The sequence below is a fragment of the Xenopus laevis genome, chromosome 2L (genome assembly GCF_017654675.1).
Source record: "Xenopus laevis strain J_2021 chromosome 2L, Xenopus_laevis_v10.1, whole genome shotgun sequence".
Lineage (NCBI taxonomy): Eukaryota > Metazoa > Chordata > Amphibia > Anura > Pipidae > Xenopus > Xenopus laevis.
Window position 1 is genome coordinate 81,830,653 of NC_054373.1, and position 144,179 is coordinate 81,974,831.

At 39.8% G+C, this 144,179-nt stretch overlaps 3 protein-coding genes and 1 long non-coding RNA gene across 12 annotated transcripts in view; 1 reads left to right on the forward strand and 3 right to left on the reverse strand.

Annotated features, from left to right (window-relative positions):
- Positions 1 to 61,481: 61,481 nt before the first annotated feature.
- On the reverse strand, positions 61,482 to 71,573 carry LOC121399987. 2 transcript variants are annotated; one of them, XR_005965405.1, is made up of 5 exons: positions 69,607 to 71,573; positions 68,223 to 68,394; positions 67,619 to 67,680; positions 63,202 to 63,475; positions 61,482 to 62,793 (listed from the first exon to the last, which is right to left on the reverse strand). It is a non-coding gene; the product is annotated as an uncharacterized LOC121399987 (long non-coding RNA). The 2 variants fall into 2 exon arrangements; XR_005965404.1 differs by having other exon boundaries at positions 68,223 to 71,573.
- A 174-nt stretch (positions 71,574 to 71,747) lies between these two features.
- On the forward strand, positions 71,748 to 92,808 carry atp6ap2.L (ATPase, H+ transporting, lysosomal accessory protein 2 L homeolog). The gene is given in 9 exon segments (NM_001095981.1): positions 71,748 to 71,868; positions 79,284 to 79,411; positions 81,249 to 81,377; positions 81,714 to 81,809; positions 82,494 to 82,631; positions 83,756 to 83,809; positions 86,582 to 86,731; positions 89,391 to 89,510; positions 91,060 to 92,808. Coding segments are annotated over 9 exon segments (1,047 nt in total). The 5' UTR covers positions 71,748 to 71,831; the 3' UTR covers positions 91,255 to 92,808.
- A 2,768-nt stretch (positions 92,809 to 95,576) lies between these two features.
- On the reverse strand, positions 95,577 to 114,160 carry cxorf38.L (chromosome X open reading frame 38 L homeolog). 2 transcript variants are annotated; one of them, XM_018246631.2, is made up of 7 exons: positions 113,855 to 114,160; positions 110,521 to 110,655; positions 104,124 to 104,246; positions 99,868 to 100,017; positions 98,692 to 98,871; positions 98,492 to 98,612; positions 95,577 to 96,150 (listed from the first exon to the last, which is right to left on the reverse strand). In XM_018246631.2, the coding sequence occupies exons 1-7, from the start codon at positions 114,050 to 114,052 to the stop codon at positions 96,131 to 96,133; spliced, it is 927 nt and encodes a 308-aa protein (XP_018102120.1). In that variant the 5' UTR covers positions 114,053 to 114,160; the 3' UTR covers positions 95,577 to 96,130. The 2 variants fall into 2 exon arrangements, with proteins under 2 accessions (XP_018102120.1, XP_018102121.1); XM_018246632.2 differs by lacking the exon at positions 99,868 to 100,017 and having other exon boundaries at positions 113,855 to 114,159.
- An 8,887-nt stretch (positions 114,161 to 123,047) lies between these two features.
- The window catches only part of med14.L (mediator complex subunit 14 L homeolog), a 45,912-nt gene continuing 24,780 nt past the window's right edge, over positions 123,048 to 144,179 (reverse strand). Inside the window, exons 14-31 of one of the 7 annotated variants that reach the window (XM_018246634.2) lie at positions 143,275 to 143,469; positions 137,063 to 137,197; positions 136,046 to 136,122; positions 135,510 to 135,670; positions 135,271 to 135,417; positions 135,093 to 135,184; positions 133,601 to 133,753; positions 133,029 to 133,298; positions 132,157 to 132,303; positions 131,368 to 131,476; positions 130,148 to 130,273; positions 127,628 to 127,810; positions 126,761 to 126,996; positions 126,043 to 126,222; positions 125,812 to 125,919; positions 125,547 to 125,672; positions 123,907 to 124,096; positions 123,048 to 123,658 (exon numbers count right to left, since the gene is read on the reverse strand). In XM_018246634.2, coding sequence (XP_018102123.1) covers positions 123,585 to 123,658; positions 123,907 to 124,096; positions 125,547 to 125,672; positions 125,812 to 125,919; positions 126,043 to 126,222; positions 126,761 to 126,996; positions 127,628 to 127,810; positions 130,148 to 130,273; positions 131,368 to 131,476; positions 132,157 to 132,303; positions 133,029 to 133,298; positions 133,601 to 133,753; positions 135,093 to 135,184; positions 135,271 to 135,417; positions 135,510 to 135,670; positions 136,046 to 136,122; positions 137,063 to 137,197; positions 143,275 to 143,469 — 2,709 coding nt within the window. In that variant the 3' untranslated portion in view covers positions 123,048 to 123,584. Of the gene's footprint in view, positions 123,659 to 123,906; positions 124,097 to 125,546; positions 125,673 to 125,811; positions 125,920 to 126,042; positions 126,223 to 126,760; positions 126,997 to 127,627; positions 127,811 to 130,147; positions 130,274 to 131,367; positions 131,480 to 132,156; positions 132,304 to 133,028; positions 133,299 to 133,600; positions 133,754 to 135,092; positions 135,185 to 135,270; positions 135,418 to 135,509; positions 135,671 to 136,045; positions 136,123 to 137,062; positions 137,198 to 143,274; positions 143,470 to 144,179 lie in introns of all 7 variants that reach the window. The other 6 variants (XM_018246633.2, XM_041582095.1, XM_018246635.2 and 3 more) reach the window with 6 other exon arrangements.

Consider the following 144,179-nt stretch of genomic DNA (forward strand, 5'->3'; position numbering starts at 1 on the left):
TAATAACCTGATTTATACTTGATTTATCAAAATATGGTTTAATTTATATTTTATAGTAATTTTAGTTTTCATGTTCTTTTTCAATTAGCGAGCTGTGGCTGTACCTAACAAATACAGAAAGTGTCCTATGCTAGCCAAAAAAAACTTTCTATGATTTAATAAGAGCTGACCATATATATTATAGATGTATATATAAACTTTACCTATGATGAATAAGATAGCACCCAGGCATGTGCTGACTGTAAATTGGAATGTATGAATGTATGGCTATAGTAAATTGAGTGGCACCGTTACTCTAACTATTAGTACCCAGGGTACAATATAACTGTAATCAATAGACTTTCCAAAGAATGGGCGCCACTGGTTCTTGGAACATTAACAAAAACTGATTTATTAGAGCAGATGCACAAAGGAGACTATAGTAATGATACAGAACACAGTTATTGAGTAGTTAGTACATACTCAAAATAAGGACCATAAGCAGAGCAATCCCTCCAATAGAGCTTGATAGAGTGGCAGACCTGGTGGGTCCAATGATGTCAGGGGCGGTCACTGTGACATTGGGGTAGACAGATGATGTCAGAGGACGGGGCAGGTGCCGACCTGGGTGTCCATGATACCAGGGATGGGGTTATGACATGGTGATCACAGAGCCATTCATTTTAAAGCCCTTCTGAAAACAGGCTGTCCAGGTGAAAACCAGACAGATGGCAATACAGTCATTCAGAGCTTCTCTTACTTCCTCTGGACACCTCTTAAGCATAACCGAGGTAGCAATCTATCTAATGCCTATACACTGTTCCCTGATTAGACTACAATGCCCATGGAAATCTAATGCCTCCTAATACTCCTTGGTGGAGCCAAGAGCTGCTCATAAAGGTAGCCCTAAACCTGGCTGGCTTTCCTAGAGAGACCTATAATCTAGATGCCCCTTACTAGACCTGTACTAAGGATATGCTCCACATTTGACCCCCTTCCACTTAGGGGAGTCTCTGGCAAAAAGTCTCTGGAAAAAAACCTCTTGAACCGCATTGTCTACCATTTTATATTAAAGCCGATGCCACCTACTGGCCAAGCTCAGGAAAGCTAGGTGGTGCTTTGACCCAGGAAAGTAAGAAATGCTCCCTCTATTAGACTCAGTCCCCTTAAGTGACCAAACCTTAGGGGAATGCACAAAAAATGAGGATACTATTTATCAGTCCCCTACAAATAAATGATGATGATGATGATGATGAAGATAGATAGATAGATAGATGCCTTTATTTGTAAGATAAAACACGTGGGGATTTTGTAAGATAAAATTTAAAAATGTATTTTGAGTTTCAGTTTGCTTTGAAATGAAATAAATATGTATGCACACACACTGGTCATGGAACCCCTCAGTGACTTTTTATATCTTTATATTTTATAATAGGGGTTACATTATTCACAATATAAAATGCCAAAATAAAAGTGTCTTGACTGTCAGGTTTTGCATTGGAGTAAAATAAAATATTTGTTCAAAGGTCTGAATACCATTGCTATGCACTCTATCTATGTATATCTATATAACTATCTGCATAAATAATACATAGTTTCATTGTAACTGTGTGTGTGTGTTTGTGTCTCTGTGCAAAAGCTGACAGAAGCAATGCCATGTCGTGTGGATGTGGGCGGCAGTATAAAGTATAATTGGATAGAGTTCTGTTTCAGACAGCATGCAATCCTGCATCAGCTGCTGGCAACAAAGTAACCTCGTGATAACATTTCCTGGTGATTCAGTTAAGCTGTATTCTGAACCATCAACACAGTGGTGTTCCTGCATATTTCACAACGTGCATTTTTCCCATAGCAGCTGCCCAAAGATTCTTGGTGCATGAACAGGTCACAGCTGTTGGCTGTAATGCAAATTGTACACTGACAGAATTGCCTCTCTAATCAGTTCAGAGATCACTTTGCATGCCATTAAGGCATTTTAACGTACCAATAAAAGGTAATGATCAATGCTTTTTCAACATTTGTCTCCCTACTCAGTAAGGTTCAACTATTTTCAATAACAATTTTTTTTTCTAATTTTGACCTTGCACATGAACTGAAAGGAGGTTTCAATTAAATAAAAACCCCAATGGTCAAAATATCTGTTCAAAGTAGATTTTCCTAAAGGAAGCGTTAAAGGCACCGTTAGAGACGTTGGGATTGTGACCTTGTCGAGGCATTAAAGCTTTCTTGGTGCCTTACCAGAATATTATTGCTATTACAAAAGGGTAAATCCCATTTCAAAAACCATTCATCTATTTTTTTCTAGGGGCTGGAAAAAGAATAAGCACTTTGTGTAGAAATACAATGTATACAATTATATAGCTATGTACTGCAAATATTTAATAGGCAGCACAAATAATTATCTTGGTTTTTTTTTATACAGGTATGGGCTACATTATCCGGAAAACCGTTATCCAGAAAGCTCTGAATTACGGAAAGCCCATCCCCCATAGACTCCAATAATCACAATGCAAATTTTAAAAAATTATTTCCTTTTTCTGTGTAATAAAATAGTAGCTTGTACTTATTCCAAAGTAAGATATAATTAATCCTTATTGGAAGCAAAACCAGCCTATTAGGTTTATTCAATGTTTACAAATGTATTTAAGATCAGATATATACTCTAAATTTATACAAGACAAAACAAACAAATTTGCAAGGTTTCTGTTATGAGCAGGTCATAACAAAGCATACACGACCAAACCCCCCCCCCCCCCCGAGAACTGTTTTAAATCATTTTGTATATAAAACATTTTTTTCTGCTAGGAATTGTTACAAAACTAACATTTTTGGAGGTTTTAGATGTATTTGTATTTTTAGTTCATTATTTTCCATTTGTTCTTTTTTATTCAGAACTTCAGTCTCATGACATTCGTAGTTTTACAGTTTGTGAGTTTAATCATAGTTTCAAAAACCACTAAAACCACTAAAATCCGACCTTCGACAAGGTCTGTTTTAGTGGTTTTAGAAACCGCGAAAAAACAAATTTTCTCTAAAACCACATATGGCAAGCAATTTAATATAAAAAGCACGAGTGAATAAAAATGCGGAAATAATTCAAATATGAATACAAAAACCTTTTTTTAAAGGTTATGTTTATGCAAATACAAGCAAAAAACCAAAAACATGACAAAATCATGTACTAGTGTTTTTTTCCATTTAAAGGAAAACTATACCCCCCAAACAATGTAGGTCTCTATAAAAATATATTGCATAAAACAGCTCATATGTAAAACCCAGCTTCATGTAAATAAACCATTTTCATAATAATATACTTTTCTAGTAGTATGTGCCATTGGGTAATCATAAATAGAAAATTGCCATTTTAAAAAATAAGGGCCGCCCCCTGGGATCGTAGGATTCACTGTACTCTCAAACATACCAACAAACCATACATGTTAGGTCACATGAGCCAATTAACAGACAGAGTTGTGTCTTTTGCTTCCACACTTCTTCCTGTTACAGTTAGAGTTGTAGTATTTCTGGTCAGTTGATCTCTGAGACAGCACAGAGACCATCACGAAATGGTGGCTCAAGGCAAGAGATGTAAAAGGGCAATATTTACTTAAATATATATTCCATTTTGGTAAGATTCTTTAATATGCCACTTAATATGATATGAACTATCTGTTGCTTAAGTGTTCATTTTGGGGGTATAGTTTTCCTTTAATAAATTCCGAATTTTTCATGGTTTAGAGCTGTAGTCCCCAATTGGCTATCCAGTTGCTAGATTATAATTACTCTAGCAACCAGATAGTAGTTTGGATATTAGAATGGAAGATAGTAGAGGTTCTACAAAGCAAGATAAGCAATAGAAAGTAACAGTAAAAATAAAATTGAACCCTATCTGTCCTTATGTTTTTTTAGTTTAATTCTTTTTCAGTTGCAAAATAGAAGAAGACAGTATAAGAATGCTAATAATTAAAAAAAAACCATGCAAAATAAACAATGAAGACAACTAAAAGATAGCTAAAAATAGGTCATACTAGCAAACTAAAAATTTCTTTAAAGTTGAATTTGCCTTTAAAGAGAGCTTGTGTACAGTATATGTGTATGTCTATGAGACAGAGAGAAAGACAGAATGTGTGTCTATAAGAAGGAAAATGTGTTTGTGTGCAACAGTGACTGCAAGTGTGTTTATATGTGTTTGAAATGTGGTGAAAGTAGTGGCATGTGAACTAATGCAAGGCATTCTGCCTAGAAATCCATGGCTTTTGGCAAGTATGCAAATACTGTCACAGTTTGGAAATCAGTCCACAAATGTCTATGAGGCACACAGCCAGTGCATTGATTTTGTCTAATATGTTCCTCCATATGTCCTTCTTGCAAGCACTACTATAACTCCTGCTGATATCCCAAATAGCTAATCTTGACGAGCTGTAACCCCATCCATGTACATCAGCACTTTTTCTCAGGAGAATATCTCTTTACAGATGCATCCAGTGATACTGAAGCAGCATTGCAGAATTTTGCAGAAATAGAATGTCATACAAACTGTACATGATTTCAGATAAACTAATTGCTTTCCAAATTAGCAGGTTTGCAAAACATAAATTTAAGGCTTTTTTCAGTAACATTTTACAGGAGGTCTTTGCATGCACTCCAGAGAGATTCACTACTCCCAGTCTCCTCGCTAACAGGAGCCAATTGTCTTTAATGATTTCTTTTCCTCATCAACGGCATGAAATAAAAAGTACAGGTATGGGAACTGTTATCCAGAATGCTTGGGACCTGGGGTTTTCTGGATAATGGATCTTTCTGTATTTTGGATCTCCATACTTTGTCTACTAGAAATCCATTTAAACATCAATTAAACCCAATAAGATTGTTTTGCTTCCAATAAGGATTATTTATATCTCAGTTTGGATAGAAGTGCGCGGTACTGTTTTATTATTACAGATAAAAAGGAAATCATTTCTAAAAAATTATTTGGATAGAATGGAGTCTATGGGAGACAGCTGTAGGGACCCTTAGGTTTTACTATGATCCTATGGCTTTAAATCCCTACTGTTCTCCTTTACTTCTCTAGTTACTAGGCAAAAGCCTATGTATCTGTTTGAGTATTTGCATAACCAGTAGTTATTGGCCAAAGGGTGTAATGACCACTTCCTGCCACACTTCCATATAGTGTTTGGATCTTCCTCTTTGGCTCCTGGTGTCCTTCCAGCTAGGTTGCTCCCAATGAGCCTGGGTACACCAAGACCCAGTAAAACCACCACCCTAAAGGGACAGCACCTTTAGTGTTCAAGTTGGGGACCAGGAAACCCCGTGAATGAGGTTAGCAAGCACAGGGTAATTTATTTAATAAACTCTCTAGGAGAGTGAGATAGACAGCTTATATAGAAAAAGCAGTTGTGTGTTCCATCAAGGATAATAGCATGGAGTAGCTTCCCACAAGGCTTCCTTGTATGCCTTTAGTGAAGGGACCACAGCGGATAGGGTGTTAGGCTAGAATTCTTCTCCCTACCTACTCCACTGGATGGGATCCGGACCACTTAAAGGTGTATCTGCCTGAGGGAGTTTATGTACGCTTCACTATTTGTCTTATGGGAGTCACATTTGTGATTGCTGTATCATCCTCCTCTATCCACCCTCCTCTGTTACACCATCCTCATACGTGAGTAAACCTGTGGTCAATTGCTTGTGCTAATAAACCATCCATTTGTTTTTTATCATAAGAACCTCCTGGCGTCCAATCTTTTTCCTATTTTTATATACAGTAGCATGAGTGTTGTAGTTACACTAAATCCTAAGGGAAGACTTCCATTTAGCGAAGGCCCTGATCCTGATGTGTGAGTCCAATGTAACCCATGCTCATTACCATTAGCTGGACATTAACTATCTGTGGTCTGGATAGCCCAAGTTAGCGTTAAACAGCCTTCTTGTAATTCGGAGCATTTTGGATAAGGAGTTTCCAGATAATCTACCTGTACTGCACATGTGTTATAAAATATAGGGGAGTATTTACTAAAACTTGAATTTATCCATTTTTTTTATTAAAACAAAGTCAACCTAACATCCATCCACAAATTTAACTAATTTCTCAAAAAATCTGCTCAAAAAAGTTGTCTCGAAAAATCGTGCAACAATTTAAATTGTACAAATTTTTTGAGTTGACAAGTTTGTGGCTCAAAGCAAATTTCCTTACAAACCTGGTCAATAGTAGAAAAAATGGAGGGAAAGTGTTTTATTAAAAACGGCTTTCACACATATGGCTTTAATGATAAAACACCTGTTAAACACTCATAGAACTAATCCCTATAACTTCTTGACCCCAACCTGGAAACCCATGCTTCCAGATTGGGGTCAAGAAGTTCTCGCTGTACCTCACTGGAGGTACTGCCACTCCATTACTCACTCTCTTAAATGTTCTGCAGTTGCACCCCACCCCTTTTATCAGAATGAATGCACCCTTGGCAGATGCCTCTGCTTCCTACCCCTTACTAGAAATACAAATTTGCATAGCCCAGTCCTATTCCTTCTATACTCTTTTTCCACTCCCAACACACATTCCTAAGCTGCCATAATACTATATGTTTTATCATTGGTCCTGAGGACCCCCCAAACTGCAGCCGCAAATTTGGAAGAGTGCCTTCTCCTCCAAGACAATAGCTGCATCACACTAGTACTATTCTTTCACTGGTAAAGCCCTAATAAGTAAAATAATATGTTTGTGTTCTCTCAGCTGATCAAATATCCTCATCCCTGCTGGAGTCTCTTCACAAAAGCAGGCCATACTACAAGATTTGCTTGTTTGACAGTCAGATCATAGCAACAGGAATGCAGAAGGTCGTAGCAAGGACCAAATCAACGAACCCAGTGTCGGACTGGCCCACCGGGATACCAGGAAAACTCCCGGTGGGCCCAGGTGTCAGTGGGCCCTCGTGCTTCTAAAAATTTGGCCTATTTCATGGCCATTCTCTTTTTCATTGAGAACAAAGAGGCTAAATAGAGGGAATAATAGATTATAGTATTATAGTTTGTAAAGAAAAGGGATTATAGAGGTTGAGTGAGGAGAGGAAGAATAATAGTACTGAGAGTGGGCCCCTGCTCTAAGGTTTTAGGTGGGCCCCTGGTATCCCAGTCCGACACTGAACGAACCAATGCAGTCCTTGCTCCAAAGGTATTTTAAACATGTCTGATTGATATAAATACAGTTAGGTCCATAAATATTTAGACAGACAGACAGACCTTTTTTCTAATTTTCGTTCTGTATATTACCACAATGAATTTTAAATGAAACAACTAACAGAAGTAGCCAAATTAATGCTGAGGTGTTCAGAGAGTATGTCTCTGAACACTTCAGCATTAATTTGGCTACTTCTGTCCTGTGTCACATCATGGATAAACACTAGTGTCCCAGTGCCACTGGCAGCCATGCACGCCCAAGCCATCACACTGCCTCCGCCATGTTTTACATGCTTTGGATCATGAGCCGTTCCATGCCTTCTCCATACTTTTTTCTTGCCATCATTCTGGTAGAGGTTGATCTTGGTTTCATCTGTCCAAAGAATGTTTTTTCAGAACTGTGCTGGCTTTTTTAGATGTTTTTTAGCAAAGTCCAATCTAGCCTTTCTATTCTTGATGCTTATGAGTGGCTTGCACCTTGCAGTGCACCCTCTGTATTTACTTTCATGCAGTTTTCTCTTTATGGTAGACTTTAAATTATGGTAAATTTAAATTATATTTTTCATGATATAGGGATTTATACCAGAAAAATGTTTGATTTTATGCACAAAAATTTAACTGATTTGGAAAGCTTCAAGTGTCTCGAACAAGCCAATACCAGATACATATTTCTGACTTATACTATGGATGAAAAACTCCCAGTAGTAAATTACCAAATTTTCAAAAATACCAAAAATGCTGCAACAGTAAGTATAGCCCTGGAAACCATATATTTTTGAAAAGTAAACATTTTGCCAAATCTAAAATGGGTAACCATGTCTTTCTACTCCAAAATACCAAAGCTGCTCTAAACTTTTGTTTTGCAAGTGCATATCTCCCACATAGCATTAGTATAGGTAGGTGGGATAAAAAAACACAAAAAGACACATTGACCCCCCAAAACCATATGTTTTTTTGAAAGTACAAATTCAGACAAATCCAAAATGGTTAACCATATCTTTCCACTTCAAACTAAGTTGCAATGTTTTCCCAAAATTGTAGGTCGTGGTGACGAGTGAAATTTGACGCCAAGTTTCGCTGTCAAAATGACAACCAATAGACTCCAATGGGTAAAAAAAATTGTCGCCCATGGACTTCAATGCATTTCTGCAAATTTTCAGCAAAGTGAAACGGGTCAGATTCGCCCATACTGAGTCGCAGTGATTTCCCATATTTGTGTCAGGAAATGCCCGGGAATCTAACTGTTGTCTCTTTATTGAACCATAATGGCACTGTTCTTCTGAGCCACTGGGGTCCCTTGGCAATGCACATGCGGCGCTTCATTTTCCGAAGTTATCTCGTGAGGCAACTTCGGAAAACGAAGTGCCACGTGTGCCTTCCCCCAGGCGATTTTCATTTTAGCCGGCAGAGGGCAGGGGGAAGGCAGTCGCCCTGAAGAAGAGGAGAATTGTTGCTGGGGCGATTAATCTCCCCGAATCTGATCGTGTGGCCTGACCCTTAGAGTCAGTGTGGGTTTGTTATTATGATGGACTTGTGCTATATCTCTGCTGCTCTCTTGCCCTTCCTTCCTTTTTAACCTCAACTGTTGTCAATTAACAATCTTGTTCCTTTTATAAGCCTGTTACAAGCAACTCCCAGTTGCTTGATCATTAAGCTCCCCAGCCAGATTTAGCCTGCGATTCCTTGTTCTTTGCCCTGTTCTGTGTTCCATGTTCCATGTTCCTAGTCTCTGAGTCCTCTCCCTGTTCCTGTACCCTTGTCCGTGTTCCCTGCCTACTTTGTGTGATGTTCTGGTACTGACTTCGGCTTGCTCTCTGGACTTTCTCTCTGTATTTCTACCTGTCTCAACCTCAGCTAGTTTATTGGACCTTCGTTGCTAGCCGCCTGTCCTCACGTTTGGCCCATTGACTGAACTTTGTTTTGCCTGTCGGTATCTCAGTTTATTCTATTTATTCACTGGTTACGGTTTTGCGCCTCTTTTCATTAAATCTTTACTTTTTCATGGTTTTCAAATCCGTTCTCCTATTTATGATTATATGCCAGGTTATCCAGTATACAGGCTCCCTTCTTCCTATCTGTCCTCATTGACAGAATGTGACAATTTGTCTGTTTTGACGAAATACCTGAAATTCACCTGAAAGCTTCCACTTTCTAGCATCTTATCTCCCACAGGTACAGGTATGGGGACCTGTTATCCAGAATGCTCAGGGTTTTCTGGATAACAGATCTTTCTGTAATTTGGAACTTCATACCTAAAATCATGTAAACAATAAATAAACCGAATAGGCTGGTTTAGCTTCCAATAAGGATTAATTATATATTACTTTGTATCAAGGTATAGTTTCATTATTACAGAGAAAAAGAAGCCGAGAAATGCAGATGGAGATCTACAATTGTCTGGCCTTAGCTTATGCGTGTCAGAGGCCCTTTGTTTTATTACATGACCACAGAGCAACCTGAACATTTGTTTACACACAATAACTGGGAGAGATAAAAATATAAATAAATACAAGTGATAATTGTATCCCATTCTCCTTATCTCGTCAAGCTTTAAAGCAGTGATTAGTGATTTAGATAAGGACCACTAATCAAGCCTACTGTGATTTTCTACTATACAGAAAGCTACCATCTACAGACTAGAAGGAAATAGTGTGAAATATATTGCTTTCTGAAACAGAAAAAGTGCTAAAAACCCCAATTTTTTCAATGCTGATCTAATTAAACCTTGTTTTATGATACAAATTTTTGCTCTGTGTTTTCACCATATTTTTGGCATATTTCACCATTTTGTTTCCCTCTATAAAAAAGAGTTCACATCATTATATTCTGACATGGTGGTGTAGGGTTGGAGCTCCCAGCTTACAATTTTCAATGCTAATTCAGAATAAGGCTGCTTTTTGCTTTTGCATGTATGTTGATGAAAACGGTAGTTAATTTCTGACGATAGGATAGGTTAGTCTATATCCTATAATGACTGAATCACTACTAGTATATTGTTTTCTAATTTTGTATATCTATATCCTTACTTAAAGTACATAAAACTCAAACCATTTCTAACAACATACAGTAGAACCCCTATTTTACATTTATCAGGGGACCAGAATCCAGGGAAATGTATAATCAGGAAAATGTATTATGCATAATATATAGGTGTGACCACAAAACAACAATGTAAAATTAGGGGAAACTTAAAATCAGGGGATGTAAAATTGAGGTTCCACTGTACGTGCAAAAAAGCAAACAAACAGGTTTAATCTGACTCAAACCCTGGACCTTAGCATATAAAATTGAAAGCTGGGTATTCTGCCCCATACTTCAGGACATGTTGTTACTCTTGGTGTGTTAGAAGATATATTTCCTAAGCTAGCCATAGACGCATGGATATAATCAATATAAAACAAAGTTTTGTACTATTTTCGGGCCTTGCTGGGGTGCTAAATAATCATCTTGACATTTCTTGTAACATGGCAATCGGTCGTTTAGCCGATTCGGCAGGTTACAAGACTTCTGTCACATAACAATAACATATTTGCATGTATTGCCTATCTGATGATATCCATGGGTGACTGTGACTACTATTTTTCGGACCTAATTTTTGTACATTAAGGGGCAGATTTATCAGGGGTCGAAGTGAATTCGAGGGAATTTTCAAAGTAAAAAAATTCGAAATCCAAGTATTTTTTTGGATACTTCAACCATCGAATAGGATATTACGACTTCAAATATACGTCAACTTCGATTCAAAGTAAAAATCGTTCGAATATTCTAAGTACAGTCTCTTTAAAAAAAACTTTGACTGCAATATTTAGCCAAATTAAACCTGCCGAAGTGCTATGTTAGCCTTCTACAACCATTTTCCAAGTCTTCACACATCGAAATAAAATGGTTCGATTGTACGCTAAAATCGTTCGAATCGTTCAATTCGAACGATTTAATTGTTCAATCGAGCGATTTTACTTCGATCGTTCGATTGCCAAATTCGGTGCAAAATCCTTCGACTTCGATATTCAAAGTATTTTTATTTGATGGTCGAATTTCGAAGTATTTTTTCGGCCCTTGATAAATCTGCCCCTAGCTGTCAATTAATGGCCAGAACATGGTCTGATTCGTTAAAATTTAAGTTTAAATTTGAATGGTTAGTTTTAAATGTTGAAGCAAACAATCAATATCCAATTATTCATCATACAAGGAATAAAATCTGAACGTCTATGGCCTGGTTTAGTGACCTAAAGTCCAGGTGATGTCACCGTTTTGTGAATTTTTTTTGCAGTTTCACAGGTTTTTAGGCAAAGTGGAATGACACTATTTCACTCATCACTAATCATGTGTCCATTTTAGTGCTTTTAGTGTACTTGCATTTGTAAATGATCCAAAGCGAATCCCTGTCTCAATAAGCTTGTGATCTAAGCCTAGTTCCTGTGGTGGATGGAGACAAATTTAAAAAAAAAAAAAAAATTTTTTGCTTATGGCCCTGGAAAAATGTATTCAACTCAGTTGTATTAAGAATACAAGACTCATTTACTAGAATACAGGTATGGGACCTGTTATCCAGAATGCTCGTGACCTTGGGTATTCTGGATAGGGGATCTTTCCTTAATTGGGATCACCATACAAAAAAATCTACAAGGAATAATTAAATATTAAATAAACCCAATAAGGATTAGTTATATCATAGTTTGTGTTTAAATATTTTATTTGATTTTCACATGAAACAAATAAAATCAATAGACAGCAAATATTATGCAGAAGAAGAAAATACGTTACAGTCAACTCAATGGTATGTTATTATATCATAGTTTGGATCAAGAACAAGGGGCTGTTTTATTGTTACAGAAAAAAGGAAATAATTTTTAAAAATGCGATTTGACTAAAATGGAGTCTGTGGGAGACAGTCATCCTGTAATTCAGAGCTTTCTGGAAACGGATTTCCAGATAACAGATCTTTTACCTGTGTTAGAACAAGCTTTTACCACTGGCATATTCTGTGAAATGTTGGTGTTGTTGGCCATGTGTGATTTAAAAACTGACTATGCCTTTATAAATGGTTGTGTTATTGCTCATATCTAACAAGTGTATCAACTTAATGGACATCTGGTTGAGGACATAATTAAGGACCTTCAGGTACAAGCTCATGGACCTGTGTGACATGTTATAATTGTACCTTGTGCCTCCACCAGTGATACAACTGCAAGGAAAAATTGACTAGGTTAGTAAATGAGCCATAGTAATTCTCCCAGTGTTTAGTTGGGTTTTCAGTGGGGGCGCTTATATATCATGGCAATATTGGTAAAGGATAATATTGCTAAGGTCATTATCATCGCTTTACACTTTAGGATATTATTAAAACATTATTTTTATTAGTATTCATAGTAGTGCTGTACCTTTCCTGCACCAAGAACAATTTAATACATCTGCAAAGTTGCAGTAATTTAAAAAGCATAATTTTTTAATAAACATTCTACAAAAAAAAAACAAGGATTATTCTTTATTGTACTCAGGATGGTGCCATTGTTGATAGGTCTGTTAGTTTATCCAGTTTTCAAAAAAGGATTCCAGAAACAGCACATACATTAGACCTTCAGAACCTGCCAGTTGTTGATCTTCAGTCCTTAGCCAAGAAACCAACAAGCCGCCAGCCCTGGCTAATTAAATATCCGTGACTGACTGCCCACTGAACAGTCTGGCTCTGTTTAATTATATGTGTCCCTGCTGCGCCTGAACTTTGCAGTCTGCGCTGGGAAAAGCAGGCTTTCAGCACACCAGCAAAACAGGCTGCCACATGCACATGCTGTGTAACACTGGGCATGGACAGGAGAAAAGGGAATAGGCTAATAGAATATTGTACTAGCCTGGAACTCTCACTAAAGCTGCAAATAGAACATTCTAAAGCTATATGGACACATTGGGTCTTGGAACAGAAGCAAAGGTAGTCATTGCATCCACAGACAGGTATCTATAAAAAGGAAACACAGGCCAGCTGACTCAGAGTGAAGGGTATACAAGATTAAGAATCTATCAAATAGGAGTATTACATGGGAGAACAATACACGGCACATAGATCCTAGAATTGGAACCAAGAGATACAAATGTGATATTATTTTTGATCTGACATGGCCCTGATTCCTATAATTATTCATTTTATATCATTCTAAAACAATAAGGAAGCCACTTCTGCTTTTGGTTAAATATCAGACCTATATTTAAAAAGGAAACGGGATAATCCTCTAAAACTATTCTGATGTTATTCTATGAAGCCTAGTTATTACAATGACAATGCCAAGTTTACCACTGTTTAAGCCAGATCCCAGAATCAGCATTTTTCTAATATCTGAATAAAATATTTACAAGATTTCTCAACTGGGTTGCCCTGTTGCTGCCATGAGATGCTCTTTTAATACATTTGTTCTTGCAGTATGCTACTTGTCTGGGCCATTGTAGTTTCTTGTCTGCCCACTAAAATGAAAAACTTGTTGTAAACAAGCCCGGATCTTCCTCTTTGGCACGCCTAGGCTGCCAGGTCCTAGCTCCCGCCCACCTACTTCGGACGTGCAACCTTCCCTCGCACAATCATGCGGCTGGGTGGCATGCTGCCCCTGATATTTTGCCCCATAGGCCTGGGCCTTTGTGGCCTATCCACAATTCTGGGCCTGCTTATAAAGTATGATTACTGCACTCAGGGTTGGTGAGAAATGTCATAACTCATTCTGTTACATGGATATGGCTGCATGAGGCTATAGTGCCCGACCTCCTCACAGAATACCCTCACTGATGCCCATACATTTTGCACCACATTCCCGAAGTATTTGACATTATAATGACTCAAATCAAACATTCGCCTTAAAGAAACAGTAAAATTAGCAAGACCTTCAGTGTTCTACCCAAAATCGGATGAAATGGCAGAAACATAGGATAAATAGTGTTACTGCTAAATTACTTCACATTTTAAGGCATAAAACCTTTAAACCCTATTTAAATGTCAATCACATGGAGATGATATCAGTGTTGCAGGGGTTCTCACTGCTTTTACACCCCACTTGCCCACAATATTGTCTCTCTCTCCCATAAACACCATCCCCATTTACTCCACCAGAGCTGTAGGGTTAACACAGTACTGGCACAGACAGGCAGGGTCTTTCTTGGGGCCTCTAAGAGTTGTGGTGTTCTAAAGTGCACAGCCTTTCTGTTGGCATGAGAAAATGTGAGTATGTTTAACTTTTATGTTATTTACAGTATTTGTTCTCCACTAGTTTTATTATTTTGTTCTCATCCCATGTAACCTTCCTAGAGATGCATATTTTTTTTTTGCAATACCTGCAACAATCCTGTTACCTTGCAGGAAACATTGGTATTCTTTTTCAGATATGGTTTCCTTGAATAGCTCCGACCCTAAAGCAAAGTTTTAGCAAGCTGTGGCTGAGGAGGTGAAGCAAGCTTCCCACGCATTGAGATCAGGTGCAGGATTAGACTGTGCTTTCTTTTGTCCTCTCTCTCTCTCTGAGAATAAGGAGAATTTTAAAAATGCTGTGTCCATTCAGAAGTAGTTGGTCTCTCCCATAGGAGGTAGATTATTCTCTATTGTTTCAGGATCAGGCACTGTTTGGTAACAGGCCTGATGTAAGGCACTCCCTGTCTGCTGTATCTGACTGCTCTCCTCTTCTTCAGCACGGCTGCTTGTCATTGTGTGCCACACCTGGTGCTCAGCACAGTCAAGGTCTTTTTTATTGTCTGTTATTTGAAGTACCTGCCTAAGCCCTGTCAGTTTAATTCCTACCTTGGTTCTGACAGCTGCCTGTTTGTGGATTTTTACTGTATGCCATCTACCCTGACCTTTGCGTGGAACACAGGATCAAATCATTCGTGTCTGCTCTGACCTTTCCCTTTGTCTACAGATTGTGAAGCAAGCCATCTGTCAGGACTGGTTAGCAACTACTCTATGGTCCATGTATCTGCTGTGGTGCAAGTCTGCTTCCCAGGCAAGATTGGATCCCTGTAGGCAGCTCTACAGTAATCCCAGGACCACAAAGGGTGTCAGAGAACAGTTATGTTGTGAATACTGTGACTCCAGTTTACAGTGTTCTTGGGCTACTGTAGTTGACTTTTTATAACCATGGATCCAACAGAGGCTATACCATTCATGTCAATCCAATTCTAAAAGTTACTATAGCTTCGGAATGAATACTTAAAGGGGTTGTTCAACAACATTTTTTTTACAAATGTATTTGGTTTTAGATAATTCAACAAAAATAAAGACTTTTTAATGACTTTCTATTTTCTATTTCGATACATTTGTCTAATATTGAAGTGGGAAGTTTAATTTCTCACCTTTTGTCTTTTTGAAGCAGCTCTGGGAGGGAGTGTCACCCTATTTTGAAGGTTAGTACATCTCCCAACCTCTACTCTGTTAGTTTCAGAAGTTTCTCTGCTTTCCCTAGATTAACAAATGCGATTGGGATACATGTCTTTCTGCTAAGACATGAGCTTTGAAAGTAGCTGGCTTATGCAGGCTTTGCTGGTCAATGGATATTATGTTAAGGGTGTTCCAACTGCAGGTGGCCATACATTATAAGATCTGCTTGTTTGGCAAAGTCGGCAAATGAGCGGATCTTTCCCTTGACATGCCCACCAAAGGTGAGCTATATTGGTCTGATATGATTGGCCCTAGAGCCTAGACCAGAGGCTGTCGGGGCTTGTTGAGGCAGTTCTCAATCCGACATGAGTATCAAACCTGCCAATTGTCATCTAGCCAGATATTGGTCAGGTAGCCCCATCGGAGGGCTCCATAAATGGACAGATAAGCTGCAGACTCAGTAAAGGACTTGAACATAAGCAACTAGCTTTGACATTGAATCATGGGCAACCGAAGCAGGAGTCCATAATGATGCCATTGGTCAGACAATTAAATCACTGATGTAAAAGTGTTTCTACACCTGAGTGCAACGTTTTCAAGGCTGGCTTGTGTTTTTTAAAAAAAAATAATCAAGCATTTTCAAATAAATCTGTATATTTCTACCCAGACTTGGGTAAGTCCCAAAGAATCAGCTGACATGGAGTAACCAAGGGACAGTTGTGTCATACTTACTGTGATTTTCCTTTCCAAATAGACTTTTTGTCAGCTTTGTTTGTTTCCTAACTGCCTTGGTTACTTTTTATGAAGACAAGTGAGTAATAGGGGTTTGGTCTTTTAAAATATTAGCTGGGAGGGACAAGGGTTGGGATACATTTCAAAATATCAACTGACACGGAAAGGAAAACGATTTCATCCACTGACATATTAAGACTTTAATGGTGGATTAAAACGACTCACGACTGTCATAAAGAGCAGCTAGTCTGTGTGCGTGCGTCTGCCTTCGCAAGATTATTCAGAATTGTCTGTCACACTGGAGCAGTCAAATTAACTGAGGGCCAATTGAAGCTGCGCAGAGAATCAAGTCCCCGGCAATTATTTAGATCATTAACCCTCAATGCACATGTGTACACACAAATAATTATAGATGTGAAAAAATTTAGAAATCGGATATCAAACAAAATGTAATATATCTATCTATAGTATCTATCTATCATCTATATCATCTATCATCTTTTCTAATAACTATAAGATCCTAGATCCTAAATTATGTATCTTTCAGTGTTTTGCTTCACACGTTGAGCCAGCAGAATTTGGAATTCATATTGACATACAAGAGAAGTAAAAAAAAATAGCAAGCAATATACTAGGAAATTAAGAATTTAGATTCAGGGCTGCTTGCGAGTCTTGAGTGTGTATCAAATGTAATTCTTATGAAACAAGGAATTCCCAGTGACACAGTGCCCTCTGTAGGTCAAAAACCTCTCCCTGTGTACAATTTCCATTGAGAACGCAGGTTCCCCTTTCTGATCAATTTGACACATTCTATCATTTCCCACTTGCTAACTAGAAAGATTAATGACTATGTTCCAATTTCATCTTTGCCAGCAAACCACACATTGTCATGCCTGGCTTGTTCTTTTTGCAGTGACTGGTGCAATACTGCCATCTAGTGGTGCTAGGGGGGATATGCTCATATTTACTTACCCACAGTTAACTGTGTCTCTGCTGGAAATAATTATAGGACATAAGCAGAGAAAAGTAGTTCCCCTTCTAACACCCTCTTTTATCAACCAGGAATTAGAAACCTGTGGGTCAGCATACTGTAGGTAACTGTTTCAATTAGCTACATGCTGTAAAGCTATTAGACTGAGGGCATACAAGCATACTGGCCGCTTCTCTCCGCCTAATGAATATTAATGAGGCAGAGAGAAGTGGATGTGCTGAAATCAGTGCTTCCTTTAAAAGAACAGTTCCTGCTTTTGTGTGGCTAAACAAGCCGAGCAGTGAGGTGAACCAGAAAATAGAATGCTCAAAGGGGATTAGGCTATAGCACCCCTAGGAGCTACAACATGCAAAAGTAGTAAAAGTACAATTGCAACAACATTATTGATTTTACCTCTCTTTTAAGTGGGAATACATACATATAGGCTGTAATCTGCTACTGATCATAAGTGAGAAACAAATTATTACTCTGGAATAACCTGTTATAGATTTTACTAGGAATGCACCGAATCGACTATCTTGGATTCGGCCGACCCCCGGAATCCTCCGTGAAAGATTCCGAATGCCGAACTGAATCCTATGATAACTGGGAGCAAATAATGTAAAAAGGTAAATAACAATCCAATGTGTAACTCACCTTTTATATTGTAAATTGATGCAAGCAGAGCCCTGAGAGTCTATTTGTAACCCATGTTTGTTATAAATTATAATAAAGCACTACATAACTTGGTATGCACAGGGGCCCTCAGGGCCTGATCCTCCTGAGCCATGATCCAATTATACCAAACTCCGTCTCTTATCTTTCCAAGCCCCGCCCACTCCCTGCATTCCCTGTTTCTTTCACAATCCACAAAACAAATTATTCCATCTTGGGGCTCCCCTTTCTGCCAAGGGCCCCCTCACTACAGTACTACCTGTCCCCCTCCTAAAGTGGTTCCTTAATAAAAGGTTGTGAATAGGTAGCCAGTATATTTTTAGACATTGTCAAATAAACTGTTCCACACATATTGTGAACATGATAACTACACAATAGAGAAAGGACAAAGTCTTTTCTATATAACCCAACACATGGAATATGTTTCTCAAGGAAGAAATAATCCTGCTTTAAAGGAGACTGTTAGCCCCCCCCCTCCAAATATGTAATGATTTACATGGTAAATGACCGGTGCTCCAATTAACAGAAACCTTACTGGCCTGGAGCAATCCTCTTCCTTCCTTCTTTCTTCCCGCAGTCGCACACGAGCAATCCGCGACGGTTTTCTCATTCTACTGCACAGGGGTCGGACCCAGGATTTTGAAGAAAGAAGAAAAGTATCATTGAGAAGATCCCAGGGCTGGGCAGTTTTCTGCTAACATAAGCACCGGCCCAGGGTATCAGGTAGGCCATTACAATCCTTGGGGGTGTTCTAACATTTGGCACCTTCAATTGGAGCTTTCCTTCTCCTTTAAGTGGAAAGAATAATTTGACACTGCCTATACCAAAAGCAGCTGGCTAATACACACTGTAGATGGAATTTTTGTGGACCACTGAGAAGGAATAAATCATTTAAATGTATATCAATATTTATTATGTGTGCTTATGCAAGTGTGGCATGCAGTACTTAAAACTATTCACTAGTATAGAAACACATCTACAACGTGGTATCTACAGTTCAGTGGATCTGCATTATAAAAAAAAAGTGCTTGAGAAAGCTGGAGTGTAGTGATGAGCGAATCTGTCCTGTTTTGCTTCGCCAAAAAAATTGGCAAAACTGTGAAAAAGTTAGGGAAATGCATTAGTGTCAATGGGTGGCAATTTTTTTTACGTGCAACAATTTTTCTCGCTCCAAATACATTAAAGCCATTCTTATGGCGACTTTTTTGTCCAAATGCATTAAAGTCAAAAGTAATTTTTTCTTATGGGAACATTTTTGTCCAAATGCATTAGAGTCAATGGGAGTTTTTACTTTTTTTTGTCTCTGCAACTTTTTTGTCCAAAAGTCAATGGGCATTTTTTCTTATAATAACATTTTGGCTCGCCAACTGTTTTTGTTGCGGCAAATTTTTCAGCTGTGAATTTTTGCTGCAGTTTTGTGACATAGCGAAATGCGGAATTTTGCCGCAAATCCATTGCTCATCACTACTGGGGTGAGGATAAGAGTCTCTCTTTTGAAATCACTGATAAGACAACATCAAGGTCTCCACTTACAGTGTTATCTTCCAGCTAGCACAGGTGCCAGCTTTTTAAAATATCCTTACAAGCCACCAGAGGGAAGCAACAAATGGGGGCAGTCCTTTATATAAAAGGGGATGGGGGTAGCAATGTGAGGGGTGGAGTGATTATGCAAGGGGCAGGGCTATAATTACATTGGCTGCTCAGGGACTGATTATGGACAGATAGGGAATCGAAAGGGCTTCGCTAAAAGGTTATTATAAATTCACCTGCAACTAGATTGCTGGTAAAATAATGGCCAATGTGGGCGGCAGTTTCACTTATGCTATGGTATGAAGAACAGTTTTATTGGCCAAACTGATTCAATAGCAGGTTTGGTGTTGTCCCTAAGTGCTCATACAGGAAGTACTTCTGTCGGGGTCTGCTTTGCTCTGCAAGGTGCAAAACACCAGTAGGTGCAGGCCAGCCCTGTCCTTACAGATGCCTGCCAAAGGGCAGTTTGAAAGAATCAGGCCTCATTGGGGCCTGCATCTGCAATTTAGGAGCGGCAAAGGTCTAGAAGCATTCCGTTTCTCATGTATACACCACTGCAAAACTCAGGCAGACGCAGGTTTCTGTGCTCCGAAACAGAGCCCTGTGGCAATTCATACAGTGTTAAAGGCATTGTGCAAAAATATGGCATATTGAGAGATATAACATGCCACCTACTAACACAAGGATTTTAGACCTCCATGCCTCTATAAATACATGTGTTCTAGATTTCTGATATTACAGCTGGGAGCTACTAAGCCACTTTAGTGATTAGTGCCATGCCTGGACTGCTACTGCTTAAGCCCCATTGTCTGGCCTGGATTTGTGGCGCGGCCACAAATGCCCAGGCCTAGGGCAGCAAAATTTCAGCCGCACAGCTGCATTCTAGAGAGCATTGTAAAGCCGCAGCTCGTGTGCGCATGATCGTAGACAGGCATTAGGACCTGGCAGCATAGGGGTGCTGAAAAAGGGAAACCGGCCTGCCCATTGCTGCCTGTTGGAAGTCATGCCATTACTTTGTTTGGTTATATTTGTTTTGTTTTCTTTGTTTTTCTTTTCTGTTTATGCACAGTACCGTATGGATACTATTATTTCACTGAAAATATTATTTTATGTTCTGGCATTATATACTAAATGGCAGTGTGTTGGGAGTTTCCTTAAATGAGAAGGATCTTGGGGTTTTTGTAGATAACAAGTTGTCTAATTCTGGGCAGTGTCATTCTGTGGGGCATTAACTCAATGGATGAAAACATAATTATGCCTCTCTATAGGTCCCCTGTGAGGCCTCATCTGGAGTATGCAGTGCAGTTTTGGACTCCAGTCCTTAAGAGGGATATAAATGAGCTGGAGAGAGTGCAGAGACGTGCAACTAAATTGGTTAGAGGGAAGGAAGACTTAAATTATGAGGGTAGACTGTCAAGGTTGGGGTTGTTTTCTCTGGAAAAAAGGCGCTTGCGAGGGGACATGATTACACTTTACAAGTACATTAGAGGACATTATAGACAAATAGCAGGGGACCTTTTTACCCATAAAGTGGATCACCGTACCAGAGGCCACCCCTTTAGACTAGATGAAAAGAAATTTCATTTGAAGCAACGTAGGTGGTTCTTCACAGTCAGGACAGTGAGGTTGTGGAATGCACTGCCGGGTGATGTTGTGATGGCTGATTCTGTTAATGCCTTTAACAGTGGCTTGGATGATTTTTTTGGACAGACATAATATCAAAGGATATTGTGATACTAAACTCTATAGTTAGTATAGGTAGGGGTATATATAATTTATGTTAAAGTATGGAGGGGTGTATGTATGGATGCTTCGTTTTCATTTAGAGGGGTTGAACTTGATGGACTTTGTCTTTTTCAACCCGATTTAACTATGTAACTACGTACCTATTCAGAAGCGTAACAATAGGGGGACGGGCCCTGGCGCAGGACGCGCAGCCGGGCAGCCGCCCCCGCCCCCCTCCGTACACACGGAAACTGTCCGGGGGTATGCAGCGTGCGGACTTCGCAGACTGCCGGGGGGCCCTGAGGGGGTGCGGGCCCTGGCCCGCTCGCACCCCCTGCTCCCCCGGTAGTTCCGCCACTGTACCTATTGACTAATACTATTTGAACTCAATCTATAGCCACTGACTTGTATGACATGTGTATTAAAATCTTGATAGTTAACATCATCTTATATTAATCTGGTGTCTTATTCTCATTAATGCCAATAAAAACTATTGAAAAATAAAGTACAAAATACTACAAAATGTTCTCTCCTGAGTCAGGGAACTAACGTGAGTGAAAAAGAAAAGAGGCCACCCTCTCCAATTCACCAAATCCAGAGGAGTCAACTCTGAAAGCAGGTAATCCTGGAGAATGTAAAATAATTTGCGACGTCACCGCACATGCACACAGGCCAATCTGAAGGCATTGGTTGCTCAAAGCACATATGCACATCGCTCTGCTGACATCAATGCCATTCTAAGCATGTGCAAAATGGATTTTGTCGGGGACGGAAGACTGGGGGAGGGAGTCGTGAATCGGGTAACTCCTGGGAAAATAGGGGGGTTGACAGGTCTGCATATTTTCACCATAAGGGTGGTGAGGCTGTGGAATGTCCTGCCAGGGTATGTTCCCAAGGGGGAAATGTTGGATGCAATGTGATTTAAAAAAATAATAGTGGAACACAGATCAGAATGCTGGTGCTTTCTTCATTACATTTGAAACTTTGTTGACCGTGGACCCATTCATTGAATTGGACAGATATATATTTGGACCCTAGATACCAGATTGCTGAAGTTACAAATGAAGAGCTGCTAAACAAAAAGCCAAATTACTCAAAAACCACAGATAATTAAAAATTAAAACCAATTGCAAATTGTCTCAGAATAAAACTCGCTACATCATACTTACAGTTAATTTAAAAATGACCACCCCTTTAATATTTTTTGTACAGACATATTTCTGTAAACCACTAACCCTCCATGTAGTGATCTAAAGAAACAGCATCTAACACTGCATTCAATTCACTTTTACATTTTTAGTAGTTTGCAAACAAATAAATCTTTTAGTTTATGTACTTGTGCATTTACTGAAAGAAATAACATAAAATGTATTGTAGGTGCTCTATGCACTAGGTGGCACTATGCAATAAAACATATAAAGGCTAATTAACTAAATCACTGCAACGTGCAACTGCAAAATAGGTTTTTAATGTTCTCACATATTAAAGCAGAGGGTATATAATTTTTGATAATGTGCCGTTTCAATAACATATTGACCCAAGTAACATCTGTTTGTAATGGTCTATTTTAAAGGTTATTTATTTCTCTTTGCATTAAAAGCAGAATATATAAAAGGAAACCGTAAGTTTCTGCGACCTGTATAAAAGCACTCAGCTCAAAGCTTTATAGATCATATAAAGGCAAAAATCTACAGGATGAGTGAAGGTGCATGGGAAACAATGTTGAAAACTATAGGGATAATATACAACATGCGGGGCTGGTTGCAAAGTAACTTGCTTCTGTTTTTAGCCTGTTAAATCAGTTCCTGGAACAAAGGCGCTTACCATCTCATTGCCCTACATCATGAACACGCTGTTATATATCAGAACTCAGTTAATCTATCATTGTAACTCTGGATTGCAGAAGGAAAGTGAAGCCATTTTTTAAAAATGCATGACCTCTGTGAAGTCAAAATACACGTATTACAGCACTTTTACATGTTTGATGACATGGCTTTATCTCCAGGGATCGACTTTGGCTTTTTAAACACAAAAGGGCACCAAAACCCAGTTTGCCAGTAGTTTTGTGCCCAAGATGGCTTCTGATTTCAGATCCTGTTCAACCCTTTATTATTATGTCACCTGTTTTTTTTGTTTTTTTTTTACTTCTGTATGTTTAGTCTTAGTCTGACCAGACAATGACTCTGCCTCTTTTTTACTGGTACCTCAGTACCTCTGGTCTATCTTTGTAGTGTCTAAATTCCCTGTTAGCCCTGTCACAGATAATTCTGAGGTCCCTGAGGTCTGAGAAGACCAGGGCCAGCGGAGGTCCACCTGTTCACAAAAGAGCATTTTTTATAGGAAATCTCATATACTGTACCTCTCTACAACCTATTGATTACCAAGTCCCAACCCTTATAAACCAAACTTTATTGTTATCTATCTCTGTAGGTCTCATGTACATTTGCTTTGCTGACACTGTGGGTACAACTTGTGGCCTAGATAAACTATGAGTAAAAGTTAGGGTTGCTTTCTCTGGGAAAAAAAAAGGTGCTTGTAAACAGACATGATTAGTGATGTGCGGGTCGGCCCCGAAATTCAAGGGTTGGCCGAAATTAAAGCAGATGAGTAATATGTTTTACTTGTGCCAATCCAAATGGGGGGGGGGCATTTTCAAGAGCTTTGTGCTCACAGAAGCACAGAATTTCAGCTGGTAACAAATCTGCTTGTCTGCCTGGACCCTTACAGTATATGCGTGTATATATATATATTCAATAAGTAGGCAACTTTCCAATGGAAACATGTAAGCAAATGTCTAAGCAGTCATTAGAAATCACGGAACAACATTTTCTGCTAACCACCACAGGCCCTGCCCCAGACCACAGTAAAAAAGCCACTTAAACATGGGCGCTAAAACATGAACTCTAAAAACCCATTGGTGGCCAGGGTCTGCCTACAAGTTATTATAAAAAATAGTGGTCAGGGGACCCCTTATAAAAGTTAAAAAAAAACTTCACTGGTGGCCAGGTCTCCCTACAAGTTAAAAAATATTGGTGGTCAGGGGCCACATAGAAAATGTTTTAAAAATATTGGTGGTGTTTTAATTGTGGTTCTATGAGTCTCTCGGAAGTAATTCAAACACACCAGCTACGTATAAGCAAAGGTTTATTACATACATAGAATGAAGAAGATATACATTACCGAGTGAGTAAAGTATGCAAGCCCCCCTCTTTGCCTATATGACTGGGAGATCCCTGAACAGTCCGCAGATCGAGGCTCAAACGGTCTCCAGAAGACCCTGCGCGTGCACACGTTATCCCCACAGGCGAATCTCAACTGACCGAATGGAGACCCCCAGTTTATATAGGCTTAGCAAACAATGAGCTCATATAGTAATTTAGTAATAAGATACAATGATTTGGTTAATAACAGATCTTGCTTCCCATGCGCTCATCAGGATCTGGCCAGACTCCCAACAAGCACATCCGAAGCAGAGATCTTATCTTAGCTAGCTGGTAGCTGAATAGCATATTGTGCCCCTATCTATAATAAAGAAGAGTCTGAAAAGGGCTTCAGAAATCATAAGACATAATACATTTGAGAATAATGAACAAGTATTAGGTCATCGAGTTGATTCCTTCCCATGATTTCTCTTGCACAACGCTTCATTATACAGGATTATGGATTATAAAGCCGCCTTGTATACTATGATACAAAGCTTTGTTATACACAATTATAAGTCATAAAGCTGTCTTTTTACACTATATTGGGCTCAACATACAACATTGGGTTCAAGAGTAGAACAGTTCTTTGTGTTATATTTTATACAGTTCTTTATCAAAGTATTGTGATGAGCTATTGGGTTTAATCAGAGTATTCGATGTGTATAAAAAACGGATCCGCACACACGCTAATTAATGCAGTCGGGGAATATATATAACAGGTTACAAAATGATCTTTTCTATCTTAAAGTGTCCAAATGCAATAATTATTATATATAAGAATCAAAATTTTTTTTAAAAAAAACATTCACATACATTAAACACAATATTGTAAAAATCCATGTGTTGTATAAATATTATAATACCTTACTGCCCTCGGAATTTTCTAATAACCCTTAATATTCTAAGTGATCATTCAGCAGTTCTTATCTGTAAAAAATAGAAACATGTAAGAAGGTTAAAAAAAGTTTCTCTCTCATAAGAAACAAGTATAACTAAAATTCTCGTTAAGGCCCTTTGGTGTGAGTGTTTTTAACTGCCAAATCCAAAAGGCCTCCCGTCTCAATAATGACCTCTTATCTCACCTTTCTGCCTGTGTATTACTTCCAATATTTGCCATCTGAGTTGTGAAATGTTATGTTTTGCCTCGAAGAAATGTTTCGCCAGTAGGGTTTCCTTTTTAAATTTCTCTTTTTCTTTCTCTTTTTCTGACCTATAGTAACCCCTTCACCTTTCTCTTCAGGTTTATAATTCCTTATTCTACTCTTATGTTCATTCATCCGAGTTTTAAACGCTCTGGAAGTCTGTCTCACATAACATAGGCCGCACAGGCACTTCAACAAATAAACAACCCCTTCTGTATCACATGTTGCGAATTGTTTTAATTTAATGTCGTGGCCCATAGTGGGGTATTGGCATATTTCCCCTTTAATGACCCCATTGCAATGCCCGCACTGAAAACATGGATAGGTGCCTTTCCTATTAGATATTGGTTTCTTTACAATTTTTCTAAAATCAGTTTTGGTAAGTCCATTAGCTATACTCTTTCCTTTTTTGTAGCTAAAAAGGGGTTTATCATCAAAGAGTTTACCAAAGGTTTTATCCCTCTGCAAGATCGGCCAATGCTGTAATATAGTTTTTCTAATAAAGTGTGGGCCAAAAGTAGTTACACAAACCGTATTTTGTTTTTTGTTATTCATCTCTTTTTTTCTTAGTTTCCAAAAGTTCTTTCCTATCAATGCCCATGACCTCATCTTTTATAGCCTGCAGGTCCTTTTCTTCATAACCCCTCTCTTGGAATTGTTGTACAAGCCCTTTTGCTTGACTATCATACAATTCATTAGAAGAGGTAATTCTTCTGGCACGTATAAATTGACTTTTAAGTAGCCCTCTGGTGACCCCTACTGGATGAAAACTATTTTTCCTCAATAGATTGTTTCTATCTGTCAATTTTTTATATAGGTCTGTAATAAACCTTCCTTCTGAAAATGTCACCTGTACATCTAGATAGTTAACCGTTAGGGGGCCCTTAGTCATGGTAAATTTTATAGTGTCATGTATTCCATTTAAATAGATGAAAAAGTCAGATAATGTTTCCTCACTCCCTGTCCATATCAGAAACATATCGTCCACGTAGCGTTGCCACATGGCGATATGTTGCTTGTACACTGGGTGTTTTAATACATGTGTACGTTCGAATTGGTGCATGTACATATTAGCGTACGCGGGCGCCATATTTGCCCCCATACTTGTTCCCTGTATCTGTAGATAAAATGTGGAATCAAAACGGAAATAATTCCGTTTGAGGATAAGTTCCATACATTCGCATAAAAAATGAACTTCATGCATGGGCAATTTTTCTTTAGACAAATATTCTCTACAGCACTCAATCCCTTCGTCATGCCTGATAGATGTATACAGGTCCTTGACGTCGATTGTACACAAAATGGGTGCATGGGCATCTATATTGACCTCATTCAAAATATTCAAAAAATGTGTAGTGTCTTTGAGACAGGTATCCAACTTGGGCAGGATCTCTTGCAGTTATGTATCAACATAAATTGCTAGGGGTTGCAACAGTGAGTCCACACCGGAGACAATAGGCCTTCCTGGGGGATTAACTAATGTTTTATGAACTTTGGGCAATAAATAGAAAATTGGTACCCATGGATTTTCTTTCACCAACAGACCTTCTATCTCCGGTGTGATACTCCCTGAGAGGCAAGCTTCATTCAAAAAAACCTTAATGTCAGTTTTCAGCCGGTGGGGTCAGACTCCAATTTGCAATAATGGTTAGTATTAGACAACTGCCGTTTGACCTCTGCCAGATAATCATCTGTATTAACAATTACTATTACCCCCCCTTTGTCCGCCTTTTTATTAGTAATACTTTTATCGTTTTGTAGATTGAACAATGCTTTTCTTTCATTGTAAGTAAGATTGTTTGTTTTAGGCACCAAATATGCCTGTAAATTTTTTATCTATATCACTATAGACCATATTAGAAAAAGTTTCAATGGAAGCATTGTTTACTACCGGATTAAAAGTACTGTGGTTCTTCATTTTGCTATACATAACGTCTTTCTTTTTTCTAGGCCATATCCCCTTATTCTTATGCATAAATAACATTTTTAACTTAAGAGATCTCACAAATTTATACATTTCAATCTGTATCACAAATGGTTCACATTTTGCTGTGGGAACAAACCCTAGACCTTTATTTAATACAGTCAGTTCATGTGGGGTTAAAGTCTTAGATGATAAATTTATGACCAAGTCTTTTACCTCCTCTTTCTTGGATGGTAATTCCTGTCCCTTGGTTCTTTCATTCCAGCCACTGCTGTGCCTTGGCGTGTGTTGGGACGTCCTGCTGCCATTCTTCCCCCTGTGTCCTCTCCTTGTGTGTCTGTGAGGGATAAAAAAAAAGAAGAAGAGGACATGGCTGCTTGGCTCTCCCCTGCTTGAAGCAATTCAAAGGTGCGCTCCTGCGACTCAATGGAGGAAGAGCTTGTTCCACGGCGCTCCCTCTGCGCCTGCCCATCCACTGACGTCATCACTGAAGGCTGATCACGTGAGCGATGGCGTCCACCTCCAGGAAACCGGCGTTCTCTTGTCTGCGCCCAGGTATACACGCGCCCCTGCTCATAGTCAAGCGTCTCTTTTAAACTTCTTTAATTTCTTTTAGAGGATAATTTCCTGCAGTTTGGCTAGATCTGACTTTGTATTACTCAGCGTTTCTGTGACTTTCTCAGCTGGTAGTGTCTGTTTGAGTTCGGCTGTCAGTTTATGGATCTCTTGCGCTGTTTCTTGGATTTCCCCTTGTAATGCTTGTATGGTAAGGGTCATGAGGTCAAGGCTGCAGCGATCCAAAATTTGATGCCACTTGTCTCTGAACTCTTTATTCTCCTTGCATAATATAGGTTCCAAACGAACACGTAAGCCCCTTGGAATCCTGGAAACTTTCACATATTCGGTTATGGTAGAAAGGTGTAAGGTAAGACTTAGTTCTTTTTTTACTCACAAAGTCATAGTGTTTCATCAGGTTTCTCTCCGGCACTGTAGGGGGTACCAATTTTCTATTTATTGCCCAAAGTTCATAAAACATTGGTTAATCCCCCAGGAAGGCCTATTGTCTCCGGTGTGGACTCACTGTTGCAACCCCTAGCAATTTATGTTGATACATACCTGCAAAGATCCTGCCCAAGTTGGATACCTGTCTCAAAGACACTACACATTTTTTGAATATTTTGAATGAGGTCGATATAGATGCTCATGCACCCATTTTGTGTACATCTATCAGGAATGATGAAGGGATTGAGTGCTGTAGAGAATATTTGTCTAAAGAAAAATTGCCCATGCATGAAGTTAATTTTTTATGCGAATGTATGGAACTTATCCTCAAACGGAATTATTTCCGTTTTGATTCCACATTTTATCTACAGATACAGGGAACTATAGGAAAGGCACCTATCGATGTTTTCAGTGCGGGCATTGCAATGTGGTCATTAAAGGGGAAATATGCCAACACCCCACTATGGTAGACAAAATATATCCAGCTCTCGCACACCACAATTCAATTAGATATCTGGTGCTCTGTGGTAGAGGTTCGGCAACCTCACAATCTGTTTGAAGTACAAAGTATCCACGGCACACAGCTTAGTGTAAGCAAGGGTCTCCTTGCACGTTTATTGCGGTAGTGAGCAACGTTTCGGGGTCACGCCCCTTTGTCAAGCCAGGCTTGACAAAGGGGCGTGACCCCGAAACGTTGCTCACTACCGCAATAAACGTGCAAGGAGACCCTTGCTTACACTAAGCTGTGTGCCGTGGATACTTTGTACTTCAAACACCCCACTATGGGCCACGACATTAAATTAAAACAATTCGCAACATGTGATACAGAAGGGGTTGTTTATTTGTTGAAGTGCCCGTGCGGCCTATGTTATGTGGGACAGACTTCCAGAGCGTTTAAAACTCGGATGAATGAACATAAGAGTAGAATAAGGAATTATAAACCTGAAGAGAAAGGTGAAGGGGTTACTATAGGTCAGAAAAAAGAGAAAGAAAAAGAGGAATTTAAAAAGGAAACCCTACTGATGAAACATTTCTTTGAGGCAAAACATAACATTTCACAACTCAGATGGCAAATATTGGAAGTAATACACAGGCAGAAAGGTGAGATAGATAAGAGGTCATTATTGAGACGGGAGGCCTTTTGGATTTGGCAGTTAAAAACACTCACAGCAAAGGGCCTTAACGAGAATTTTAGTTATACGTGTTTCTTATGAGAGATAAACTTTTTTTAACCTTCTTACATGTTTCTATTTTTTACAGATAAGAACTGCTGAATGATCACTTAGAATATTAAGGGTTATTAGAAAATTCCGAGGGCAGTAAGGTATTATAATATTTATACAACACATGGATTTTTACAATATGGTGTTTAATGTATGTGAATGCTTTTAAAAAAAATCTTTTGATACTACATTCTTATATATAATAATTATTGCACTTGGACACTTTAAGATAGAAAAGATCATTTTGTAACCTGTTTTATCAAAATTGATTGTTTCATTGTATGTGATATAGGGGTTAAATTTCTTGTATTCCACATAAGGGTTAATTTTTGTGGCAAGTTGCATGATGGGAAAAGAAGGCGTGGGAAGTTGGGTTTAAATTGGTTACTGCACAAATAATTGTATCCTGATGAAGGGTGGGTGTTTCCCCCCCGAAACGTTGATGTTTGGTGGCTGAATAAAAGGGGATATTCCCCGACTGCATTAATCAGCGTGTGTGCGGATCCGTTTTTTATACACATCGGTTGCTAAGGGACCTGGCCGGGTCAACGGAAGGAACGCACCACCAATTGCAGGACTGGAGAACTACAGGTGTGCGGTAGGAGAATTACATTTTAATCAGAGTATTACCATGAGCCATTATTGAAAAAAACTCCTATTAATACAGGTGGCCAGGGGTCCATAGAGGATTAAAATAAAACATTGTTGGCCAGGGGTTCAGTGTCGGACTGGAGTGCTTGGGTCCCAAGTAAAAAATAGTGCCCTCAATTTTTTCTAGATTTAATTTTGAAATCTGGCATGGGGCTAGACATATTGTTAGTTTCCCACGTGCCTCAGTATGTGACTTATGCTCTGATAAACCTCACTCTTTACTACTGCACTGCAAATTGGAATGAGATCACCCCTGCCATCCCCACCCTAGTAACAGTGACACAAAGAACATTTATACAATTTTTTTAATAGATTTTTTTGTTAAATTCTGTTTAGGTAGACAAAAGTCAGTACCTGTGTCACCTTCTGTTAAGATGCTACAGCAGGGGATTCACAGTTGGAGGCTTCCGAGCAGCCAGTAAAGTCATCAAGTTAGGTAAGATGTGCCACCTGGGAGACCTGAGAGGGAGTTGTGCCACTGCCAAGCTCTGCTGCTGAACAGTTCTGATGAGCTGCTGAACTGTGAAGATCACCCGGCCACAGACAGTACCTCAACGCGCTTGATCGCAGCTGAGAGCCGCACTGAATAGAAAGTGCATGCGCGGACCCGGGACAGGTTATGTTGAAACGTAGAATTTACATGCAGGCGCAGTGCGGCCAATTGCTAGCAGCATAGGGATCACGCGGTACAAAATGAATTACTATATTTTGCAATTGCAAATTAACTAAAGCAAGGGCCTAGGGGCCCATCGAGCTATTTCCCTGGCCCCCGGCAGGCCAGTCTGCAGAGGTTTAATGAAAAAGAAAAAACATTGGTGTTAAATGTAACTTACCTTGCAGCTTCTTTGGTATCTTTATCAGTTTGACGCTTCGGCTCACACACTCTTAAGGGGGGCCCAGCTGTGCTGCACTTTGTGTTAGCCGAGCCCCCTTTAACCTTATATTCTGCCGGGCCTGGGATAACTGTACCCCCTGATGGCAGCCCTGCAAGTCTAATACAACATTTTAGCAAAACATTTCATACTGTGCCTAATTTAAAAATACAACAGATGCCAGATGGTTTATTGGGCATGCAGAGTTGCAGCATCCCTCTGCACCAATCACAACTTGTATGGTATGCTGCAATTGAAAACAGAGGTGGGGCTGTCAATACGATGTGGGCACAACACCTTATCTTTAGCCTAATAGATAGGCATAGTACTGTTTTGTGTGGCACTGCCAGCCTGTGATCACTGCAAATTTCCATCACAAGCAACTGACGTAAAATGGCAATTCAGAGATACATTTTACCATTGTGGGGTGGTGGTAAGGGACCACAGCAAATAGCTTTTAATACAGATATGCCCCTACTGGAAATACAATAGGATGATCTATCCCTTACTTGTTCCAAAATTTTTAAATGAATGCAAGTTATCATGGCCAAAAAATCCACTGGGTTTTGAAAGCCTAGGAGTGGTGAATGGCAAAGGCATGGTTAAAGGAACAGTAACACCAAAAATTAAACTGTTTTAAAGTAACGAAAATATCAAGTACTGTTGCCCTGCACTGGTAAAACGTATCTGTTTGCTTGAGAAACACTACTATCGTTCATATAAACAAACTAATGTCAAGCAATGGCTTCTTCGGGCATCCTCTGGCCAAATAGGTAGGTTTGTATAGTTCCAATTGTGAGTTAAAGGACAATGAAAGCTAAAACACAAGAAGAGTTCTATCAAAAGTCTGGTTGACTAATCATTCCAGAGCGGAGTTAATGCTGTCTCCCTGGTGTCTCGTAGTAGGAACAGCGCTCTGCTGAGAATGTAGCGTGGTACTGCAGTGACGTCACTGTTTTTCCAGGCAGCTTCCTCCTTGCTGCCTGAGGCAGCCTTAGTCACGGTGGGCCAAATTATATCATGTTGCGCAGGCTTCAGAGGCGCTCATGACGCGAATGCGCAATATGAAGGGAGAGGAAAAGGAAGCATCTAATCCTTAAAGGGATCCTGTCATCAGAAAACATGTTTTTTTCAAAACGCATCAGTTAATAGTGCTACTCCAGCAGAATTCTGCACTGAAATCCATTTCTCAAAAGAACAAACAGATTTTTTTATATTCAATTTTGAAATCTGACATGGGGCTAGACATTTTGTCAATTTCCCAGCTGCCCCTGGTCATGTGACTTGTGCCTGCACTTCAGGAGAGAAATGCCTTCTGGCAGGCTGCTGTTTTTCTTTCTCAATGTAACTGAATGTGTCTCAGTGAGACATGGGTTTTTACTATTGAGTGTTATTCTTAGATCTACCAGGCAGCTGTTATCTTGTGTTAGGGAGCTGCTATCTGGTTACCTTCCCATTGTTCTGTTGTTTGACTGCTGGGGGGAAAAAGGGAGGGGGGTGATATCAGTCCAACTTGCAGTACAGCAGTAAAGAGTGATTGAAGTTTATCAGAGCACAAGTCACATGACTTGGGGCAGCTGGGAAATTGACAATATGTCTAGCCCCATGTCAGATTTCAAAATTAAATATAAAAAAACTGTTTGCTCTTTTGAGAAATGGATTTCAGTGCAGAATTCTGCTGGAGCCGCACTATTAACTGATTCATTTTTCAATTTTTTTTCCCATGACAGTATCCCTTTAAGCAAGATGGTGGCCGCGTTTTACCGAAGCAGAGCATGAAGCATGATTGTATGCTTTTTAATTTGCATAGGTGAGCTGAAAATAAAGCGACTAAGGTCATCTCTATGAGCACTTTAGAGGGAGGTCGTGCATACATTTTGCCTTTCCTTCTCCTTTAATTAGGGTAATCCAGTTGCGGAGTGATGGAGGTGATGGTCCCATCCAATGTAAAGCATTTTTTTTTGGCATAGAAGAGAAGCTGTCTCATCAATTGTCTTGTGTTTATTCTGGGCACCAGGGAGTCCAGGAGGCCTAATAAGCATGTAGCCGGGTTAAGTATTTGTGGTAAATCCAGTTCTGCTCCCATACATTCCATGACATTTTGCCAGAATTTCTGAATGCAAGGGCAGTCCCACATTAGATGTATAAAGTTAGCCGTCTGGACTCTCGGACAGTTAGGGAAGTCTTATCCTACATATTATCTACAAGGACTCCAAGCTCCTTATCCATTATGGATTTGCCTAGTGCAGTCCGATTAAGGTCACATCCTGGATGGAATTAATTGGGCTGGATATACAGAGCCCTGAGGAACCCACTAAGAATCTTACTCCTCGTAGAGAATGTACCATTAACAGCCACCCTCTGTACTCGATTCTGTAGCCAGCTTCCTGTCCATGTGCAAACTTTACTAAGCCCAACAGAAATAAATTAGTCGTTTGTGGGGCACGGTGTCAAAAACTTTGACAAAATCCAAATAGATCACATCTACCCCTCCCCCACTGTCCAGCATCTTACTTACCGCATCATAAAAAGCAATCAAATTCACCCAACATGACCTTTCCTTCATAAAGCCATGCTGACTGCTGCTCATAATGCCATTCACTAGGACAACATTTTGAATCACTTAAAAAGCATATTTTTACTATTAATATACTTAAACTTTTTTGGGTTAGTCTTAGCCTCAGCTGCAATGCACTCTTCATTGCCTTTCTTTGCCTTCCGGATTGCTGTTTTAAAACATTTATTATAGTGTTTATATTCATTAAATGCAGCTTCTGTCCCAACAGACTTGTAGTTTTTAACCCTGCCAGCCGATTTGTCCTAAATGCGAATATCTACTGCCAAGCAGTTATTAGACAATTTGTACTCTTTCACTTTAAGGGCCTTTCCTGGGGGGGGGAGTCTTTCAGTTTACCCAGGAAAACAATATATTGTTGGCGTAATTCCACTTCTGTAAAAGATATAGACTTCTAAGTGTCTCATAAAATTAAAAAAATCATGTTTCACATAGTACAATCACATATATCAGAAACATAATTTATTTTATGTATGAGAACACAGCAGATTTGGAAAGTTATGTGTCTCCTGAACACGCCAATACCAAATATATCGTTTTATGGAGATTTCTCACTTGTATAGATCAAAATCTACAAGCAGTATACTACCAAATTTCCAAAGCACTGCTCCACAAAACGGTATACTTGGGATTTCAACCACAAAATTGCATACTTTGCCTTTGCATTTCAAGGCCAAACACTCCACTAACAGTAGGTTAATCCTAGAAAACTACCCATTATTAGAAAGAGCAGATTCTGGCAAATTAAAAATGGGTAAATATATCTATGTACTCCAAATGACCAAGCTTCCAATCGACAGCATCATATTTCCCACACATCATTAAGTACCAATGTAAAACACCCTAAATATGATTGCCAGAAGGGATCTACTGAACAGTTTGATGCCCAATATGTATTGGTTTACCTAAGAATGTGGCATATAGGGGCCCAAAATGTAGAGACCCCATTTGACCTATTAGTTCTGCCATTTCAGGTACTGCAAAATCAACACATTTACATAGTTTGGGGGGGCAAAGGTAGAAAAAAGTTCACCACAGAAAACCATATATTTTCGGAAAGTACACATTCCTCCAAAATCGAAATTGGGTATGCATGCATGCCTTTGTACTACAAAGCACCAAGCCGCAAACCTTTCCTAAATTTGGTGATTTTGTAACTTGTTACTATTTGGTATCAAGCTAAATCTCTCCAAATATGAAAGGCTGGGGTCCGCTGAACAGTTTGATGCCCAATGTACATAGGTTTATCGAAGTACATGGCATGTTAAGATCCCAGAATCTACCTTGTGCATACTTATTTGAAGGCTTACATTTACACAAATATATAGACACTGTCAGTTTTAGTGGGATAAAAGGTACAAACAATGATGGTGACCCCTAAAAAACATATAACTTTGGAGTAAAAAGACATAATTAACCATTTTGGATTTGTCAAAATGTGTACCATACTGCAAAGCTGTGCTAAAGGCAGTGTTTTTTTATGAAATTTCTGAAAATCGCCCAACAATATTGCAATTGGCCACAATTATCTCACCCAATTTCTTACATACAATTGAAAAACACCCTAAATATTGATGCCAAGGGTCTATTGAACAGTTTGATGCCCAATATGTATAGATATACCAAAGCAGCTGGCATGCGCAGACCACCAATAAAAAAAGTGCTGTCGATTTGCCTTCTGTGAACACAGACCCTTGACTGTGTATTATGTGCCACAAAACCCTTCTAACCTCACAAAGACCATATCTTTTTGGAATGTATACAGTCTGATGAATTCAACTAAGATAAAGACGTCTTTCTACACCAAACTGCAAAGCTTTTCAAAAACGTAGAGGTTTTGACGACATTTCCAAAAATCGCCTAAAAAAGTTGCTGTTTGTCGTATTTATCTCACACAATGTTTTATGTACAAAGAAAAATCACCCTAAATATGGACGTCAGAGGTCTACTGAATTGTTTGATGCCCAATATGCATAGATATGCATGAATAAAAAATGCAACCAAGAAAAAAAAAGTCTTTACTAAAATGAGTGTGTAAGAGTACATACATTTATGTAAGTGAGGGCCGATCCCATCACTGGAGGGTTGCTGGAGTCGTTGCTGCAGAGTTCCGGTGCAGCAGGAAGTCAGTGGGCGGGGCCAGCAGCACGAAGAAGACAGGCAGAGCAGCAGATGTATGATCTGCTGCATCTGCTTCTTTAAAGTCGGCCCTGCGATAATCCTGTCGCAGGGCCGACATGACAGCACCCCAGCCTTGTTGCCCTGCGGGCTGTCAATGCTGCAAAGTCTCTGCAGAGGCAGTTTAAAGTCCCTGCCTGCCAGCATGTACGATCTAGGCAAATACCTGACAGGTCCAGTAAAGGATAGAAACTAGTCAGTTCATATAAGAACAAGCTAATTCCTATCCTGTCTAAGGACCTTCTCTAAAAGTACAGGAACCATTTGTATTAAGCAAATACCTGACAGGTCCAGTAAAGGGATAGAAACTAGGGTAATTCTAGGTAATAACTATCCTGTCTAAGGACCTTCTCTAACAGAGCCATTGACATACCGTATATACTCGAGTATAAGCCGAGTTTTTCAGCATCCAAAATGTGCTGAAAAAGTCTACCTCCGCTTATACTCGGGTCAGTGGGCAGCAGCTGAGATTGCAGTCACTTTTAATCATTCCTATACCAACAGTTCACTTGGGGAGAGACTGCAATATCCCACAATGCCCTCTGTTGGTTATATGAAAGAATAACAGTGCGCCCTCTGTTGGTTATATGAAAGAATAACAGTGACAGCAATATCACACAGCACCATCTGTTGGTTATATGAAAGAATAACAGTGACTGCAATATCACACAGCGCCATCTGTTGGTTATATGAAAGAATAACAGTGACTGCAATATCACACAGCACCCTCTGTTGGTTATATGAAAGAATAACAGTGCGCCCTCTGTTGGTTATATGAAAGAATAACAGTGACTGCAAAATCACACAGTGCCATCTGTTGGTTATATGAAAGAATAACAGTCACCCTCTGTTGGTAATATGAAAGATTAACAGTGACTGCAATATCACACACTGCCCTCTGTTGGTTATATGAAAGAATAACAGTGCGCCCTCTGTTGGTTATATGAAAGAATAACAGTGACTGCAATATCACACAGCACCCTCTGTTGGTTATATGAAAGAATAACAGTGCGCCCTCTGTTGGTTATATGAAAGAATAACAGTGACTGCAATATCACACAGCACCCTCTGTTGGTTATATGAAAGAATAACGGTGACTGCAATATCACACAGCGCCATCTGTTGGTTATATGAAAGAATAACAGTGACTGCAATATCACACAGTGCCCTCTGTTGGTTATATGAAAGATTAACAGTGACTGCAATATCACACAGCGCCCTCTGTTGGTTATATGAAAGAATAACAGTGACTGCAATATCACACAGCGCCCTCTGTTGGTTATATTAAAGAATAACAGTGACTGCAATATCACACAGTGCCCTCTGTTGGTTATATGAAAGATTAACAGTGACTGCAATATCACACAGCGCCCTCTGTTGGTTATATGAAAGAATAACAGTGACTGCAATATCACACAGCACCCTCTGTTGGTTATATTAAAGAATAACAGTGACTGCAATATCACACAGCGCCCTCTGTTGGTTATATGAAGGATTAACAGTGATGGCAATATCACACAGCGCCCTCTGTTGGTTATACGAAAGATTAACAGTGATGGCAATATCACACAGCACCCTCTGCACATGGTAGTGGGACAGTGGGACAATGCACACAGTAATCAGTCAGCAATTCTCTGTCACCATCAACTTTGCAAAGAAGTCCGGTTGATCGCTGGGGGGTCGCTTTGGCAGAATGTGCGCTGCTGGGAGACAGGGCTGTAGTTGTGTCTAGGCTTATACTAGAGTCAATAAGTTTTCCCAGTTTTCGTAGGTAAAATTAGGTACCTCGGCTTATACTCGGGTCTGCTTATACTCGAGTATATACGGTACATCATAGGACTGCTCCTAGGTACCAGGGTCTACTACCAGTCTACTAAAAATATCCAATTCCAGGTTCCCTCTGCCCAGTTATGACTAGGGGTGCACCGAATCCAGGATTCGGTTCGGGATTCGGCCTTTTTCAGCAGCCTAGACACAACTACAGCCCTGTCTCCCAGCAGCGCACATTCTGCCAAAGCGACCCCCCAGTGATCAACCGGACTTCTTTGCAAAGTTCTGCCAGGCGGAACCGAATCCGAACCCTAATTTGCATATGCAAACGAAAATTAGGGGCGGGGAGGGAAATCATGTGACTTTTTATCAGAAAACAAGGAAATAATTTTTTTTTCCTTACCACCCCTAATTAGCATATGCAAATAAGGGTTTGGATTTGCTTTGCAAATTAGGGTTCGGATTTGGTTCGGTATTCGTTCGAATCTTTCACGAAGGATTCGGGGGTTCGGCCGAATCCAAAATAGTGGATTCGGTGCATCCCTAGTTATGACCTAAGTTTATTGGTTCATACAAAATCCTTGAAATTCTAAGTCTGTCAAGGTTTGTTTAGAGGTGCCAATGGATGAGTACTGTGATTCACATTTCTTTAAGTTGCTTCAAGACACCAACTATAGGGTCCAGAGGCAGCCCTTTGGATGTAACATAACATCCTGCCTATGATCTGGTGTTTTTATGTTGTTTCCATTAACGCTACTCTAAATGAGCAGACAGCTATGGTACTGGTTCACTTATATTGCTATCCCTGAATTTCCAAGTAAGTATGGCCTGTTTCCCCTGTACCTTACCTGGCCAAAGGTGATCAGTGTAAGCCATTATGGTAGTAAAACAAAACAGAGGCGCCAAAAGGATAAAAATAGCTAAAAGCACTTAAAAACCCAATGGGTAATTCAGAGGAGGTAGTAATAAACTTACCTCCTCCAAGCAGACACCAACAAAAGTGGTAATTTTCAATAGTAGTTTATTCACAAAACTGTATTGCAACGCGTTTCGCAGGCATTTCCTGCTTCATCAGGCAATATGGAGCGGGAGCAAAAACCAACTAAAAAAATACAGAGACAGGCAAATTTATAAAATATTATTATATACAGCTGTTCAGATTATGGGTAAGTGTGCATACTAAGTGATGCCCTTGGGCCAAGGATATGGGAGGGAGGGGAAACAAGGGGAGGAGAAATAGTTCACAGCATGGGAAAACAAGTGCTGATGGACATGGGGGATAGGCTACTAGTATATATTATCTAAATTGGGAACCAAGTATCTTGGTGGGAGACATAATAGGGGACATACAATTGTAACATAATAAAGAATGTAACCTAAGGTATATTTAAAACCAGGGGATGTAGCACAGATGACTAAACCAACAAAAGAAATCAATGAAATTAAGATAAAGTGAAAAAAACTTACCAGTGTCTTTATATAAACACGCCAGGCGCCTCTGTGCTGCTTGAGGACGCCTGAGCGTGTTATATAGTGTGACTAATTAATGGGAAGTATGTGGGGGAAGGGAAAACAAGGGAAAGAGGAAAAATTCACAGCATGGGGAAGCAAATGCTGATGGATATGGGGAATAGGCTGCTGGTATATATTAGTCTAAATGAGAAACAAAGTATCTGGGTAGGAAACATAAAATTAAACTATGTGGGAGACATAAATTAGTGAACTAAGGTATATTTAAAACAAGGGGATGCAGCACAAATGACTAAAACAAGGGGGAATCAATAACTTTTAAGAAGGAATAGCTATAATCTTACCAGTGTCTTTGTATAAACACACCAGGCGCCTCTGTGCTGCTTGAGGATGCCTGGGCGTGTTATATAGTGTGACTAATTGGAGGAAAGACAAACAGGAGATGGTGTAGCCATATTGGTAGTGGAAAATAGATCGTGGTATAAACGACCATTTTGGTTGGGGCTAATAAAGTGTCATAACCAATGAAAATGCAAAGGAATGCATATAAATATATGAATATATACATACACACATGAAAAATACACACATAAAAAGAACCTGATATATGAATTCTAAACAGCATTGAATGAAAAAACCTAATGTAAAAACTCTAAACAGCGTTGAATAAAAATAATGTTAAAATATAAATGCCTAGACCGATTATAAAAATAATGCATAAAAAAATTATGCAAAACTATGCAGGCTATAATCGGTCATAAAAGCATCAAATAAATGCAATAAAACTAGATAAATAGGCTACTAAAAGAGAGGACTAATAAAACGGAACAATATGGCATATGGAATATTATAAGACGAATTAATAGACTTTTTCTAAAACTTCATTGAGACCCTCAGGTACCAGGGTCCTGAGGGTCTGGATCCAGTACATTTCTCGTTTTTTTAAAAAATCAAAGGCTGCAGAATCTGCAGAACTGATGGAGTCGATAAGTGTGATAGAAAAGGTGTCGGGGCTGCTGTTATGTGCTCTGTGATAATGACGTGACACGCTGTGCATAGGAAATTTATTAATAATGTTCCTTTTATGTTGGCCTATACGGCTCCGGGCAACTTGTGTTGTCCTGCCAACATATTGGAGACGGCATGGACATGTTATGAGATAAATGATATATTTGGATTGGCAGGAGATGTGACTATTGATGGTATATTGAATCTTGGTAGTGAAGGATGAGAAAGTGGATGTATTGGTAACAAAAGGGCAAGCTAAACAACGGGAATGGTTACAGGAATATGATCCAGGTATAAGGGGAATAGGTCCTACTGGATTGTTATAATTCCTTTCACGTAATTTGCTAGGGGCTAAGATGTTGCGCAAACTGGGTGCTCGTCTGTATGTAATTAGAGGCTTTGTAGGTAACAAGGGTTTAAGGAAGGGGTCCTGAAGTAGGATCTCCCAGCGATTGTTCAAAATAGTCCTAATGTTCTGATGTTCCTTGGTGAATTGTGTAATGAACCGGATAGGTGGGTTGTCGCTAGGTGTAGGTGCGGGGTTTTTTTGAATAGTGGATTTCGCCTTCATGAACGCATCATTAACCAGTTTCTTTGGATATTTTCGTGCTGTGAATTTCCTTTTAAGTATTTTGGATTGTCTAGAATATTCATGGCTATCTGTACAATTTCTATGGATTCGTCTAAATTGGCTATATGGTGTGTTATGGATCCAGGGCTGATGATGGAAGCTGTTATAATGAATGTAATTATTTGAATCAACTGGTTTAAAAAAGGTTTTAGTTTTAATGGAGTTGTTTTCAGTAAAAATGGTAAGATCAAGGAAGTCTATGAAGTTGGAGTGGTGTTGTGACGTGAACTGTAAACCTGCTTTATTATTATTGAGGTATTGAATGAATTCAGGGATTAAAGATGTGTCACCCTTCCAAATAAAAAACAAATCGTCTATGTAGCGTTTATAAAGGATAATATTGTCTGAAAATGGATGATTAGGAAAAAAAAGTTGTGATTCTATAAGGCCCATGGTAAGATTGGCATATGAAGGCGCAAAAGAACTTCCCATTGCAGTACCGTTGATTTGGTGATAGAATTTATTGTTAAATGAAAAAATGTTATTATGGAGGATGAATTCTATGCACTGTAATAAGAATCGTTGTTGTACGAGCGGCATTATAGGGATAGTGGTCAGGAAGAATTGAATAGCAGACAAACCAAATTGATGAGGAATATTTGTGTATAAAGATGTAATGTCACAGGTGAGCCAGTGATAATCTGTGGACCAGGATATGGAGGATAATATCTGTATGAGATGGTGAGAATCTTTGAGAAAGGATGATAGGTTATGGACTAATGGCTGAAGATGTTGGTCTATGAATTTAGACAGGTTACTTGTCATGGAATCTATTCCAGAAATAATAGGTCTACCAGGAGGCTTGTGAAGGTTTTTATGTATTTTTGGCAGATAATAAAAAAAGGGGGTGTTTGGGTGATGATTAATAATGAAATTACGTTCATGTTTGGTTATGATATTCTGGAAGAAAGCCTGGTTAATAAAGTCTTTGAGGATCTTGTTAAGGGGAAGTGTGGGATCTGAAGACAGTGTGTTGTAATGTTTAGGATCCTGTAAAAGTCTGAGAGATTCCTCTATATAATCTAATCTGTTTAATACTACGATTCCACCGCCTTTGTCGGCCGGCTTTATAACAAGTTCAGTGTTGTTAAGGAGGGATTTAAGGGCAGATGATTCTTGTGGAGTGAGGTTAGGTTTAACAGTAGATACGTGGGACTGTAGGGTTTGTAGGTCATCCAGAACCATAGAATAGAATGTCTCAATGAAGTTACCTTTTGAAGCTGTGGGGTAAAAACGGGATTTACCTTTTAATTGTGTTATAATACATTTCTCTAGATTAATCTCATTGGGGTTAATGAATACTGTAGGTAGGGAATCATTATTGGTAAGGATAATGGAAGTGGATGGGGGAAGTGTCTGGTTCTTTTTAATTGTAAAATGACGTTTGAGTGTAAGTTTCCTGATGTATGAATTAAGATCTGTGAACAGATTGAACATGTTGGTGGAATATGTGGGGCAAAAAGACAGTCCTTTTTCTAAAAGGGAGGTTTCGTGTAATGTGAGTATGTGTTTAGACAGATTGAAGATGCATCTGGTAGAGTTATCGGTATTAGCATTTGATGTAGTGACAATGTTTTTCTTGCTTTTAGCTTTCCCTTTGCCCCTAGAGCCTCTTTTCCTTATTTTTGCTAGAGGAGTCGCAAGTCGGGTAGATACAGGTTGTATATCATGTGAAGAACTGGGAACATTAATCCTATTGCCGTCCCTTTCTAAGAGAGGGACGTGGGCAGTTCTAAAAAAGATTCCGATAAGTTTTGTTTATTCTGTAGGGGAGGGGCTGGGTGGTCTTGAATTTTAAGTGGTTGAAAGAAGGATCTCATCGAAGTCTGTATGATTTTGGGTGCTATATACGAGGGGACCTGGTTGAACTGATTTGGACGCTCGATACATGGGCTTGGACTAGAGTGAGGGGATTGGTTGGGTGTGGAGTTGCAAATACTAATCTGTGACAATCTAAATTCGTTGGGTAAAGTGGGTTCGGGTTGTGGGGTGGATATGGGGATATGGTTCTGGATGACCTCCAATGCTGCTAAGGTAGGGTTAGTGATAATGGAATCAAGGTAGGGATGCTTAGCTACTTGGAAATGGGATACAAAGGACTGAGAATTGATGATATTGTCTGCCGTCTCAATGTTTGCAGACACATTCTCCGGGCTATTAGCCATTTCTTTAAAGGAACGTTTTTTGGAGACAGTTCTTTTTGGCTTAGGACCCGGGGTAAGCCTTGGGGTAGAGTGAGTGACGTCGAAACGTGTTGTGGCGACGGAAGGATTGTTGGGAACAGTGTTAGTGGCAATTGGATTTACTGTGGTAATGACTGTATTGTGCTGTGTGGGTGCCTGAGATAGGAATGGAGGGGGATTGTGGGGAAGGGAGTTATGGTGAAAGAAAGGAGGTGGTGGATATGGAGGGTATTTGAAAGAGGGGGGTGGTGGGGGGATGGAGATGCTCATAAGTGGACGTGGAGTGGCGGAAGGGGGGTGGGGATTGTGTGGGAGGTTGTGGGGTTTGCGCAACATCTTAGCCCCTAGCAAATTACGTGAAAGGAATTATAACAATCCAGTAGGACCTATTCCCCTTATACCTGGATCATATTCCTGTAACCATTCCCGTTGTTTAGCTTGCCCTTTTGTTACCAATACATCCACTTTCTCATCCTTCACTACCAAGATTCAATATACCATCAATAGTCACATCTCCTGCCAATCCAAATATATCATTTATCTCATAACATGTCCATGCCGTCTCCAATATGTTGGCAGGACAACACAAGTTGCCCGGAGCCGTATAGGCCAACATAAAAGGAACATTATTAATAAATTTCCTATGCACAGCGTGTCACGTCATTATCACAGAGCACATAACAGCAGCCCGGACACCTTTTCTATCACACTTATCGACTCCATCAGTTCTGCAGATTCTGCAGCCTTTGATTTTTTAAAAAAACGAGAAATGTACTGGATCCAGACCCTCAGGACCCTGGTACCTGAGGGTCTCAATGAAGTTTTAGAAAAAGTCTATTAATTCGTCTTATAATATTCCATATGCCATATTGTTCCGTTTTATTAGTCCTCTCTTTTAGTAGCCTATTTATCTAGTTTTATTGCATTTATTTGATGCTTTTATGACCGATTATAGCCTGCATAGTTTTGCATAATTTTTTTATGCATTATTTTTATAATCGGTCTAGGTATTTATATTTTAACATTATTTTTATTCAACGCTGTTTAGAGTTTTTACATTAGGTTTTTTCATTCAATGCTGTTTAGAATTCATATATCAGGTTCTTTTTATGTGTGTATTTTTCATGTGTGTATGTATATATTCATATATTTATATGCATTCCTTTGCATTTTCATTGGTTATGACACTTTATTAGCCCCAACCAAAATGGTCGTTTATACCACGATCTATTTTCCACTACCAATATGGCTACACCATCTCCTGTTTGTCTTTCCTCCAATTAGTCACACTATATAACACGCCCAGGCATCCTCAAGCAGCACAGAGGCGCCTGGTGTGTTTATACAAAGACACTGGTAAGATTATAGCTATTCCTTCTTAAAAGTTATTGATTCCCCCTTGTTTTAGTCATTTGTGCTGCATCCCCTTGTTTTAAATATACCTTAGTTCACTAATTTATGTCTCCCACATAGTTTAATTTTATGTTTCCTACCCAGATACTTTGTTTCTCATTTAGACTAATATATACCAGCAGCCTATTCCCCATATCCATCAGCATTTGCTTCCCCATGCTGTGAATTTTTCCTCTTTCCCTTGTTTTCCCTTCCCCCACATACTTCCCATTAATTAGTCACACTATATAACACGCTCAGGCGTCCTCAAGCAGCACAGAGGCGCCTGGCGTGTTTATATAAAGACACTGGTAAGTTTTTTTCACTTTATCTTAATTTCATTGATTTCTTTTGTTGGTTTAGTCATCTGTGCTACATCCCCTGGTTTTAAATATACCTTAGGTTACATTCTTTATTATGTTACTATTGTATGTCCCCTATTATGTCTCCCACCAAGATACTTGGTTCCCAATTTAGATAATATATACTAGTAGCCTATCCCCCATGTCCATCAGCACTTGTTTTCCCATGCTGTGAACTATTTCTCCTCCCCTTGTTTCCCCTCCCTCCCATATCCTTGGCCCAAGGGCATCACTTAGTATGCACACTTACCCATAATCTGAACAGCTGTATATAATAATATTTTATAAATTTGCCTGTCTCTGTATTTTTTTAGTTGGTTTTTGCTCCCGCTCCATATTGCCTGATGAAGCAGGAAATGCCTGCGAAACGCGTTGCAATACAGTTTTGTGAATAAACTACTATTGAAAATTACCACTTTTGTTGGTGTCTGCTTGGAGGAGGTAAGTTTATTACTACCTCCTCTGAATTACCCATTGGGTTTTTAAGTGCTTTTAGCTATTTTTATCCTTTTGGCGCCTCTGTTTTGTTTTACTACCATATCGAGTCCACCCCGAGTGGAGGGGTATCATCCCCACTTTCTTCTTTTACAGAGAGCGACTTCTTATTCCTGAGTGGGGTCAGGATAATTTCCCCACCTGCCTATACAGTGGTTGCCTAGCGGTAACCCTGGTTTGTGAGTATTAACTTGTTTACTCTACCATTACTCCTTGTTAAAACATATTACACTATTGGGGCTCTTGGTGTTCCTTTTTGTCTCCAATTTTTACAAGTGTAAGCCATTAGTCTGGCTATTTAATTTTTACATGATTTTCTAGTAGACTTAAGGTATGAAGATCCAAATTACAGAAAGCTCCATTATCCCAAAAATCCCAGGTCCCGAGCATTCTGGATATCAGGTCCCATACCTGTACTATCAACTAAAGCTGACTTTGACAAGTGTAACATTGTGCAGGGTCTATTTCAAGCCAAGTAGGTAAAGTTACCTTTAAATTTCTTAAAATTAACTGAAAAAGGTAATTTTAATTATAATATTATTGAAAAATAAACATGTAGCAGGATCAGAAAAATTTCCTTCCTGACTCCAAAATGGAAATCGGACTAGTCATTGGATCAACTTGTACTATGAGCTATCTTCCATAACCCTATATTCACTCACTTGCTAAAAAGCCATCCAACCCCTTCTTAAAGCTATCTAATCTATCAGCCTGTACACCTGATTCAGGGAGAGAATTCCACATCTTCACAGCTCTCACTGTAAAAAAACACTTCTGAATATTTAGCCGGAAACCTCTTTCTTCTGTCAACTGGAAAGACCTACTTGTAAATAAAGCATTACAGAGACTATTATATGATCCCCCTTATATATTTATACAGTACATAGTATCATATCACCCCTTAAAGTGATACTGACAAGTTCCTATAAAAATCATAGGAATGTGTCAGTAGTTGCTGCACCCGGAATAGTTCCCCTCAAAGCAGACGACTCTCTGACACTACTAATGGATCTTCTGCCTTGCTTCCATGATGCTGTGCTGGGGGCGGAGTGATCCTTCCATAGGCTGAAGTTCTGTTTTCATTTGTAATTAGCCTATGGAAGGATTGTGCTGCCCCCAGACCAGTGTCACTGAAACAGCACAGAAAATCTTTTAGCAGTGTCAAAGGGTCGGGTCAAAACAGGTTCGCGGGGCTGGCGATGGCTTTGAGGGGAACTATTGCGAGTGCAGCACCTAATACTGACACGTTTCTATGATTTTTAAAGGATTGTGTCAGTATCGATTTTAGCACCTCTTCTCCAGTGTGAACATCCCCAACTTGGCCAGTCTTTCCTCATAGCTAAGATTTTCCATACCTTTTACCAGCTTAGTTGTCCTTCTCTGCACCCTTTCTAATTCAATTATGTCCTGTTTGAGTGATGGAGTTCAAAACTGTACGGCATATTCTAGATGGGGCCTTACCAGTGCTCTATAAAGTGGAACAATGACCCCCCCCCTACTATATTATCTATAGTATGGCGAATGTTCAGAGAGTATAATTCTGTATGTTTTTTTGGCAGTTTAATACCCAAATATGTTATATGTGATCTTGCTAACATAAATGGAAAGTCATTCCTGTTATTTGTTCCTTCGACACCAATATCCAGTGCTTCTGATTTAGTCAGATTTACTCGGAAGCCTGCGAATGTACTAAAGAGTTGGATGGTATCTAAAATTGCGGGCAATTCTGTTTGGGGATGTTAAAGGACATGTCAACCTTTTTTTCAGTATTGGCATGCCTGTATAGGTTACCTTAACCCAACCCGAACCGCATTACTTCTGCCTCGAAATTCCCCTCCTGCTCCCTGCACCACTGCGTTCTTTCTCAATCGATGCAAGCATTTACCCGGCGGCCATTTTTTCCAGGTTGCACGCTTCCTGGTTGTATTGTGCATTGCTGCACTTACATGGTTATCCTGGTTGTAAAAGGCAGTGTAATAGTAAGTTCAAGCTTACAAGTCTGAAGTCGGTATAGCAACCACCAATGCTATTTTTCGATTGGTGGATAGAATTGACAGGCATGTATTCAGGTCACTGATGACGCAGCTGATAGTTTTAGCTGAAGCCGATTTCCCTCTACTGCGCATGTGCTAGATTGTTTGAGACGAAGTGCGCATGTGCATATTGCCAAACAGCAGTGCTCTTTTAGAAAGGAGGGGGGAGAAAGGCAGATCGTGGAGGAAAGAAGCAGGAAGCTTAAATCAACGAATTGCTTTTGAAGGACTGGAATACTCGGTATGTGAAGAATGTAATCAGGCTTTTTACTGAATAAAATCTTGATGTGGGGGTTGACATGTCCTTTAAATAAATAATTAAGATATCATCTGTGAAAGCTGTTATTTTTTGTTTTAAGTGTTCCAGAGGGATTCCTTGAAAGGTTTTATTAAAGGGATACTGTCATGGGAAAAAATGTTTTTTCAAAATGAATCAGTTAATAGTGCTGCTCCAGCAGAATTCTGCCCTGAAATCCATTTCTCAAAAGAACAAACAGATGTTTTTATATTCAATTTTGAAATCTGACATGGTGCAAGACATTTTGTCAATTTCCCAGATGCCCCTGGTCATGTGACTTATTTGGATAAAATGGAGTCTATGGTAGATGGCCTCTCTGTTATTCGGAGCTATCTGGATAATGGGTTTCCGGATAATGGATCCCATACCTGTACTGTTTTATTATTACAGAGAAAAAGGAAATCGTTTTTGGGTGATTTGGATAAAATGGAGTCTGTGGGAGACAGTCTTTCTGTAATTCATAGCTTTCCTCACTTGCTTCTCAATAGCAAAAAACGCTGTGGCTGAGTTTATTCAGGGCTAATTCACGACATGTTTCGGGTCATTACATACCCTTTCTCAAGTGTAACAAACACAGAACAAACAAGGCTATAAAAGCCCTCCCATCAGGTGAACAATTAGCCAAAGAGGCGTGCCATCAATTATATTAATAAAACATAATTTGAAAGGGAAAAAGTAAGTTTAAAATTTTGAAAAACCTTTTTTTTGTGTCTATGTGTCCATATATATCAACATAGATTGTGCTTTAAAATCTTCTGTGTTCCCATCAATGCTGTGGAATAATAAAATATAAATACACTCTATTTTAAAAACATATAAAATCCACACGAGAACAAGGCATATAGAGAACCTAATGCTGTTCTTATCTATTCGAAACATTGTATTACAGTCACATAATGTATCAGTTCAAATTGTAACATAGTATTATACTTTGATTAACCTGCAATAGACAGAATCATATATTTGGTTTGACATGGCTATTATCCCAACATTTATTTAGCATGTCTTTGTATCAGCGTTAATTAAACCTTACCATATACTTTATTCATCTATGTTGAAGTAAATTCAAGGCCTGCAAGATCAAAAAGAAGAAGAAATATAATTTTATAGAAATGGTTTTAAACTCCAACTGTCATTTAACCCATACGGGGTTAGTGTATTCAACCTTTTTATCCATTTCCCTTCTGCCTGAAGTAATTTCTTCTGTCTATCACCCCTCTTACATCCATAGCAATCTCTTCTAACACACACCACCTAAGTTTCATTGGATTATGTCTAAGTTCAATAAAATGTCTAGATACCTGTGTGTCGGTCTTTGTTCCTTCTTTAAAATTTCTGATGTAACCTCTATGTTGCTGGATCCTTTTTTTAACCTCTCTTTTAATTTGACCCACGTATCCCATGCCACAAGGACACTTCAACAGATAAACCTCATACATAGAATTGCAAGGGGCATGACATTTTATATTGATTTCATGTGCCTTAGTTGGATGATTAATCTTAGCTCCTTTCATTATTGAAGAGCAACAATTACATCCTATACACGGGTATGTTCCATATTTAGGTTTACCTAAGAATTTTCTTTTTTTAAGTCTTGTGTCCGAAGGGCAAAGCATATCTTTTAATGTACGACCGTGTTTGTAACAAAACAATGGCGGCTTAACAAACAACTGACCATATTGTCTATCTGTTTGTAATAACAGCCAGTATTTAGTGATCACCTTCTCTATTCTATCACTATGCTGGCTATACGTGGATACAAATGCTGTTCTTTGTTCACTTTAACTAATAGGTCATCTCTTAAGAGTGATTCTGTTTCCTCAATGGCCTTATGAATACACTCGGATCTATAACCTTTTTCCAAAAAACGATTAACAAGGACATCAGAGGCCTCCGCATAGCCTTCTGGACTGGAGGATATCCTTTTTGCCCTCATAAACTGTCCCTTAGGTATTGCTCTTTTTACTTTAGGGCTATGAAAGCTTTTATCTACTGCTTTTTTGTAAAGGTTAGTTTGTATTATCCCTTCATTTAGAGAAATTTTAACATCCAAAAAGTTCAGCTCTTTTTGTGAACATTCATATGTGAATTTGATGGCACTATGGCTCAAATTAGCCTCTTCCATCATTTTCACTAGGTCAGCCATAGGGCCAATCCAAATAAGTAAAATATCGTCCACGAAACGGAAATATCTCAAAATGTGTTTACTGTAGAGATCATTTTTCAAAAAGAGCTTTCTTTCTAAATAATTAACAAATAAGTTGTCATATGAGGACGCTACTGTAGCACCTATAGAGGTGCCCTGTGTCTGCCAGTAGAAGTCTTCCTCAAAAACAAAGTAATTTTTAGTCAAAACCATATGGAGACAATCCAGTACAAAATAAATCTTTGAGTTATTTAAATTAGTTTCCAATAACATTTCCTCAATACAGGCCATACCCTCATTGTGATGAATCGAAGTATAAAGGCTCTGTATATCAATTCCACACAGAATTGCCCCTGATGGGAGTGTTTCTAGCTGATTCAGCCTACAGCGGAGGTCTGTGATATCCCTCAAGCACACGCTAATTTTTGTTACCTCACTCTGTAAAAAATGATCACTAAATACTGACAAGGGCTCCAGTACAGACCCAATGCCCGAGACTATAGGTCTCCCGGATTGATTCACAAGTGTTTTATGTACCTTAGGCAACAGGTATAGTACTGGAACCCTTGGATAGTCAGTGATCAAAAAATCTTTTTCTGTGGAATTTATTACAGAGTTAAGCCAAGCCTCTTCAACCATCTGATCAATCTGCTTTTTAATGTTACTGGTAGGGTCATATCCAATTTTCATGTCATGCACAGGGGTATTCAATTGCCTAAATGCCTCCAAATTATACTGTTCGTTATCGAGCACCACAATGCTCCCCCCTTTATAAGCTTTACAAATAATAACTGCATTATTTCATTGTAGATCCCGTAAAGCTCTTTGTTCATTTTTACTTAAATTATCCACACATTTCTCTTTAAATCAGGCATCACAGTGCTTTTTTTCTTAAATGCACTAACTGGTTCAGGCATAGTAAATTCAGCATAACACATTTTAAGTTTTAACTTGCGAGTAAATCAATTTCACAGTCCTCCATGTCCACATCATAAGTTGGAACAAATCCAAGCCCCTTATTAAGGAGGGAAAGTTCTGGGGGTGATAGTTCATAGGCAGACAAATTAATCACTAAATTAGTTACCTCAGTGGCCATCTGTTCTTCTGCGGGTATGTGTCCCTTATAATTGGAATCCTGGGGTTTTTCTTTGGCCGCAGCCTTTCCAAGCCGTCTTCCCCTGTGCGTTCTTCTAAAAAAGGATGCTGTGAGCCATACAGTGATTCATCCTCACTACTTGTGTATGTTGCGGGAGCGCGCCTATCTCTCCAATTGCGCCTGTAATGACGATGCACGGATATTCCTACTCTTGGGGATCCTGTGTCGGGGCGTTGCTGCTGTCGATCCTGGCGCCAGGAGTACACTCTTTCTCGCGCATAATCTTCCGCGTCCCTCTCGAGCTTTGTTACTTTGTGGGCTAAAATATTCTGGTGGAGTCTTTCGATGATCTCACTATGACGCGCATGTATTTTCTCCGCTTCCTCCATTCCCACAATGGTTTTCTAGTAGGTATTAAGATCCAAATGATGTGATGGGACCGGTTATCCAGTACAGGTATCGGACCTGTTATCCACCTGTGATCCAGTACGGGTATGGGACCTGATATCCAGAATGCTTGGGACCTATTAACCAGAACAAGTATGGGAACTGTTATGCAAAATGCTCAGGACCTGGGGTTTTCTGGATAATGCATCTTTCCGTAGTTTGGATCTGCATATCTTAAGTCTACTAGAAAATCATGTAAATATTAAATAAAGCCAATAGGCTGGTTTTGCTTCCAATAAGGATTAATTATATCTTAGTTTGGATCAAGTACAAGGCACTGTTTTATTACTACAGAGGAAAAGCAAATTATTTTTTAAAATTTGCATTATTTAAATAAAATGGAGTCTATGGGAGATGCCCATGCCGTAATTCAGAGCTTTCTGGATAACGGGTTTCCCGATAATGGATCCCACACCTGAATACATTTCACTCTGCATAATGGAAATTTAAAATATATAGTAAGGTTTGCTTGAAGGCACTTTCTCTGCTGGCTTATTTCGAGATTTTCTCTGATCTATGATGCCAACTAATGGGCTAGCAACGGGTTATTCTCGTTACTATATTTTTTCAGTATTTTTATTGGTTTTGCAACATATTAAGTTACAATCCTTTTAAAGTGCATTAACATAAGTATGGTTATCAGTGTAAGATGTTGTAGTAAGTTCAAGTGTTGGCTAAAAGAAAAGGAGATTTTGTGTACTCACCGTTAAATCTCTTTCTCTTCAGTCACTTGGGGGACACAGGGACAGTGGGGTATAGCTTGCACCACTAGGAGGCAGGACACAATAAAAAAATAGAAACTTGATCCCTCCTCCTCCTGCTATACCCCTCCTCTGTAGGCAGAGACACTCAGTTCGTACCAAAGAAGAAACAGGAGGTTATTAATAATCAGCAGAAAAAAATGATAACTAATTACAAGAACAGATGGTTGAGTCAACCAAGTCTGAAGCCAAGAGAAGGCCTCTATCCAGGGAGGGAAGCCCTGTGTCCCCCAAGTGACTGAAGAGAAAGAGATTTAACGGTGAGTACACAAGATCTCCTTTACTCTAGGTCTGCTTGGGGGACACAGGGACAGTGGGGACGTACCAAAGCTGTCACCTGAATCAAGGGTGGGAAGTAGAGGCCTACATGGAACCAGCCACTGCAGCCTGAAGTACCTTCCTGCGGTAGCGGGTGTCAGATGCCGCAAAGGTGCCAAACTGGTAAAATTTGGCAAAGGTACAGATTGAAATCCACGTTGCAGCCTTGCACAATTGTTCCACTGAGGCTTGGTTTCGAAAAGCCCAGGATGCACTCATTCCTCTGGTGGAATGTGCCCTGATTGAGTCTGGGGGAACCTGACCCTGTGATGAATAGGACCACTGGATGGCCTGTTTTATCCAGCAAGATATGGTAGTCTTAGTAGCTGGTGTGCCCCTGAGAGGGCCTGAGAGAAGGATGAACAAGGAGTCCGATTGACAGATGACCCCTGGTGCAGGTAAAACTTGAGGGCCCTAACGGGGTCCAGGGTATGCAATGCCACTTCCTTCGCATTGAAAAGGGATGGGCAGAAGGTAGGAATAGTAATTTCCTGGTTGAGGTGGAAAGTGGAAATCACCTTGGAAAGAAAAGATAGAGAAGTATGAAGTCATTGTGGAAGGTAAACAGAGATCTCAGATACTCTCCGTGCTGAGGCAATAGCCAGCAGAAAACTGGTTTTCCATGTTAGCCACTGAAGTGGAACAGAATCCATGGGCTCAAAGGGAGCGCGTTGCAGGGCACGTAGGACTAGGGTTAAGTCCCAAATGGGCACTGGTGAATGTACTGGGGGCTTTAATTGGGCCACTCCCTGAAGAAAAATCTTAACATCGGGGAGCAAGGCGAGACGTCTTTGGAACAGTGCTGAAAATTGAGATTTCAGCGACCCGAGGGACATGTCCAGTGACAGTCCCTCCTGTATAAAGGCCAGAAGTTGTGGAGTGGAAAAATTTCAATGAATTGAAACCATTACATTGGCACCACCGATGGTAAGTGGACCAGACCCGATGGTATGTCTTGGTGGAGACCGATTTGCGGGCTGCATGTATGGCAGAATGACAGCTTCAGAGAACCCTCCATCGTAGGATCGCGGTTTCAGTAGCCATGCCATCAAATTTATGTTGGCAGGACAAGGGTGAAGGATTGGACCCTGAGAGAGAAGGTCGGGATGAGAGGCAGAGTCCAAGGTTACTCTCCTGAGAGAAGTACTAGATCCGAGACCCAGGATCGACAGGGCCATTTTGGAGCTATGAGGATGAGAATAGTGTGTTCTCTCTGAAGCTTCTCGATCGTTCTTGGAATGAATGCGAGATGGAAGTCCCAGGGAGAGGTGAGGGCGTCTGCCACTAGCGGGTCCCTGGACCTTGCAAAGAAGAGAGAAACTTTTCGAATGTGACGTGATCGACCTCTGGCATCATCCATCTTTGAGTGATCTTGTGGAAGATGTTGTGCTTTAGAGACCACTCGCAGGGATCTAGGGATTGTCTGCTGAGATAATCTGCTTTCCAGTTTAAGAGACCTAGAATGAAGATGGCTGACAGGCGAGTCGGATTGCACATATCTCAAGAAGGTTGATGTGAAGATGTTGTTCCGATAGAGACCAGCGACCCTGCGCTGACTGACCCTCCAGCGCTGCTCCCCAACAGGAGAGGCTTGCATCTGTGGTGAGCAGTCGCCATTGTGGATTCCCTAGGGGTCTGCCACTGGTCAGGTGACTGGTTTGCATCCACCAGAGACTCGAGTCCTGTGGGATAGACGAATTCCAGGAGAAGGGATTTGCACCTCCCGGCCACCAGAATATTCCACTGAAGCTCCCTGAGGTGATGCTGGGCGAAGGGAACTGCTTCTATCATCGAAACCATGACTTCCAACACCTTCATGTAGAATCTCGCAGTGTGGGACTTCGAGAGGAGAGACAGCACGAGGGTCCGTAGATGCTGGACCTTGTCGCTGGGACAGTTTGTGTCTGGGTGTTGAACTGCATCCAGAGGAAGACCATGGATTGGCTCGGGGTTAACGAGGACTTATATAGGTTGATGAACCAACCCAACTCCTGTAACCGAACCATGGTGAAGTGCAACACCTGCTGGGCATCTGGAAGGAAGGTGCCTTGATCAGGAGATCGTCCAGATAAGGAGTTATGGAGATCCCCCTGGTGCGGATTAGAGTAGTGGCCACAGACATGATCTTGGTAAAGACACCAGGGGCGGAAGTCAGGCCAAAGGGAAGGGCCGTGAATTAGAAGTGGCAATTTTGGAAGGCAAATCGCAAGAATCTCTGATGGGGATGTAAAAATGGAACATGAAGGTAGGCGTCCTTTATGTCCAGAGAACCAGGAATTGGCCTGGGGACATGGCTGCGATGACAGACCTGAGGGATTCCATCTTGAACCTTGAATGTATTGAGTTCCTTGAGGTACAGGATAGGCCAAACAGATCCGTCCTTCTTGGGAACCATAAACAAGTTTGAGTAATAGCCTCAGAATCTTTCCTCGGTCAGAACAGGGATGATGACCTCTGAACGGATAAGATTGTCGATTGCGTCGTGCAGCGCCTGAGCCTTTTGATGCCCCTGAGGATACCTGGACATGAAGAACCAGCGGGCAGGAGAGAAGTGAATTCTAGGTGGTAGCCCTTACTCACGACCTCATGTACCCAGGCGTCTTGAGTCAGATTCTTCCAGGAGTCGGCAAACCTGCGAAGTCTCCCTCCTACGGCTGAGTTGCCCGAGGGAAGAAGGGGCAATTCATGGAGACGTGGGCTTGCTGGGCGGCTTGCGGGACTGCCAGGAAGGCCTGAACTTTCCACTGAAGCATCCTCTGCCAGTGGTGGTGTGTCAGGGAGGAGACGATCTCGCGCCCTTGTGCTGGGAGCCGCAAAAAATAAACGGTTCCGATGAAAGGAGGGGTGAGATTTTGGTTATGGGAGTAGCGTACTCTTACCCCCGGTGGCCTGGTTGATGATCTTGTCCAGGTCCGGACCGAAGAGGAGTTTTCCCTTGAATGGAATTGAGGTGAGAAGACAAGTCCGTGGTACACAGCTTCATCCAGAGAGATCTGCAAGCCGCTACTGATAAGTGAAGTCGGCTGAAGTTCTGCTAATCACCTGTAACGCATTGAGCTCAAGCTTCTTGTCCATGGAGTCCTTGAAGGAGGCTGCATCAGGAACTCGTAAGGCAGTGTCCTTGGATAGTCGAGAGGCATGTCCACTGAAGGTGGGAGGTCCACTTTTCAGTTAGATCCTGTGGAAAAGGATATAGATTGAGAAAACAGCGGTTAGCCTGGAAGCATCTCTCTGACTTGGGACATTCCTGTTGGATAATTTGCTTGAGTTGAGCATGAGAGGGAAAGGAAGGTGAGGACCTGCTGTAGTGCTTAAACAAGGAGGTGAAAGTACTGGAACTATGTTCAGGCTCCTGTAAGTGAAGGGTCTCTAATAATGAGGAGATGAGGGAATCAATGGCCTCTGAGGAGAGTTTGGGGGGAGTCCTCTTCCTCATCGTCGGAACTGTGAGATAGTTCACCATCAGACAGGGCCAGATCCTCCTCGGAGTCAGGCGGCAGGGAAGAAGTAGTAATGGACTCTGCCTCACACTCATCCTCGGAAGGAGAGGGGGCTATACATTTTAGAGGCTTAAGCCGAGGATTATCTAGCCGTACTAGAAGTTTATCAAGGGAGAGAGTCAATTAAGGAATGCTGGTGGCAAGCTGAGATGACCATTCTGGGGGAGGATGGGGGTCCAGGGGGTGGAGTCCCGGGGCTGGCTTGATGGGTCCCCGTGGGAGGCTTGGCTTACCTGAGGACGGAGTTCTGAAGTTTCTGAAACGACCTCAGGTGGCTTGCACATGGAACACAGAGGGTCCTCGTGACCAGATGGCAGGCGTTTGCGGCATTTGGAACAAGCTAAATACTTAACCGATGAAGTAGTTGCTGGCCTGGAAAAAAGGTTATCACCTGTACCTTCAGACATGGTGTACATAAGCTGTTCCTGTAAGAGAAGAATTAAGTTAACAATATATATAATGTAGGTTATATATATAAATAAACTGAAAATTCCTCCCCAGGGTACTGCTGGGTGGAAAGCCTTGGAGGAGAGTAAAGCCTGATAAGGCAGTAATTACAAAGCCTGCTGCCCTGTGGCAATAGCTAAAAACCCCACTGTGTCAGAAGTACTGCCCTGTTGTGTTCTAAGAAAAAACAGGAGGGGTGGGGACTGCGCTGCAGAGAAGCTGCTGAAGAGCTCTGCCCAGCGTGGTTAGTCTGCTAGTAATGGAGACTGGAACCTCCTTCAGAATCAATGGGAAGTAGCTGCCTGGCTGCGCAATGTAGAGTGCAAAGAATGGCCCCTCCCCTAGCAGTTACGTAAGGTGCTGAAGCGTGCCTTACAAAAATGGCATCTAAGGCACCAGCGCGCACTTCCGGATGCAGCACCGGGTGTGCGTACATTAAGTGCAAAATCTGACGAGCAGTTGCCTCCCCAGGTAGAGTGAAAGACAACCGATGCTAAGCCCACAATAACTCTCTTGCGCTACTGACAGTGAGGACAGTAGGAAACATAAATGCCATTCCTATTGCCGGCCTGTGTGTTTGGTGGAGGCTGTTTAACATACTGCTTGGGTGTGAACTAGTGACCTGCAGGTTGCAACAAAGTCTCCTATACTGCTGTGCAAGGCAGATGGATTGTGAAGAGGGGGAAGGTGCTCAGAGAGTGAATAGGCTGGCTATTAAGGATATATGCTTACCTTAAATGAGCCACGGCAGCAGTTCCCAGAGTGTAGTGTAGGGATCCTGGAGGCATATAAGGAGGAATCAGCCACAGGATGAACCTGGCTATACCTCAGCCCTGTGTCCCGGGCCAGCGCATCCTCTCTCTGGACGACAGAGGGAGGGAATCAGTGCTGGATGGTCACCCCGGTGACATCCTGAAGTAATGGATCAGACTACTCAGTGTAGCTGTCCATCTCCATATAATGTGAAGGAATTGTAATAAAATAAAAATAAAAAAATACTCCTGAATGCAGGAGACGGTCCTAACCTCCTGAGGACACAACGAAACTGGGTGTTTCTGCTTACAGAGGAGGGGTATAGCAGGAGGAGGAGGGGTATAGCAGGAGGAGGAGGGATCAAGTTTCTATTTTTTTATTGTGTCCTGCCTCCTAGTGGTGCCAGCTATACCCCACTGTCCCTGTGTCCCCCAAGCAGACCTAGAGAAATGGTTGTAAGCTAAACAAAATAAAATGTATGAAAATGAGTAAATCAATATACCATAATAACAGTAGGAAACTATAGGTATGGGAACTGTTATCCAGAATGCTCGGGCCTGGGTTTTCTGGATAACTGATCTTTCTGTAACTTGGATCTTCAAACCTACTACTTCAAAGGCTACTAGAAAATCATGTAAACATTAAATAAACCCAATAGACTGTCTTGTTTCCAATAAGGATTAATTATATCTTAGTGTGGGTCAAGTACAAGGTACTGTTTAATTATTACAGAGAAAAAGGAAATCCTTTTAAAATTTTGGATTATTTGGATAAAATTGAGTCTATGGGAGATGGCCTTTCCGTAATTTGGAGCTTTCCAGATAATGGAACCCGCAATAAAAAGTAGCAATAACAATACATTTGTAGCCTTACAGAGCATTTGATTTTAGATGGGGTCATTGACCCATATTTGAAAGCTGTGAGAAGGCAAATAAGTTAAAAAAACAAAAAAACAATTAAAACCCATTGAGAAGTTGCTTAGAATTAGCTATTCTATAACACACCAAAAGTTAAGTTAAAGATGAACCACCCCTTTAAGAAGGATATAAATAATTGGAGAAAATGCAAAGGTTTGTAACTAAACTGGTGGAAGATTTAAATTATGAGGGCAGACTGTTATGGTGGTGGTTTTATCTTGGGGGGGGAAGACACTTGCGAGGGGATATAATTCTTTTTTACAAGTACATTACAAGTACTCGAGTGCAATTTAGACAGATACTGGGGGATCAGCAGCTGGGCTGACCTAGTAGGGAACTAAAGCCAGTCTTTTCTTGTGTGACTGCAGGGCTGTGATTGGCTAACTACTAATTGGATGTAAATATACTGGGTGATGGGAAACAATCTATAGCAGAAACTTGTACAGGTATTGGATCCGTTATCCAGGAACACATTATTCTGAAAGTTCCAAATTTCAGAATGACTTTCTCCCATAGGCTCCTTTTTATCCAATAATCCACATTTTGAAATATAATTTCATTTTTCTCTGTAATAATAAAAAGTATCTTGTACTTGATCCAAACAAAGATATAATTAATCCTTATTTGAAGCAAAACCAGCCTATTGGGTTTATTCAATGTTTACATGATTTTCTAGTAGACTTAAGGTATGAAGATCCAAATTACGAAAAGCTCAATTATCAGGAAACCCTAGGTCCCGTAGAGAAGAGACTGGAATATGCATAGGAGAGACCTGAATAGAAAGATGAGTAATAAAAAGTGGCAATAACTATACATGTGTAGTCTTGCAGAGCATTTGTTTTTACGTGGGGTCAGTGACCAAATTTGAAAGCTGTAAAGGGTCAGAAGAAGAAGGCAAATAATTCAAACATGATAAAAAATAAAGGCCAGTTGAAAAGTTGCTTAGAATAAGCCATTCTATAATATACTAAATGTTAACTTAAAGGTGAACAACCCATTTAAGGCAAACAACCGGAAGTGGGATTCATAGATCACAATCACTAGACTTACAAGACTTTGAAATACAAGGGCATACTTTGTTGCACAAAACATTTCTACATATCTGTGGCAGTTGTAGTTGGGTTTTATGGAGGGAACATTACAAGAAGAGTATGACACACAGCTCCGACATGCATAGGGCAGGCAGAGTATGGCACACACAGGAGGCATAGAGCAGGCAAAGTATGGCACACACAGGGAGCATACGGAAGGCAGAGTATGGCACACACAAGGAGCATAGGGCAGGCAGAGTATGGCACATACAGGGAGCATAGGGCAGGCAGTGTATGGCACACACAGAGAGCATAGGGAAAGCAGAGAATTGCACACACAGGAGGCATAGAGCAGGCAAAGTATGGCACACACAGGGAGCATACGGAAGGCAGAGTATGGCACACACAAGGAGTATAGGGCAGGCAGAGTATGGCACATACAGGGAGCATAGGGCAGGCAGTGTATGGCACATCCAGGGAGCATAGGGAAGGCAGACTACAGCTGGACGACTCTAATATGAGCAGTTCACAGGCCCGGATTTGTGGAAAGGTCAGAAAGGCCTGGGCCTAGGGCAGCAGAATTTTTTTGCCCGCATTGGTTCGGAAGCACAGGGAATTTGCAGGAGATACAATAGTTTTTAAAATGCCATGTGCACCAATCACCAGTACTCCAGACCCGATGCTGAAAATTTCCACATGTACACAAAGGAAGGGGGAGAGGATGGGGGGTGATGAGCGGCAGTAGGCCCAGGGGCACCTGCATTATAAATCCAGCCCTGGCAGTTCATACTGTGCTACATACAGTGACACAATGCTGGTGCCCCTCCAGTAGTTTGCATTAGGTGTGAACAGTGTGGGCACGTTCAGTCTGAGATGTGAACAGTAAAGGTCTTTAGGGGTGTGAACAATAGAGGGGTTACAGGTGTGAACAGTGCAGGGGGATTAGAGGTGTGAACTATGCAGGATTTTACCATCTGAATTTGAATTGTAATCTGTGCAGTGGCCAGTTAATCTCAGTATTGATAAATGTTAAATCTTGCACCTGGTAAGCAGGTTTTAAATGATGTATTATGGATAAAAAAGTGTTGGAATAGAAATAATGTTTCTCGTGCTAGGGGTGATGTTACCAGTTCAGATACACAGCAGCCCTAAAGGCCCATGTTTCCTTGTGAAGCTCCATATGTCTTATCTTGACCAGCCTTTTCCTTGGTGCCACCTGAGCGCCACATTTTCCACTTGTACAGGGCCGTTGGTGCTTTCTGGGAAACGTGTCAATCATGTGCATGAAGGCTTATGTTTTGTGTGGGGAGAGGGTCAGAGACTACTTTCTAGTCTTAAAATATAATAACATGTATTGAATATGTTTACTGAAACTCCGTTTATGCATGACAGGTATTTCAGAGCTTGGAGGACCATCATCTGGAGGTAGTATCCTTCTTTCATGAGAAAAGTTTTCATGGACTAATTGCTCATGACCCTGAGTAAACCCTCTGTAAGCGTCCCTTCATGCTACAGCTCCCATGCCCTCATGGAAGAATTTGACCACCAATCAGTTTCTAAAGCAGGAAATTGCCAAGCAGTTTGGCCTAAAAGATGAGCCACTTTCCAATTTTTTGCAGCTCTCTTAGGTAAGTAGATGAAGTAGCAGCAGTGTGAAGAACACGTCTGGTTGTGCTCTAGACCACAAGCTTCCAAGTCAATGGGAAATTGCAACAAATTCTTCAGCCTTTTGATTAGCCTAAAGAATGAAATATATCCTATACACATACTAGCCTCTTTTAATGGAACAGTCATGGATGTGTACCCTCTTTATGGACACAGCATTTTGCCGCTTGAGTGTTTTCAGTGCTGTGAACATGCATTAGCTAGCACTTGCAAGCTGTTCCCATAAGAATGAATTGACAAACATTTTGCTCAACAAAACCTTTGGTGTTCATTACACTTATAGGAGGGAAAAGATATCATGTTATCTCACGTTCTCCACAAAGTGCACACATACATTCACTTTATCCGTTCCCTTCAGTTTTCTTAATCTATAATTCATCTCCCTTGTGCAGCTAAGTTTTAACCATATCCTGTCCTGTGTAGTAACCTTTTCCACAATAACTTCTCCCCACTTATTGAAATACATTTTACATATAAATATAGCTGCAGCCTACAAGTGTTTACCAGCCCTGTCAAGTCTCTATAGTAAAGACACTGGGATGACAGAACTTATCTTTAAAGGAACAGTAACACCAACATTTTTTAACATTTAATGCATCCTCAAATAGCTATAGTACTAGGTCAGGTTTACTCTAATTTTTTTTTTTTTAACTACTTCCTGCTTTGAAGCTCACGTGGTTTCCACTGATTGGGTTTCTTATAAAACAAGAACATGAGTAGATTTCACTTTCATTCTTCTTTAACTTTTTAGTGTTTCTTATTCTTTCCATTCTCACCCCACCCACCCCATCTATATATATTACCCCTCCCAAAGGTGACCAATACCCAGAATAAAGACACACACAAAGCAACTTGATGTTAAATCTGTGTAAGTCACAGTTTTATTGATAATAATTAGATAAACTGCACTATTTTATCCAGAGGAAGGCAAAAAACCTCTAGCAAGATTGGGACAATCTGCTACTAGAGGGGAAAATTCCTTCCTGACCCCTTAACAGCGATCGGATTTGCTCCCAGGATAAATGTGCCAAATTAAATCAAGGGAAGCAGGGTGAGGGAAACAGAAGGGAATATGGCAGCATGCACATAAGCGCCTTTAAGCTACAAGGTGAACACTACATTCCATTCTATTGGACCCCAGGCAGCCTGTAGACCCGGCTTCTGCAGTCTGAGGGATGAGTGGACAGGAATGCAGGGTTCACTGAGTGGCTTAAAGGTGCTCCTGTCTATGGAACCATATTTAGGTGGAAAGAAGAGACACTGTGGTTGGAATTGCGATAAGGGAATGGAAATAGAAGGTAATATGGCAGCATACACACAAGCACCTTTTACCTACAAGATGAACACTGCATTCCTCTCCATTCCATTGGACCCCAGGCAGCCTGCAGAACCCAGCTTCAGCAGTCTTGAGGGATAGAATGGAAAGGAATGCAGGGTCTACTGAGTGGTTTAAGGGTGCTCTTGTCTATGAAACCATATTTTAGGTGTAAGGGGGGCAGCACTGGTGAAATTATGGTGGAGGGAATTGAAACAGAGGGGAATATGGCTACATATACATGGGAGCGCCTTTAAGCTGCCAGGTGAACACTGCATTCCTCTCCATTCCACTGGACCCCAGGCAGCCTGCAGACCCGGCTTCTGCAGTCTGAGGGATGGCGTGAAAAGGAATGCAGGATCTACCGAGTGGCTTGAGTGTGTTCCTGTCTATGGAACGATATTTTAGGTGTAAGTGTGGCACCGCTGGTGGAATTACAGTACAAATAATTAGGGAAATAAGGGACACTGTGGTTGGAATTGTGGTGCAGGGAACTAAAATAGAAGGGACTATGGCTGCATATACATGAGCACCATTAAGCTAAAAAGTGAACCCTGCATTCCTCGTCATTCTATTGGACCCCAGGCAGCCTGCAGACCCGGCTTCTGCAGTTTGAGGGATGGACTGAAAAGGAATGCAGGGTCTACCAAGTGGCCTAAGGGTGCTCCTGTCTAAGTAACCATATTTTAGGTGTAAGGGGGGAGCACCACTGGTGGAATCATGGTGTATTGGAGTGGAGGCACCGCTGGTGGAATGGAGAATGGCTCACTCACCTCTGTGTCATGAAGATCACCTACACAGAGGTGCATCGATACGTGGTACCGTGTAAAATGCGATGGTGCTGGAGGCTGGTGGGCTCTCTGCAAAACCAAACAAAATACCGTTAAACTTGTACCCCAGGGTTTTACCTTAGCAAGTGATATCTCTGTAGAAATTCTATAACATTTTGGGGGTTTTAAACAGAAATATGGCAGTTATGCAAATTAACATTACTAAATGCGAATGTACCATTTGTGATTATGGGACAAATTGCAAATCGCAGGTTTTTCTGCATTTTCAAGCCATTTGATCCCAATCCCTTGCCAAAATGATGAAGATACACTTCCTATTAGTTTCTATGGCATCTCAATAGATTTCAGCTGCCAAGGATTTATATGTTCTTTTTGTGGTTGTTTTTCACAAAATCAAAGCATTGCAATGGCTTTCAATACATCAGCCTTATAACAAAATAGTAATAATTGAACAAAGATATTCATTAGATACTGTACCTGGATATGTATCCATGTACTTCCTGAAAATTGCCCAGTTTATCTCCTCTAGTTGTTTGTAGAGGGATTTCAGTTGGGCTTTGGCCTTCCTCTTGTCCTGCAGGACCTCAGCCATAAATCTGATTTTCCACCACCTCGTTAATTCCAGGCTGTCTCTAGCTATACAATAATCATAGCTTGTCCATTTTATTTCGCCAATGATGTCCTTCCTCATGCTTTCCAAATCAGTGATCTTACAGATCCTCTCCTCCTTCCTGTAGATCCACTGTGAGCCCTAGAGAAATGTAAGAAAAAGAAGACATTAAAGGGAATCTGTCGTCATTTTAAACTTTTTTTTTTTTGCATTTTTATAAAAAAAACACATCCATAAACACTGTCTGGCAAATAAAATGTTAATCCACAACTCCATGCATAAGTTATTTTAGTTTGTATTTTGTCATGGGGGCTTCCATTTCTGCTCATTACACATTCATCCTGTGCTGCTCTAACAGCAGGCACAGCATTACCTGTGTGCTTGGAGGCAGCCACTCTGTAATGAAAAGCCAGGTCGCACTACGACATGAGAATCTAGCTGTACACTCCCCCTCCCCTCTCTGCCCATGCGTGTGATGTTTGGAGGAGAGAGGTCACATGGTTTGCAGGGTTTCACTTTCCTACGTCCTGCTCTACAGCTGCACTAGCAGCCCCTCCTCCCACAGACACTATCAAAGCTCCTGCCGTTCTGTAAGTTTGATCTCTGCATTCCTTTGGAGGGGGGAACTTTCTCTCCTTGTTGCCTTCCTAGTTAGTTTTACTGGTTACTAGATGAGGTAAAGGAGCTGTGAGTTCCCTCTGCTATCCACCTCACACAGACCTTGCTCCTTTCCTACCTGCAATACTTCTTTTTTCATTAACTACTTACTGCCTCCTTTCTCCTGAGCTATTTTAACCCTTCCTAGACTTCCTCCTAAGTTTTCCTGTTTTTCAAGTATGTCCTCCTTATTTTATCCTTTTTTTCTATTCCCTGTCATCAGTCCTGGGAGTGTACTCCTGTGTTTCTGCCATTCATTTTTGTGTAAACAAATATAATAAACTATCTATATAAAATATTTTTTCCAGTGCCCAAAATGAATTGTGTGTGTATATATATTTATTTATTTTTGAAACGTAAGTGGGGGCAGTGATCACAGGACTATCTTATTTCAGTCCTTCTAAAGTGGTGTCAGTGGGAGCTTATCTTGATTCCTGCCTATTGTTCAATTGACAGGCTCAGCAGACAAGGCTCTATTTACATTACAGCAGCTTGTAAGAGGGAGGGGTAATGACATCACTCCAACTTGCAGTGCAGCAGTAAAGTGTGACTGAAGTTTATCAGAGCACAAGTCACATGACCTGAGGGCGGCTGGGAAATGTCAAAATGTCTAGCCCCATAGCAAATTTTAAAATTAGATATAAAAAAATCCATTTCTTGTTTTGAAAAACGGATTTCAATGCAGGATTCTGCTGTAGTAGCACTATTAACTGATACATTTTGTAAAAAACATGTTTTTCCACGACAGTATCCCTTTAAGGTTTCCAGCAGTTTGTGTTTAATTCCTAGTAATAATGAAAGTGACAATTTCTTCCCACAGGCACAATAAGCAAAACTATATGTATTTATTACCACTAGGGGAGCTGTTAGATTGATCGTCGTTGCAAAGCATAAGCTTTTTGGTTCAATAGAAGTTTTGGTGTTGAGGTGGGTAAGAAAATACATGCTTTTAAGGCTTTCAAGTTAGCTGTGACAGCCGAATCATTTATAAGGTACAAGGAGGCCAATAAATCATGCAAAGAAGCTATAAGGCAAGCTAAAATTGATATGGAAAAGGATATTTTTTAAAAATAATCCAAAATTATTTTTTAAATATGTTAATAGTAAAAAAAATGAAGCAGTAGGGGTGGGACCTTTAGTATCAGAGGGTGGCCAGCTGGTTGATGAAAACAAAATAAATGCACAGATTCTGAACTCGTATTTTTGTCTGTCTACACAAATGAGGAGCCAGTTAATGAAGGTTTCCTTCTTAATAGTCACAATTTTAGTAATACAACTAATGATGCATGGTTCACACATGAGGAAATTCAAAAGAGACTAGAACATGTTAAGATTAACAAAGGGCCCAGATGGTATTCATCCCAGGGTACTTAGCGAGCTTAGCTCTGTGATTGCCAAAACTCTTTACTTAATTTTTCAGGATTCATTGAGGTCTGGCATGGTGCTAAGAGACTGGCTAATTGCTAATGTGGTGCCTCTATTCAAAAAAGGATCCCGTTCTCAGCCTCAAAACTATAGGCCAGTTAGTCTGACGTCAGTGGTAGGAAAGCTTTTCGAAGGGTTAATAAAGGATGGACTTTATAGCAAATCATAATACTATGAATGTGTGCCAGCCTGGTTTTATGCATAATAGATTTTGCCAGACTAACTTAATTTCTTTTTGTGAGAAGGTAAGCAGGGTCCTCGATTCTGGGATGGAAGTGGATATGATTTACTTAGGCTTTGCTAAAGCATTTGATACAGTGCCACACAAAAGGTTACTGGTTAAATAAAGGAATGTTGGCCTGGAACATAGTATTTGTACCTGGATAGAGAACTGGCTAAAAGATAGACTACAAAGAGTGGTGGTAAATGGAACATTTTCTAATTGGACCAGTGTTGTTAGTGGAGTACCGCAGGGCTCTGTACTTGGTCCCTTGCTTTTAAACTTGTTTATTAATGACCTGGAGGTGGGCATTGAAAGCACTGTTTTATTTTTGATGATACTAAATTGTGCAGAGCTATGCTCCATGCAGGATGCTGCCACAGAGTGATTTGTCTAAGTTATGAAACTGGGCAGCAAACTGGAAAATTAGGTTCAATGTTAATAATTGCAAGGTTATGCAAAATAATATAAATGTAAGTTATACACTAAATGGCAGTGTATTGGGAGTTTCTATAAATGAGAAGGATCTAAGGGTTTTTGTAGATAACAAGTTGTCTAATTCTGGGCAGTGTCATTCTGTGGCTACTAAAGCAAATAAAGTTCTGTCTTGCATAAAAAAGGCATTCACTCAAGGGATGAAAACATAATTATGCCTCTATATAGGTCCCTGGTGAGGCCTCATCTGGAGTATGCAGTGCAGTTTTGGACTCCAGTCCTTAAAGGAAAACTATACCCCCCAAACAATGTAGGTCTCTATTAAAAGATACTGAGTAAAACAGCTCATGTGTAAAACCCTGCTTCATGTAAATGAACCATTATCATAATAATATACTTTTTTAGTAGTATGTGCCATTGGGTAATCATAAATAGAAAATTGCCATTTTAAAAAATAAGGGCCGCCCCCTGAGATCGTAAGATTCACTGTGCACACATACAAACCACATGTAAGGTCACATGAGCCAATTAACAGGCAGAGTTCTGCCTTTTGCTTCCTCACTTCTTCCTGTTACAGTTAGTGTTGTAGTATTTCTGGTCAGGTGATCTCTGAGGCAGCACAGATAGAGTCACGAAATGGTGGTTCAAGGCAAGAGATGTAAAAGGGCAATATTTATGTAAATATATATTCCAGTTTGGTAAGATTCTTTAATATGTCACTGAATATTATATAAACTATCTGTTGCTTAAGTATTCATTTTGGGGGTATAGTTTTCCTTTAAGAGGGATATAAATGAGCTGGAGAGAGTGCAGAGACGCGCAACTAAATTGGTTAGAGGGGTGGAAGACTTAAATTATGAGGGTAGACTGTCAAGGTTGTGGTTGTTTTCTCTGGAAAAAAAGGGACATGATAACACTTTACAAGTACATTAGAGGACATTATAGACAAATAGCAGGGGACCTTTTTACCCATAAAGTGGATCACCGTACCAGAGGCCACCCCTTTAGACTAGAAGAAAAGAACTTTCATTTGAAGCAACGTAGGTGGTACTTCACAGTCAGGACAGTGAGGTTGTGGAATGCACTGCCGGGTGATGTTGTGATGGCTGATTCAGTTGATGCCTTTAAGCTTGGATGATGTTTTGTACAGACATAATATCAAAGGCTATTGTGATACTAAACTCAATAGTTAGTACAGATATGGGTATATATATATGTGAAAGTATGGATGGGTGTGTGTATGGATGCTGGGTTTTCATTTGGAGGGGTGAACTTGATGGACTTTGTCTTTTTTCAACCAGATTTAACTATGCAACTATGTAGCCATGATCTCTACAGACAGAGCAAATAACATGGCAACTCTCAATAGTAAGTTCTAACTCTAAATATGGGAAATGTAACGCTCAGGGCAAACACTAAACTAAACCCTGTTATATTTCTATTTAATGACATTTACATGAAAGATACACAATGTTAATAATTGGGTTAGTATTCCCTTTAAACCATTGGGTACCTTTGTCTACAGCCACTTTAGAGAGCAGCCTTACCTGGCGATAGCCTTTTATGTAAAGGCGGTCCTTGCTTGAACACATGCCCATCTCCGACACCCCTGCAAAATAAAATAGAGATGTGGGAAGGTTAGAGTTAATGTGGAGAGGTGCCATATGTATAGGGACAGCACATAGGAACAAGCACATTTACTAATATGATTTATCTGCCATGATATTATGCCCCTTTTTTTGTGCTTCTACTGAACCTGTTGAACTGGAACTATTCAAATGCTCCGATTGGCTGCCCACCTGCCTTAAATTACATAATTTGCCCCACCCTGGAAATTTTCCAAGGGAGTCCCATGTTAGGGGTGCCCTTGAAAAGAAAAGCTTACAGTCCAGTTTATACTAGTGTGAAAAAGTACATTGCTGGGGTGGGGGCTGTACATTGAATTTCAGGGACAATAGTGGGTTGGGACCAACCAAGGGGGACTGCAGGGACAGACTAAAGATAAATCCCCCTACTCACAAAGGTGAGACTAAAGAAGAACAGCTATAGCTACATCTATAATGAGAAGCATGGCAACGCCTACAGCCAAGGGATAAGCTAACCTTACTGTTGCAAGTGCACATTATAGAGGGGGAAATACAGGACCAGTACCTTTGTCCAGAGGATCCCAAATGAGAAGATGTTATCTCTGGCAGGGGGTCACTCAAGGTCTTCTTTGTCTTCTCTCTTCTCTTTGCTTCTCTCTCTCTTCTTCTTTTGCTGTCTCTCTCACAATCGCTTTCTCTCTCAAATCGGTCTCTTGCAAATCGCTCGGAATATTTCACTTTTTGAGGAGAAATAATAAAGAGATTATGAGCAGGAGCATAATGGGGGCTGTGGACCCTGCCACTTCTAGAGCCCCAGATGCTGTAAATGGCAGTCAGCTCTATATCCTTCTACACTGTGATTAAAAATAGTATGCCAATGCATAAACTACAGATCCCATAATGCACTCACTATAAGGCTGTAATTGGAAGTGAGGGAGCCTGACTGATGTTGTGTGTGCTATTTAGCTAACAAAAATGTTGGGCAATCAGGATGTAGGCTTTTATCACTGGCATGTGGAAAGGGCCTTCATCATCTCCCATGATGCACTATAAGGGTTGACCATAAGAGGTATGTAGCATTTGTATTGCTTATCATGTCATGATCAGGGCGGGCTTGTAACAGCACTACAGATCCCATCATGCTCTATGAATCCTTGGTTATATTAATACAGGGGTCATCTCCGTATTCCTATTGGTTTCCCTTTCCCCCTGCATGTACCTAGTGTGCCTGCTTCCCATAACCAGCTGTGTTCTGATCAGTGCCCCTGCACCCTTAATGCCAGGAATCCTAAGGGCAGACATTTATTATTCTGATTTGTGCTACTTGTCTTTCTACTTAAGCCTCTCTGAACTGTCACCCACCCCAGGATGAGTGCGACCGTTGTAAAATGACAGTTGGCAAATGACCGTTGGCATTTACAGCAGAGGAAATTGTCTAATGTTTCAAATGCAACAAGTAAACCAAACACCCATTGCCTTAGAACTATAAGTTTTTATGGTCCTACTCCCATTAGAGATGGCATATGGGGAGATTTTAGGCACTTTGACACCCATATGTGTCAGGGCTGCCATCAGAAACCCATTTTCAGGTGATACCCTGTATAAGTGTAATATCTAGGTATCTGTAACCAATTAATACTGAGTTTATTTGAATATATGTTCAGTACCTCTCAACAGGCTGCAGTTCCCATGTACAATTGCAGGAATATAACGGCAAGTTGCCTTAAATTAACCCCCCCATTCCTGCTTGTCATACAGATGGCATTTGGAACAGTTTCATGACAAGCAGCTCCCCAAGCAATTAGATTGGTAGGCAGTGGGGCAATTTTAGAAGCGATGCCCCCACTACCCAAGCTACTATAAATGATGGGTGACAAAACACCCAAAATTGCCCTTTGTATCATCTAAATATGCCCCCTGTTCCCCAAGTATGGATCTGCTGCACTTACCTCTGAATCCAGAAATGAAATAACGGTCATTTGTAGCTGAGCCATTAGATCACCTTCCTTGCAGCTTTCAGCCAATCAGAGCTGAGCTGGGAGTGATGTCACCGATATAAGACATGATATCCCAGTAACTGACAGGCAATCGCATACATGCACATACTTGCACATTCTGAAACAACACTAATAAACTATACAACACTAATAAATTATAAACATAAGCAGCTTTAGAACCAGGGGCCCCATCAGATCTCCTGGGACCCCTGACTGGACCCCGCCCTGTTCCCATTTAATGACGGCCCTGCTTAGATCTCTGTCTGTAACTGAACTACAGCTCAGCTACTAGTTATCACGGGGACAGCTTTGTAGTTAAGCAATGGCTAGAGACACACAGAGATCTCTGAGGTAGTAACGGGGGCCCCAACGGAGGGGGTACGGGGGGTTCTGCATTTAGCGTAGGAAGTGTAACTTTAGTACTAAATGTCACATATAAAACAAAAGGTTTGATCCTGTTGTGGCACTTCCACATATTCCTGCACTAGCAGGGAGGATGCTGGTAGTTGTATGCTCCAGCATCTGAAATAATATTTTTTCTATCATATTCTTGCATACCAGCTTAGTTATTACCACATTTGACTTTAAATGTCTAGTGGCAGGCTGTGCCCTTACATATGTTTGGGAGTGCATGCAAACAAGATCCACTTGTGGGGCTGGGTGATAGCTCTATCCAGAACATACAAACAATCCACTGTGGTCACTTGGGTAAGGCAAGTACTAGACTGGAGGCGCATGAGTTTGGTGCTAGTTTGGATAGAAAAGTTGTATGGAACAATTGTATAAAAATCTTCTTTTATTGAATCTTCTTTAAAAACACACAAAAATCCGGATGAGCAGAGCAGGGGAGTACATGGCTCAACGCCTTTCGTGACTACAGCGGTCACTTCATCAGAAGCCAAAAGCACCCCCTGCTGGCAACATATTTATACAAATTGCTTAATCCATTAATTAAAAACACCTGGTAATACCAATCAATCTGATTAAAAACATAATCACATTAACATACATCCCAGTATGAGGTTTCAAAAACATATTTAATCAATATGATATAATGCATTATAATATGTTATAATATAACGATATAAACTAGGAAAAATATGTATAAGTATATTATTCTTTATTTGTTTTTTTCTTTATTTTGTTTTTTTTACTTAATATGGTTTCTTTATTTGTGTGCTTTGGAGCTACTTATTTTTGATAGGCAACTTCATTTATTTGTTTATTTACATTATATACAACTTATCAATGTTGTGTACATATATATATATATATATATATATATATTTATTTATATACTTATACATAAGTATAAGTATATAACACACATCCGTATTTTTGTGTGTTTTTAAAGAAGATTCAATAAAAGAAGATTTTTATATAATTGTTCCATACAACTTTTCTATCCAAACTAGCACCAAACTCATGCGCCTCCAGTCTAGCCCTTACATATGTTGTCAGGGTCGGCTGGGGGTCCGGGGCTCACTGGGATTACTGTCTCAGGGCCCTGCCCCTGCTGTACCCCCCCCCCAGTGTTAGCAGCTGTCAGTGAGCTTTTGAGAGACACATAGGTACAGAGGTTTTTCTGCTCACAGTGAAAGCTGCAGGGGTCTGTTCTGAAGCACTCACTGAAGTTACTCATGTCCAGAGAGAGTCGCTGACTAAAGGTGGCCATACACTATTAGAGGTCGCCAAACAAGCGAATCTTAACCTGATATGCCCACTAACGGCTGGGCAATACCAGATTAATCAGAACATTCGGCCCTGGGACCGAACAATCAGATTACAATGCTGTGAATGCTGTAAACCTACAATACAAGTTGGCAACCCTAGGAATTTAGTTGCAGAGTCCACAGCCCGCCACTAGAACCCATTACCACTTTCCCATGTTTGAATTTGCAGCTCACGAATAGGTGAGCTGCAGTGGAGCGGTCACATGGTAGGATCACATGACTGTGACGTCAGGTCCTTTCCTAGGATAGGAACTAGCCGCTACGAATGCGCAACGTAGCGGTCACATGGTATAGGATCACATGATCGTGACGCGAAGGAGGTCCTTTCGTATAGGAACTAGCTGCTACCGGAAGAGAATATCACCTTTCAAGGTTCTGCAGAGGGATTCCTCATTCCTCATTCAGTAATTCGAATTTGCTGCGGTTCTGCTGCCTTCCGAAAGCATGTTGCGCCTCGTCCTCGCTGCCCTGGTAGTTGCAGGTAATGTAGTGAGAATGAGCTGTGTGACTCACTGCCATTCATGTGCGAAGCTGCTGCTTATCCACAGCGGAATAGGCTGATACAAAGGGCTGATACAAAGGGCTGATACAATTGCATCGGACGTACTCCTTCTAATAAGGACTGTGTGTTGTATGTGCGTGTGGATTGTATGTGTGTGTAAGTGAGCAGTATGGATAGGAAAGAAAAAGGAAGTCTATTTGCTCATTACTAACCAGATTTGGAAATGGCTCATTGGTGGCAAGCATCATTTTACTAACCAGAAAGCAACCTGTTCGTGTCATGGCAAAGAAACTGGGAGGGAAAGAACCCCACTGTGGAGCTCCCCCCTGTGACTCTATGCACTTTATGGGTTTTTTTGTGTTGTTGGCTTTAATGTGACCCCCTCCCCCCCATGGTGGATTATCAAGCGGGATATTAAGATTTTATGTTATCCAGATAGATAATTTTTAATTACTATTAACTGTTTCAATGTATGAGCTCTATTATCCAGGTTACTGGGGTTTCTGGATAAGGGGACTTTCTATAATATAACCGATCGTACCTGAAATCTGCTAAAATCCAAGGAAAAATTAAACCAACCCAATAGGATTGTTTTCATACTAATATGGATTCATGTGGCTTAGTTACCATCAAGTACAAAATTACTGTTTTATTATTACAGGGAAAAGGGAATGATTTGCTTAAAATGGCCACTATGGGAGATGCCCTTCCTGTAATTTGGAGCTTTATGAATAACTGGTTTCCAGATGAGAGATCCCATACCCACACCTGAGTTGTCGCTTGGAAAATTAGACATCTTTACTGATATTATTATTATTACTACTACAAAGGCAGGTTTATTTTTCCACAGGGAACTCTCGTATATATATGATGTGCATGTGCAACTTAAAATTAGATAATGCTGAAAGGGAAAGTAACACCATCATGGGATTTTTCACAAGTCAGGCCCATCACACTGCAGCTTGACATAGTCTTTTAAAAATATTTTTTTTTTAAAAAAAGATATTTGACTTGTATGTACAAATCGTCTTCTCTTTTTTATAGGGAAGCACCGAATCCACTATTTGGGATTCGGCCAAATCCTTGGTGAAAGATTCGTCTGAATACTGAACCCAATCCTAATTTGCATATGCAAATCAGGGGCAGGAAAGTAAAAAGTGGAAAAAAAATCTTCTTTGGTGACGAAAAGTCACGTGATTTCCCTACCCGCCCCTAATTTACATATGCAAATTCAGATTCGGTTCGGCCAGGCAGAAGGATTCGGAAGAAAAAAGGCCGAATCCCGAACCGAATCCTGGATTCAGTGCATCCCTACTTTTTTATATATGTTCTAGCTGTAGTTTCAGTATTTAGATTTTCTGTTTAATAGAATATGCACATAATGGTTTCATAGAGAGAAGAAACAGGCAGAATATCTGTTGTGCGGAGAGTGTGGTAAGGTCGCATGTGATTTTTGCAGAGATCACATGACTCCACTTGAATTCCTTCTGCAAGACCAGGAAGATATTACACATAACTCCCACTGTGAAGACATTCTTTGTCAGTGTGCAGTGATTAATAGGGGTTATTACTACTGCTGCTAATTTTGTAAATGTGATATGTTTGCAAAAATATTCGAGAAATTAGAGCATGAACAGCCATAATGAATGATACAGCTTGATTATATTTACTAATCTGTAAATTAAGTAACCACAGAAATATGAAGTGCCACCCGTCCCCCTTAAATTAGTCACGAGAGGAAGTCACTTACATGACCTTTTTGTCCTGGTCCTTTTTAAATTAGCTTCCTGATTTTATATGGATAAATGTATACCCTATTATAAAATATAAGGATAATATAAGGTAGAGAGTTGTTTTAGAGGCACAGAGTGATTTAACATTAGATTTTTACATTAGGCTTACATTGTTTTTATTTCTATTAAGTTAATGTGCCTTTGCATTTTGCATATGTGATCAGGTTAGATTATAAAAGGGGTGGGTTCACCTTTGAGATAGCTTTTAGAATCTTCTACAATGGCTAATTCTAAGCAACATTTTATCTGCATTCATTTTTTATTTGTTTTTTGTTTTTTTTTTAATTATTTGCAACCTTCTGACTCCTTTCAGCTTTCAAATGGGAGTCACTGACCCCATCTAAAAACAAATGCTCTGTAAGGTTAAACATGTATTGTTATTGCTACTTTTTATTACTCATCTTTCTATTCAGTCCTCTCCTATTCATTATCCAGTCTCCAGTGCATATTTACTAGGATCATTTGGACCCTAGCAACCAGATTGCTGAAATTGCAAACTGGAGAGCTGCAAAATAACTCAAAAACCGCAAATAATGAAAAATGAAAACCAGTTAGAAATTGTCTCAGAATATCTCTCTAGATCATACTGAAAGTTAATTTTAATTAATTCATTCATTCATTAATAAGCCACACTGTTTGTAACTTGTTTGTCTGTAGTAATTATTTTTAGAGGTTAAAGCTGGTCACTCTTTCCTTCCTCTCCAGTAGCTGTAAAATATACAGTAAAAAAAATACCCTCAATTGTAAAATATAGCGATGATATTATAATTCACCTCTGAGTTCCATGACCCTCTTAAAGCACAGGTCATGGAACTCAGAGGTGACTTTCAGTATCCTCATATTTTACAACAGGGGATAAATAATTAAAATAATTAAAATAATTCAAATGTACGCCTAAGCATGGATTATAACCGATGACATCACTGAACAATGATTATATTAGGTGACATCCCTAAGCACTGTTAATGAGGATATAATTTAAACGATATTTGTGTCTCTGGTATATTATATGCCATTACATGATAGACAAAGTGGCTGCTCTGCTCACTTTGTTCATGTCCTGTCCATGACCACCTAATAAAAATAATTGCCATACAAGTTTCAGGTCAAAATGCATTTCTCAGAAAAAGTTAAGCAGAATGTACTTTATGTAGTTTATTGTAGTTGGAACAAGCAAATGGTCAGAGTAACCTGTTTCCACTTGTCATATCTTGAGTGATCCAGTAAAAGGCAAAAAATCTCAGTGATACAAGGACAGATGCATGAGACGTCCTAATCATTTATCACATCATTCTAAGGAATATTTCACACATTTATTCACTAATGATAAAAAGCACCACTCTTGACATAAGATAAGCTTATTTAGTTAAAGTATAAGAAGTGTACTATGAATTATATCTGAACTATCAAAAATAAATGTTTTTTTTCATAGACATACATGATTCTTCAGATTGAGAGGAACCCATGATAGTTCCTGTTTAAGATCAGAAATATTGAACTCTTTAGAATGTATTTTTCTATGTTTCCTACTTGCGCTTTTTGAGCATCCAGGCAATAGCCAATTACCTTTAGCATGTGCCACTTGGGCTGGGTGTGCTGTATCTATACATATATTTTGTTTGTTTTGTAAGTTTAGATATTATTTGTGTCCTTTTTATTACATAATTTGTATTGTATTTGTGTTGAGTTCATGTCAAAAAAGGGGTTATTTTTTTTCCTTTTATTTCCTTTGATAGCATGGAGGCAATAATTAGTATGGTTGTGTATTTAAGAGTACATTGATCTGAACTTACTCTGTCTCTCGTGCTTAGAGGCAGTTTCAGTCTGTATTATATTCGCCCCCTGGTCACTATCTGTCACAGGCCCATCCACTTCTACAACCGTTTTCTATGTTAAAATTGTCATCTCATGTGCTGCATAGTCCAGCTGACCTCTAATCTGCAAATGGCTGTTGACTGTAAACCTTTCTGTTTACTGTAAGCAGCCAACACAGTTTTGTGTGTCAACAGCTTAGTTTCTGGACAGGCAGGTTTGTGTGTGTATTAAACATACAAATGTGCAAAGGGGTAGGTGAGTGTTATTTACTGGAAACTGCTTATATGAATTTGTTCCAGTATACTATAAAAAGGAAATTAAAGGGCAAGGAGATTTCACTGGAGATGCAGCCATCTTTCCTAGATTTCCCAAGTGTCCCTAGACAGACTTAGACTTTCTTTTAATTGATATCAGTGGATGCATTTTCCTTTCCTTGGCCTCCATGGTCAAAACTAGGGATCCACCGAATCCACTATTTTGGATTCGGCCGAACCCCCGAATCCTTCGTGAAAGATTCGGCCGATTACCGAACCGAATCCAAACCCTAATTTGCATAAGCAAATTAGGGGTGGGAAGGGGAAAACATTTTTACTTTGTTTTCTGACAAAAAGTCACGTGATTTCCCTCCCCGCCCCTAATTTGCATATGCAAATTAGGGTTAGGCCTGGCAGAAGGATTCGGACGAATCCTGCTCAAAAAGGCCGAACCGAATCCTGGATTCGGTGCATCCCTAGTCAAAAACACTGTCCCCGTGTTATTTCTTAGCTTTATTCTTCTCTACGTAGTTGAATTACAACTCCTAGTAGCTGTCATGGGACTTCTGCAGGGCCACAAATTGGACATACCTAATATATGCTTACTGTGCAGTAAAATGTTTTCTTGTGAATACATTTTTAGGAGTAAGCCATTTATATCTCAAGCTTCACTGACCATTTGCAAGTAAAGGTGGCCGTAGACGCACAGATAACATCGTATGAAACTAATTTTCGTACAATATTCGTTGTGTGTATGGTGGGAAACGAACCGACCGATATCGGCAGAAGACTTGAATGTCGGCTTGTCGATTGGGCTGGACGGAAATTTTTGATCGGGTGCCTTTGAAGGTATCCAAACATTGGCCATTCTTAGTGCTAAATCATCAGATACAGGTAGAATTCTATTATTTCTTTATGTATATCTGACGATTCAGCTCTACACATATATTGAAACTAACGATCTTTCTTGGAAAGATCTTTTCCAAGAAAGATCGTAATTGTTATGTCTATGGCCACCTTTAAACCTGTTATTTCAAGCACAGATAGGTATTCCTTACATTTAGGGGGTTATTTACTAAAATAAAGAAAGCTGGACCAAACTCCCATTCACGATTTTACCTTATTCACCATTAAAATAATTTGAAACGTTTGCATCGCTAAATGACTCCATAAAATAGAGCAAAAACCTGAATCGTACCATTTTTTCAGAGTTTTCTCCTGAATCGCTCGATTTTTTTCTCAGGTTATTGCTTAAAACACCCAAATTTTTCAGATTATCGGGCTAAACCCAGGGCAGACCATGATATCTTCAAATTGGGATAGGGACAACTGCCATTGACTTACACATGAACTCGGCAGGTTTGAGATGGCGAATTTTCGGATTCCAGCTTTTTGTAGCATCAGGGTATAATAAATGTCGGAAAAGATCTGTCCAGAAAAAATTGGGTTTTTAGTAAGTAACCACCTACGGCTTTGTTTTCCTTTATTGAAGGACTAAACTTTTTTAATATATAATGTAATTATAAGCAGTTTTCCATTATACATTAATAAAACATTTCCAGTGAATTTGAAGTACATTTTAAATGTAATAGTATTGCAAAAAGCAGCTGCATGGCTGTTAATATTCTTTAAACCACTGGTTCTGACTCCTGAAACAATGTAGAATCAGAATCTGTTACAGACCAGGAGAACTTACATCTGTAACATTTTTTGAAGAACCAGGAGATGTATTTTGCCAGTGTCTCCCATCCTTGTGCATTCCACTTATGCTTCGTCATGTATTGCAAAGGTTTACCTTCATTATAACGCTGGAAATAGTGACTGTTTGACATGCTCTCAGAAGTGTCTTATAAAAAAAGGAACACTATGGTGTTTTGAAATCTTGTAAGCTGCTAATACCACCAGAGAGTGGAGAAGCAGCATGCTAAGTTTCATCATCATCATCATTTTTTTTTACAGTGTTGCTTTTCTAACTGTACAGAACAAATCCTGAGTTACATTATATGAAAGAATCACCATAACACCTTGGGGCAGATTCACTAAGGGTCGAATTTCGAAGTTGAAAATACTTCGAAATTCGACCCTCGAATTGAAATCCTTCGACTTCGAATATCGAAGTCGAAGGATTTAGCGCTAATCCTTCGATCGATCGATCGAAGGATTTTTCGTTCGATCAAACGATTAAATCGTTCGAATCGAACGATTCGAACGATTTTAATTCAACGATCGAAGGAAAATCCTTCGATCAAAAAAAGATTAGCAAACCTATGGGGACCTTCCCCATAGGCTAACATTGACTTCGGTAGGTTTTACCTGCCGAAGTAGGGGGTCGAAGTTTTTTTTAAAGGGCAAGTACTTCGACTATCGAATGGTCGAATAGTCGAGCGATTTTTCGTTCGATTTCGTTCGAATTCGAACGAATTTAACCAATTCGATGGTCGAAGTACCAAAGAAATACTTCGAAATTCGAAGTATTTTTCATTCGAATCCTTCACTCGAGCTTAGTGAATCGGCCCCCTTGTGTCATTTCCTTTTGTGAAAGCACTATGCAACTTTGTAAAAATCACTACTGCACTTTAGAAGATATACTGTACTTACTTCCTCTATGGAATGAACAGAATTTACAACACTGTCAACACTGTATGGAACAGCCTGTGAGAAGACAAAAAGTATGTTAGTGCCACAGTCAAACCGTGAGCTACTTATTTATCTCCAGCTGTTAATGTAAACAAAAACTCAGAGCAAAGACACACGTGGCATTTCATCAGCGAGCCTTTTGAAAAGAATTAAGGCGATTGATTGCCATGCCGCAAATGTTACGCTATTTGTCACTGCGATTTGTACACTATCCTACGGCTGCTAAGTCGCCACAATCGAGATTTTTAAAAAGTCACGGCAATGAATCGCCATGTGTCTTCGCCCTTACATGTTTGTATTTACATTGCAGGAAATCAGCTGAAAAAAAATGACATTACAGGATAGGAGAGTCCATTGGCAGCAAGCGGGAGCTTTCACTGTCACGAGGACTATAGCATGAGAGCGCTGGAAAAGTGCTGTGCCTAGGCCTTCTATGGTTCTAGACACACACTGAATTGCGTTGCAACACCCTGGTGTTAACAATATTGCACAAAGTTCTGCTTTGTTTGCTAATCCATATTTCATCTTGTTAACAACACGCCATTGCTCCTAGGATCCAGATATGCCTGAACACATGCCTCCGAGTTGATTCTAATGAATGTTCAGTTCAAATAAGCCACCCCATATTCAGCTTGAAAGCATTTTTAGACAGTTTCTTTAAAGCCAGTGTTGGGTAGAGCCCCATGTGAAAATTTGCCTTAAACCTTTTATATTTACAGAAATCGACTATTGTGTGTGTGTGTGTGTGTGTGTGTGTGTATGTATGTATGTATGTATGTATGTATGTATGTATATATATATATATATATATATATATATATATAGTAAGAATGAAGAAAGATGCAACAATGTTTTTAGAGTTTTCTGCTCACTTCTTGCTTTTTGTTCCCTTCAGTAACTTCAGCTGACTTCACTGTATTGAAGTCACCACAAAATCAAATATTCCAAGAGGGAAATTGGCCTGTTCCGGCTGACAGGATTCCAGATATCATCTCGTTGTCAATGGGATTTTCCGTGGAAGAGGTAGGAGTAAAATGATGTTTTTATAAATAAAAAGTACAAGCATTGTAATTAGAATATGATTAGACAATATATGTTGTGGATGTCCTGTTGCTGAACTCTCATATTATTGGGTTGCTGTGATCCGCTGGTCACCAGGCTCTACAGGTTTTTCAACATCTATCTTTTGGGCAAGGTTGTCATAAATAAAATAAGGAGTTCAGTGTGGCATTGTGTACTAATCTATAAGTGCTTATACGTTGTTTTTGGCAAAATACATAGGCAGAGTATAATTGTTGGCAAAACTCCTAATCATATCAAAGTACCCAAGCGCAGAGATCTGGGACTGAATGTCAGTAGTTAGCAGCAGGAAGGGGGGCTCTGAATATGGAATCTGAATGCCATCTGCATACAAGAAATAAGAAGTTTAGATGCTGCCAGCGAAACAGAGTGATGAATACACAGGATTGGTCCAGTGTAACCTTTTTAAAGGGATACTGTTATGGGAAAAAAACATTTTTTCAAAATGAATCAGTTAATAGTGCTGCTCCAGCAGAAATCTGCACTTAAATCCATTTCTCAAAAGAGCAACCAGATTTTTTTATATTCAATTTTGAAATCTGACATGGAGCTAGACATTTTGTCAATTTCCCAGCTGCCCCTGGTCATGTGATTTGTGCCTGCACTTTAGGAGAGAAATGCTTTCTGGCAGGCTGCTGTTTTTCCTTCTCAATGTAACTGAATGTGTCTCAGTGGGACATGGATTTTTACTATTGAGTGTTGTTCTTAGATCTACCAGGCAGCTGTTATCTTGTGTTAGGGAGCTGTTATCTGGTTACCTTCCCATTGTTCTTTTGTTTGGCTGCTGGGGGAGGGGGAAGGGAGGGGGTGATATCACTCCAACTTGCAGTACAGCAGTAAAGTGTGATTGAAGTTTATCAGAGCACAAGTCACATGACTTGTGGCAGCTGGGAATTTGACAATATGTCTAGCCCCAGGTCAGATTTCAAAATTGAAGATAAAAAAATCTGTTTGCTTTTTTGAGAAATGGATTTCAGTGCAGAATTCTGCTGGAGCAGCACTATTAACTGATTAATTTTGGGGAAAAAAATGTTTTTCCATGACAGTATCCCTTTAAGAATGAGTCATTCAGTTTGGTTTACATAGTAAAGGTTTGTTGAAAAAAGACCAAAGTCCATCAAGTTCAGCCCCTCCAAATGAAACCCAGTGTCCATACACACACACTCACACCGACCCCTCCAGACGCTCACATAAACTATATATTCACCAATATCTATACTAGTATAGATACTAGTATACACAATAGCCTTGGATATTATGCTTGCCCAAGAAATCATCCAAGCCGCTCTTAAAAGCATCAACAGAATCAGCAATCACAACATCACCCGGCAGTGCATTCAAAAACCTCACTGTCCTCACTTTGAAGAACCACCTACGCTGCTTCAAATGAAAGTTCTTTTCCTCTAAAGGGATAGCATCTGATGTGCTGATCCTCTTTATGCTATCTGTCTATAATGTCCTCTAATGTACATGTGAAGAGTAATCAAGTATCCTCGCAAGTCTGTGACAGAGGCTCCAGTATCTACTTACATCTACTTATAAAAATAAATCTGATATTATGTATAATTTCGTATAACGCACACCCAGTTCTGTGCATGAACTTCTGTAATTAATATGATATTGGATGTATGCTTCACTGAAATATACATTTTGACTATTTTACTAATTTAATTTTCAGATTTACTAACCATTTTACAATAATGTATATTTATCGGCCTATTGTAAATGTTTGTGGGGGAGGCTTCGTAAGAGTGGTGCTCAGTTCAGTATATTTTTACAGGATCTGCCCTGGCCTGGCTTAGGAGTGGGCAACCTTTTCCAGCGCTCTCGTGCTACAGTCCTCGTGACAGTTACTGGAGTGAATAAGCTCCCGCTTGCTGCCAATGGACTCTCCTATCCTGTGGAAAATGTGAGTACTGTAATTTGTAATTTTTATTTTCAGCTCATTTCCTGCAATTTAAATACAAACATGTAAGGGCGAAGACATGTGGCGATTCGTTGCCGTGACTTTTTAACAATCACGATTGTGGCGACTTAGCAGCCATAGGATAGTGTACAAATCACAGTGACAAAAAGCGGAATGTTTGCGGCATGGCAATCAATCGCTGTTATTCTTTTCAAAAGGCTCGCTGACAAAATGCCACGTGTGTCTTTGCTCTGAGTTTTTGTTTACATTAACAGCTGGAGATAAATAAGTAGCTCATGGTTTGACTGTTGCACTAACATCCCTTTTGTCTTCTCACAGGCTGTTCCATACAGTGTTGACAGTGTTGTAAATTCTGTTCATTCTGTGTTTTCTGAAGAAATGCCAGTAATTTTGCAGCTTGCCCCCATAGAGGAAGTAAGTACAGTATATATTTTAAGCACTGTAAGTCTATGTATAGATTGTACTTGTACCACTGGCTGAAACTATAGGCTAGACAGATGCAAAAAAAAAACCCCATAAAACAAGAAAAAATATCTGCCCGAACAAGTACTTTAGGGGCTGTACTCTTGGAGACCAATTTATCAACCTTCGAATTTTAGTGGTTTTAGAATTTCTTTATAACTACAATTAGGGACAGATTTATTAATGGTCGAGTTGTGTTTTCCAGAAAAAATTTAAGGAACAGACAGGGCAGATGTAGGGCTAAATTGAATATATTTTATTGTAGCACAGGCCGAAAAACCCATAGGAACCAGGCCGGACTGGCAATCTGTGGATTGTGGCAAATGCCAGAGGCAAAAAACAAAAGTTTTATTGGAAGATGCTTTAGTATAAATATTATGCTTTTCTCTCTACAGTACTACAGTATGTATATAGAGTGTATAATTGTGCAGATCAATTATAATTGCATGCAATGTTTGTAAACTAATGGGGAAAAAATATTTATTTCTTATTTTCTAATTTAAGCTTCAGGAAGCTGTAATTTACTATAAACTATAAAGAATAAAATGGAAATTTCCATTCGCATGCACTGCACCTTTTATATTTCATTTCTGCTGTTTACAAGAGTTTATTAATGCACCTTTGCTATTTCATCAGAGAGTTTACATGGTTGGAAAAGCGAACACTGTGTTTGAGGATCTGTCAGTCACTTTGCGACAGCTACGGACCCGCTTGGAACAAGACAACTCTATAATTCAGTCCCTGCCTGTTAGCTCTTTAAATAAAAATGATGAGGTGAGTGACTTATTCTGTTTTAGTGTGATGTTTTTCAGTACTGAGTAACAAAGAATAGTACTTTAAGGGAACATATATGTGCCCCCGTTGCACAGTTTTTATGCTGCTAATATCATGAGTGTGTAATGGGAGCTTCCTCTGTGGTTCTTTCTGGGAAGGGGCAAAATGGGCTATTTTGCACAATGAATAAAGTGGGAAACTTCCCTCTATACAATTAGACTAAGAAGTTTTTAGCTGTTTTGAGTTATGTGTAAATTTAATTGCTATTGAAAGTTTTGTATGTTCGTCCCTTTCTGTTGCCTGGGTCTGACTTAATAAAATGTAACCGGAGTCTCATCCGGGTTTTTAAAGCAGCTGTCTTGCAGCATTGTTTCAGAAGTCAAAACCTGGAATGTAGAGAATGTAAACAGTCATACATAAAGTATATTGATTTAATAACATTTACAAAAAACTAAGAATTCCCTGAATCCACTCCATCTTAGGAATCGGGCAAATCCTTTGTGAAAGATTGGGCCGAATACTGAACAGAATCCAAACCCTAATTTGCATATGTAAATGGGGGAAACAAGGGGTTTCTGCAGCAGGAGCGGTTAAACATTTTGTTTGTTACATGATTTTTTGAATTCAGATTTAATTTGGCTGAATCAGCCTGCTGAAAAAGGCTGGTCCCCGAAACGAATCCTGGATTCAGTGCCAACAAAAACCATTGACATGGTGTAATTAATTAATGTTGAAAAGTTGCTTAGAATTAAGTTTTCTTTCATTGTGCAAAAAAAGCAAAGACCCCTTTGAGAAAATTATGTTAATTTTTAAGTAGTACTTTAAACTGTTGTATTACACACTAAAGCCAGTATAGTATTCGTTCTATACATATAGATTATTTTTAAGATATAAAGGAGCCTCTTGTTACATGTAAATTAAATTACCAATAAGTTAAAGATACTTTGCTTCTGATGCCACTAAGCAATTAAATATATAAAATATATAAACATGAGTTGTTCACATCATTGTATAATTTTTTTTATCATTTAATCGGCAACCAGAAAAGTCATCCTTATAAATTGTATAAGTATGTTTTCCCTTTTTAGAACTAAATATATATCTGTCTCTTTCCTCACTTAAAGACTGACCGGCTGTTCTTATCTGAATTGCAAGTACTACAAGATATCATAACTCTGGTACGTTACAAATAATTAATTTTCGATTTACTTACATAAAATCAACACACTGATTATTACAACCATAACCCTATAAATATAAAACAATGCAATTGTTTTCAAATTATTTAAACCCTATGTTTAATTGGGAATCGTGCGGAAATTTTTATTTTTTCTGAAAAACATTAAATTTAATGCCACCAACACTCAAAGTTAGGACAGGGGCAACAAAAGACTGTGTAAGCGCTAGAAGAATTTGGAGATTTCATAATCTACAGTACATAATATTATTAAAAGATTCATAAAATCCAGAGAAATTTCTGTATCCAAGGCACAGGGCCGAAAGCCAATATCGGATAGCCATGATTTGATACAAAAATACAACCACCTTCTCTGGACCCAGGCTCCCACTGAAACCATTTGGAACATTATGAAACAAAAATACAACAAAGGAGACCCAGAACTGTTGAGCAGCTGAAATCCTAAATAAGGCTGGGACAACATTTCACTTCAAAACTACAGCAATTGGCCTCCTCTGTTCCCAAGTTTACAGAGAGTTGTTAAAAGAAGAGATGATGCCCCTGTCCAAAATTTTTGAAATACGTTGTGGGCCTTAAATTCAAACTAAGTTTAAAATCAACATTTCTCAGTTTTAGCATATACTTTGTTGTCTTTGTGCTATTTGCAATTACAAATAGGGTTTAAATGATTTGCAAATCATCCTATTCCCATATTATTGTAATATTGTTTGTATGTATCTGTAGGTAGGTTCAAATGCTCTCGATGTTACATCAGCCATTGATATGTCACTAACAGATAATTATAATTGACTTTATGTGAATAGAACGTTGCCCTCTCAACTATAAATGTAGTTGCATCCTTCCTTTTCCATGCATAATTGTTAGCTGTGAGTGCAGATTACCTATTTTTTGGTTTCAGGCAAATATAAAGGGGCCCATTTACTTAGCTTGAGTGAAGGAATGAAAAAAAAAAAACTTCGAATTTCGAATGTTTTTTTTTTTTTGGCTACTACGACTTCGAATCGAACGATTCGAACTAAAAATCGTTCGACTATTCGATAGTCAAAGTACTGTCTCTTTAAAAAAAAAACTTCGACCCCCTAGTTCGCCACCTAAAACCTACTAAAGTCAATATTAGCGTATGGGGATGGTCCCCATGGGCTTTCTAAGTATTTTTTTGGTCGAAGAAAAATCGTTCGATCGATGGAATAAAATCCTTCGAATCGAAGGATTTAATCGTTCGATCAAACGATTTTTCGATCGAACGAATAGCGCTAAATCCTTCGACTTCGATATTCGAAGTCGAAGGATTTAACTTCGACAGTCGAATATCGAGGGTTAATTAACCCTCGATATTCGACCCTATGTAAATCTGCCCCAAAGTGTATGTAAACAATGATACTCTATATAGCAATAGTATTCAGGCACATGGTCCATTCTCCCATTTACTGTAATGGGGATTTTTAATTGTGTTTTGAAAAAAAAAACATTTTTAGGAAAAATATATATTTAATCCCCACATCTGGATAGTTTTTAGAGCCACTTTTTCTAGCAATGACAGCTGTAGCTCATTTGGTGTAAGTGTGTTTATGTGCTGTGTTTTTGAAAAGATAAAGGTTAATCAGGAAAATGTAAACATTGTACCATGGCAATGGCAATACCATGGCAAAGGGTATTGCTGTATTCTTGATGATGAATTAACAGCTTCCAAGGGGGTTATTTATCATAGGTCAAATTTTAGAGTAATGTGAATTTTTTTTAAACTCTAATAAATTCGATTTTATTCGAATGGTATGTTATTTATGAAAAATTTTAACATCCAGAATTTGATTGAATAGTCCCAACCCGAAAACTCAAATCTAATTGTAATCGAGTTTTCCTCCGAATAAAAAACTCAATTTTTTTTTCTCCCCCATTGGAGTCTATGGGGTGTCATTTTCTAAGCGAACCTTGGCAAAAATGTGGCTCATCACTACTATTAACATCTTCAAATAGTTCAAGTGACTTCTGCTATTGACTCCTACATAACCTCAGCAGGTTTTAGGTGGAGAATAGTTAAATTAGAACTGTTTCCAGGGTCAAGATGTGATATCTCACATTCAAATTAGAGTTGGTGGAAAATCCTGTTTTTTGTGATTTCAAGAAAAAACCCAGTGAGCACTGCATCATTCACTTATCATTGCTATTATCCCTAGGCCAATGCAGTGGTCAGATCAGCTCAGTTTGTCATGCCTGAACATAAACTTTATTTCCATTTTTGGCTGGTTTAAAACTTTCTCTTTTGTAAGGATTTTCCTCTATTTTGCATCATTCAGGCATCCTTCTCTTGCAAGAAAAGGCACTTTTTTGCATGATTACAAAATTCAGATGTTTTACCTTCAACCATTGACACAAATGCCAACTGAAAGCTATTTTCAGATGTTTTGTCATCTGTGCTTTATGTTTTTACCCTTAACTGATAATGGTTGTGGTAGTAATTTTAATGATTTGGTGGTATGTTATTTGTTTTTCAACTGTTTAAAGCTAGGGCCAGACAATGCTCCTGCTTTTCCTGCACCGGAAGCATTGTTTCAATGTGGTGGATTTTTGTGCTGAAACTCTAAATTGTTTATTTCGAGCCAAAATCTGCCTGCAGTTAGAAAGACAAGGGGAGCCGCATGGCAGCAGATTCCCCATCCTGCCCATTGTATTGGTCAAGGGTTTGAATACAAAAAAATTAAAATAGTAATCCTTTTATATGTGTTACATTAATGTACTTTGTCTTGTGTTATAGCTATCTGGGCACAAGCATCTAGCCAAAGATAACATCCCAGATATTTATTCCCTGGAACTTACTGGTTTAGAAGAGATCAAGAAACGTTATGGAGAGGAATCTGCAAAGTTCAAGGATGCAGTCCAAATTCTTTCTGACTTTCTCCAAAAGGTAAGCCATCTCTTGCAAAAACTGTTATAAGAAAATACTTCTTCATTATGCCCCATTACATTTGTCTTTTTTTTTTTCCTTTTACCCAAAAGAACATTAACGATAACTGATCTATACGCAGGAGTACAATGGCAGTTCTGTTTAAATATATAATATAGTTTTCAGCTTCCTTAAAGGAACAGTTCAGTGTGAAAATAAAAACTGTGTAAATAGGCTGTAAAATAAAATAAAAAAATGTTTCTAATATAGTTAGTTAGCCAAAAATGTAATGTATAAAGGCTGCAGTGACTGAATGTCTAACATAATAACACTACTTCCTGCTATAACTCTGAGTTAGTCAGCAACTTGAAGGGGGGCCACATGGTACATAACTGCTCAGTGAGTTTGTAATTGACCCTCAGCATTCAGCTCAGATTCAAAAGCAACAGATATGACCCATGTGGCCCCTCCCCTGATTGGTTACTGTCTGGTAACCAGGGTAACCAATCAGTGGAAACCAAGAGAGCTCCAGCCATTATACATTATACATTACATTTTTGGCTAACTAACTATATTAGAAACATTTTTTATTTTGCACAGCCTGTCTATTTACACAGTTTTTATTTTTACACTGAACAATTCCTTTAATGCATCATTTCTTATACAGCAGAAGCAACATTGCTCTATGGAACTGTTAATAGATGTATGTTACACTGTTATATCTGTCAGGGTAAAGATAAACTATGAAAATGAAAGCTATGCACATGGTTTAGTCAAAGCGAGTGGTTACAAAAGTTGCTTCAATTTTCAATGTTAGTCACTTTTGTTCTGGAATGTTACTATGGGTCTGCCTTTTTTCTGTGACATGATTCTAGTATAGCTTTACCTAAAAACTATTAAACAAAGTAGTCTGAAATTCCCTTTAGTCTTCTATAAAAACACAGCATTCTAACTAATTTACACAAGTAAAATGGAAAGAGAGAGGAAAATTAAAGCTAATGTTACACTTGCCATTTTCTCTCCAGTTGGTAAATGTCAATGCCATCTGTGACTTTAAAAGAATCTGCCTGTCACAAAGCAGACTTTGCAATGAAAGTGAAAAAAAGCTTTCTCAGGCTTACACCCCCAATCCCGACCCCATGTGTAGTGACATGTACAGGTATATGCCATTAAAGTATATCAACTTTTCCAGCCTGCAGAGAAAAGCAGTGTGGCATAACCTACGTTTATATAGTATACCCTTCTATACCCTTCTTACCTTCACATACTCCAAAACGATAATTATTGATCTAGATAAGGACCACTGACTGTACTTGCACTGCCTACAGTTTCATCCAGTTCTACTGCCACAAAAAACAAAAAGCTGCTAATATAATTACTGTTTTTACATTCATATTAAAAAAATGCATGTAAATATGTGCAATAATTCGCTATGTAGATGAGTTTTATATTAGGGGCCGATTCACTAAATTCGAGTGAAGGATTCGAAGTAAAAAAACTTCGAATTTCGAAGTATTTTTTGGGCTACTTCGACCTTCGACTACGACTTCGAATCGAAGGATTCGAACTAAAATCGTTTGACTATTCGACCATTCGATAGTCGAAGTACTGTCTCTTTTAAAAAAAACTTCGACCCCCTAGTTCGCCATCTAAAAGCTACCGAAGTCAATGTTAGCCTATGGGGAAGGTCCCCATAGGCTTTCCTAAGTTTTTTTTGATCGAAGGATATTCCTTCGATCGTTGGATTAAAATCCTTCGAATCGTTCGATTCGAAGGATTTAATCGTTCGATCGAAGGAATAATCCTTCGATCGTACGATCTCAGTATTTGCGGACCTTCCCCATAGGCTAACATTGAGTTCGGTAGCTTTTAGATGGCGAACTAGGGGCTCGAAGTTTTTTTTAAAAAAATGGTCGAATAGTCGAACGATTTTTAGTTCGAATCCTTCGATTCGTAGTCGAACTAGCCCATTCGATGGTCGAAGTAGCCCAAAAAATACTTCGAAATTCGAAGTTTTTTTACTTCGAAACTCGAATTTAGTGAATCGGCCCCTAAGTGTATAAAAGCTAACATTGTAATGCATTGTGCAAGGTGCATCTTTGAGTACATCGGCCAAAAAAAAAAAAGTTGCCCGTATTGCTGTAAAACTTGTTTTATTTCTACTCGCTCATAAGAATAGGTTGAACAAAAAAAAGAAGATATATCAGTTATACAGGTTCAGCTTGTAGTTGAGTAATGTAATAAAATACGTAGAAGTAGCCAAGTTTGCACCCAGAAATCAGATATTTGCTTTCAAACAGATGACCAGTAAATGCTGATTGGTTGTTATACGCCTCTAGACTTGATAATCACATTACTACCTGGTAGCAAACTACATTTTAGAAATTCCCTTTCCTAAAGCCCTGACTTCTCAACCTTGTTGCATGTAGTTAAAGTCTATTATGTAAACTGTGAATGTGTGTGTCTCAATTGGTACATTGTTTTACTTAGAGCTATTCTGCATAGTTAGTCAAATTTAGACTCCTACTTTCCATCTGATTTACAATAATTCTAGAAGATGCTGTATGGATTATCCCTTTAGAGCCATCAGTCTTTCTGTGCTCCCTTTTATATGATTTCTGTGACAGAGTGAGATGCGCATGTTTATAAGCTGAGACTGCATGCTAATCTTGTCTTTCAGTTTGCAGATGACATGTACAGTATTTATGGAGGAAATGCTATAGTTGAAGTCGTGGCTGTTGACTCTTTTGAAATTCCCTTGGTGCGGAGAAGTCGGTCGATTCTTGCATCTGAAGCTATTGTAAGTTGCTGTTGGATACTGATCTGCATTTCGCTAGCTCATACACCAGTTATTTTTGTACACCTGACTTTATGATTACCGATTAGACGATTTATGTTTACAAGGTTCAGTTCATTAAAGGGGTTGTTCACCTTAGAGTTAATGTACGTGTGATGTAACATAGTAAGTTAGGTTGAAAAAAGACACGTCCATCAATTTCAACATTTTAATTCTATTTTAACTTGCCTAATTGCTAGTTGATGTAGATATTGATATTCTGAGACTATTGGTTTTCATTATTTGTGTTATTTCGCTTTTTATTCAGCAGCTCTCTAGTTTTCAATTTCAGCAATCTAGTTGCTAGGGTCTAAATTAATTAGGGATGCACTGAATCCACTACCAAACCCCCGAATCCTTCACAAAAGATTCAGGTGAATACCGAACCGAATCCTACATTTGCAAATTAGGGATGGGAAGAGGAAAATCTTTTTTCAGGACAAAAATAACTAACAGCACCAGTAGGAGTATCTTGGGCGGCAGTTAATCTGACAGACCTGTCGGCCTCAGCTGCTGAACAACTTTGCGGAACACACTACATTAATCATTGAGCACCAAAAGGAATTTACAATTTGGGAATTAACTCCTGCACACTAACATCGGACTAAATGGATTCACGTTGGCTCACTAACTTTGTTATGCTCATAAATAAGTGGCTATTATGCTTATTAACATACTACAGCGTGGACTTTATTGAGCCTCTAACACAGCATTAAGTTATATTATATACTATACTGATACTTTTGGCTATATCACGTTATCCATGAGCAGAAGCTTTGGTTTATTCTAATTTTATCAAGTTGTTTGTGAACCCCAGCTCTTCTGGCTCATGGTTATCTCATAATTGAATTTGCTCGGCTTGAGTTTTAGGTATTTTCGAAAATATTTTTTTACTTCCTTGTTTTGTGACAAAAAGTCACACGATTTCCCTCCCCGACGCATGCAAATTAGGATTTTGATTTGGTTCGGCCGAATCCTGCTGAAAAAGGCAGAATCCCAAACCGAATCCTGGAATTGGTGCATCCCTAAAATGAATCCAGCAACCTTGCATTGGTTTGAAAAAGAGGCTAGAATATCAATAGGAAAGGGATTAAATAGAAAGTTGAGTAATAAAAAGTAGCAATAGCATTTGTAGCCTTTGTATTTTAGATGGGGTCAGTGACCCCCATTTGAAAGCTGTAAATCGGAAGAAGGCAAATAATTAAAAAATTATAAATAATGAAGACCAATTGGAAAGTTGATCAGAATTGCAATAGCAATCTAAAAGGAACATGGCACAGTAAATGCAACCAGTACATAAAATAAAACGTTATGAGAACTTTTTTACATGAGGCTTTTACTGAAGGTAAAGTATATTCCAGTACATCCAGAGAAATGCCCCAAACCCAAATTCATGCTCTCAAAGTGCTCCTTGCTTTGTTTGGCATTAGAAGTTACAAGTAAAAAGTTAAAATTGAATCTAATCTAAATTTATCTGTACAGTTAATCTCTGTCTGTCTCTCTTCCTCTCTAGAGCAATCCTGGTAGCCCTTATAATCTCGCATACCAGTACAACTTTGACTATTCAGTTATCTTCAACATTATCCTTTGGATTATGATTGGACTGGCACTGGCAGTGATTGCAATTTCGTACAGTCTTTGGAACATGGATCCTGGCTATGATAGCATCATTTACAGAATGACCAACCAGAAGATCAGAATGGACTAAGTCTATTCATTTCTTCTATAACAAAATTAAATCCCATGTTTTCTGACATTACCTTCTCTGTGTTTTAAGTGAGGTTTAGGCTGTCCCTGGTATGTAAATGTTATAAAGCAGAGCCATTTTAAAAAGAAAATAGAACAGCGCCTCGATGTTAAGATTTATTTTATGTTGGAAAAAGGTCTGTTTTATTATTATTAATGTAGCAGAGACTTTAGTGCCCCTACAAAAGTACAGGCTCATGGTAATGTATGCCCCTATGAGAAATGGAAACTTGTGGCTTTCATATTCAGGTACTTTATTCATCTCGAAGATAAATGTGGTTGACTGAAAATGTACAGAATTCCATCCTTCTTATTGTTACTTCAGCTTAAATGGTAATTGTATTGTCTGGTTCAGGACAAAAATAACTAACATTGCATTAATGGAGAAAGACCAAAGGGATAATTTACTTCACCCCTGTGTGCAAGTGCAAAAGCACTAAGTAGTATCCCTTAGCCCTAATGTAAATAGCAGTTGCACCCAGGGGTCTGCTGCTCTTGTAAACAAGTGCCCAAAAAAAAAATCCCTCATACAGAGAGCAGCACCTCCTGCCACTCCATACCTTGTGCCTCAGCACTATTAGTGAAGGTAGCCGCAGAAGTGGAGCACAAAGCCCTATGCAGTGGGCAAAATGCAAAAATTGCCTGATTGTGGCCTTTTTTGCACTTTGTACATGGTGTGGGGAATTGTATAATGACTCTGCAAATCTTAGCAATGTAAACCAAGGCAATATTTCCCAATAACTAAAAATATATAAAACCACAGAAAACCTGTGTTGTACCTATGCTGGCCATTTTGTTTTTCTTTTTGTCTTTATGGACCATGAAATCATGTTGCATTAACTACTGTGATTGTTACAAATACACCTAACATTGCACTGTCCTAAATTAAATGAATTAAATAGTTACAAAAGCATTGCTGGTGTCCATGTTTAAGTAATCCTTTGTATTTTAGCAGTAGTGACTTGCTAGTTTCTCCTACATAATGTGGTTGTATAGGTTTTCCCCTCCAATACTTTATGCCGCATTTTGTCCTGAGCTGTTTTATTACATACAAATAATACATTATAGTTGTTGTCTCATGACGATAAGAGGACTTCAAATTAGTATTGACCCCAAACCTAATTTAAGTGTTGGAAAACATTTGCTTACGGTGAAATTGAAGTTTAAACGTTCTATTCCATATCTGTGTGCAGAATATAGTGTCTTACTCCCAGTTTCTATTATGTTTGTGTTGTATTGCACACTTGTCACTGTTGTTCATTTTGTGTTTTCTCCGCTAAGGATTAAGATGTTTGATTTATTTGTGAAGGTTTCATTTTCAACTGTGGTGTAAGAAGTAAAAAAAAAACTGTAATGTAACAATATCCAGCCAGTTATTGTTTTATTATTGTTTTGAGTGATATATTTGTAAAGCAACTTGTATTCTGTTACTTGAACAGCAACACCTGGATTGGTTCTGGAGATACTTGTTGATTTTGAAAAACGTAATAATTGGCTAATAAAATAAATTATTTCATGATGGTATCTGTTTCATTTTAATTCTGCACAATATATGTATAAAATTACAATTTACCTTTGGTTCTATCCTCTCTCTTGCTGGCATTTTGCAGTAGCTCTTGAGGGGCTAGACATGGTATGGTTCAGTTGTGTATGGACCTATAGTTCAACTACCCTTTCAAAAAGGAAAGTTAACATTCACATTGAATCAGAAGTTCTTTAATTGTGCTAGGTCTTTTCTTATTTTTATCACTTTCTATTTAGACCCTCTTGTATTCACATTTCAATGGTCCATTCACACTATTGCATGGTTGCTGAGATAAGGAGCCTTGAAAATAAAAAAAAAAAACTGTTTAAATATGATTCTAGCTGCAAGATAATTAAAGACAAAAAGAAAATAAAATCAAGACAAAAATTTAGAGATGCACCAAATCCAGGATTGGGTTTGGGATTCGGCCGAATCCTTCTGGCCAGCCTGACTAGGGGCAGGGAGGGAAATAGTGTGACTTTGTCACAAAACAAGGAAGTAAAAAATGTTTCCCCTTCCCACCCCTAATTTGCATGTGCATATTTGGTTTGGTATTTGACCTAATCTTTCACGAAGGGTTCAGCCGAATCCAAAATAGTGGATTTGGTTTATCCCTAAAAAATTGCAAACTGTCTTAGAACAAAAAGCATAAACATGTCAAAAAATAAAATAATCCTAGTATTAGGAGAAAGTTTTAGACATGAATAAAATACAAACTGGGCCAACTGAGTGGATTCACTATGTAAATAGAGCATATCAAGACTACAGGACCATATAAATGCTCCACATAATGCTTTGGGCTTCTGCACCAGCCTAAAAGCAACCACAGCCCTTTTTTTACCTGTTCTCATGAAGATGTCTCTAGTAGCTCCCCATCTTTTCTTCTGATTCACAGCATTTGTGCTGCTGTCCATTACCTGAGCTTAGGAACGGACTCCTAATATACTGTATATATAGAATATAAAAGTCACAATACAAGGATAACGAAAATGCACAGACATTACTGATTGTAAATCTGGTGCAATTTGCATGTTTTGCTATAATTGTGGCATGCCAGTGCTTACTGAAAAATTATACTGGCCAAGGCTAGCGCCACACGGAGCTTGATTTTTTTATGAAAGCCAAGAATCGGCTGATCTGCTGGCCACCAATCCTTCCTGTGTAAGTACTGCATCGGCCTAGGTGCAAATTCACTAAAGGGTTAATTTTCGCGACTGAACGGTACTTCGCCAGATAAATTAGTTAATACTATGCTAATTCACTAAAATGTGAAGTTGCGTCTAGAAAGCCGAACGCTGGCGAAGTTTCGCTAGCGTTAATTCGTCAGCGTGAGCATTTCATAGCGACCTTTCAATAGCGTTCAATTCTGCCTAGCAACACTTTGTTAGTACAGGTATTGGACCCGTTATCCAGAAAGTTCTGAATTACGGAAAGGCCGTCTCCCATAGACTCCATTATAATAAATTAATCCAAATTTTTAAAAATTATTTCCCTTTTCTCTGTAGTAATAAAACATTACCTTGTACATTATACAAACTAAGATATAATTAATCCTTTTGGAAGCAAAATCAGCCTATCGAGTATTTAATGTGTACATGATTTTCTAGTAGACTTAAGGTATGAAGATCCAAATTACGGAAAGATCCCTTATCTGGAAAACCCCAGGTCCTGAGCATTCTGGATAACCGGTCCCATACCTGTACTCTTACATTTAGGTCCATTTGAATAGCCAGGTACATGTAGGTTGTATAGACGTCTTTATTAGAGATGTTGGTGCAAATGCATGAAGTGGCCACTTATTATTACACATGTCCAAGTAAACAAAATAAAGACAAAAGGAATCCTCTAATGCCATAGATATGAGCCCACCCTAAAACAAATGTGGCATGAGCTTCAAATGGTTGGGAAAGAAATGTTAACACAAACATCTTTAATAGTTAGAACTTCTGAAGGCAATCCCGCTTTAAAAAATGAAAAATCACCAGCGTTATTTAGAATGTTTATGACTTTTACAGGATATGATGTTACTGACATAAGATTGAGGAGAATGTAGCTTCATCTAATCAGTTCGCCAGGTCTAAGTTGGCAAAGGAAACTGGCGAAAGTGGTAATGTTCTGTAAAATTCGCACTGGCGATAGGGTTAGCGACGGTCTCTTGCGCTAGCGAATTGTCCTCTACACCTGTTATATTGGGGTTGTCCCTGCGGTTGAGATTTCTGGCTAATTTTCGCTAGCGACGGCCACTACGCTCTTCAGTTAATCTGCACCATGGAGTGGATTTTGGCACAAAAATTCATAACGCAAGCCAAGAATTGGTCCTGTGTGGCACTAGGTTAAAGCAGTGCTGTCTAACTTTTTTCACGCAGTGGGCAGATTAATAGACATGCCTCATATTGGAATGTTAAATTATAGTAAAATGATATCAAACAGGTCTGGGGCCATAAAAATCCTTATGTAATCACATCTGGCCCATGAGCTTCCAGCGTTCATGTCTGTAATGTTACATTATAAGTATAGCAGTGTATCTTACTAAAAGCATCCTATAAATCTTATTTTTCTTTCTTTTTTACAAAGCCATACCAACCAGCCTATTTAGTTTATTTAATGTTTACATGATTTTCTAGACTTAAGGTATGACAATCCAAATTACATTCTGGATAACAGGTCCCGTATAAGCAAAGATATACATACCACCCAGCAAAGTATTTCAAGGCAAAAAGGAAAACACCACAAGAAACGGATACACATGTCAAGGACGATTCAGTTGATCAGTTGATTTATTTCAAATAAAATCAAACATGGATTTATATCATGTGCAAGTTGACTTACAGTAAGTATAAAAATGTCAGTTATTTTTATATTTTTTATTTTCCTTTTTTTCAAACATAAATGGCTTCTTGTTATCACATGTAAACATGATTTACAAAGCTAGACTTCTGAATAATGACCAAAGACAAAATGCTTGGATAGCTACACAGGGGGATCCCCACTTACAAGACCCACTTGGTTCCTGTATGGATATTCTGAATACATGGAAGCTCAGGAAGTCCCGAAGAAACGTTTGTTTTACTTTCTGCCTCATTTTTATTTATAAAGAAAACAACTATGAGACAGACCCTGAATTAAATGCACCATTATATTTCAGGGACAGATGTCACCCACAAGTCAATAAAAAGACACATATGCTTTCTAATTACTAGAGAAAATGTATCATTATACAGTGATATATATGATTGTTATACCCCCAACATCTGACAATTCATCGCCTCTCCATTCCAGATGGACCATCAAGCTCTTCTTGCAATTGTAGAATTCACTCTTGGTTGGGACCAACTAAAAAGAACAGAACACTATAATTAAAGCAACAAAAAAACATATTCTTTATTGACAGGGCCACCATCACATACACATTTGGGCTCCCTTCTGACATACTGAAAAGTAGTCAAACCTCTACAGTTGTACTGTATGTACTTCTGTGCTGGCTCACTAAGTAGAGCACTCATCCTAAAGGTTTGACTTGCATACTGCCTTACTATGCTCCCAAATTGTGTTCTACTGCACAAATCAATAGAAACATATATTTTACATTAAAAAAAACAAATGTACATATGTAAAACCATTTTCTGATGTTCAGAATATTTATCCTCAATAGTTCAGATTCTAAAATTGCTTTTATTACTTTGTTTTTTTTAGTGATATGTATATATACAGTCATATGAAAAAGTTTGGGAAACCCTCTTAATTCTTTGGGGTTTTGTTTTTCATTTGTTTAAAGTAGCAACTTCCTTTTAATATAAAACGTGTCTTATGTAAACAGTAGTATTTCAGCTCTGACATAAAGTTTATTGGATTAACAGAAAATATGCATCATAAAATTAGACAGGTGCATAAATTTGGGCACCCCAGCAGAGATATTACATCAATACTTAGTTGAGCCTCCTTTTGCAAATGTAACCGCCTCTAGACGCGTATTGGGAACACATTTTACACATCCCCACACAGGAAAGAAATATAGGGTGAAATATAGGATGACATGTGAAACAACAATGGTTATATATATCATAAAGTGCCCATGTGGGTTAATATACTGTGGGAAGACGGTAAGGCAGCTAAAGGAGAGGATAGCCATGCATAGGGCAAGCATTCGAGCTGCCCTAGATCCAGATAGAAAGGTTGTAACTAAGGAAGGCAAAAAGAAGCAGGATATCGCACAACAGCCAGTGGCAAAGCACTGGGCTGAATACAAGCATGATGCATCAGCATTTAGGTGCATGCCTATTGATGTAGTTAGACCTAGGCCGAGAGGGGGTGATATTGAAAATGAGCTATTACGTAGAGAGGCCTTCTGGATCCATACATTAGATTGTATAGCACCAAAGGGGTTAAATGGACAAACCGCGTACAACTGCTTCCTAACTTAAAACACCATAGAACTGAGAGTATTTATTCTTTAGACAAAACATCCCTTTGAAGTGGTTTATTAAATAGATACGTATGTTGCAAAATAAATAATGGGTTTCTATAAAATGGAAACATATGTGGTAAGCAGTATGTGGACAAATTGTTGTAACATAGTATTTTGTTATGTTTTTATTTCATAGGATGAAACATGCACCGCTTTTAAGATTTTTTATTGAGCAGATTCGGACACCTACTGATAACACGATATATTGCACATATTTAAGTAAAATTTTAAAAAACATTTTTACTGCAATTTTTAACACATGCACTAATTGATTGTATGTAAATTAGATGGAACACTATTGGTTACGAATTCTTAAACCCTATGAGGTCACTTTGGCGCCATTTTGTATTGTGATCACTATATAAAGTTTTATTGCACACTGTACACTATCCTTGAGAAAGGTCCCAAGAGGGACCGAAACGTTGGAGCACTGTGATGTGTGAAATTAAATAAAAAGACACTTGTTTTACCAAGGGAAGTGCTGGCCCAGGAATGCTTTATTCCAAATTTTGATTATATATATATATCTGGCTTCTGCTATATAGTCTTTCAGATATTACTGTCTTCTCTTGATATCACAGAGCTCTCTGTTGTACTATCACTGACCAACGGAGAGTGCTTATACTTTCACTGTAGAAGAGGCCAGGTTAAGCTCCAACATTGGTTTGGGTGTAATGACTTGGATTAGTTTTAGTTCTAGAAGTCAGTATTCCTGCTTTGTGGATTTCATATTCAGCAAAAAAAGCAGCAAAGCTACTGTCATGTCTTATAGAAACCTGTGTTCTACATTTCTGACCTGATCAGACCCCAAAACTGTGGTTGTTCATGAGCCTTTCCTCGTATATTTCAGTGTGAATATTTTCAGAGCTGCTGAAAACCAGTTCTTTTTTTATTGTGTTTATACTTTCCAGAGATCATTTCAAATTCACATCAATCCTTGCACTGGGGAGCTTACAACACAAACACACACACATATGATTTCTTCACAAGTCAGTTAACCTGCCTGTATGTTTTAGAGGAAACCAGTGTACTCAAAGGAAAGCCACACGGACAACGCAAACACAACAAACAGCATGTGTTTTGGTTGGGATCAAACCAAGGACACCTGCCCTGAAGGCAGCAATACTAACCACAACTATTTGGTAAATTTAATAAATCAGAAGGTAACATTTATTGGCCTGCTGTCTAAAAGCAAATATCTGAGCTCACCTTTCAATTCAGTCTGCTTCTTTAGTAGGAGTGCAAGCTTGTCAATATCAGCTTCAAAAAAAGACTGAAGATCTTTATGTTCTGATATGAAGTTCTGCATCTTTTGCACACTATCCAAATCCTAGAAAATATAAAATAATATATCATGATCTTATTGCAATTTATATCGTAACACTGGTTTATTTAAAATTTATTTTTACCTTTTCTGACAGTGTATCCACTTCCTCCAGCTGATAATAAAGCTCTTGCAGCATCTCATCTATCATCAACATTTCTAGGTCGCAAATTGGGGAAAGCGAGACTGCTGCATCACATTCTAAAGTAACACCATCATATGTATCCATGCTCTGTTCTAGAATAGCCCAGTTTGACAGCAGCACCTATGTTGTTTGAAGATAGAAAAAAATTGGTACCACATAATTTTAAAATGCCTATGATGCAAAAGATGACAGTAATATTTAAACTAGCAGTACAGGGAATCCTTGAGTTACATACACCCAACTTACATACAACTCACACTAACAGACAGGGGCTATTGCAGTAACATACTATGGTTTGCTTGACTTTTACTAGAATTTATCTTTAATAACCCAACTGCCCCAATCCCCCGTGGCATGCGGAGCACAGAAAGGTAAAAATAAATATGCACAATAAAGGTAAAAATATATACTATTTTAAGACAGACATCTGGCTAAGTTGTATTTAATAAGTAAATGTATATGTTTTAACTTATATACAAATTCAACTTAAAGGAGAAGCAAACCCAAAAGTCAAAAAAACCCTAACTAAAGACCCCCCTCCCTCCTCCCCCAGCCTAAGTATTACCCTGGGTAAATGCCCCTAACTTTTTACTTAGCCCTTGGTGCAGATTCAGGCATTCGAGTTCACGAGCATCATCTTCAGCCGATTCGGTAATTTTAGGAATGAGACCGGCGCTTCTGCAATATTTGTAAGTTTCCCAACTGCGTATGCGCAGCTCCGCTGGTCTCATTCCGAAGATTACCAATGAGGAAAAGATGGTGCCCGTGAACTCCGCTGGACAGAATCTGCACGGAGAAAAGTAAGTAAAGACTTAGGGGCATTTGCCCGGGGTAACACTTAGGCTGGGGGAGGGGGGTCTATGTAGGATAGGGGGTAGGGTTTTTTAACTTTTGGGTTTGCTTCTCCTGTAAGAAGAAACCTACAAACCCTATCCTGTATGTAGCCCGTGGACTGCCTGTATTTTGGAAAAATTACACCAAACAGAAAGAATTAAAGATATGTAGTTATGTGTCCTTGAATTCATATATCCAGTAACATATTTTCTAAAAGGTCACAATGTCCCATAAAGTGTATGGTTCTGTTTTATGCAGGGATTCATTACAGGAGTTCATTACCGCTTGTATTTTGCTTCCTTCCTCCTTTAGGCCTGGTACATGTCTGAATTCGGAAACAAAATTCTGTATCTTATTTCCAAAATCTTTGAGCCAAGCAGATGACACTTTCATGTCAGATGAATGCATTAATTCATTCCGACACTTAATAACCTAGCAAAAGTATTTAGATAAAGAACAGTTAGTGGTTATGTGATAGAGTTAGGAGATATAAAAATAGAATTTCTTTTAGAAATCAGTGCAGTTGGATGTGTTATTCAGATATCCAAGAGCAAATAATCAGTTTGAAACACCTGTGGAATTTATTAGGAATTTTTATAATTGCATATTTGAATATGCTTAGTTTACTCCTGAATAATCCTTTACTGTTATTGTAGCAGTTACAAAAATATTAAAGGGATACTGTCATGGGCAAAAAAATTTTTTCAAAATGAATCAGTTAATAGTGCTGCTCCAGCAGAATTCTGCACTGAAATCCATTTCTCAAAAGAGCAAACAGATTTTTTTTATATTCAATTTTGAAATCTGACATGGGGCTAGACATATTGTCAGTTTCCCAGCTGCCCCAAGTCATGTAAATCACTCTTTACTGCTGTACTGCAAGTTGGAGTGATATCACCCCCTCCCTTTTCCCCCCAGCAGCCAAACAAAAGAACAATGGGAAGATAACTAGATAGCAGCTCCCTAACACAAGATAACAGCTGCCTGGTAGATCTAAGAACAACACTCAATAGTAAAAACCCATGTCCCACTGAGACACATTCAGTTACATTGAGAAGGAAAAACAGCAGCCTGCCAGAAAGCATTTCTCTCCTAAAGTGCAGGCACAAGTCACATGACATGGGGCAGCTGGGAAATTGACAAAATGTCTAGCCCCATGTCAGATTTCCAAATTGTTTGCTCTTTTGAGAAATGGATTTCAGTGCAGAATTCTGCTGGAGCAGCACTATTAGCGGATTCATTTTGAAAAATTATTTTTTTCCCATCACAGTATACCTTTAAGAAATATATATAGCAAGACCTACATGCTAGCATGCATCAGAAAATTATGCACTGTGGTGCAATGGATGAGGAATTCGCTGGTGCATATAGGTGAATCATGGAGGCAGAGCCGGGCCAAGCCGGGAAGGCGCCCTAGGCAGCTGCTGCGACGTCTGGGTTAGATGCTCTCGTGTGCGCGAATAGATCCTGGTGTGCGAACAGGCACTTGTGCGCATGAGCGAAAAGACGCTTGTGCGCATGTGCGAAAAGACGTTTGTGCGCATGCGCGAAAAGACGATTGTGCGCATGCGCGAAAAGACGCTTGTGCGCATGCGCGAAAAGACGCTTGTGCACATGCGTGGAGCAAAGCGCTATCGCACATAGATGATAACAAGTAGGCAGTCGGCAGAGAAAGGGACTGGACTAGGGGTAGGAGTAAGTACGTGCCTGGCGCCCCTCCACCTTTGTGCCCTAGGCACGTGCCTACTCTGCCTACCCCTAGTTCCGGCCCTGCATGGAGGCAAAACATTGATGAAATGTTTCCAATGTCCAAGAAAATGAAGGTGCAGTATAAAACTGTGAACAACTTTAAAGAGGAACTATCTTGAAAATGACAATTTAATTTAAGCTTCAGCATACTGAAATAAGAAACTTTGCAAATACAATCAATTGAATATTTTGCATTGTTTGTGAAATAATCAAGCTTATGTTCACTTTCCCTCTCAGCATCTGTTTCCCTTCATTCTGTCTTCTTGCAGCACTTGGGTGTCAGATAGTCATTGAAAGTTAGATCCAATATATCGTATATGGGGTAGGGCTTCCTTTCCGAGCAGATGTATTAGAACAAATTCAAATAACTGATTCCAGTACAAACAAAATCTAACAAAATAACTGTGTTTTGCAAAAATTCTGCATGTAGAGAGACATCAGAGAGAACCAGAGTTCTGGTGATTTTAATAGAGTGAGCTCTAATACATCTTCTAGGCAAAAGGAACCCCCCTATAAGATATATTGGATATAACGGTCAATGAATATTTGACACCCAACGGCTGCATGAAGAGAAACAGACGCCGAGAGAGGAATAGTGAAGATAAACTTGATTATTTCAGAAACAGTACAGAATGTTAAAGTGATTGCATTTAGAAAGTTTCTTGTTTCAGTATGCTGAAGCTTATATTACATTTTGATTCCCCCTTTAAGTATTAAAAAAAAAAAAAAGCGGGCAGTTGGTTTCGCATTTGGTGGTACTGTAAAATGTCAAAAAACTAAACAGATAACTAAAATTTGTTGCTCAAAAGGACTTCCAGAAAAAGGAACACACATACTACTACTGGTACAGGACCTGTTATGCAGAATGCTCGGGACCTGGGGATTTCTGGATAACATAGTAAGTTAGGGTGAAAAAAAGACACACGTCCCTCAAGTTCAACCTTTTAACTCTATTTTAACGTGTCTCACTGCTAGTTGATCCAGAGGAAGGCCAAAAAAACCCATCTGAAGCCAATCGAATTGCCTCAGAGTAGGAAAAAATTCCGTCCTGACTCCAAAATGAAAAATCGGACTAGTCCCTGGATCAACTTATAGTATGAGCTATCTTCCATAACCCTGTATTCCCTCACTTGCTAAAAAGCCCTTCAACCCATTCTTTAAGCTATCTAATGTATCAGCCTGTACAACTGATTCAGGGAGAGAATTCCACCGCTCTTCACTGATAAAAAAAAAAAAAAAAAAAACCCTTCAGAATATTTAGGTCAAACCTCCTTTCTTCTAATTGGAATGGGTGACCTTGTGTCAGATGGAAGGACCTACTGGTAAATAAAGCATTAGAGAGATTAGTATGAGATCCCCTTATATATTTATTATACATAGTTATCATATCACCCCTTAAGCGCCTCTTCTCCATCGTGAACAACTAGCTTGGCCAGTCTTTCCTCATAGCTAAGATTATCCATACCTTTTACCAGCTTAGTTGCCATTCTCTGTACCCTCTTTAATTCAATAATATCCTGTCCTGAGCACTGGAGACCAAAGGGTCTTTTTGTAATTTGGATCTTAATACCTTAAGTCTACTAGAAAATCATGTAAACATTAAATAGGCTGGTTTTGCTTGCAATAAGGATTAATTATATTATATGTTAGTTTGGATCAAGTACAAGGTACTGTTTTATTATTACAGAGAAAAAGGAAATCTTTTCTTTTTTTAAATTTAATCATTTGGATAAAATGGAGTCTATGAGAGACATCCTAATAATTCAGAGCTTTCTGGATGACGGGTTTCTGGAAAACGGATCCCATACCTATACTAAGATTGTGTCATACAAATGCACAGCCTTCTCCAAATGTCTATGGCGAATATTATCTTCTCCATGAAAAAAGGCAATAAATGAACACTAGGGGTGTTAAAGCAATTTTAGTTTGGACTATGGACATTCTGTATTCCTTTACATATGGACATACTGTATTTCTTTACATTAAAACTGTAAGACTATATTGGTGAATATCCATTTTTAGGTTAGACGAAAAGAAAGAAGTTGCCTGTACTTTCTCAAAGTTCAGAAGTGTTCAGCACACCACAAAGTATGAAAAATATAAGCCTGTGTGCATCCTCAATTTCCTGTTTTTTTATATGCATACATGCATGTGTACTGTGACATATTTTATGATCGTATTTAGAACTAATGCTTAACAAAGAAATAAGGTACAAATGGTACATATTATGATTTGAGCTAAGGTAACCATTAGCAGTGAAGATCTGTGCCTCTGAATATGTAGAGGCACATACAGTAGCTTCCCATATTTTTTTCTTCAGATTCCCTGCACGTGGTCTGTGACACTCCATGATGGTGAGTACCAACTGAAGGCTGATGCTTAAACCAGTGATTTTAACTCAATATATAAAATACAGTACAATATTCCTTTGTAGGGTTCTGTTCTCGTTTAATAGCCGGTTTACTGACCTTTTTTTTTGTTTTTTTAATTTCTTATTTTTACTTTACTGGCAAATAAACACGTACATCCCAACATTCCCTAATGTTGGGAATGATCTAGGACCTGCCAAAATATATGCCCATACCATTTCCAGTTACATCCACCTTCCTAAAAGTGAGTTTTGAGTGGATAGTGGTCCTTTCACAATCAGCCCAAACCCCACTTTTGTGAAAGTACAATCCTTTTTAGGCCCCACCTGCACCAATATGATAAGCAAACATAGCAAATATGAATAAAAACATTATACAACGCAAGTGAGGCAACATGCGGCTTCTTCACATTGTATTTACCTCTCTAACTTTAGACAAGTCAGGCCCTTTAAAGCGATCACATGTAGTTAACAGGTTAAGAAGAGCTGATGCATCACATGCCTGTGGTTCTTTCTTGTCTGTGCATCCACGTGGCATATATGCCTATGATAGGAAATAACATAAATTAAAGAAATGGGAGTGGAAATAGGCAACCTATTTAAACGTTTTAAAACTTACACTGTTGAAGTTGAAGAATTTTGCTTTAAATGGTATTCTCATGCATAATAAATAATACCCACACTTATTAGTAGTTGTATTTGATCATCATCATAGAAACCTCCATTATCAGATCCCCAATACCTAATTCTTCTTTGCCATACCCCCATACCATAACAAGTCTAGTAGCCTAACTTAGAAAATAGGCTTCTTTTATTTGTTTTTTGTGCCAGTCTAGTGTGTTCAGCTGAACCTATATTCAGCATGGCTTGAATCAAAAAGAACAGCAAATTGAAAGTAAGAGCGCTTTTCAATTAAAATGTAATTTCCATGTCCTACTATTAATAGATTAGTAGCAGAAAGTTAAAGATTAGAAAAAAAACAAACCTAGAAATCCTAGAATGTAATATAATTGTAAGAATAGCACATAAAAGTGGCTAGCAATGTTACTGACTTGGTAAGATAGTAAATGGTATTATAAAAAAAACAAAGGGAAAGTATGTTAAAGCAGTTTCCCTTTCAAGTTCATAATGAGATGATTTTTATTGTATCATTTAAATATATAACATTTAATCAATTTCCACGCTTATCTACACACCAATTTTCCAGACTTTGGCACGTTCACAAAGAGTGAAAACATACTGAAAGGAACCCATTTGTTTGTGCCTCTAAGGATACAATGTTTGGGTCGGTAACTGCTCATTTTCTTTCAAGTAAGCCCAAGGATACTAATATTTATCTGTGTTTCTGCCTTTGTTTGGAATGATTATAATATCTTGAGGTCATTCTGACAATTATGATATATCCCTAAGCACAAAAGGGCAAATCAGTAACAGCACCTTTAATGTTTTAGCCATAAATAAAGGTGAGTAAAGATACAAACTAACTTGCCTTATTTTGAATAGTTTTACAGCAGAGGGCTGCTATGCTGCTTCCTATTTTCTTAAAGGGAACTATCACGAAAATTAAAATTTAATATTAGCTTCAGCATACTGAAATAAGAAACGTTCTAAATACAATCAATTAAAAATGATGTACCGTTTCTGAAATAATCAAATTTATCTTCACTATTCCTCTCTCAGCATCTGTTTCTCCTCATTCTGTCTTCATTCAGGAGTTGGGTGTCAGATATTCACGGACAGCTAGATACAATATATCTTAGAGGGGGGCTCCTTTTGCCTAGAAGATGTATTAGAGCTCACTCTATTAAAATCACCAGAAATCCTCTCTCTACATGCAGAATTTGTGCAAAAGGCAGTTATTTTGTTAGATTTTGTTTGTACTGGAATCAGTTATGGAATAGTACAGATAAGGCCGATATTTGTGTTTTGAGAGTGCTAGGTGCTAATCCTTTCCTAAAGCCCGAAGCAAGAAATTCAGTGACAATCTGTGGTGTGCTATTTTCCCATGACTGTTGTCTATGGGAGCACCAGTCTATGAAGGTTTTCCAGGCTTTATAGTAGGCTTTTGCTGTAGACTGTTTACGTGCTTGCAGAAGAATATCTATTGTCATTATGGAGAACCCCCGCTTGGACCACAACTGGATCTCAAGTGCCAGGCCGATGAACGCAGCATGGACAGGTTGGGGTGCCGCGCTGGTCCCTGCATCAGGAGGTCGGACCGCATGGGCAGTCTCCATGGTCTGGAAATGGACATGCTGATCAGATCTGAGTACCACAGTCTGTTTGCCCAATCTGGGGCAATTAGTTATTATTATTATTAGTATAGTGGTCGTCCTTTCCTGCTTGATCTTGGCAATGATTCTGAGTAGGATCGGTAGTGGTGGAAAGGCTTGCAAAAACCTTGCGAAAGTTCCAAGGTATCACCAGAGCGTCTGTGAACGCTGCTCCTGAATCTTTGGTTCTGGAACAGTAGCATGGAACTTTGAAATTGTGTCTGGATGCTAGAATGTCTATGTCTGGTATCCCCCACTTGCTGGTTATTTAGGAGAATATCTTGTGATGCAAACTCCATTCCCCCTGGTCGAGTGTTTGTCTGCTGAGGAAGTCTGCTTCCCAATTGAGAACTCCAGGAATGAACACCGCCGAGATGGTTGGAACAGGAAGTTCGGCCCATTTCAAGATCTTTGTAGCTTCCAGCATAGCCTGCTTGCTGCGGGTTCCCCCTTGCTTGTTGACGTAGGTTACTGTCGTGGCATTGTCTGACTGAATCCTGACTGGGAATGCACGAAGGAGACTGGTCCAGCCCTAAAGGGCCAACACAATCGCTAGAAATTCCAGTACATTGATTGGCAAGCAGGATTCCTGTTGATTCCATCAACCTTGTAGCGTGTGATCACGGTATACCGCTCCTCAGCTCAACAGGATGGCATCGGTCGTTACCACTTCCCACATGACTGGGGCCCAACTCCTACCCGACTGTAGGTGTATTCGGTTGGTCCTGACTTGTGGAGAGATGGGAATGGTTTGTTGGAGATCCTGATGATCTTTGTTCCAGAATTGTAAGAAATTGTGTTGTAGAGAACGCAGATGAAATCTAGTGAACGGGTGGCTTCTAGACCCGATATCATGAACCCTAATAGCTGAAGGCAGTTGCAAGCTGTCACTGTGGTTTGCTTGAGGAGCTTTGTAGTGTTGCTGACAAGGTTGTTTATCTTGACCTCTGGGAGTTGTACCGTTTGGTACCTGGAGTCAAATTGTAGACCCAAAAAGGTTATCTGTTAGGCAGAGAGAAGTTGGCTTTTGCGGTGGTTTATTAGCCAACCATGTTGTGCCAGGGCCTGCAGGGTGATTGTCGTGTCCCTAACTGATTGCTCCCAAGACACTGCTTTGAGGAGCAGATCGTCCAGATATGGTAACACATGAATTCCCATTGTCCTCAAGTTATTGGTGGTGCCAACACCTTGGTGAACACTCTTGGGGCTGTACAGAGCCCGAAGGGAAGAGCTACAAATTGGAAGTGTTGGTCTTCGACTGCAAATCGTAGGAAGGGTTGAGAGCTGGGATGGATGGGAACATGGAGGTAAGCATCCTGGAGGTCGATCAACGTCATGAAGCATTCGGATTCCATGAAGGCTATGGTCGACCTGATCGACTGGGTAAGTCTGGTAATGTCCCCTGCTAACTCCTGAGCTCAGGTAGGTGGGTTTTGGGCAATTTCCTGTGCCGAATATCTAGCTGTGCGAGCAAGGCCTGCTGCCGCTGCTGCTGGTCTGAGGATTGCTGCCGTCTGAGTGTGTGCTCTTTTTAGCGAAGACTCTAATTTTCTATTCATGGGATCTTTGAATGCTGCCTCTTTAGTTGATGGGGTAGTTTGTTTTGAGAATCTAGAAATGGCTGAATCTACCTTAGGAGGCTTATCCCAGACTTTACGTTGTTCTTCTGGAACAGGGTAAGTATCATAAAAGCATTTTGACAAGGTAAATCGTCGGTCTGGTTGTGACCATTCCGTATCAATAGTTTTAGTGATTGAGCTAAATATAGGAAATGCACGTGTTTTCTTTTGGTGAATACCAAGAACCTTATCTGCTTTTGAGACAGCCACTGTTTCATCTTTTATTTCCAATGTCTCCATCATCTTCCTCAGGAGTTTTCTGGAAATGTCTGGTTTGGCAAAGGTGGTTTGTTCAATGTCGGAGTCACTATGTGAGTCTGAACTCACCTCATCAGATTCCTGTGCCACAGAAGCATGAAAAGACATGGCATCTAAGTGGGAGGAAGGGCCTTCCTCACAGTCTGAAACTCTCAGGTGGAGAGTCAAGCGTCTTGCGCTTAGTGGCCTTTTGTTGGGAAGTGGAAGGCTGGAGGGCAGTTTTTACCCATTCTAAAAATTCCCCTATTTGCAGTGGGATCTGTGATGGGGCGTTGCCTGTTATGGGTGTATGAGGCAAGGCATCCTCATTACTCTGTAAATCCAATATGGGTGAATTGGTTTCAGTGGTAAGCTGTTGAGGGGACAGTATTGTTGGCTCAGCGGGCATGCAGTCAGAACAATATGTGGCTTCTGACTTTCTAAGTTTGTGTTTACACTTTTTGCATTTTATCCCTTTGACAGGCCTTTTAGCTGGTGTCTTAGCCGATTTAACAGCTTGAATGTCTTCTCTTAATGAATCTGACCTCTCCATGGTATAGTAATTTGAAATAGTTACCAGATACTGGGTTTTTCACTACACTGAAGTGTGTTGTAGTTCCCTGTTTAGTGCTGCTGAGGAGATGAAAGCAGGCTTATTCGCACTGCCAGCAAGGAGGGAACGGCCATAATGCTGGTGGAAGTATCCATGGAATGTGTAATCAATGTTCCACTTGCTGCAACATGCCAGCAAGGAGGGAACAGATATCATGTTGGGAGACAGCACTGCATGCCTCCATAGTTTGTAGAACACTGTAAGGAATAACAAATAAAAAATATATATACGGTAACAGAAGAGAGATTTCTATCCTTCACCTCCAAGGCAGGACAAAAGAACTGGGGAACAGAGGTGGAATCAGCTTATATACCCTGAGGGAATGGCCAAGAGACCAATTCTTCTGTCCTGCCTCCAGAGGTGAACCTGGACATAACCCATACGTCTTCACTGACAGGAGGGCCGACTAGAGAACGGTTAATTGAAAGGTGAGCTACCGCTTTACAGTGCACATGCCATGCATCCTGAAGTGGCACATGCTATTGGCCATGGAATAAGAAAACCAAATATATTCAGGCCTTTAGTTATTTTACTTATGATCCATAAATAGACATTCAGGGGCCTATTCAAGATTGCTTGTGCTGAGTAATCTTTAAGGAAACCTCACATTTTCTAACTCAATCTGACTCTTCTGACTGTTTCCAACTTTCAAATGGGGGTCACTGAAAAAAATGCTCTATAAAGCTACATATTTATTGTTATTGCTACACTGTATTACTCATCTTTCTATTTAGCCCCTCTCTTATTCATATTCCAGTCTCCTATTGAAATCAGTGCATGGTTGCTAGGGTAATTTGGACACTAACAACCAGATTGCTGAAATTGCAAACTGGGGAGCTTTAAATAGGCCTCCCTGTGTATGAAAGAGAGTAAACTATGGCACACATACTATATGAGTAAAATTCACAAATAATACTCCGAGCCAGGGCCGGGCCATGCTGGCCGGGCACCCCAGGCAACCCAGCCAGCTTTGACGCCCCCGCCGCACACATAGGAAGCGTGCGCGCATGTGCACTGACCGCACACATAGGAAACACGCACTGACTAGCTGCATCAACCTCTTCAGGTATGCTCTCCCCCTCCCCTCATGTACGCGCGCATGCACATGGACTGGAGACGAGCGGCACTCACTAGGGGTAGGTAGCAGTGAACGGTACATGCCTGGCGCCCCTCAAGCTTTGCGCCCTAGGCACGCACGTGCCTACCCCTAGTTCCGGCCCTGCTCCCAGCAAACTCTGCAAAAGACGATCACTGCACATTTGTTTCAAAACCCTGCAGTGGGCACAGGAATCAGTTACTCATACAAGATACTAATTAATGTGATTGATATGAAACGTCTGCCTTCTATGAGGTGATAAATGGTTCCTACCCATCTAGTGTGACACATTCTATAACAAGCAGCAACCAATTATAAAAGACCACTGATGTGATTCTTTAGGGTGCTGCACCAATGAGGCAAATTGAGAAATTCGCCTGAGGTGGTTGTGCCCCACTGGTTACGAGGGGCAGCAAAAATGCTGCTCCTGATAAATTTAAGAGACAAATTTACAGTTTTCAAACCGGAAATATGGCTCTTTTAGCACAGAGGGAGAAAGTATAAGGCTTACAGATTTTAAAAGTGAAACCTGGAGAACCTTTTTAGTCAGTCCCTTTCAGAAAAACCTAATTCCCTTTATACAGTACATACTGTCCCAGGACAAGGCTGTCCAATTAGCAGCCCATGGCCCCAAGCCAAATGTGACCCTCCAAGGTATTTTTATGGCCCTCTGCCTAGCTATGGGCCTCATAACTTCTGTGTATGAAATTATCAATTTCATATTATTTGGCCCACAAACATGTAGTTTCTCAGCTACACTACATAGAAGGAGTTGGACAGCTCTGGTCTAAAGGAATACCCATTTGTGCTTTTTTATGTTGCCAAAGGGAGTGGTCAGGAGAAGAAAAACTCAGTGTATGAAGTAAGATACAAACTTTCATAAATAGGAAAAATATTCTAGATACCTTCAGGATAACCACAATATTTAAAAGAAATCAGAAATAAAGAAAATATGACATCTCCTGTGTGTATTTCTCTACCTTTGCCACTTCCCAGTAATGTCCAGACCACATCGATGGATCACAGTTGCCCCAGTGTACGTCTCCATTTCTGTTAGTATGATGATCCAGAATATGATTTTTCCATTCCACGCAAACTGGACACCTGGGATTAAACTTTCAAATAAAATAAATAAATAAAAATGATACTATATAAAAGAACATTAAAAAGCACTGGATGCTTTGATCTGAAATGAAATAGGAATGTCTGGAGGGAGAAAAGTCACACAAGCCCTATACAATTAAAATTATTATAGAATTTATTTAGGGTTTAATTACCTTTACAGAACAGGTGTGCAGACTACCTTTATACATATTGCAGGGATACATTCTTCAGAACGGAGTTTTATGAGAATAATGGAATACGTTGGGAAAATGAAGGGAATAGGCGGACAAACAGAAATTGTAGAGAATAAGCTAATATGTTTTTTTTGTATGTCATCTATATGTTCATTTTATACGCCCACTTATTGGTGTATGGGGACTATGTTGATGCTTTATAAATACTTGATAATAACAATAGTGCTAGTTGGGGGTCTTACAAAGTTTCTCCTTTAAAAGACTTTGCAGGGTTTCTGGGTATACGAGTTCCTGAAAAAGTGAGAAGTATGGAATTTTTAAGCCTATCATGTGTCAGTGATGTTGGGTGATACATTTACTTGAACTTGAGGGACAGATGTCTTTAAATCAAATTAACTATGAAAATACAACTTTTTTTAATATAACAGGGGATATATTCCATCCTCATCACTCTATGTAATGAACTGTCACAACATTCCACAAGTCAAAATATGTGTTAGGGCTGTTTGGTAGTTTATTTTTTCAAGTGAACAGGTGGTTTTTATGTGCCCTTATATGTGCCCTTATAGTGCCTATCATGACCTGTTTTATAAGCAGAGTCTATCTAATCATTCATTTGATCAAATAGTGAAATGTATATTGTTGTGTGGTCATGTCTTACATGTGCACAACACACAGGAAGGTTAATTTACACCTGGTAAAAAAAAACTAGTGTGTGTATAATGGAATAGGAATCTTAGACTTTAAGCTCCACTGGGGAGAGGACTGATGTGAAATCTGTATAAACTCTGTATAGCACTATGTCAGGGCTATATAAATAAAGCATAATAATAATGTTTATGATCAAGAGGGTACAATATCTGAGGATGCAAGCAATAAAGTAAGCAATCACAGGGAGATTCTCTGACGTCATGCAGGAGCATTTCTGCAGTAGCCAAACCTCTGCTTATTTTACCAGAAATCTTTAAAGGGGTGGTTCACCTTTCAGTTAATTTTTAGTATGTTATAGAATCAGGGGCGATCTGTGGGCTGCTGCCTCCTGAGGCAGCAACCCCAATGCTGCCCCCCTCTCCCACTCTGCGCTTAAAAGTTTAGCGTCGGGTCAAAAGGGGTTGCATCGCTAGTGCAACGAGCACGTACTTTGCTTTCTGCACTAGCAGTGCCGAATTTCTGGTTTAAAAAACGGAAATGCGGCTCTTAAAGTTACAGGAGGCGGCTTTTGTCGCCCATTGTAACTAGCCGTTCACTGCCGCCTGAGACAAGGTGATCACCTTGCCATGGCAGGAACGGCCATATATAGAATGGTCAGTTCTTAGAAAATTTACAACTGGTTGTTATTATTTATCATTTTTAAATTATTTGCCTTATTATTCTGACTCTTTCAAGCTTTTAAGTGGGGGGGGGGTCACTGACCCCATCTAACAACAAATGCTCTGTAAGACTAAAATGTATTGTTATTGCTACTTTTTATTACTCATCTTTCTATTTAGACCCTTTCCTATTCATACTCCACTCTACTACTCAAATCAGTAGGGATGCACCGAATCCACTATTTTGGATTTGGTCGAACCCCCGACTCCTTCGGGAAAGATTTGGCCGAACCGAATCCGAATTCTAATTTGCATATGCAAATAAGGGATGGGAAGGGGAAAAATTTTTTATTTCCTTGTTTCGTGACAAAAAGCCGCTCAATTTCCCTTCTCACCCCTAATTTGCATATGCAAATTAGGATTTGGTTCGGCCGGGCAGAAGGATTCGGACGAATCTGAATCCTGCTTGAAAAAGCCGAATCCTGGCTGAATCCTGAACCGAATCCTGGATTCGGTGCATCCCTACAAATCAGTGCATGGTTGCTAGGAAAGCTTGGACCCTAGCAAACTGATTGCAGAAAGTGCAAACTGGAGAGCTGAATAAAAAAGCTAAATAACTTAAAAACAAAAAATAAAAAAAAATTAAACTATTGCAAATTGTCTCTGAATATCACTGTATACATCATACTAAAAGTCAATTTAAAGGTGAGCAACTTCTTTAAGTGACTTAGAGAAAATTCTGCACTAAGAAGTGTCCCCTCTAACCCTTTCCAAGTGCAAGTATGGTACCAGTGTAGAGCAGTGATCCCCATCCAGTGGCTCGCGAGCAACATGTTGTTCACCAACCCCTTGTATGTTGCTCCCAGAGGCCTCAAAACAGGTGCTCAGTTTGAAATTGTTGGCTTGTAGGCAAAATTCAGTTGCTTACTGCCAAACAGAGCCTCCTGTAGTCATATGGGCTACCAAATAGACCAAATTTTGCACCCAGAGGAATATATTGCATACTTGTGTTACTCTCCAACTTAATTTACATTTTTACATTTGATTGTGGCTCATTGCTACAAAAGGTTGGGGATCCCTGAGTATAGAGGGTGAGGCTCCGCTCCCCTGACTTTGGGTCTTGATTTACATTTGCTACATTATTTTGTAATAGTGTTGTTTCTGTCGGGGCCAGGTCCGGACTGAGAAGTAAAATCTGTCTGTGCTTTACAAAACGAATATTAAAGACAGAAACATTGGCCAGCAGAAGTTGACAAGAAGTTATCCTGATGGGGCTGACGTGTATCAGGCACAAACTTTGCAGAACCCTGTACATGTGGTCAATCCAGAGGAAAGAAAACAACAACAACAAAAAAACTGCCTAAATCCCTGGCTTCTATACATATTACAGGCTTTGGATTTTCCATTCAAATTGATTAAGTAAAGTAAATGGTTTACTAACTTAATGGAGACTTTCATAAAACAGCATAGATGCAAGGAAAATGTTGTACCAAAATATCCAAATGTATCACAATAAACAAATAACTTCTGCTCACAGGGGCCCTAAAGTCAAGTGCTAAACCCGCTTGTAGCTTCACCCTGCACGGAAATCCACACGAATTCCACAGACGGTTATTTGTGAAGCCCAGGGACCTGGCGGACTCGGTGCAGAGACAATGGCCATTGGGCAGAGGTGGAAGGCGTCACGTGGGGTACCCCGGCCTTACCTGCATCCTTTTGGCTTTGCACTGACATTTCGCTTTAGGAGGAGGGATCCTGCTGCTGAGCTGTTTGTGGAAGACACGCATCTCCGAAGCGACAAACTCTTGCAGGGATTTTTTGAGCAGCAGCAAACACTGTCCTGCTTTCATCCAGTTCTTATACTCCTGGCAGTTCAGCCTCTGCAGCAAACCGGTGTGTGCCATCTTCCGGGAAGTGCCCAGCGCACATTACATTACATGACATACAGTGACATAGAGGAAACCGTACCTGCGAAGCGTGGACAAGGTCAAGTTATTCCGGGGCAAAGCACAGCTAAACCACACCCAAGTGTCTCACTCAGACGTCTCACTCAGACTTGCAAGCGATCCCTGTACTTCTACACATGTTGGTTTCTCTTTTGGCTTCAAAACAGCTTTACCGCACACTCTTTTCACAGTGATTGTGTAGAACGTTAGAAACACAGTTGCCTTTGTCTTAAAATTCCATGTTCTAATCTGCTTGCGCTCTTCTTAGTGCCATTTTCTCTCTGTGCCATTCTCTCATGCATTCTCCTGGTATCATTCTTTCTCCCCCACAGTCATATTTATACCTGCCATTATCATTCTTTTTTCCTTCTTTACTTCTCTCCAGTCCAGGTGGCAAATTTACTAAAGGGCGAGGTGGCTAACGCTTGTGAAAATTCACCAGCGTGACGTCATTTTGCCACCGCCAATTTACTAACAGTTCCTGACGTAAATTCGCTAGCAAAGTAGACAGACTCTAGCGCTACTTTGCACCCTTACGCCAGACAAAGTTGTGCTCTGACGAAGGGACGTAACTATGCTAATTCACTAACTTGTGGATTTTATTAAACGTTACCTCTTGCGCCAGACTTGCCTTCCCCAGCTCAGACCAGGCGAAGTGCAAATAGAGAATATAGAAACATTTTCAACTATTTTTGAAGAAACTCCTAAGTCCCAAAAAACGCTGGCGTTTTTTACTTTTTACTGGGTGATAGGCTGAAAAACATCATAAATTTTTTTTGTGGTACCCTCCTTCCCCCTTACATTTGGCACCTAAATTTACAGTTTGCACATGTGTAGGGCAACATAATAGCTCTAATAAATTTTATTAAGCTTCCCTGGCCTTGTGTAGTGTAATGTAGTTGCTGCAGCATACACGTCCATTGTAATTTAACTGCACGCCGTATGCTAATTAGGCATCACTATCGTAACTTCGGACTGCTTTTCGTATTATCGCTAGTGCAACTTTGCAACCGTTCAGTAACCTGTGTGCAACTTCAGATCTTCGTGAATTTGCGCACTATTGCATTTTCGGCACATAGTGAATATGCCCCAGGAGTCCTTCTTCCCCTTCCCACGAGTCATTATTTTCTCCTTTTTTTCCCCATCCTCATAATTCATTTTTTCATTCTCCTTTTGTTTTACCTCTCCTCGTAAGTCATTGTTTCCTTCTTTTCCCCTCCTCTTGAGTCATTCTTTCCTTCTTTTCTCTTCCTCATCAGTAATTTTTTTCTTTCTTCTCCTTCCCACAAGTCATTTCCTCCTTCTTTTGCCCCTCCTCATAAGTCATTTTTTTCATTTTCCTTTTACCTGTCCTCATAAGTCATTGTTTCCTTCTTCCCCCCCTCCTTGAGAGTCACTTTCCTTCCTCGTTCTTTCCTCCTCCTCACATATCATCCTTTCATTCTTCTTTTCCTCCAACCCATGTCATTCAATCTAACCCATGTCATTCTTCCTACCTCTTCTTTCCTCTATTCCACCTCTCCATGAGTGATTCTTTGCTGTTTCTTCACATGGCAGTGGGCACCAATCTATAATACTGTTATCATTTGGCTTGTCAGGAAATTACATATCAATCAATAAACTTGGCTCCGCACCACACCATCCTCATTTTCTTGTCATGTAAGCCACGCCAATATCCAACAGGGTTTTCAGCCTCTACCTGCTGAAGCTTCAGGAGAAGGTTTGTTTGCCTATGTGTGTCCTGGGAGAGTCCAGTCTAGACCACAAAATTCACATCACAATAAACCACAAAGCCCTTTGTAGCATGTACAATAAGTCCATGATTTATGTTCAATGCCAGGAATATGAGGGCTCTTCTCACTGTGCACTCTGCTAGTGACTGGCTGAAAGGACTTGTGAGTTAGATATTTGACACCTATGGTAAATTTCTCTTTAATGCCCCAGAGTGATTGTTTGTCTCTCCTAGTTCTGTTCTTATGGGAGGAGAAGTGGATAACAGGAGATATCAGAGCACATTTTTTGTGCTAGATATCAGTATTCCTCATTATCGGTGCTTTAATGACTGTGATAAATAAAAATGCAAGAACTGAAAGATCTGTACCATGCATTTTAGGGAAAAAATTAGAAGTTTGTGCAAGAGTCCTGCGCGGGACCCACATTCTTACCCGCTACCCTACCCGACCTTATTCGCAACCCAGAGCCCCGACCATCAAGAATCAGGAAGTGCTGTCAATGTAAACCAGAAGTGACATCATCGGAAGTAGGCGTGATCAGAAAAAAAGGAGTAAAACAGGAAGTGCTGTCATTGTAAACCGGAAGTGACATCATCAGAAGGAGACGGTATCCGAAAACAGGATTAAAAATCGCTATTGAGAAAACCCGCAGCACGACCCGCAAACCCACAGAACTGCCGACCTATACACGCACCCTAACTTCTACCCGCAACCCACAGGGTACCGCAGGTTTTCACGGGTAACCCACGGGTACCTGACCTGCTGCAGGACTCTAGCTTGTGCAGTTTAATTTCCTTCCAGTCTATTAGGGCAAGAATTGTGTAACCAAACCCCGGTGCTATATGTGCATAAACTTGAAAGAAGTAGATACGCTATCTAGCTCTGCTAAGAGAAAAACTTGTAATGCAAAGAAAGGCTTGTGCAGCCTAATTACCTTTCAGCTGGTTACAACTTTATTGTATCCAACTGTGGCCTGCACGGCTGGTGTAACCAAACTTCTGTGTTATAAGGGCTCATACAGATGAGCGATTTTACCTGTGTTCCCCTCATTACACTGCAGGGAAGCGCAGGATGAAACGCAATCAATTATTTTTTCTGGGGCTCTACTCATATTGACATATATAAGCTCTGAATGTAGGCGTAATGCATCATGCTGTGTGAGAAGTTGGAGAATCAGGTAAGTTGTCTAACTTTGTCATTACTTCTAGCCTGTTATGGCTTATTAGGATCATCGGTGGCCTGCAAGGTTTGTGTAACCGAGCTCCTGTGCTATATAAATGCACAAACTGTCTAGCTATGTTTTCAAGGCTGCTTTAGTAAACGGGTAAAAGGGCCATCTGTACTGCAAAACAATATACCAAGCACACAAAGGCTATTAAAGTGTGGTGAAACCCCTGCACATATATTGTTTTGGGCGAGGTGCCAACCTCTCTAACCAGCACCCGGTGTCTTTTCATGAGAGGCTGGAGAAAGAGGATATCAGTTGTTTCAAGTTAAAAGTTCCATCTGCCCAGGACCCACTATGCCAAAATTTTCTATCTAAAAAATGTTTTTCTTACTCCCCTTGTCCCGGCTGCCCTCCTCAACTCTGCCGCACTGAGTCCTCTGTTCTTCAGTCAAGGGACATGTTCCACTGTGGAACGCATGGCCATCTTGGATTTTTCAGAAGCCTATTTAGCAGACAGGCAGAGAGAGAGAGAGAGAGAGGGACCACACACCAAACAATTGTGAGAGCACAAGGAAAGAGGAAAACTTGTCTACTGGTATTCTGCTTGTGCAAGTGTAGGTAATGCTTTTAGTTTATCCACTGATCTTACTTGCGTTTCAGGATTTAATGGAGTGCTCACTGGCCAATTTTCAATGATCTTACTGGCATATGTGGAGTTTATGGACAGCTTATTGGTTCTTTCTTTGGTCTTACTGGCATGTCTGGAGTTAATGGAGTGTTCATTGGTCATTTTCAGTGATCTTACTGGCATGTGTGTAGTTAATGAAGTGCTCATTGGTCACACTGGCACATCTGGGGTTAGGGTTGCCACCTCATCCCCATCTCATACCAAACACATATGGAATCCACAGCTTGCATGGCTAATTAGCAATTAATTTAGATTCATGGCTGCACATAAATCAGTTCAGTCTGCAGCATGCATCAAAGGGTAGAACTCCACAGCGATTTTAAGTGCAATACCGTTTGTCCTGACTAGGGATGCACCGAATCCAGGATTAGGTTCGGGATTCAGCCTTTTTCAGCAGGATTCGGATTCAGCCTGGCCGAACCAAATCCTAATTTGCATATGCAAATTAGGGGCGGGAGGGAAATCATGTGATTTTTTGTCACAAAACAAGGAAGTTAAAAATGTTTTCCCCTTCCCACCCCTAAATTGCATATGCAAATTAGGATTCGGTTCGGTATTTGGGCCAATCTTTCACAAAGGATTCAGGGGTTCGGCCGAATCCAAAATAGTGGATTTGGTGCATCTCTAGTTCTGACGCGCTGAGATGAATCGGAGGCACCACGTTGAATGCGCCAAATCTAAGGCAAGTAATGGGAATGTTAGGTGTTATGTGAATTATTCATAGTTAGAAGGTGACGTGAATTACTATATGACGTTCAGTCACTTTACATGATGTAGCCTATTCTGCATATTAAAGGAGACCTAAACCCCCACCAAAGAGAAAAGACCCATCCACTACCCTCCATTGTCCCCCTTCACTGCTTCCTCCCTGCGTAGTCCATTACTGCAAAAAGTGTCCCTGAAAGTCACACTGACTTATCCAAGCAGAGTAGCACAGAGGAGCTCGAGTGCCATCTTCCGCATCCTTGGAAAGGGAACAATGACACTGAACTGTTTGGCACATGTACAGTTGGAGCCAGTCTGTTATTTGCGCCAATTGCACATGCACCGGAAAGCTCCATAAATTGCTGAAGCGAAGGAAGAGGATCTGAAGAAAACGCAGAAGATGGTGCCCATGGGCTCCACTGCACTAGTCTGCATGGATTAGACTATGCAGGGAGGACGCAGGTAGAGGCAGGAATGGAGTGTAGTTGATGGAGCTTTTCTCTTTGAGGGGGTTTAGTTCTCCTTTAAGGGCTCTTACAGTGTTTGATGTATGTTTGAGACACAGGTTTGAGCAGCTCACTTAAGCGGATTAGCTATTCCATTAGATTCCTTTATTTTTCTGCTTGGTTGCGATCAGAGTTGCGGTTTTTTTTAGATGCAGCATGCTGCATTTTCTTGCATTTGACAGAATGGATGGCTTTTGGCATTTAGCTGCTTTAAAAAAAACAACTAACACATAAAAATGCAATATGTGTTTTTTCACGTTCCACATGTTTGTAAATGCATAAAAAAGTCTGTGTAAGAGCCCAAACACGGAGCACCAGCAAATTTAAAACATCCATTTATTTGAAATCCATTAAAATGTGAAGACAGAGCATAATAAGCTCAATAGCTTTGACGCGTTTCGTGGATAAACCACTCAAATACGGTTGTGCATGTCTCCAGGTCCTATTTTCCCCCCAGCATTAAACTCTGCCTGAGGAGCAGGTAGCAGTACTGAGAATCCAGAGGCTGGACTAGGCCTCACTTCTGGATTATGCTGGGATACCTGGATCCCATGAATGAGAAAAGTTATTGATACTGGAAAAAATACCCACTGTAAATGACACCATACAAATGGCAGCCGAGAATATCTATGGTTATTGCTCAAAGAACAGTTCAGTAGGCCATTAGCTGTTTAGTATCTTTTACTATTGTATGTAAGAAATTGTGTGAGGTAAATTCTGTAAATTGGAATATTTTTAGGAGATTTTAAATTTACTTTATTGCTGGTGGGAAAGCATTTTGGAGAAATTTGTCACCCACAGTAGTACAGATTTAAATGCTAGTGACAAACCTCCATGTCTATCATTAGCCTTATACTACGTAAACAATAGCAATACATTGTCTGTATGAGATTATTTTGCTGTGAAGCAGCTTATCATTACCATGGTAATATCTCGCAGTATTACAGCCAATTTACAGTCATATGAAAAAGTTTGGGAACCCCTCTTAGCCTGCATAATAATTTACTCCACTTTCAACAAAAAAGGATAACAGTGGAATGTCTTTCATTTCCCGATTACTGACACCACCAAATTGGTTGGATTAGTTTATTAAGCCTTGACCTTCATAGGCAGGTGTGTCCAATCATGAGAAAAGGTATTTAATGTGGCCAATTGCAAGTTGTACTTTGGTTTGACTCTCCTCTGAAGAGTGACAGAATGGGATCCTCAAAGCAACTCTCAAAAGATCTGAAAACAAAGATTGTTTAGTATTGTGGTTTAGGGGAAGGCTACAAAAAGCTATCTCAGAAGTTTCAACTGTAAGGAATGTAATCAGGCTTTGGAAGGCCACAGGCACAGTTGCTGTAAAACTTTGGCAGAAGAAGAACACTGCATTCCTAGAAAAATATATACTACCTACTGTCAAATTTGGTGGAGGTTCCATCATGCTGTGGGGCTGTGTGGCTAGTTCAGGGACTGGGGCTCTTGTTAAAGTCGAGGGTCGGATGAATTCAACCCAATATCAACAAATTCTTTAGGATAATGTTCAAGCATCAGTCACAAAGTTGGATATTCCAACAAGACAATGACTATAAAGTAGGGGTCTCCAAAAGGTAGATCGGGGATCTACCAGTAAACCTTTGGCTGGTGATCAGTAGATCTCACTGTTAACAAAAAGCTTGTTCAATTCTCCCTCCTGTTCCATACTTTTCATTCAGATATATATTATGTTTTTCAAGGTTCCATGAGAATACATGTTTAAAAAACTATACATTTTCTCATAAATAAATATTTAAGTAATATTTTCAATGGAACAGAATGCTAATACTTTTATGGATGTAGATCATAATGAGACATCACTAAAAGTAGACCCTGCATTAGTAAAGGATGGGCACTCCTGCCCTAAAGACACTTGGAAATCTACAAAGGCATTTATGCAGAGGGAGAAGTACAATATTCTGGAATGGCCGTCACAGTCCCGACTTGAATATCATTGAAAATCTATGGGATGATTTGAAGCAAAAGATCCAAGTAAAGGAGAAGGAAGAGGAACTCCAGCAGTATTACTGCAAACAACTTTTTATTCCAGGCAGTGGTAAACACAACATGTTTCGGGTTCAATACCCTTTATCAAGTGATGACGGGTATTAAACCCGAAACATGTTGTGTTTACCACTGCCTGGAATAAAAAGTTGTTTGCAGTAACAGCGACCCTTGACCAGAGGGAGGTATTTCTCCTTGGTGCTGTGATATTATGGAATACCCATCTCCCTAGCTGGTAGAAGGGGTGCTTGGCTTTTGGTACTCTGCCTGAGAAACAGGTAGGAGTGCAGAGAATCTCTAAAAAGATAAAGAAAAAAAAGGGGGGGCGCAATTTGTCCTTTATTCTGCTACTTCCTCCCTAATGTGCGGTTTGCTTTAATGTGTCCCTTTCATTGCATACAGATGGGTGGACGTATAAAGAAATGGTAATTAATGTGATTTTTGTTTCTTGGACTGGAACATTGCAGTGGGCAATAGCTTCCCAACTGTCTTAGAGTAGGGAAAATGTTCAGCAGTTAAGATACAACAAAGTAAAAGAAAAGTGGGGAAGTTCTTTATTGACTTGCACTTGCTTTCCACAATTATGGAGGGATTATAAATTGTTGCACACAGACATGTTCCAGTCCAGGAAACAGGCGAAAATAAGTATTATAGGATTTTCCATTATCTTTCAGCTTGAGAACTATTACAAGCAGAAATCCAAAGTAACACCAGAGTGGCATAAAAATAAAAAGATGAATGTATACAATGGTCTAGTTCTAGCCCTGTTTTCAATTCATCTTAGAAACTGTGGCACTGTTAGGAAATTGAGATGTACATGATTCTCTTGTACAACAGATATATATCTAAAATCAGGTTGTTTTCAGCATAAGGGCACACTCCTCCCTGTTCTGCCTAGGAGCACTCCAAAGCAAATTAAACAAAAATAGCTTTGTTACACAGTTCGGGAGAACATATGCTAAATAATGGAACTTAAAGCCATATTTTAAGGGGGTTATTTATCAAAAGTTGAGTTGTGAGGTTTTTTTTTTTAGGGTAGAAAAACTGAAACTACCCTAAAAAATTAAAAAAAATGTTTTTTCTAGATTTATCATGCCCTGAAACTGCAAAAAAGCTTGAATCCAAAAATACTCTAGCTAAGACCTGTCACGGTCATGTAGAAGTCAATGGCAGAGGTCCCTTGAACCACTTGAAGATGTATTTAGCGTGTATGATTTTGTTTGTTTTTTCGGTGGTTTGTGCTCGAAAACTTGACGAGCCACAGTATGAGGTTTTTTTTTGCTGATAACTCGATCAATTCGACTTTCCCCCTCCGATTGCATTCATTTGAGTTTTTTCCCATTCAAGTTCTTTTTTGTAAATAAGCAAACATTGAAGTTGTGAGTTTATTCAAGGTAGAAAACATCACAAATTTGACCTTTGATAAACAACCTTGTACTCCTGCTCAAGAACTTTGTATTCTTTGTTTTGATTCTTACAATTCCATTATCAGTTGAATTGGTTGAGTGCAGAAATCGAACATTCTCAGGCTGATCAGTTAGATTGACATTTGCTTCCTAACCCAAAGTTGCCTAGTTAGTAGCCACTTGTGTTTATTTTAAAACACTAATGCACACTCTGTGGATTATTGAATTTTAACTGTAAGCATTTGAAAAAGGCACTAAGGAGCATAATACATGATGCGTGACAAATAAAACTAATTTTCAGGTTTAATCTGCTTTGGAGTATTATCTACTCTGAACACGGACAAAATCTGGGCCCAAATCATTGCCAAGTGGTGTGCAAAACCGTGTATATTTACCCCAAAATATTTGCAGCTAGAAGTGGTTCTACCAAGTACTGACTCAGAAATGTGAATACTATGAAGTGCAAACATACTTTTGTAACTTCAAAGGTTTATAATATGTTGCTAGAACCAGCTTCTCTTTGGCATCTAACATTCAGGACAACAGTTTCTTCAAAAGAACCACATGCAGCTTTCTCACAATATATTATCAAGCAATACAGCCTGAATTTACTAATAATTTGTCTTGCCTTTGTAAGTACACAGAAAGATCTTAGGACCTGGTTACCAAATTGTTAGCGTCACTAATGGTAATCAATAATAAAAAGCAAATTTGGGACAGTAATCCTCCTTTATATGGCCATAAAACACCATAGCTTTACCTAGTTTATTAAATATTGCTTTTTAGGACATGTTCACAACATGCCTACAACACTTTCATGTTAGAAATTGAAGCAGTCATATTAAAATACACAGTTTCCTTATAAAGTTTGTCACAGTTTTACAGTATTCAAAAGGACAAAATTAAAAAAAAAATCTTACACCAAAGTAAACGCATTTACAAAAACAAAACAGTTTGGCATTTTAATAATCCTCTCAGTATAAAACAGAATATTAAATCTGCTCCTTTGAAAATGGACATTTGCAAGTCTTCAATTTTGCTTGAAATGTGTTTGTAATAAAACACACTATACAAGAGAACTATACAAAAAAAATTTTTTTGAACATTTTATATATATATATATTTATATAGATGAAGTGCATCTGAGAAAATATCCACCAGTTTTTCTTTTAAATAAAAATATCCAAAGGCAAATTGTCTCTTGTCCATCCATATTTATAGTCTGTGTGGAAAACAAAACTTTACAAACTGCCGAATAGTGTTCAGGGACGACTGCCGGGAGGCAATGTCAGATTAGCCATTAAATCTCGCACTGCAGCAAATATTGTACATTCACCTACAAAAGAGAAGAAATTAGAATCTGGGAACCACATTATTTGTTTAGAAATATCACTACTCAGAAACAATTTGTCTCATTTGTATTGCCTAAGGAAAGCACAAATACAAAAGTGGTTATATATCTACTGTTGCTTGCAGATTCTATCTTGCATAACTATACACTTATAATAAAAGGCAACGCTACACATCGAAATAAACCTCAAATGGGTGGAATTCCTGAAATATGCTTTTGAAAAGCCAACTTACCTGGCCGTGGTGGATTCATCTCAGCAAACCTTTTCAGAATGTTGCTAACAGTTATGGGAGCTGTTACTGAAGAGTTCTGCTGACGAGGAATTTCTGCCTGCTGGGTGGTCCCTGATGCCATATCATAAATAATAGGAACAATAATACTGACGGCGTCTGTTGGTGCTGAAGTCTTTTGTGTTAGCTGAAGCTATTAACAAGGTAAAAAGATGTGAAGGTTACAAAAACTCAGGCTTTAAAAAGAATAGCAGGTTAGAATGAGCAAGCTCTACAGGTAGCTTAAAAGGGGTTTTCACCTTACAAACACTTTTTCAGTTCAGTGGTTTTCAGATTGTTCCCCAAAAATAAAGACTTAACAATTACTTTTTTTTTTTATACCATTTTTTCAAAATCTATGTTTAATATTCCTGTCTCTGGGGAGTCTGGCAGCTCAGTAATTCAGGTAAAGACTCTAAACTGTTACAATTTAGCAACATTTAGTTAATACATTTCCCAGCAGCATCTCTGGAGTATTAGCAACTATTGTATCAATTCCAACAATGCCTGTAATGAAATCCAGGGATTTTGCTCAGCAGGGACAAAGATAAGAAATATACTGACTAAATGTATCAATTTAGAACAGTTTACAGGGTCAGCAACCCCCCTCCCAGAGCTCCTTTAGAAGGAGAAAAATTAAACTTTACACTTTAATATTAAAAAAATGGTCACACACAATTGGAAAAAGTCTTTATTTCTGGTGAACTATCAGAAACCATCTGAACTGAAAAAAAAGTGTTGGAAGGTGAACAACCCCTTTAAAAGATACTGTGGTTCATTTATAAACACTTAACAAATTTCCACCTGAGCAGTAAACCATGGAAACCCATCAAATATTTACTTTCATTGATCAACCTGCAGCAGGCAGAAAAAAGCCAGCGGTTGGGTGCTATGGGTTAGTACCCGTGGGCAAATTTGGCCAGTGTTTATAAATGAGCCCCATTAAAGTTACATTCAGAAGTTGCTTACACGATAAGCCTATAGGTTGCCTGGATAAGCACAAAGATACTTCACAATGAAACACTAAAGTATAATTAGAAGTAAGTGCTCAGACAGCTGAACTGCAAAAGTAGATCAGTACTCTATGATTAAAGGATGGTTCAGCACTACTTTTTCTGTCATCTAGGCATTGGATAAAGTTCTCATTTTAATCAACCATTCATTTGGTGCATGCAAAGGCAACATACATGGCTGGGGAAAGTTCATTGTGGGAGTAGTACTATGTGACCACTATATAATTTCAATGCCTGTATACCTAAAATGTGCAACAGGGGTCACTACTTTCCAGTAAGAATTTAGCCTAGACAAGTGCACAGCCTGGAGCTGTTTTTTCATTGGTTGTGTAGTAAAGCCTGGCCTCAGAGTCAAGGGTTATCTAGAACCCTTTAAACTAAACATGGTGGCATGATGGTGCAGGTACAGTGTCGTATAAAGTTTACTACACCCAGTCTATAGTACACGCTACATTGTGCTCTAACAAAAAGGTCAAAATGTAAGCAAGCTAAGGGGTGGCTTGGTTTATGGGTAAATGTAAGAACCGATGTAAGTTAAATGGCAAGTGGTACTTCTTGTGATGTAGGGAAACTCATAGTAGAGATACTTACAAAAAACAGCATTTTAGATTTTAGTACTACAGCAGGTGTTCCCGATGGAGCTATTGGTGGTGCGCTGGGTGGGATGGTTAGGCAGAACTGAACATTCCATTTCAGTTGGGTTGTTTGATCTGGAAACTACATAAGAAAAAGGCATATTTAATTATATTTCATCAAAGGGTTACTGACCACTGGCTTTTCAAGGAATTTACCTTTTAAATGAAAGCAGTAGACCGCAATTATTTTATTTGATATCCAGCAAAAAAAAAAATCTTACCAGTTCTAACTTCATTATATGTACACAGTCTCTGAGGATATGCGCGGGTGCGCCTAATAATTTGGTGAAGGCTATTAGAGTATTTGCCTTGAAAGGAGGTCCCGCAACCTGCGAGTGAAAAGTCATCAGTTATTCGATAACACAAAATTAGGTAAAAACCCAAGAATCAATATTAGTATTTGTAATACAACTGCCAAAAAAAAAAAAAAACAGAATAATGATAAGACATACCCTGGTCTCAAAGAATCTCTCTAGCACTTGAAGTTCCTCTGGCTTCCACTGTCCAGCGTTCTCAGGTGTAACTTTTAGTTGCAAAGTTTGGTTGGTAGTCGGGTTAAGAGCCACACGGCACTTTAATACATCCGTCTTGAACATTATCACCCCTGGTTCATTGGAATTTATTAACTGCAGCTGGTACCAAAAGAGAAAAACATGATTAGCTTAAAATGGAAGTATATTTACACATAGTGATACAGGAAAATAAAGAAAGAGGTGACAAACTGAAAATCAATGCCTCTGTGAGAAAAGGGGACTGGTCACCCTAAGAAAGAATTTCAAATCCTACTTTATCGTGTTATCTGAGCAAAATCAATTTTACTCACACTACATAAATTATTTAAATCTTGTTTTGGAATCTGCAATGAGAGCATGCTGGCAGGTGCCATTTTGTGGACTCTTGTTAAGAGACGCTTTGCTTCATCCCAAAATCTATTTGATGAAATGATTAAAGTGAGTTTATAACAGGTATGGATGCTTTAATTAAAAAAAAAACAGGGTTTCATGTTTGAATTGAAAAGGACTTTTATTATACAGCTTTCTATTTCCTGACAGATCCCCTTTAAATCAGAGTTTTTTTAATTTTCTGGGCTCAAGCCAAATTTGTCAACAACTAAAAGAAAGCTACAGATATATACAAATAAAATAGAAGATTCAAATATGAAGCATGTACCGTCTCCTGCTGAATGATTCTCTGCAGGTGCCGTCTCATATTAACAGATCCCAAGAACCTTTCAAGAGGGGAACACAGGTAGCTGCCTGCCAGTGCCGGGGCTAAACCAGGTGTAGGAGAAGGCAGCAAAAGCACATGCAAGGCACTGTGAGTGAGTATTGTAGGGATTGACGCAGCCCAAGATCTCTGAGGTAGCTTACGTGGAGGAGGCATATTCGTGGGCATTGCCTGAGAACCTGGAAAGAAAAAAAAAAGGTATTCACTGACCAAAATACTTAAAATATGATTGCAATTGATGCTTAATTAGATTGAAAGAGAAAGTACAGTTAGGCCCATAAATCTTTGGACAAAGACAATTTTTTTCTAATTTTGGTTCTGTACATTACCACAATGAATTTTAAATGAAACAACTCGGATGCAGTTGAACTGCAGACTTTTAGTTTTAATTCAGTGGGTTGAACAAAAAGATTGCATAAATATGTGAGGAACTAAAGACTTTTTTAACACAATCACTTCATTTCAGGGGCTCAAAAGTAATTGGCTATTTCATGGGCATTTTGGTGTCTATGTCCAAAGATTTATAGGCCAAACTGTATACCAGGCACAACACATATGCCCAAACACAATATAGAGACAAGATCTGTTAAAAGCAGTCTCACCGACTACAGAGAAAGAAAAAGTTAGACGGTCACTCCTAGATATTTATGGCCTAATGTGGGGGTTTTGCCCATCACTATGTTTATGTCGGCAGCTGAAGAAAAAAAAACATTTAAATACATTTGCTGCATATGATGCAACGAGTAAAAGACAAAGGAACTAGGAACAACTGTGATTTCTGAACAAAGCACAATTGGAACTTAAACATACTTGTTCCAGCACGAGGGGAGTAAGACACGTCGGGGACAGGAGAATGAAGAGATGGATTTGCTGGTGACATTCCAGGCATACGAGCTGCTGGAGAGGGACCAGATACTTGAGGGGACCCTGGCCAATTTCCTGCACGCTGGCTGGGTGACATCATGGTGTACGGAGAACTAGGGTCTAGTGCACCTGTGCAAGTTGCAAAATTAGATTTTACTACACCAGCCCTTGCTAGAAAAAAAAAAGCACATGGCACTTCTCAAGAACAAGCCCTTGCTCTGTTATATATGGCAACATTAAATTAAGCAAGTCCAATGATGGGAAAGTCTTAACAGTAGTAGTATCTGACTTTCTCTGGTTCACTGCCCTAGGTTTATAATGTATTGGGATGAATAAAATTAAAATCAGTGTTCTCAACCCTGGTCTTTTTTATTTTTCTCTGGAGAACAATGAAAACGGTCAGGTAATATTAGACTTCTTTTCCAAAAGGTTATTATTTGTGACTGACACTCATGCGCTACTTAACTTAGTACAGATAATTTTTAGCTACAGTCACTAAGGCTTCAACAACATTCTGTTTCTTTGCTTTCTTTACTATTTTCATTACATGAATAGCCTAATATTATATTAGGGGGCCAACTTTTATTCTTGATGAATATAAAGAAGTAAATATATTTACACACTCAAAGGCTAAATGTCACCCACATCCTTTCTTCCCTAGCTATAAAATACACGGGCACTTTGATGTAGTTCCCACTGAAGTCAATGGGAGCCCTGGGAGTCAGTCGTAGGCATTTCAGAATGCAATACTGCTAGCAGAAAACCCCATTGCATCGGATACTAGCCATATATATGCATTTGTGCACACTGGTTTCTTTGCCACGGCCATGGTGTGCCCAGTGTGTGCTCCAGTACAGTTGCATTAAAGAGGACGACCACCCACAAAGTTATTTTACATTAAAGGGGTTGTTCACCTTCCAAACACTTTTTTCAATTCAGTTGTTTTTAGATTGTTCCCCAGAAATAAAGACTTTTTCCAATTACTTTCCATTATTTATTTTTTACATTTTTTCCAAAATCTAAGTTTAAAGTTGAATGTTCCTGTCTCTGGTGTTTGAGTCTGGCAGCTCAGTAATTCAGGTGCAGATTCTGAACTGTTACAATTTTGCAACATTTAGTTGATACATTTCTCAGCTGCATCTCTGGAGTATTAGCAACAATTGTATCAATTCTAACAGCTGCCTGTAATGAAACCCAGAGATTCTGCTCAGCAGGGACAAAGATAAGAAATGTATCAACTAAATGTATCAATTTAGAACAGTTTACAGGATCGGCGACCCCCCCTCCCAGAGCTGCTTCAGAAGGAGAGAAATGACACTTTATACTTCAATATTAGAAAAACCGTGACACATAGAAAATACAAAGTCTTTGGAAAAAGTCGTTATTTCTGGTGATCTATCTGATAACAACTAGTTGTTTGAAGGTGAACAACCCCTTTAACAGATTTATTTTCTATCATTTAAAAAAAGGATGCTGAATATCTGTTTCTTTTCTGGCTGTTGCAATTCCCAAACCTGTGAAACCAGACTACTGACAGCATAACAGTTCTTGGTGCTATGATTAACAGTACTGAGCTGAGCTATAGATGATACCAATTGCTGTGCTTTAACAAAATAAAGCAAGTGGCTAGGCTTCTCCAACTATTTGCCAACATATCCACCCAAAGTAGCTTAAAGTCAGAGCAAGAAGAAAGTTTATGATGCAGGCAGACAAGCGGAGAAAGATTTAGCAGCGACACAGCAGTGTAACAGTATGGGCTGTGTGATTGGCGAAGGGAGGAAGGGTCAGATCAAGGGTAGTTTGGGTAACAGACAAGTTGGTGGGACAATCTGAACAGTGTGTAGGGATAAGGATGGCTGGAGAGCAGTGAAGCGTGGTTGCAGAAATGCCCAGAGTAGAGCAAATAGCAGTCTTTTAAGTAAGAGTAAAGTATATTCATTATTTCTTCTAATACACAGCAGAGTTCTATTAATCATACCACCAAAAAAATGATCATGAAATGATAAAATAAGACCTATAAAATATAAGTGTGTTAAAAAAACATTTTAACTGCTTCAGGAGGCTCATAAGGAATAGCCTTTATTCATAAGTCTAATTGTTGCACTGAAACTAAGCAGACCTGATGTGTACAGAGCTCATGCGTGTTTATCTCACCGCAGGAGTCTGTGGACCTACATTGCTAAAACCTAAGTTTAAAGGTCAAGCAATTTTAAGATACAACACTGTAGTAACGAAACTTAAATAGTACATTCACTTTTTTAGGATAGTTTTCTTTCCAAGTTAGATGTATAATATTCTGTATATATCCTATTCCCAGCCAGCTCATGTGCAGGAACGCTCAAGTAAGGACTAAACTCTGGTCAGGTAATTACATATATTATAAATGTATACACATTAAAACACATTTTTTTCACACAACAATCCTTGAGTTTATAAACATAATTTTATAGTTTGCAGAAGATTTACCGTGAGGACTTGCAAAGTTAGAGGTTGGAACCATTGAAATTCCAAGGGAAGATGGAGAAGGAGTGGGGCCAAAGGATGCAGGAGAAGGCGCTCTGAGTACACCACTAGGTGAACTTTGTAGATTCCCTGATTAAAGTAATTGAAAATATTTGTATAAAAGTGATTTGTATGGAACTATGTATTACAAAACTGACATTTAAGAGATAAAAGTTAAAAGATGTCTTGGTAGGACTCATCTAGTAGTAAATTTGCACACAGGTAATAACCGTCCTATAACAACCGATAATTTTTGCTTTTATTGGTTTTACCTGCAGCTGACTAAACGTATTTGTCGCTACTGGTTACTGCCCAGGAGCAAATTTGCCCAGTGTTGGTACATGAGCCAAAAAATTCAACAACACATTACAGATATTTTTGCTACAGATATCCACTATTTTGGATTCAGCCGAACCCTCGAATCCTTCATGAAAGATTCGGACGAATACCGAACTGAATCCTAATTTGCATATGCAAATTAGAGATGGAAAGGGGGAACAAGTTTTTACTTCCTTGTTTTGTGACAAAAAGTCCAGCGATTTCTCTCCCCACCCTGGGCAGAAGGATTCGGCTGAATCCTGCTGAAAAAGGCTGAATCCTGGCTGAATCCCAAACCAAATCCTGAATTCGGTGCATCCCTTATTTTTGCATTCTAATAATAATTAGTGTAAGCCTGTGTAAAGAACATTAGAGGATCTAGCTAGCAATATGAGAGAGAACAAAATATTTTTACACTCAGTATTCATGCCATATCTGGGGGCAAGATATTTTATTGAATATGGCTACTATGCATGAGAATACAAACAGAATCCTTTCTATGTAAATAAAGGCATTTAAAATGTTCTAAAGGCACTTACTACACTTTGAGGTAAAAGCATTATTATATGAAAAATATGTTTTAGTAATACTGTATACACCAGCTCTTCTTTTGTTAAACAACAGTACATATTGCAGATTTTAGCTGTTACTCTAACCCTGCGAAGTAGTTTATCAGACCAGCACAATAATGTACGGAACAATCAATGTAGCCTTTGAAAAGACACTTTGCATATGTTAATTTTTAAATTAAGACTGGAAATTCCCAATAACCCAAGGCACTTCAAGAATTATAAACATATACTGTGACATCAACCAAAACAACAAAAAGAAAGTTCAAATTGTGTGTCATGCAAGCATTGTCTTACCTGGAGACTGCGAGTGCATCATAGAAGGAGATGGTGTAACTGTATTGTGGTATGAAGATGGCGGTGAGGTTAACGGATAAGCCCCTGATGCTCCTATTTGCTTTGCAAACTGCTTGAGTAAATAAAAGTCAATGTTAAATAAGATTAAGTGCACAGTGATGAAATATGAATATGGCATATCACACCAGACAAAAGAGAGAATCTGACTCATAACCAGATAAAGATTCAATGGTAGGGGCTGTCAATGGAGTTGGAAGCAATTAAGGGTATCTGGAGTCAGTCACCACTGGAGTCAGTCAGACTCCTAATAACTTCAAATACAAGCACTGAAAATAATCAAATCAGATTTAAGAGCTTCTATGAAGGAGACTATGGCAGAAGAATTATATTTCTAAGAACAATGCTTCAGTTAATTTTTAATTATACAGCTATATACCAGGTTCAATTGATGTATACGTTGTTTTAGGTTTTCCAATTGGTTTTGTTTTATGTAGTTTAACTATGACTTTGGTTTAGAATTTCCAAAGGATGTGGTTTTTATTTTTGAGCGTTGGCAGTGATAAAATGGCTTGTATCAACAGGTATTGGATACCAACATGTAATTTAATGTATCCTCTTTTGTGAAATATAAGAATAGCGAGAAGTACCAAGGTCACATGCTATTATGGAGGTTATGGGGAGCCTCATATTTTAAAGTAAGGGTACGTTTTTACATTTTTTATATTGAATAATTTTAGAGAGTCCCGTCATAAAAAGAACATCACTATGCAACAATGTACAGGGGCATACCTGCTGTGTTTGCTGTCCTTGTGGCTGCAACTGGGATAACAAGGAATCCATCATATCACCTCCAATAGGAGATGGCGGATTGTCATCTTCATTGACTGATCTTCGGCGTGCATCCTGATTACTATCAACAAACATATTTAGAAAAGTCTGTGGACAGAAGGATGATAATGGTCACTGCCAGTTTTATGGCTCTTTAGTATAAGATGTAACAACTGGGTAAAATAATGATAAAATAAAAACACAGCACTGAAAAGGAATGGCCAACATGCAAGATTTAGTTATCAGTGTAACACTTTGTTCATTACTTTTACTTTGTTTAAAGTAAGGGGGTTGTTCACCTTTAAATTAACTTTTAGTATGACATAGGCATTGAAATGCTGAGACAATTTACAATTGGTTTTCATTTTGTATTTTTGGTGGTTTTTCAGTTGTTTAGCTTTCTGATTAGTAGCTCTACAGTTTGGAATCTCAGTAGTGATCTGGTTGCTAGGGTCTTGTTTACCTTAGCAACTAGGCAGTGATTGGAAATAGGACTAGAATATCAATATGATAGGGACTAAATAGAAATATAATGAATATAAAGTACCAATAAAACTCCACAGAGCAATAGTTTTTTTGGATGCCAGGGTCAGAGACCATTTAAACGCTGGGAAAATGTAGAAAAGGACAGCTAATAATTAAACTATAAAAAATAAATAATGGAAAAGTTGCTAGGAATAGGATATTCTAGAATATATTATATATAAATATATATATAACTTAAATGATAAACCACCTCTTTAAAGTGTTTTAAAGGTACACTTCTACAAGGATATGCCGGTAAACTAAATATTTAAAGAAATGTTATGACTGCATAGGAACATGCACAATACCTTCAGTCCAGGAGCAGGATAAAAGCCTTCAACTATTTTGCTGTTGTCAAAGAGACTGTAAGCTCCATCACGTATGGCTACAACACCCCGACTTCTACAATAAATATCTATGCAATACATATTTCGGAAGGCCAGACGGATGTGCGTGGGAGATTGAGGAAGGATAGAAAAGCACTGATAGGCTGTGTTTATTCGCTGAGTGAGTCCCAGCATTGGCACAGTTGGAAGTTTGTTGATAGAAGTTAAAGGAGCTTGGGTGTCATATAATACCTAAGAGAGAAAAAACAATATAACAATAATTACATTCAACCCCTCCACTAGCAGTAGGATCAGGAGAGTTTATGACCTTTTAATTTTGTTAAACAATACAATACTCAATAGCAGTGGCTTTCGGGAGGCCTCAAATAGGGTATACAAAAAGATACCCTTAAGTTTCAATTCAATATCAAATGTTCTGCTAAAATGTTATGAAGGAGTTGCAGCAGAGATGGAGTATGGAGTTCTAAAAGCCAACAGTGTACAACTGTGCAAGCATTCAATATAAAGCAGAAATGGAAATATTTGAAAGATACCTGCAATAACTGCACCACATTTGGGACTTTGTTGAACATTTCCTGCAGCTGATGAAGAATAATATTATGACAGTTGCTGCACCCTGAATTAGGTCCAACTGTGCCAAGTGAAATGTGAAACTTATGGTGAATAGAATTCCACTGAATGCTGATCTGAAAGACGAAGAGAAGAAATGATTAGGAGATGAAATAATTTTTTATTGTCATCAAGGAAACCCCTTAGCCGCTCTCGAACTTGCCAAATTAACACAAGAGAACTAAAAAACATTATGGAATGAATATTTGGACAGCAGAATCCCTCTACAGTGTTTAAGTGCTGAAACGGAAAGAAGCACATACTGACTCTAGTAGGAAAGTCAATAAAACTATGCTTTAAAAACAAATGTAAGATTTTGTCTGTGCTTGTAGAAAAAAATAATAATGTTTTACAAAACAAGCAGCAGATTTCCATAGCTTGACAGCCACATTTCTCACCCACTTAATTCGATCTTGCCCACTCCCACACCTTGTGTATTACTCCCTTCCCTTTAGAGTGTATGTTCTTTTGCATAGGCCTTCCTCACCTTTTGTACCGGTATTGATTGTGATGTATGTAACTCCATATGTTCTATGTATATAATTCATGTGATTTAGTTGTATAATCACATTTACCTTACAGTGCTACGCAATATGTTGGCGCTATATAAATACATGTTAATAATAATAATATCCTGTGGGAACTTTAGGGTGATTTTTATCAAAGCTGTTTACTCATTGTGGGTATTAAAATAGATTGACCTGTAGGGGACACATAACTTATAAGCTGTCTGTCCTCCATAATACATAACAGCCACATTGCCCTTGCAGCTTGTGTAAATATATAATATATTTTTTTTAAATGTAGCGATTTCTCAGTTTATAAATTGGTGCTATTAGCTTTCATTGCATGTACCAACTAGGGGGTCACGTGATTTCAATAGCTGATGAAGAGCAAGACTGGGATTACATTGATTGTCCAAGCCCACCTGTGCCATGCAGGCAAGGGGATTTCCTACCAACAGATAAAGGCAGAAAACTGCAGAGCTGCGATTGAAGAAATACAGAGAAGGCATAGGGAAGAACCAGACCTAAATACAGCCCTGAATGCATTCACGGTGCATACTCTTGTTGTTAATGAAGGGATCAATTTTTCATCAACAAATAGTTGAAGGGCTCTGTGGACTCTTGCTTTTCCTATTATTTCTCTGTGTTTAGTAGCCAGAAAATATGACAAGCCTCTGGCTCACTTAAGGCTAGGCAGTGTTAAATACATTCTAAATGAACTATTGGCAAGTTAAAACAACACCGCATGCAATACTCCCGGATGCAGGCTGGCCTTTTCAAAAGGGTTGTTCAAATTAAAATTTTTACAATTTCTTTTTGTAGCAATTTACCAAAACATACTACATTTAGATCTTAGATCTTTCTAGAGACTTTGCTACAGAACGTCAATTTAAACTTTAGTTTTACATACCGAGCTTCCCTTTGTGGGCCCATAACACAGAATAAGTTTGCGATAATTGTAGACACGAACTTCACAGAACATATTTAAGTGAGCTGGTATGTCTGAGAGAAAAGAAAACATTGTTGCACATTACTTTGCAAGGAAAATTAAAATATAATTGCCATAATAATAAGGAAAAAACTGGTACCTTGTAAACTGCGTGAAAACTCCAATACACAGTTATAAAGACGTGCAATACTATTCCAGTCGTTCAGAAACATTTCCACAACTTTTCGTCCACCGACTGGCTCAGAGAGTGGGTTTTCATATGTTAGGTTAACATGCCGCGTAGGACCTTATAAAAACAAAAAAATTGAAATGATTTTCACATCAATAGCAAGGCAAGTTCATCTGAAGAAGAAAATGATATCAATATGAACACTATACCTTGCTCCCTAGATGTGGTGCTGTTTAAAGGGCAGTTTGCAAACAGCAGCTCAGCTACCCATGTACGATTATTCCTTCCTTGTAGACGAAAAGTACAATCAAGAAGCGATTGCTCAAGTGCCTTCTGGGTCTCTTCACTTGTGCCTTTGCACGGAGGAACCCTAAAATACCAAAAGAGCCAATGAAACACAGAATGATATACTAACGCACTAAATGAATGTGGTATTTTCATAGGCTTGCTGTAACTGGGAAGACACTTTATCAAAGTTTAGAGGACAATTATTGTGAAACGGCCAGCATGATAAAATACAGGTAAGGTTTTCGCTGTTTCTACTGGCAACATAAAAGGAATTGGAGTCGCACATTAGCATAAAGCCTTTAGGCCTGTGTGGTCATATATAAGTAACTAATGTAAATGAGTAACTAATGCAGCTGCTCACATCATGAGCTAGCTCACAGAGATAGGCTGCTGGTAAGGTCTTGTCTTTCACTCACAATCTGCTACATCCAGCTCTTGACACGGGTTATAATTTTACCTTAATAATCGGATTGCATGACTGAAACCATCGCCTTCTATCTGAACACCTTGGTGCGGGATCTCCATGTTGGATAGCTGAGGAAAAATATATAACACAACATTAAAAAGGAAAACTAATCAGAGATACTATTATCTATGTACAAATCAAAAGAACATGTTTTATCTAAAAACACTTTACAGTTTGTGGCTTTGCTTTTTTAGGCATTGGAAGTTGCAGTAAAGAATATTTAAACAGCCAGATAAATACAACCTTCAATAGCAATTACATTTACAAATAGCGGTAAAAATTTTTTTAAAAAAAATTTATAATAAAAAAAAATCTGGTTTGAAGTAAATTTGCTTAAGTTTATGTGTAGAGGTGACCTTTTAAAGGGGGTTTTCACCTTTAAATTAACTTTTAGCATAGTGTAGAGACAATTTGCATTTTAATTTTTTTATTATTTGTGGTTTTTGAGTTATTTAGCTTTTTATTCAGCATCTCTCCAGTCTACAGTTTCAGCAACCTGGTTGCTAGGGTCCAAATTACCCTAGCACATTAGCATAAGATACTGGAATATGATTAGGAGATGGTGTGAATACAAAGAAGGGTAAAAAAGTAGCAATAACAATACATTTGTTTTTTAGATGGGGTCAGTGACCTCCAGTTGAAAGCTGGAAAGAGTCAGAAGAGGGAGGCAAAGCATTCAAAAACTATAAAAAAGAAAAAAATGAAGTCCAATTGAAAAGTTGCTTAGAATTAGCCTTTCTATAATATATTAAATAGCCTTTCTATAATATATTAAAAATTGGCGTATAGATGAACCACTAAGTAATTTATTTAGAGTAGGCTTAAAGTAGTAGTTGTAGTGAAAGGGTTCTCTAGTAGACCCAATAAACAGGCACACAAATTAAAAGCACACCCTTATAGGGATGATGAATGTTATAAATCATCATAGGTCTATCAAGATAATTTAATATTAAATATGCAACATATAATTCTATATTGAGTGTGGCATTTCCTTTTTTAAATTCCCACCTCCATCCGAAGGCCAATAAAAGGCATGTTTGAATCACACATGGCTACAAAGTGAGCAAGGATTTTGTTGAAGGCACAGATCTCCCCTGTACGCTTTGGCTTCTTGGATTCCGGAGAGCCCTGTTCTCCAGAGAGCTGAATAAAGTAGAAAAAAGTGTTTTAAACAAACAAGCTGGACAAACAGATATACTGAGAATCCAAACATAAAGATGATAAAGACACTGCAAAAGTAAGCAAGCAACAGAGCAGTAGCACCCGGGAGACCACTAAACATCAGCATAAATTCCGGGGTAAAGTAAAATGTTGTAAGGAAAGAGCAGCACTTACATGTGCCAGATTGTAAAAACAATGCAATTTCCAGAGAAACCAAAACATCCAGGTACATAAAAAGGAGATTTTTAGTATAACTTACCGTTAAATCTCTTTCTCTCTAGGCACTCGGGGGACACAGGAACTGTAGGGTTAAGCTCCTCCCTCCAGGAGGCAGGACACTGAGAACAAAAAAATCTGGGCTCCTCCTCTCCCCCTATAGCCCTCCTGCTTAACTCCCACAACTCAGTTTCGATAGCAAGCAGAATAACAAGAACTATATACATATAACCAGAAGGTCAACACCCCGGGAAAACACATTCCCCTTTTATGATCTCAAATGAGACCTGTTTCAGGGAGGGTGTTCCTGTGTCCCCCGAGTGCCTAGAGAGAAAGAGATTTAACGGTAAGTTATACTAAAAATCTCCTTTTCTCTTACGGCCTCGGGGGACACAGGAACTGTAGGGACCTACCAAAGCAGTCCCAAACCCGTAATTAGGGAGGGAAGAAACAAAGACCAACTGCCTGCTTCAGTCTGAACAGACGACTGACTGCAGGACCTTCCTGCCAAAACACGCTTCGGCAGAAGAATAGGTATCAAAACTATAGAATTTAGTAAATGTGTGGATGGAGGACCATGTGGCAGCTCTGCACAGCTGATCAGCGGAAGCATCATTCCTCCATGCCCAAGAGGTACTTAACGCCCTAGTCGAATGAGCTCTGATCCCCTCTGGGGGAGTCGTGTGAGCAGCTAAGTATGCCTGCCGAATTGCCTCTCTGATCCACCGTGACAGAGTAGCCTTGGACGCCGCTGTCCCCATCCGAGGACCTGAGGGAATCACGAATAGAGATTCGGACTTTCGAAAGCAGAAGTTCTCTTCACATATGTTGACAAGGCCCTGACAACATCCAGGGAATGAAGACGTCTCTCCTTCTCATTCCTCGGTTCTGGACAAAACGATGGCACCACAATAGGTTGGTTGACGTGGAAGGAAGACACCACCTTAGGAAGGAAAGAAGGCACCGTCCGTAACACCACCTTGTCCTGGTGAAAGACCATGAGTGGTGGAGATATGGAGAGTGCCCTCAACTCTGAAACTCTCCTGGCCGATGCAATGGCCATGAGGAAGACAACCTTCCAAGTCAATATCGGGAGGTTAACCGAACCGAGTGGCTCAAATGGAGCATCTTGAAGATATCTAAGCACCAAATTGAGGTCCCATGTTGGGACTGGTCTTCTGCGGGGAGGTGCCACATGTGCAGCTCCCTGAATGAAAGTGCGAACATCGTCCCTTAACGCCAGTCGATCCTGAAAAAGTACTGACAAGGCTGAAATCTGCACCTTCAGGGATGCTACCTTCAATCCCCCTTCAAGACCCCTCTGTAAAAACAGAAGGATACGAGAAAGATCGAACTGGTCAAAGGGAACCTCCTTAGAATCGCACCAGGATGCGTATGCCCTCCATACTCGATAATAAGCCGAGGCCGATGACGGCTTCCTTGCCTTAATCATAGTGTCGATGACCGTGTCTGGCAACCCCTTACCCCTCAGGATAGCGGTCTCAACAGCCACGCCGTCAAAGTTAGTACGTCCGGATTGTGATGCAATATTGGACCCTGCTGGAGTATGTCTGGACGCCTCGGCAGATGAAACCAATTGCCGAAGGAGAGTGTTATGAGGTCCGTGAACCATGCCCTCCGGGGCCAGAAGGGGGCCACTACGATCAACCGCAGATTCTCCTGACGAAACTTCCTTAAAACTCGAGGCAGCATTGGAATGGGCGGAAATACGTATGCGAGTTGGAACCGCCACGGTTGAGTCATGGCGTCCACCCCTGCCGCCTGCGGGTCTCTGCTTCTTGCAAAGAACCTTGGTGCTTTCCTGTTGAAACGAGACGCCATGAGATCGACTTCCGGCTGTCCCCACCTTTGCGCTATCATGTCGAACACCTCTGGGATGAGTTCCCATTCCCCCGGATCTAGACGATGACGACTTAGGTAGTCGGCCTCCCAGTTTTGGATGCCTGGGATGTATACCGCCGAAATCTCTGGTACTCGAGCTTCTGCCCAAGACAGGATTCTCTCTGCTTCCAACCAGGCTGCTGAGCTGCGGGTTCCCCCCTCGTGATTTATGTATGCGACCGCGGTCGCATTGTCGGTCTGCACCCTCACGGGGAGATTTGTCAGAAGATCCTCCCACTGTCGCAGAGCGAGGTAAATTGCTCTGAGTTCTAGAACGTTTATGGGTAACCTGGACTCCACGGGAGACCATCTTCCTTGGGCTGACCTCTGCGCGAACCTTGCCCCCCATCCGGTCAGGCTGGCGTCGGTGGTGAGAATCACCCACCGAGTCTCTCCCCACCTCCGCCCCCTGGCCAGATGTAGAGGGTTCAACCACCACTGTAGTGACCGCAGTGTAACCTGATCCAGTGTGAACCTCTGATCCAGAGAGGAGCTCCTCCAATTCCTCAGGATGCATAGTTGCAGCGGCCGTAGATGAAACTGCGCAAAGGGTACTGCCTCCATGGTTGCCACCATGTGCCCAAGGACCCGCATGGCAAACCGGATCGACGGCGTCCTGATCTGTTTGAGCTGCCGAGCGAATCGTCGCATCTTTTCCTGCTTCTCTTGTGGCAAGACCACTCTCTGTGAGCATGTGTTTAGGATCAGTCCCAAGAACTGCATGACCTGGGAAGGAAGGAGAGATGATTTCCTCCTGTTGATCAACCACCCGAATTGTTCCAATGTTCTGATGGTAATCGCTAGATGGTCCTGGGTTTCCTTCAGGGATGCCGCCTTCACCAAAATGTCGTCTAGGTACGGCGTGATGGAAATGCCCTGTAAACGCAGGACCGCCGACATTGCTGCCATGATCTTGGTAAACACCCTCGGAGCCGAAGAAAGGCCGAAGGGAAGTGCCACAAATTGGTAGTGTTGCTGGAAGAACGCAAACCGTAGAAATCTGTGGTGTCCTGGCCAAATGGGAACATGTAAGTACGCATCTTGGATGTCCAAAGACGCCAAGAATTCGCCCTCTCTCAGAGATCGTATCACGGAACGAATGGTCTCCATGCGAAACCGACGGTATCTGATGAACTTGTTCAGCCCCTTGAGATCCAATACTGGACGGAATGACCCATCCTTCTTGGGAACCACGAATAAATTCGAGTAGAAGCCCTGGAAGAGTTGGTCTTCTGGTACCGGTACGATGACCCCAGCGTGGAGTAGTCCTGATACCACCGTGAAGAATGCCTCTCTCTTTGGATCTCCTTGAGGCACCCTTGAGAGAAAGAATCGATCCTGAGGACGGGACAGAAACTCTAGTTTGTACCCCTCCGCCACTAGTTCGTGAACCCAGGCGTCCGACACAGATTCGCGCCACACCTCCCGAAACCAGCGTAGGCGTCCCCCCACCACCTGGTCTGGGAGTGGAGGGCCTGTCCTGTCATTGGGACAGAGACTTGTCTGTAGAAGGCTTCTGTTGGTTCTTACGAGGCTGCCATCCCTGACGGTTCTTGTGTTGGAACCTGCTCCTTGGCAGAGAGGAAGCTGGAGAAGAAGCCCCCTTGGCTGATCTGAAGCCTTGGCCACGAAAAAACCTACCCCTTCTCTGTCCTGTATTAAGGCGGGGCTTGTGCTGGGGTAACAAGGTGCTCTTTCCCCCAGTAGCCTGCGATATTATCTTCTCAAGCTCCTCGCCAAACAGTCGCTTGCCTTTGAAGGCCAAGGAGGTTAGAGCCTTCTTGGAGCTGAGATCAGCTGTCCAATGCTTGAGCCAGAGCGCTCTGCGCGCCGCTACCGCTGTTGCCGAAGTTCTGGCCGAAGCCTGTAGGGAGTCAAGGAGGGCATCGCCCAAAAATGCATTGGCATCCAAAACCTGGTTTGCCAGTGCGGATAGATCCGTCCGAGATGCATTATCTCTGATTCCATCTAGTAGCTCCTGAACCCAGTCCGCCATAGCCCTGCTGACCCAGGCTGCTGCAATGACAGGCCTGAAGGCAGAACCTGTAGAAATAAAGATAGAGCGTAAGAATCCCTCCAGACGTTTATCGCTGGGATCCTTGAAGGCTGCGGCGTCTGGAACGGGTAGTGCTGTATTCCTGGAAAGACGTGACACTGGAGCATCGACTGCTGGAGGAACCCCCCATTTTTCTGTAAGTTCCTTAGCAAAGGGATAAGAACGGGAAAACCTACGAGAAGGCTGAAACTTCTTCTCTGGACAGTCCCATTCCTGCTGGATAATCTCCCCCAACTGATCATGAAAGGGAAACTCAGCAGATTGCTTGCGCTGGCGCTTAAATGGACCCTTAGCCCTAGAACCAGAACCAGATGTTTCTTCCAGCTGTAGGGAAGTTTTAATGGCCCTAATGAGACCCTCAATATCATGAGGGACCTCCCTGTCGGGATCAGGAATGTCCTCAGATGAAGAGGAAGAAATTTCCCCCTCACTGAAATCAGAGACGCCAATGTCGTCGGCCGATTCTGCAGACGACGTGGAAAGAAGGTGCTTTCTCTTGCTGGATACCTTCCTATGCTTGGTCTGGGGCTGAACAGATAATTGAGATACGAACCTATCCAATGAAGTGGAAAGATTCGCAATTCCCTGCAAGTTAGCCAGGGATTGGGACAGCTGCAACGCCCAGGGTGGAGGAACATCCCCCACAGTATAGGCTTGGGATGCTGTAGCGCCCGCCGAGCCCCCAGAGGCAGATGAAGCATTAATAATTTCCCTTTGGTCTGCGACCTCAGGTGCAATGAAGGGGGCAGATGATTCCCCTGAAGCTGCGCATGCTGCACAGACAGGGTCCCCCTGTCCCTTGGCAAACTTTGCACTACATAAGGTGCAGGCAAGATAGGTCACGGCAGCAGTGGCCTTCGCCCTCCCTCCCCTGGAAAACATGTTTCCCTGCAGGCCTGACCCCTGGCAATATGCGTTCAGCAGAAAAAAATACCCCACAGACCTGTCCTAGCAGCCCTAAGAACGTCCGCGTGCCTGGAGGGAGCAGCGTTTAGCAGTTCCAACGCCGTCTCGCAATTGCGCAGTAAGCGTTCCAGCTGGAGCCTCCCAGGAAGCGTCAGAAGAAAACTCCCCTTTCGGCGCGAAGAGCGCAAACCCGGAAGAGAAGAGAGTGACGTCACTCTATACGCTTGCTCCCCTCCAACGGCACAGCGCGCCTTAGCCTGCCGTGCGCATAGACTGCCCTGCGCCACTCCCTCCCAGGTGGCGCTCCGGACTAGGCTGCATGAGGGGGGAGGGGGGGAAAGAGTAGGCAATTCACCCACTTTCCGGGAGGGCGAGACTGAGCCACCCCCTGCTGCCTACTTACCCCGAGGGAGTCCCGTGAGATGAGAGGCCATCAACAGTGGACATCAGCTCTCCCTCACGAGCCTCTCCGTCTGGCCAACCCTAGTCTCTGCCCTGTCGGCAGGCCCTAGAATGGTGGGTGGTCCGCTTGCAGCAAGCCTTACAAAACCCCAGACGAGGAATCCCGCGGCGGGGGCTCACCTTTAGAGTGCAGGATTGTTACCTGACTCCGGCCTCTTACCCCGGGTGTCAGCGCTAAGCGCTGACCGTAGAATCCTTGCGTGGGGCCTCCTAGAGGCCAAGCCCTACCTCCTTGGATGCAGGACACTGAAAAACTGAGTTGTGGGAGTTAAGCAGGAGGGCTATAGGGGGAGAGGAGGAGCCCAGATTTTTTTGTTCTCAGTGTCCTGCCTCCTGGAGGGAGGAGCTTAACCCTACAGTTCCTGTGTCCCCCGAGGCCGTAAGAGAAAGTGGGGTTATACTATATTTTTGCTTTGGTTTACATTGATTTATTGATCACTTTCCATAGATCAGCAATATGTACCGTAATGCAAAAACCAACATACTCAAAGAAATATATTAATTCTAGTTACCATACCTTGCGCTTATTTCCGGCTTTTCCCTGCTTTCGACATGATCCATCTACTGCAAGCTCTTCAACATTTGGCTTGAACTTCTGAAGCAGGATAGCAGTTGGAGGATTTTCCTCGCCTTCTGTGTGACTAACTGACAGAAAGTGGTAAGCATATTCCAGCTCGGTCGGGCTGCCAGGAACCTCAAACATCTCAACAACCTATAGGAAGAAGTCACTATCATTAATGTTTAAACAAATGCTGTAAGTCTCTTAAATAAGAGAACACGAATCGCTGATAAACATTTTAGACTCAACAAGCAGTAGCATGTATTATTAGGAGATAGCCTGATGATAGGTTTACATAATAGACAGGATTTTCTTTTATGAATGGTAGTTATGCAAGTTTCATGCTCAGATATGTTTTACATAATATTTTATTGCTCTCCATGAACTATAGGGTGCTTTAGAAGAATGACAAATGCACTCAGCAACAAACAACAAAATTCCTACATTTCTCCATTGTCTGCTTAGGGACACAGGAACAGTGGGGTATAGCTGGTGCAAATAGGAGGAGGACACAACAATAAAAAGAATACTAGCTCCTGCCTCACTGGCTATAACCCCCAACAGGAGGAGCCAAAAACTGTTTTTTGGTGTGTCCTTTAGGAGGCAGGACATGCACCTGATTGTCACGGTCAGAAACCAATCAAAAACTTACTGCCAGCCATCTACATACCAGGGCTTCTAAATTGGGAAGTAGACTTCCTAAGCAGGCAGTCGCTAGACCCAGGCGAATGGTCTCTCACGGATGAAATCTTCAACAAAATAACTGAAAAGTGGGGAGTACCGGAGGTGGATCTCATGGCCACTCAGCAGAACCGAAAAGTTCCGAACCAGATACAGGGACCCTCTAGAACAGCAGATTGGAA

Excerpts from the sequence above, each read along its gene's own strand:
- cxorf38.L (XM_018246631.2), bottom strand. The coding sequence starts at position 114,052 with ATGGCACACACCGGTTTGCTGCAGAGGCTGAACTGCCAGGAGTATAAG. Across the intron at positions 100,018-104,123 it reads ACTTGTCTAAAGTTAGAGAG|GTTATTAAGTGTCGGAATGA; the intron begins GTAAATACAATG and ends TACTTTTGCTAG. Across the intron at positions 96,151-98,491 it reads GAAGCAGACTGAATTGAAAG|TTGGTCCCAACCAAGAGTGA; the intron begins GTGAGCTCAGAT and ends TGTTCTTTTTAG.